The sequence below is a fragment of the Mustela erminea genome, chromosome 10 (genome assembly GCF_009829155.1).
Source record: "Mustela erminea isolate mMusErm1 chromosome 10, mMusErm1.Pri, whole genome shotgun sequence".
NCBI classification, from domain to species: Eukaryota; Metazoa; Chordata; class Mammalia; order Carnivora; family Mustelidae; genus Mustela; species Mustela erminea.
The window spans coordinates 12,877,245-13,021,423 of NC_045623.1; the positions used below are offsets into that span (position 1 = coordinate 12,877,245).

The 144,179-nt window shown below is 42.4% G+C and overlaps 1 protein-coding gene and 1 pseudogene across 2 annotated transcripts; one reads left to right on the top strand and one right to left on the bottom strand.

Moving 5' to 3' along the window:
• Positions 1 to 48,633: 48,633 nt before the first annotated feature.
• On the bottom strand, positions 48,634 to 116,865 carry LRIG2 (leucine rich repeats and immunoglobulin like domains 2). Of its 2 annotated transcripts, none has more exons than XM_032361332.1 (18): positions 116,406 to 116,865; positions 82,768 to 82,833; positions 81,095 to 81,169; positions 80,799 to 80,933; positions 80,132 to 80,275; positions 79,876 to 80,019; positions 78,872 to 79,015; positions 78,523 to 78,666; positions 75,721 to 75,801; positions 74,925 to 74,996; positions 74,721 to 74,789; positions 69,894 to 70,057; positions 62,132 to 62,452; positions 60,839 to 61,120; positions 58,586 to 59,035; positions 57,611 to 57,760; positions 55,698 to 55,988; positions 48,634 to 53,743 (listed from the first exon to the last, which is right to left on the bottom strand). In XM_032361332.1, exons 1-18 carry the CDS (start codon positions 116,642 to 116,644, stop codon positions 53,520 to 53,522), a joined length of 3,195 nt encoding a protein of 1,064 aa, XP_032217223.1. In that variant the 5' UTR covers positions 116,645 to 116,865; the 3' UTR covers positions 48,634 to 53,519. The 2 variants fall into 2 exon arrangements, with proteins under 2 accessions (XP_032217223.1, XP_032217222.1); XM_032361331.1 differs by having other exon boundaries at positions 57,611 to 57,775.
• Positions 85,269 to 85,700, top strand: LOC116600893 (annotated as a pseudogene).
• Positions 116,866 to 144,179: the final 27,314 nt, after the last annotated feature.

Sequence of the window (144,179 nt, forward strand, 5' to 3'; positions counted from 1 at the left end):
TTCATAAACATGAGCTGTGGCAGCCCAGCAGCCTGGTGAACTACCCTTTCCTGCTCACCTGCTCACCAGCCCATCGTGTCTGAACCAAACTGGTCTTTGGCCTTCAGGACCTAGATTGTCCCAGGGCAGGTCCATAAGCCCGGGGCCATCCACCCTCTCTCACCCAGGCTGTGGACATTCTGGGCTCATCTAGATTTTGGGATGACCCCAGTCCAGGCACAAGCCTAATCTGGGGACAGACTCTGGTCTCCTCTAGAACCTGAGATAACTAACTGAAGGGCTGATATGCTTATGGAAGCAACAATGAAATAAATCGTTCCCTTCAGACAATTCTTCCAGAAATTTGTTCCAGCAGCGGAACAGTGGCCAGCTGGTGAATAAGCATCATCAGGGGATCTGTCAGCTGCCAATGGTGAGCTACCTCTGTCTCTGCGCCTCAGGGCTCCCAGCACGGCTGTCCTGGGCAAAAATGGAGCCGCTGCGAGTTACCTTCCTCCTAGGTCTTTGCCTGCCTCAGCACATATCTGCTTTCTGAACTTCCTTGGTAGATCGCTGCTAGGTGAGAGAAGCGACAGGCTCACTTTCCCATTACTCTTGGACTGACTGAGAGAAGGACAGGCGATTTACTGCAAATTTGGTTGAGCCCTGCTACTGGCCAGGACTCTAAAAGATGGAGAGAGAACTGAGTTACCCGTTATTTTCTCTTTAACACACCTGCATTCCTTTATTTGCAAGTGTTTGCTCATGCCGTTCGCTCTGCGTAGAATGCATTCCCCCAGCTCAGTCGTTGGAAGTCCTCAGTGTGTCCTCTGCAAAATTTCCAGACACCCACCACCATCATGCTCTGTTCACCCCTCTGTGTAACAATAATGTATTCCTTCATGTGCACGAGACACCCCCACGAGCTTTGATCTGGTTGGTTTCCTTTGCTAGCTTATTGCATTTTATACATTTGACAATATCATTCTCAGAAGAGGTCTATACCTTCCCCGTGGTTTCCGAAGGCACCAAAAAGGTTAAGACTCCCTGACCTGGATTGCGTTTAATGATTCAGGAGGGTGGAGACCATGCTGTATCCTGTCTTTGCCCTCTGTGTCTAACACCGCCCTGCACACACAGGGCTCTCTGTTGACCTGTACCGGGCCGACGGGACGTCAGGGACAGTGCTCCCAACAGCTGTTGCCAGTGAGTCCCCAGGCAGCACGCACGTGTCTGGTATTGCCATCCAGGGTCACTCTGATTTTGCATGTGCCGCTCGGCTGCTCTGATGACCAGGCCCCACACTGGTCTTTGGGGGTCCCGTGCTGCTGACCCAACCAAGGGGGCCACATCAGGCTGGGATCCAGCTGTGAGCAGGTACGGGGCTTTTCAAGGTCACCCAGTAGGCTCTGTCTTGGGGCTCAGATCTCAAGCACTAAATACAGTTGGCTAGTTTCTCTTCTTCAGTATCCAAGGACGAAAATCAGACTCATTGTTCTGCTCTTAATCAAATTCAATCTGGAGAAGCCCAAGAAAGCGGGTCGTATGGGCTCAGTTACACAAGCCTGCTTTCCACTAAAAGGGATTGATAGTTACGCGAGCATACAAAAATGATAGAACTTTTATGTCCCTGGAAATTCCTCATTACACATTTTACCCCTCCTTGAGGATTTTCAGTATGGAATAGTTTCACAGTCAGAAATGTTCTAGGAAAATCTGACTAATGAAATGCAAGAAGTTGGAGCCAAGAGGGATGGGGGAGGGGTGGCTATCTTTGAGCATCTCACGCATCCCAGAGCCCACATTAGGCTTGTTACAAACCCTTTCTCATTTATTATTCGCACAGCAATCCTCTGGGCTAAGTATAATGATCCTCACTTTACGAGGGGGGAAGCTACGATTTAGAGAGGGTAATAAACTTGTCCAAGGCCACACGGTAGTGAGGAGCAGAGCCCGGCTGGACTCTATTTTGTCCCACTACAAAGCCTATGTACTTCCTTATCTGCCAGATGGCCTAGGCTGAGGGCAGCTTTGAACTTGACCTAGATCCCTGCAGTAGCAGGGGTCTGGTCCTTTCATCTGGGTCCATCTGACTGTCCACAGCCCATGGTGCTGCCGGACCCAGTCTTTGCTAATTGGGTGAAATATCCACTGCTTTACTGATGGTAAACTGACCAACAGGCAAAGTCAATGCCAAAAAGCCCCAGAGCAGGTAGCAGCTCTCAGCCAGCCTCCCCAGAATCACAGGCAGAGCACTGGCTATTCTGAAATCCCCAAATTCCCAGCTGTCTTTGCTCCGTGGGGCTGCTGTCCCTTCCAGGCCCCATCTTTTCTCTTCTCTCCTCTAAACATCTTCACAGCGGTTTCCTCTTCCTTTTTTTTTTTTTTTTTTTCTTGTAAAACTGCCCTAGCCTGACCAGGAGTGTATCCCTCCCAGAGGTATTTATATTTTCCAGGAACCCAAAAGCCTTATGTCTTTGGAGACAATGGACGAGGAAACCTGAGAAAAGGTACCAGGATAGAGGGAGGAAAGGAACTTCTTTTCTGTGAAGCCCCTGAAATTACATTTGGTGGGCAGTTGCCAGTAGGAAAATGCATCCTTAAAAAGGCACAGTCCAAATGGGAATCCTGGGCTTGGTTCCATCCCCGCTAGACCAGTCTTCCCTGAAGCCTTTTCCTGGATGTGTTTAAATTCCCTGCAGGGTTTGCACAGAGCCCTTGTGTTCCCCTTTGTTCCTGATCTTTGCCTCTTTGCAGGGGTGCTAGCTGCACCATTGGGCTGTTAAGTGGTCTGCAAATGTATCAGGATCCTGCGCTGGGGCAGGCCTGTAACTGTTGCATCTCAGCAGAATCAGCTTCAAGTCAGGCCAGCTGCTTCAGGGCAAGACAGAGGCCAAAACTCAGTCCCCACCCTCAAGGAACTTTCAGTCTGGTAGGTGACGTGGGGACTTTAAAACATGACTGCATATTTTTGGTACATGGAAGTGGAGGGCTATCCTACCTAACAAAAACTTAAAATGTGAGAACAGCTTTGGAAGCAGGTCTGCTGACTAACTAAAGGGGAGCATGGATAGATGGATGGAAGCAGGTTTAAAAAAAAAAAAACATAGAATGTTCTAGAAATTGAAATTATTTTGGATTTACTAGAGCAGGGGGTCTATTTGGACAGGAATTAGAGAACTCTCTTCATTCCAAAACTATTTATTGCCTATTCTGTCCCTGATACTGTGGTAGTAGTGGAGACTACAGTGACCGGCAGGCACACAGAGGACTGGAAGGTGGCCACACAAGCTCTCTTCAGAGCCTCCTCCTTCTTTTCCCTCTCCTTAACATTCACAGACTGTGCACCTCAGCCCCTTCTCTCACTCTGCCTCCTCACTCACTCCCGCCGCCACCCCAGCTCCCAAATCTGTCTTCCTGGCCCAGACCCTGCCTGGGCTTCGGTGTGCCTCCGTTCTCCCTGTGAACCCAGTGCCTCCAAGAAAAACTCGGGAGGACCACCTGCTGGGCACACCACCAGGCCTTTGTCCTGCCCTGGAGAACCAGGCAGAGAGCCAAAGGTGAGAAGCTCAGTTCATGCATGAGGTCTCGCCAGGAAAAGAAAAGAGGAGGCAGGAGTAAAGAAAAATCCATTTCCACTATCTGGTAGGCAAGGTCATGATTCTTCCCTGATTCCCCTGAAAATCTCTGGCATTTTATCTATTTATATAGGATACCCATTTATTATGAATATAAAACCTAGTATATATTCATTAATATTAATAATAATACACTAATATACTACCTGATTCTCCTCAATATGTAATAATAAATTTTATCTAGAATATAGATAAATATACACTGAGCCCCTCCAGGTGACAGGCACAGTTTCTAAATGCACTGTGGAGCTGGCTGTGGTCAGAGGTGCAGGTAAGGGTGCCAGAGTGTCCAATGAGGTACTAAGTACAGGATCAAGGTGGGGGTGAGGCAACAGTCGAGGCCTTCCATCCATGGGGGCACCGCACATCTGAGTGACATACCCCTTGCACAAATATTTGTGGAGCAGCTAGGCCCTCCTGTAGGTGCACAAATATTTGTTGTATGTGTGAAGCCCTCTTGTAGGTCCTGGCAAGGCAGAATTGGACAAAGTAGGCAGAAAGTCATTTGAGAAGCATAAAGCTCGTCTTCTCATGGCGTGTCTATCCCCAGCCATTCTCTTGGTGTCCCACACAAACGTGTCCCACGTTCCACTCCTATCCTTACCGCCACCAGACTGGCTTCTTTCGTGCTTTCCATCTCTCGCCTGTGTTCCATCTCCCAACAAAGAACACTCTTACACGTGCAGTTGCTCAGAATACAAATACGGCGTCATCCCTCGCTTTTCCCCATTCTTAACTCCCTAGCCCACTCTGTGCTGCCGAGACACCATCTATCAGACGAACATTCATTGTCACGTTCTCTGCCATGATCTCAGTATACCAGGGCACCCCACATACAGAAGCAGCTCAGTAAATGTTTACCTAGTAGAGGTAGGGAGGGAAGGAGCTATAATAAAGTCAGCACAGACAAAATACATCCCCCAGACCTGGGGAAAGGTCCAGTTATGATCCTCCTCCCCACCTTTCCTTTCTGTCCTTTCATTCCTGCTGCTCCCAAGGTGCTGGCTCTGGTCAGTTCATGACAGCTCCTGCCGTCTAGTCCAACTGCCGTCGGCAGCCTCCAATCACATCTCCCTCCCTGCTCCCAGACCATCACACCCAGTCCTCTCAAGATCCACGCTGAACTCCTGCCAAGGCCTGGGCTCACCCTCGCTCTAGAGGCCCACCCTGCTGAGCCTATCTGCACTTCTCAAGCCGCCTCTTCCAGAATGCTCTCTGCCCCCACCAGGTGTACGGGACACTCTCACGTCGGGACCACCTGTTCCTCTCAATTTAGCAGCCTCCTCAGAAATGCCATGCACACGCATGCTTACAAGCAGTCTACACCTTTCCTTGCTCTGCAAAGGGTTTCTGCAGCTTACAGAGCAGGCTACGACATTCAGCTACACAGGGGGCCCACTACACAAGAGCACAGCCTGAAGGGCCAAATGGGGGCCCCAAAGGCAATCCTCATCTGTTTACCCAGCCCTGCAGCCCAGCACAGACTACACCTGCCCAGAGGGGGCTTCTTTTCCTGGCTGGCCCAGCATCTGCCACGGACCCCAGCGAGCACTAAATAAAGCAGCATAAAAGAAGAAAGAATTAAGACTGAGGACAAAGGGCAGACAGGTCTTCATGATGAGAAAGCAGCCCAGGGCAGATATGTGTTCAAATTCCCACCCAAGCAGGTCATGCGGGGAAAAAGAGGAGCCACATGTGACTCCCAAGACACATCCATGCGCTAAAGCAAAAAGAAAGATGAACAGTGTCAGGATATGGGAAAAGATAAGCAGGATTTTCAAGAACACACACCACACTGCTTTGCACTCTGGTTGCCCTCAGCCTCACTTCTGCCATGACGGAACTAGGGAGTCTAATCTAGCAAAGCAAATCCCTATGGATGGAAAGGCAGTACCACAGCCTCTTCCCACACTGACAACAGAGCATCATCATGAGTTGACTCAATCTCTTTACACAGGCAAACTCTTGGGCCTGGGCACTGGCCACACCCTGCAGCAGACCTCCCGGTGAGCTCAGGATTACAGCGTTACTCTGCTTGCTTCCCTTTGGCCAGTCCGCTTCTGACTCTCAGGAATTCTGCAGCTGAGGAGAATGAGAAATTGGATTCTATAAAGCTACAAGACTCTCAAAGCTGAAAAATTAGGATTAGTGGGAATCCCTAACCCTCCCACACCTGGGCCTTCCACACTGGCTTCCTTATACTTGGCAAAACAATCAGAAGGGCTTTTGCTTTAGGATCTAAGCGTCAAAACTGCAAGTGTATCTCACTCCTGCTGACCGACATTTTATTGATCTGCTGATAACTCAGATCTATTCAAGAATTTAACTCACGGTAGCACTAGGAAAGGATTGCAACCTCTGTTTTCAGGCCCAAGGGGTTCAGATGAAGAATTTTATAAGTATTTTGCTTTGTTCAGTGTAATGCCTGGGAATAACTATTACAATAAACCAGAGGATAGATTTTTAGTTCAGGCCCACTGCTCGTAAGACACATGGACACAAAATTATGTTAACAAATGCAATCAACAAAAACTACCATATCTAACATAAACTAAGCAGGTGCTTCCAGAAGCTGATACAGCCCCTCAACTGCCACCCCACTGGGAACGGCAGCTCACTTTGTGGGTGAGCTGTCACTCCAAGGATAGCTGGGGACTAGCGAGCTTCTCACACAGGCCACCTTCCTCGTGTTCCTTCTCTGGATTAGCTAGAATCTGTGAAGCTAAAGCAGAGAGCAGATGTCTTCTCACCACATCCTAGTGGCTGCACAGGAGTTCAGGCCTGTGTACTCAACACTTGGAGTGAAGACTGCTTTGTATTCATATCACTGTGGGCCTGGAAGCTGGATGCAACCTGGAGAAAGGTACCAGCTCATGACCCACAGAAGCAGGTGAGGCTCTTGGAATAGCAGATCTTCATCAATAATAAAAAGCTTTTTATACAGATAGGGCAAAAGATATGTAGCCACTTTTTTTTTTATCTGCTTCAAAGAAAGGACAAGAAGCAACCTTTACAGAAGGTGCAATTTGTCAATAACACAAACAAAAACATTAAAGGAAGAATAATAGCTGGGCTTTTATCCAAACCCTCATGATGTGTCACAGAGCAGGGAGAGAACCCCAAGTTGTCCGAGTACCCCGTGCAAAACGAAACAGAGGAGCCCACAGATCGAATGTTCAAGGGGCGACTCTGTTGATTACCTCTGAAAATTGAGTTAGAAAAGCTTCATTAAGGCCTTGGAGTCAGAACTCTCTCTCATTTTGCAAACCTAAGTGAAAGTGAAAATTGGAGAAGCCATTGCGCTCCGCCGATCTGGAGCCCGGTCACAAACCAAACCCAAATACAAACGGTCCTTGTCACTGGTGAGATAATCCTGGGGTGAATTTGGTCTCCATACTCGGCCCGTAATTAGTTTTATAAGAGTCAGGGCTCCAGCCAAGGGGAAACACGATAGGCTGATATCTCCGAGGAGGCTTGGTACAAACCCTGCCCCACCAGCCAGGATTCGTCCTTTTTTGCCAAGTGCCAGCAACCCAGCCCTAAGGAGTGTAAGCAGACGAGGAGATACATTGTCTCTAAAGTTTGCTTTAGCGTTCCATCTCTCAGCTCAGTTTCTCTTTGCGCTTCGGCTTCATTTACTCCAGGAAGGAGATTTCCTCTGTGACTCCGTATCTTGGGGGAGAGGACTCCATGCAGCTCCAAAATTCCCCATAGGGTTCTTTAGCCCAGAAGAAGGCAGAGCTCCCCTCCCCCTGCTTCCATAGCAACGCCTGAGGCGGACTCTGATTGGCAGTGCTTCAGAGACAATACTAACTCTGCACCAATCGCTGTGTCAAGGGGGCTATTGTCATTGGCCAGACTGAGGACAAGTAAAGGAAGGGGAGGTCAGCTCTGCCCTGACCAGATGGATGCGCTCCTCAAAGGAAAGTGTGGTTTTATTTCCGGGAGCAGCGGGAGGGAAGCTGGTTCGGTGAAAAGAGGTGTGCTACTTCAGGGCAGGAGGAGAGCTCTGGTTGATGGAGTGGGAAGTTGATACGAGTAGATCCTTTTCTAGAATAAATCTACATATTTGGAAAGAGGGCATATCTAGGGCCTTAAATTGGACTCCTGGTTTCCACGAAGAATGCTAAACCCCCTCCCCACCCCCAGGACTTTGGAAGACCAAGGTGATTGCATGTTGGGATGGGCTGCTGGGCCCAGTTTACCACTGCAGGGTGGTAAACTGGGCACATTCACAAAACAAAAACAAACAAACAAACAAACAAACAAAAAACCCAGATAATGTGACAGGCCCAGACAGACTAATTTACTGACAGAGGCCCTCCTCCACTTTACCTGAAGTTCCTAAATTCCCAGCCTTTATGCTGCAGGCTCTCTGCCCTCCTTCAGGATCAGGCAATGTCTATGTTTACTACATAGGCCATACATTCATTCCATTCCCCTGCACAGCCCCAGGCACCAAGGAAGTCCTCGAGAGATGCTTGCTGAGGCCCTTTCTGGCAGCTGAAGTAAATACTTTGGGAAGAATTTGGAGGAAAGGTGACCAACCAGGCCTCCCTTATTGGTAGTTCATCCTTCAGTTGATGAGAGCTCCTTATAGGACCTGGATGGGATGTTCCAGAAGACACGCACACCAGTTTCCCCCTGTGTTAGAAGCTGTTAAGAACTGACAATTCGTTTGCTACACAAAAGCATTTCTTTTTTTTTTTTAATATTTTATTTATTTGACAGAGAGAAATCACAACTAGGCAGAGAGAGAAGGAAGCAGGCTCCCCGCTGAGCAGAGAGCCCGATGTAGGGCTCGATTCCAGGATCCTGGGATCATGACCTGAGCTGAAGGCAGAGGCTTTAACCCACTGAGCCACCCAGGCGCCCCCACAAAAGCATTTCAAACCCAAAAGGAAGACAGGTTTAGGCCTCAGAAGATTCCAGCCCTTCAGCAGCAGGAAATAAGCTCACAGGTTTTGGCAGGTATCTCTTCTGCCTCTTGATGCTATAATGGAAAACAGTCAGCAAGGCTGTTTCTTACTGTGTCCTAAATGCCCGTCATGCGTGGTGCTGAGTAAGTCCAGAAAAATACAGTACTTCGGAATGTGACTATTTGGAGATAGGGCTTAAAGAGATAATCAAGTTAAAATGAGGTCATTAAGGTGGGCCCTAAACCAAATGATGGCTGTCCCTACAAGAGATTAGGACACAATGGAAAGACCATTTGAATACGCAGAGAGAAGATGGCCATCAATAACCCAAGGAGAGGCTTCTGAAGAAATCAGTGCTTGATCTGATGCCTTTAACTCCGATTTTCAGCCTCCAGAATTATGAGAAAATAAATTTCTGTTGTTTAAACCACCCAGTCCATGGTCTCCTGTTTGGGCAGCCCTTAGGCAAGTAGTACATAGCTGAATGTTGATCAAGGTGGTTTTCATACCTGAGCTGCCTTAATCTTCACAACAAGTTGAGTAAAGTGTTTTCCTCATCTTATCGATAAGGGAGAGAAAAATGCTATTAGCCTCAAGTCGTAATGAGTGGCAGAGCCATGGCCTGAACCCAAACTTCCCGACTCCAGATCCTGCATTCTTTCCAATACACTTGCTTCCTATTTGCAAAGCACTGGATGCCACTGTTGTCATTCATGTCCCCACCCTCAGTATCTAGAGGCAGATTACAGTGGGTCCCCTTCGTCTAAAGAGTTGGCTGAGTGATTCCCTCTGCTTTACACAATGGCTTGGTGGCAGGAATGGTATTAAAGTGGCTCCTGAAATTCTGGGTCATTGTTAAGTGGTGATTTTTTATTTCTCCCATTCACTCATCAAATCCAAAGTGTCAAGAGCTTTTGAGCTGGCAGCTTTGTTCCAGGGTGAAACGGTAACGGGCCCCACCTCTCACGCCTGCATCAGGTGAGTCCGGAATTCAGACGCTGAGCACCTGAAGGTTCCTACGGTGTTTACAGCCACAGTGCAAGGGTGGGATTGATTTGGCCCTGAAGGAACTGCTTGAAGGAACTGCTTTCATCAGTCACCACCCACTGGGAGGTGAATTGAACAGGGAACCCGGTTCACGTGGGGTTTACTTTCAACCTAGAATAGTCCTGTCTTTTCCCAAGAATATTGATTGAAAAGTTGATATCAAAATAAGCACAGGAGCCAGATAAGCAAACTCCAGTGGTTCGGCTTCTTTTTCCTTTTTTGGGGTGGGATGGAAGTACCATGATTAGGGCAGTAAGCAAGATTTTAAAATAAGTCTCTTATTTAGAGCACCAACAACAGAAATCGATAGAATACATTTTTAAAAAGGAAAAATTGTATCCACAATCTTATCAGCCCTTTTTTTCCCCTCTTTTGGTGTTCCTTTCTGTCCTTCTCCAGATGCATAGATAATCTTTACAGTTCTACTTATGGCAAAGATGAGATTTCATATTTCCCTTTATCATGGTATAAGCGTTTTTCCAGGTCACTGCATAATTTTTGTGATTATATTAAATGGCCACTTGTTATCCCTTGAAGGGACAGAACCTTCTGCACAACGATTCTCCTCTTAGCCATTTAGGTGGTTTCCAGTTTTTCACCTCAAGTGATACACTCCCTTATCGACTGCCAAAAAGCAGCAGAGCTTCATTTCGCTGGTGGTTTTCTGGTTTCAACCAGGGGCTCCACGTACAGGTGGGTATGCAGGAGCCGCCCCGCAGCCATGGAACTGACGGAGGGGTCATCCTGGAGGGAAGGCTGAGCACAAAGGGCCCTTGGGAGCCAGCAGGCAAGAGCAGGGCCAGGATCATCCACTTTCCCACCCAGTCTTTGTGGTCTCACAGGGACCCCTGGCAGATACTCAGCTGACACCCAGGTGGGAAGCAGCTGGTGAACGCAGAAGGTAACAAAGGGTCCTGCAAGAAGCAGAACCAACTACAAGCTACCTGGGGAGGCTGTGTGCCTTGCATCCTTCCCACTCCTTGAGTGCTGGGTCTTCTGAGAATAAACACACGGGATCCTCGAGGGACCTAACCATTAATCCTAGGAGACTGAGCAGAAGAAAAATGGTGTGTTTTGCTCATTTTATCAAGCTGCAGTCTGTCTGGCCTGATCCTGGCATATTTTCTGCTCCCCTGCAACTTCTGCCTGAGGGGACATAAGTCCCAGCCCAAATACAGCCGCAGCACAGCCCCATGGGTCCTGCTGGGGCCAGAAATTATTTCTTGGGAACTCCTCATCCTGGAGCTTCTCACCTGACCCCTTTGGGGAAAACAGCCTGTAGATGAGAGAGCTGCCGACTGCTTTGGGAAATGAAAATAAGCAGGAAGGCAGATGATGTTCCTGTTGCATTTAAAGTCAGCTCCGTTTGGAGACAATTCAAAATGCAAACGTACTAATGCAGGCACTGTAGCCCAAATTAATTATTGCCTCCCGTGTTACAAAATCGGTCCCACCCCCTTGGAATGAGTTGCATTTTGGGCAGAAGGCTGTGGAATCTTCTCCGTTATCCTCTTCATGGCCGAACTCAAGGTCACTCAGGGCTTGTCTTGACTGGTAATAACAGAAGAAGCCAACAGTGACAGAGAATTTATTGCTAGGTACTGTGCTAACTGCCTTACATAAAATATGTCAATCCTCACAACAAACCTATGAAGAGTTATTATTAGCCCCTCTTCATAGGTGAGAAAACCAAGGCTCAGAAAGGTCAAGTAACTAACCCCAAGACACAGAGCAGGTAAGCAGTACTGGTTAAGACTCAGACTCGGGCAGGCTGACTTGAGGGCTCAGCTCCAAGCTGGGGACACCTCCCCCTGCTGGCCTAGCCCCACTAGTAATAGCAATAACGGAACACTTAGTAAATGCCAGGCACTTTGCTAAGATATTTTTGCTTGCATTCCTTTAACTCTTGAATGAGGAAACTGAGAATCAGCTTAATTCACTTCCCCAAAGTCACAGAGTAAGTGAATATGACAGAGACTGTTTTTCTCTAAAATCCAATTTCTCCTTCTTAGAGAATAATAGACTCTCATTACTAGCTGAGCACATGGCCTTCTAGAATTAAAACTATATTCTCCAGAGGTGCCTGGGTGGCTCCGTCAGTTAAGCATCCAATTCCGGATTTCAGCTCGGGTCATGATCTTAGGGTCAAGGGATAGAGCTCTGTGCTCAGCAGCAGGGAATCGATTCCTCTCCCTCTCCCTTGCCCCACCCCCAACTCATGCGTGCGCATGTGTTTTCCCGCGCTCTCTCTCATAAATAAATCTTAACGCGCTCTCTCTCTCAAATAAATAAATCTTAACAACAACAACAACAACAACAAAGACTACATTTTGCAGACTCTACTGAAGCTAGGCGTGTCCATGTGACTAAATTGTGGGGAACAGGATTGAAACAAAAGCAACTTCCTGGACTTGTGAGTGTCCTCCCCTTTCCTCCTTACCGCTGCTGGAATGTAGTTATGCGACCCAGAGCTAGAAGGGGGCCAGCTTGAGCCAGGACATGACAGAGGGTACAGGCAGCAGAGCCACGAGGTAGAAGGAGCCTGGGTCCCCCGAAGACTCCCTGGGAGCCAACTCTGCCATCTTGAGGTGACCACCTCCAGACTTCTGACATGAAAAAGAAATAAGAGAAGTGAACACCCAACTTGTTTAAGCCATCATTGTTTGCGGTTTTCTGTCATTTACAGCCAAACCTAATCCTCATTAACATAGTGGTGGAGCTGGAATTTAAACCAGTTTGACTCCAAGGCCACACTTAACCCCTTGGCCTGCTATTTCTACCATAAAACTTCATGTTGCCTCATCTTAATATTCCCAACATCTCCCATTCCCTTCATCTGCCGAGTCATTCAATAGATATTTGACAAGTGCCAGGTTCTGTGCTAGCAAATACACCAAGAATATAAATACGAGTAAGATTTGGTCAGTGCCCTCGAGGAGCTGGCAGTCCATCTTGGAAGACAGATGGCTCGGCAAATAAATAAAATACAGTGCAGTGAGTCCTGTAATGGAGACACGAGCCAAAAGCTGTGGAGCACGGAGAGGAGTGACTCACTGCCTGAGGGTCAGGAAGGCTTCACCGGGATGCAGCAGAGAAGCTGGACATGCTAAGTGCCTGCAAGAAAGTGTGAGGTACACTCGGCGATCCTACACCACTTTTGGTCTAGAAATGCAGCCCACCCTCCTAACCTGGAATTTCCGACGAAATCTCCAGCACTCTCTAGCCCTCTGGGAATCCAGACTGCGTCTGCTTGCTGAATCCAAGGTCATGAAGGAAAATGGACGTGGGACCCGGAAGGCCAACAGCCCTCACGACTAGGAAGAAAATGGAGGCAGGAAACCAGAAGGCCTCAGCGGCAGGGCTGGATAGATAAAGATTCCTCAGCATAGTCGCAAAAGCCAGAAGGAGTTCTGTCTGTAATTACTCTGTGCTTGGAAATACTGTTCCCAACATGACCTTTCTACCTGCAATTCTAACGGCAGAGCTGCTGTCACTGTTAATAAAGCCCAGGCCCGGCTCTTCCTGATTGGAGCCAATTAGAATTACCTGGAGAGGGCAGCCAGGGCTCCTCGTGGCTAATGAGGGCAGCTGAGGTGCTGGCGTTGGCTTATTTGCCCAGCGACGAGGGGATGGAAAGCTTATCCCACCAAGTGGTCCCTCCACCCCCGCCCCCCCCAGCATTCAATAACTCTTCTCAACTATTCCATGCGCATCATCCTTAAATCAAAGGAAAGAGATCTATTCAGGGAGAAGGCTCTCTCCTGTATGAGGCCAAGCAACGCTTTCCCTCACTGAGCATCTGTTTAGTAAGCAACTACTATGTGCCCAGAGTGGTGCCAGGGGCAGCACGTCATCGTGAATAAGATACAGACGGAGGCAAACTTACCATGAGGTTGAAGAAGCTCAAGTTTCAGGGCCTCCCATTGGCACAAGTTCCGAAAGGGGCCCTGGCAATGTGGTCAGTCGCACGTTTTTGTAAACTTTGCAAAAGCGAACTATTTTCACCACACTGAGTAAAGAATGCTGTCTCTTTCCACTCAGGCTTCCCCTCTGTCACATTCCCCCCCAGGGTGGGTTGGCACTGAAGAGACCAGGGGCATTTGTGGGATCTGGCAAAGGGGAAGTAAAATTAGGGATATAACTGGGTTTGTGTTTTGTGGTTTGTATTTAGGGGGTTGGCGGTCACTTATATGTATAATAATTTTTAGGTTCATCCTCTCAGTGTGGAAATGGCTTCCAGGAATCCTCCTTACTGCTCATGGTGCCGACTCACTTGGCATTGTGTCACTAAGGAGCACGGCCAAAGATCGTATCAGATTGGAGAGTGTCCTATGGAACTTGGCACTGAGAAGCATGGGGGTAGTGGAGGAGAAACACAATTTGCATTGTATAGCGCCAAATGCTAGTCTATGGGAGTTTCTTCCAATCATCCGATGTGCACAGTTCTACGTGCAAGATTCAGTTCTCACAGGTCTCTCCTCAGATATACTCGGGATATTCAGTAATACAGTGATACAACTCTGTGCTATACTGGTTTTTCTTTTCTGATGGGAATTATGTCAAATGGAATTTATCAGAATTCCTGTATTTGTAGGGTACAAACTATAGCAGTCCTTCCTACAAACAGCAAGTATGTCTGGTTGTGGACTCACATGCTTTATGCACCCCAAATATTAATAATACATAAAAATTTTTGTTATTCTGGAGGAAAGACTTCATTCTTTCCTTTCCCTACATAGAAAATGTTACAAAATTTTTGTCATGTGAAAAGTATTCAGATTAGGGTATTCAGCCAAAAAATGCAGAGGAAGAAAGATTACAGCAGTGTGCTAGGGTGCTAATTAATAACAACACGGTAGGAGCACCTGGCTGGCTCAGTCGGTGGAGCATGCAACGCTTGGTCTTGGGGTTGTGAGTTCGAGCCCCACGCTGGGTGTTGAGATTACTGAGAATAATAAAATCTTTAAAAACAACAATAAAGGGCGCCTGGGTGGCTCAGTGGGTTAAGCCTCTGCCTTCAGCTCAGGTCATGATCTCAGGGTCCTGGGATTGGGTCCCACATCGGGCTCTCTGCTTAGCAGGGAGTCTGCTTCCCCCTCTCTCTGCCTGCCTCTCTGCCTATTTGTGATCTCTCTCTCTCTCTGTCAAATAAATAAATAAATAAAATCTTTAAAATAATAATAATAATAATAAAAAGGGATGCCTGGGTGGCTCAGTCAGTTGAGTACCTGACTCTTGATTTTGGCTCAGGTCATGATCTCAGAGTCATGGGATAGAGTCCTGTAACAGACTCCGTGCTCTGTGCAGAGTCTGCTTGAGATTCTCTCCCTTTCCCTCTCCCCTTCCCTGCTGACATGTACATGGTCTCCAAACTAAATAAAATCTTTAAAAAAAAAAAAATAACAAATGCATTGTATTATTTTTCTGTATTTTGTAATACTTTTGGTTTTTTCAGCTTTACAAGTCTTACAATTTGTTGTCATTTCTTTTCACAATCTAATAAAGATCCACTTTCATGCTGAATTTTGTTTTTATAACTTTGTATTTTACTTAGAGAGTAAAATTTACTTTGCAGTCCCTTTTTCTTTGCCATGGTCTAATGGGAGAACACTATTGCTTTCCTCCCCTCATCACGTATGTGATCAGAGCTCACTGCATGCCAGTCTCTAAGCTAGGTATGGGCACACAGGGGTGGGTGAAGGAGATCGGGCCCCTTCGCACATGGAGAAAGGGACACAGACATCAGATAAACCAAATCGCATAGGATGCTGTTCAGGAGAATAAGAGGGAAGAACTTTTTTTTTTAAAGATTTTATTTATTTGTTTGACAGAGAGCACAAGCATGCACAGGGGCAGGGAGGTGGCATTGGAAGAGGGAGAAGCAGATTCCCTGCAGAGGAGGGAGACCAAGGCGGGGCTCTACCCCAGAACCCTGAGATCATGACCTAAGCCAAAGGTAAACGCTTAACCAACTGAGACACCCAAGCATAAGGGGACAACTTCTTATAGGAAATAACATTTCAGCTGAGGCCCAAGGGGTAAGAGTTAGTCAGATGAAGAATTAAAATATATTTCAAGCAGAAAGAACATCGTAAGTGAAGGCCCTGAGGTGGTAAGAGCTTGATGCATTACAGGTATTTGGTAAACATCTATTGAATTTTAAATATTATGGTTTAGGCAGGGCTAGGGTATTATAGGAACATATGAGGAATAAGAAAAAGTTAGGTCAAAATGACTTTCTGGGGCACCCAGATGGCTGAGTTGGTTGGGTGTCTGCCTTCCACTGTGGTCATGATCCTAGGATCCTGGGATCGAGCCCCACATGGGGGTCCCTGCAGGGGCCTCTGCTTCTCCCTCTCCTGCTCCCCCTGCTTGTGCCCTCTCTTTCTCTCTCTCTCTCTCTCAAATAAATAAACAAAACCTTTAAAAGAAATTGACTTCCTGACTTTTAGGAAAAAAAGGAGCATGTGCCATGCCCTGGGGTCAGAGAGAGATCAGAAAGTAGTTCTGTATCACCGTGCACATAATTTGGAGAGAAAGCTTTGGCTGAGGGGAGGTTGAAAGTAGAAAGGGACGAGAGCTGGGGTAGAACTGGCAAGAAATGAGGCCAGACCATGAAAATCCTCACAAGCCATGTTAAGATGTTTGCACTTCCTGTTGGCTGCTATGGTCACGTGGCTTTAGGAAAGGCAATGACGTGTTCAGATCAGCATGTTGGAGGCAATGATGTGTTCAAATCAGCATGTTGGAAAGACTGGTTGCAGGACAGAGAGGACTGCATTAGGCGGCCAGGCAGGAAGACCAGTCCAGAAGCTGTTAGAGAAATACAGTCATGAGAAGGTGGGGCCAGAGGAAGAGGCAGTGGGGATGAGAACAAGAGGACAGAAGCAGAGAAGAAAATTATGTACTTGATGACATCAGGCAGGCAAGATAAAGGAATGACATCAGGGGGTTGGTACCAGGCTGCTGTGTAGTTCCTCGACCTGAAGCCAGTCAGTCTCGTGGGACACAGGCACAGGGTACTTATTTACAAGGGATGGATTCTTTCCAGAAAGAGGATTGCCTGCGTCCTTGGCCACGGTCACTCTGTGCTGCATACTTCTGTTCACCCCTCACACCCTCTCTCTATCCCCTCATTTCTCACTGGGTTTGGCCAAGTGGGAGCCAAGAGAAGACCAGACAGCAAGGAAGTAAGGTCACAGTATTCCCCACTGCCTCCTTGTGCGGACGCCCCTGCGTCTCTCACAACAACCTTTTTTTTTTTTTTTTTTTTAAAGATTTTATTTATTTATTTTACAGAGAGAAATCACAAGTAGATGGAGAGGCAGGCAGAGAGAGAGAGAGAGAGAGAGAGGGAAGCAGGCTCCCTGCTGAGCAGAGAGCCCGATGCGGGGCTCGATCCCAGGACCCTGAGATCATGACCTGAGCCGAAGGCAGCGGCTTAACCCACTGAGCCACCCAGGCGCCCCTCACAACAACCTTTTCATCTCTACCTTTTTCTACGCGATTCCTCTTCCTGGTTTCCTATCCACTCCCTCGCCGTTCGCTTAGGGCTGACCAGGAGCGGAATCACCCCAACAACCCCGTGGTTCCCCCACTCCTCACCCACACCTCTGTCTCTTCCTCTTCTTTGGTTATTCTAATGAAGGTGTCATCTGTTTCCTGCGGGGCCTCCGCTCCCCTCGGACACCAGGGAACACCACCTCGTGCATTTACGTCAGGCCACGCCCCCTCGAGCCCAACAGCCAATGAGGCAAAGACCACGCCCATCAGCCCTCTCCTAGCAGCCAACCAGGACTTTCCTGCACCCGTTCGCTCGGGGCCGCCCCAGGGTTACCCCTAGACTAGAGTTAGGCTCCTTGGGGCTTTCCTCCCGCCCTGGGAAGACCTGAGCAAACAGTCCTCAAGTGACCAGTGACCAAGATACCTGCTTGCCCCTCCTGAGAGCCCTAGACAAACCTCCCCAATCGTTGTTCTCAGACTCCCGGTCTCCTGGGCTCTCTTGCTGACCTGTAATCTGCTTCCTTATGCCTGTCTGGGTACACACGTGTGACCTATGGCCGTAGCATTTTGCTGTTGCCTCCTCCCCCACCCTGAGGACAGGGACATCGCCATGTTCATGTTATATCCCAGTGCCCAGCCCAGGACTTGGAACACAGTAATTACTATTGCCAACCAACGGTCCGACCAACTGGCCTCCCGTCGTCTGTCACAGTCTTCCCCCAGACAAGATAGGACACCATTAATTAGGCTTCAGGTCTCCTCATTGCAGTCCCTTCTACTTTTGCCTCCCTCAGACCAGCCTCTTCAGCATCACGACTATTTCCAGCCACTGCTCTGACACACATGGGTAGTATTCTTCTGGGACACTTCCAGGGCCCAATTAACGTCTTTATCAGCCCTAACCCCTGACAAGTTTACAGGGACTGACTTCACATGAAATTCAAAATAAAATTTTATTTTCTGATCTAACAAGAAACATTAATTTATGCTAAATTTTTTTTAAAAACCAGCTTTCTGGGCTCAGTTGTTTAAGCATCTGCCTTCAGCTGATGTTATGATCCCAGAGTGCTGGGATCAAGCCCTGAATCAGGTTCCTCACTCAGCGGGTAGCCTGCTTTTCCCTCTGCCTGCCAGTCCCTCTCCTGTGCTCTCTCTCTCTTGCTATCTCTCTCTGTGTCAAATAAATAAAATCTTAAAAAAGAAAAAAACTTTCTAGATTTTTCAAAATTTGCCTGCAAAATTGTGAGTGATCTCAACACAGCTGAACTTACCCTTCTTGCTGGCTGGTGCCCTATGCTTTGAGTCTGCCCTTGGGCACTAGTTACCGTGATTCAAGGCTAATTCCATTCACAATGTGTGTATTGTACTGGTTTTACTAGGCAAAGTCAAGCCAAGGTGGGGCTGGGGAAGGATGACCCCAGTTTTCAATTTCTTGGGAGGATGGAGATGGCAAGGAGGAGTCAATTACCACATATGTTTTTCAACCTTGGTGCTACAGTCAGGACAATTCTTTGCATGAGACTAACCTCGTCATCGAAAGATATTTATCATTTCTGATTTCCAGGCACTAAATGCTATTAGCACTCCTCAGTCATTGTGACAACAAAAAAACCTCCAAAATCTCCTAGGGGAGCAAGGTGAAAAAACGTGAGAAAGTGTCATGACCTGTGTGCTTGAGCACAGGTTGAAAGAATATTCTTCGAATGGTTCTGTCTTCCCCTATTTTTGTCTGGAATGAGCACCCCTTTCTTCCCCTCCCTACTGACCGTGCGGACGCATGTTCCACAAGACCTTGCCTGGGCAAGAGGGCTCCCAGCTTCTCCTCACGCCGAGCAGGCAATGGTATTGGTAAGCCCACTCCCTCATTTAACATTTTGTCATGTGATATGACTCTTGTTACATCACCACCTTTAATTTTAATTAAGTCTCTGGATTTGTTCCAGAACATTTTAGAACCAGCGTGCGTGTCTCTCTGACTGAAATACAAACTCCCTGAGGGCAGAACCCCTGTTTCATGGCCCCTCTGTTGTGGGAGGAGATGAACAGGAATTAGGTGGAAAGTGACCCAGATGTAAGCTTCCAGTGAGCTACTTGGACTGTGGGCTGAGGGCGAAACGGAGCTTGGAGCTGCCCACAGGGATAGCCTATAGGATGGCCGGAGAAGGCATGCTGTTGGCCCAAAGGCACCACTTGGAGGAATGACCAAGGGTGTGCGGGAAAAAAATAAAGTCAGCAAAGGAAAGAGGTTGTGGGAGGTGATGGAAATGTTACAGAGTCACAAGTCACGAGAGAGGGGACTGGTCAGGACCAGAGGAGGCAGGAGAAGTCCAAGGCAGCCTTGTGGCCCCACACAGTGCAGTGGGGAGGGTGGGCCATGCCATAGGGGCTGACCAGCGAGGAAACTAAAGCAGAGAAGGCAGTTTTCAAGAATTCCAGAACCAGGGGCACCTGGGTGGCTCAGTGGTTAAAGCCTCTGCCTTCAGCTCGGGTCGTGATCCCAGGGTCCTGGCATCCAGCCTCAGGTCTCAGCAGGGAGCCTGCCTCCTCCTCCTCTCTCTCTCTCTCTCTGCCTGCCTCTCTGCCTACTTGTGATCTGTCTGTCAAATAAATAAAAATCTTAAAAAGAAAAAAAATGAATTCCAGAACCGAAGGGAAGGGAGGGCGCCACATGAAAGGACAACTAGGCACATACGAGGCATTCCACCAACATGTCCGTTTATGTAAATGTGTAATCGATATGTATGTTTATTTTCATAACTCTTTCTGAATAGTATAGAAGAGATAGAAACAGTGCTTGTGAGCAGAGGTGAAGTGGAGTGTTAGCAGATGGAGCCCTCAGGTCTGGGAGGGAGAACTTGGGACCCAGAGAGCATGGGGGCCTTGGCCTTGGGAAAGAAAAGGGCGTTCCTGGAAGATAAAAATGAAGGCATGTCGGAAGGATTATTTTGAAAAATGGGTATTTTAACGGGAATGAGTTGCTTTCCTGGTAATTTTACGAAAAACATGAAGTAACTGACCATTCCTTATTTAGGCAGAAACATTTTTGGTGGATCCTAGCAGCTCCTGAGCCTCGCACAGAATGCAGAATTTCTGTCACTGGCTTTAAAATACCTTTTCTTCATGCCTGATTGCTCTAGTTTGGATAGGTCATGTGAGGGCATCTCAGAAAAAGGAGGTAACATTACCAAAGTGTCCAGAAAACCAAAATGCCTCTTGCATTCCAAGCATAGAGTTCAGTAATAAAAAAGCATTTCTCACAGATAAATCCACAGTCTGAACACAAAGTTTACATGATGGGGAGAGGGGAAGAAACCCTAACCTAGATGACAGGCACTCTTCCTTGTTACAACCCTGGCAAAAACAAGCAAGAGACAAATCCCATTTACAAGGACAGCAAAGCCCAGTCTCCTCTTTGACCCAGGCCCTCTCCATGCATCATAAATATTTCCATAGTCATAAATATCACTGATGAGGAAGCAGAAGGCTCTTAATTGGCTTCAAGTCATTTCATGGTGGAGGAAGCTAGGAAGAATGCATTGAATAAGAATAAGACAGGGTGAGAGATCTCCCAGGAGGAAACTAAAACTGATTCTTCCATTGACATGACGTTGTCTCTACACACTGACTTCAGCCAGGAAAGAGCCGGCTGAGGTGAGAAGCACCTTCTCCCACCGGCTCAGGGCCTTCCTGTCTCAGACCTGCCGGATTCCTTCAGGTCGAGTTTTGCAGTGGTTGGTGTCATTGATGATGAGCTACTGTAAGGAAAGAAGGGAGACAACTAGAATTTACTAAAAATGAGTTGCAGGATAATGGATCAACAAACGAGGGTGTGTTCATCCAATGGAATCCTGCCCAGCAGTAAAAAAGAGGGACCATTAATCTCACATCATGGATAAGCTTCAAAAACACGCTGAGGGAAGGGAGCCCTGCAGAGAATTCATACTATATGATTCCATGTATACAACTTTCTGTAATAGATGATCTAGGCCAAGGGCAAAAACCCAAACGACGGTTGCCCCTAGGAGTGGGGGAGGGGTGAATAAGGAAGGGGTTCGGGAGAACTTTCTGTGGTGATGGAGATGCTCTGTCTGTCCCGATGGGGGTTTGGATTACACAGGTGTTTGCATTTGTTAAAACTCAGTAAATGTACACTTAAGATTCATGCATTTCATTATAACTAAATTTTACATCAGATGAAAAACTAAACAAATATCGAACCCTAGTTAATGATATGCACGCTGAAGTATTCAAGAGAAAGTGTTCTGATGTCTGCAATTTACTTTGAAATGCATCACTTAAAATAAAATATACTCACGGATGGATAGAGGGATAGAGAGACGGATGGGTATGTGGAAAAGCAGTGTTCGATGTTAATGATGGAATTTCGGTGGTTAGTAGACAGCTGTTCCCTGTGCAATTCTTTCTTCTTTGTTCTGTGTTTGAAAATCTACACAATAAAATGGAAGAGATAAGAATGATATGGGCCTCTGGGTGGCTCAGCCGGGTGAGAGTCAGACTCTCCGTTTCTGCTCAGGTCATGATCTGGGGCCGTGAGATGGAGCCCCATGTTGGCTCCTCCCTTCTCTGGGAGTCCGCTTCCTCTCTCCCTCTCCTCTGCCCCTCCCCTGGGCATACACACTCTATCTCTCAGATAAATAAAGAAATCATTATATATATACATATATATATTTATTTTCTTTAAAAAAAAAAAAAAAAAAGAAAGAAAGAAAGAAAAGAAAAACAACCACTGATGGAATGTCTACATCTACCAAGGGCTGTGAGTCCATTTCCCCAATCCTCATATGAACCCAATTTTGTAGACCACAAGGTTAACATTCAGAGAAACACAGGTTCGAGATAGAGGGATGTTTCTTGACCCTTCTTTTCTGAATTCCGTCCAGAGGCAGGATCTGGGGGTGGCCAGTCCCCGGCACCTGTATTCTGGGTAACAAACGTTCTCTTCCAGAGCTGCTCCCTCTGGGCCTTCATCTCCGTTCTGGCTTCTGGATTAACCTCAAAAGTGAAGAGCAGTCCTCAACACCAGCCAACCAGTGACTCCACAAACACTGACTGAACGTCTACTGTGTGGCGGGAATTCAAAGGACCGTAAAACACAGTCTCTGTCTTCAAGGAGAAACCATAATATGAAACCCAGCCTGGGGTTTCTGGAGATCTGGCCCCGAGGTGGGTGACTTGGATCTTGAGCAAGTTACATCAACCCTCAGGTTTCTAGCTCCTCTGAAATAAGGCCTTGAACTAGACCATCTCTCCGGTCCCTGGCAACCGTCATGTGTTTGTGACTTTTGACCCATGGGAATTTTAAGAGTCAGTGACTGGTCCAGGTAGAGTTCGCTAATGGAAGACCGAGGAGAAGTCCCTTGGGCAGGGAGTTGCCTCACAGGGAGTGCGGTCTAAGTGTGCCTAGTGGATGGGAGGAGGAGACGGTGCTCCAGGTAGAGGAGATGCAAACGCCGGGCCTGGAAGGGGGAGACCCTCGGGGGCAGTAAGGAGAAAGTTGACTGGAGAGGGGGCCTCGTGTCCATGTCCGGGGAGCAGAGATGATTCTGGGAAAGACGCTTTGACTTTAACTTCTGAGAAGCAGCATCTTGTGGGGGATGGTGAGCACAGGAAGAGCGAGAGGAGACTGTATCTAAGGAAAATTAATCTAGTCACTTGCAGTCGTGGAGGAAAACAGCAGCGCCAACAATCCCAAATGACAGATTATTATAATACAATGTGGCAGACTCCAGAACATTCTCCATTAGTGGTTTTCAAGCTATGATCTTCAGAATGTGAGGGCTGCTGGGAAGGGCCGCAGGGACAGTGAGTGGGGCAAGGGCCGGCCAAGGGAAGGCAGGGCCCGGCATCCTCTCTCGTTCCTGCCCGAACTGCAACAGCACGACATGTACCAGATGGCTTCCTGGGAGTTCCAGATCAAATTTATTTTGAAACAAGAATTCAACAGACCTCAGTTGAACCATATCAATTAATTACAGAAATAAGTAGCCAAACAAATGTGTCAAGAGGGGGTTGTTTGAGGATAATTTGCTGGGCATGCGCCTCACACCTCGAACTGAGATGACTGAACATTTTCACCTGTGAGAGGCCGGCTCTGACAAAGGCGGGTAGTGCCGGGAAGAGGGCAGAGCCCTCAGCCTCCCAGAGGACGGCTGAGCCCCAAGCCCCAGCAAGTAACCAACATGGTCTCACTCCCCGAATCATCCAGATGCAATGGGCTTTTGACTATCAGGCCCCGAGGACCTGCCAAGGGCCCTGCCAGGCTCTCGGTCCTGACGTGATTCCCTCCACACCTGGCTCACCTCCCCCGTGGTAAACCACCAAAGTAGCTTTGAGTGGGGCACTGTCTCTTCCTGACTCCTCGTTGTTTGTCACCCCAACCAAACATTCAAGAGCATTTCACTCTGTAAAACTGACCAGTGTCACCAAAACAGCCAAGTTGGGGAAGTTACACAAGTTCTAGATTTTGGCTGAAAAATCTAGAATCCCCTGACTCCTGGCTCCTTCCCAGAAGAGAACTGCCAGACTCTGCCCTCCACATTTAGTCCTCAGTCATCTCATCAATGGTCTCTTCTGACCACCTGCTCTCCGCTGCCCTCAAGGTAGCGCATGGGCCCACCCCTTGCCTCAGGCGTCCCTCACCCTCTGTTCCACAAGGCAGGGCTCCCTTTGAGGACTTCCTCATGGTTGTGCTTCCAACCATACCACATGCATGACCTTCTGCTAGGCGTTCTGGTTATCTGTTACTGCCTAACATATCAGTGGCTAAAAAAAAAAACCAATTTTTTGTTTCCTCTCACGGCATCTGTTGGTCAGGAATCAGAGGAGGACTCGGCTGGATGAGTCTGGAGCAGGGACAGTTACAGTCATATGCCCCTCCTGGTGCAGGAGGACCCACTTCCAAGGTGGCTCCCCTCACCCAACTGGCAAGTTGTTGCTGGCTCTTGATGGGGGACTCAGTTCCTTTCCAGGTAGGCCTCTCCATAGTGCTGCTTGAGTGTCGCATGGTGTGGAAGGTGGCCCCCCCTCCCCCAGAGTCAGGAAACCACGATGACTTTCATGGCCTACCTTGAGGGTCATACACTAGGCCTTCTCCCTTATTTTCCTGGTCACCTGGGACAAGTTCAGATTCAGTGTAAAAGGAGATACGCAAGAGGGCAAAGGTCAATGAAGGCTGAACCAGCACACAATAGAAGGGTCAGAAGAAGAGGGGTCCCTGCTTGAGCCATTAAGTGGCTTGTGACTTATCTGTAGGGAGAAATCTTATATACTTGTACCTATAATACTAAATATTATATTAAATACTTGTACAAAATTATATTGTGTTAAATGTTGTACTAAATACTAAATAATGACAAGGCAGACAGCACATGTCCTGGAACACCCCCTACGTAGTGAGTGAGCAAGACAGATATAGACTCTGCCCTCTTAGAGCTTGTAATCTAGCAGGAACAGGAATGACAGGTTTCACATAAATAATTGTCCTTGAAATAAAATCCTATCTCCTTGACCTTGCCCATCTACTCTTTCCTTCTACTACTCATCTCCTTTGTCACTGGAGCTTCAACCAGTCACCTTTTCTCCAGGCCTCCAACAGACTAAGTAATCCCTGTCTCAGGGCCTTTGCACTTGCTGTTCCCTGGAACGCCCTCCAGGTCTTCTCGCCATCCAGGTCTGTGCACTTAGTTGCCATCTGATCTTTTCTTGCATACTTATCATCCACCTCCCCCGACTAGAGCTGCATAAGAACAGAGACTGTGAGTCTCCCTCACTGCTGTGTGTCCAGACCCACATGGCTAGCACTCGTGGGAGAATAAGTGGTGAATACATGTTGTAATGAGTGAATGAAGTACCCACTTTCTGGGCCATGTATGCGATCCTCCCTCGAGGATCTCATTGAAAACATAAGTGCCAGCCCTGCCACCTGGCCGTCTCCTAGTCCAAACCAAGGCTGGAGAATTGCTGACTCCTTGACCGGGAGCGAACAGTGTGCGTCTGCCCCACCTGAGTTTTCGCCCACTTCTGGATTCAGTTGATCCAGCTCTGGCTGACTATATTATTCCTACTTCTCCTCAGGGATGGTCCTCAACCTCTGACCACCTTTGTTTGGCTTCCTGGACAACTTCCCTCTCCTCCAGAGAAAGGGCGATTCCAGCCCTGTTTTGCCAGACTCACACTCGGGTGGTTCAGCTTTCCTGGGCAATAAGAATATTAAAAATGGTTGCTCATTAACTTCCCAGCTTTCCTGCTTTTCAGGAGAAAGAACATGACAAACGGGAGACCCCACGCATATTTATTTTGAAAATATGTTTTCTAATTTGCAAGCAAATGGACGCTGCTGGTCTGCAGGTCACTTCACCTGCTGTGACGTGCAATTAGCGAGGCCTTTTCTCTCTGGGTGGTGAGGCCAGCTAATGGTCTCATGCTCCCTGTGTATGTTTATCTTCAGTTAATTACAATTTTGCCAAGTCTTCCTCACAGCCCCTGTGCCCAGCAAGGCTGAGCCTTGGTTTTTGGCAATGATCTGGGCTGGCAGCCTGGGAGGGGGCGATCATCCTATCAAATATTAAACCAGAAGGGCAATCAGGCTTGTGGGCTTCCACCCCTGATGTCTCTCCCCAGGAAGTCACAAACTGATGGCAAAACTCAACGCCTGTGACAACTCTCCCTGCCAGGCCTGAGTCAGCATCAGGCGCAATTTTTCAGAAATGTTATTTGACAATAAATCCGAGCAGGACTCTGGGAGATCACTCTTAAAAACGGGAATGAATTACACGCACATCCACGTTTGAAGGGGGTGTTAACCATCGTGTGAAACATTATAAATGATGAACAGGCCAATTTGCCAGCATTAATTTCAAAGTTACGGGTCAGGGTCAGACTAGCTCTTCAGATGCTAGTTTTGAAAACCCGCCTTCACCAAGAATGGGGGAGGCTATTAAGGACTGAGCTGGCACTTAAGGGCTCCATTGCCCTATTTTTGACAATGTGGAAGTTGCTCCCCACAACTTCACCTTCCCAACCCCCTCCCCTTCCTTCAATCACTATTAGTTAGGTCCTAGCTATAGAATCATTTCTGCAGACACCTTTGCCAGCAAACTTGGAAGAGAAGAAGAGCACTCTGTCGCGGGTTGAGTTGTGTCTCCCAAAACAGTAAGTTGAAGTCCTAATCCCCAGGACCAGGGGGACTGTGACCTTATTTGGAAATAGAATCTTTGCAGGTGTGATTGGTTAAGGTGAGGCCATCCTGGATTGGGTGGGCCTGATCCAACAGTTGGTGTCCTCATAAGAAGAGAGAACAGTGATAAAGAGATACACAGGGAGACGACCATGTGATGTCATGGAGACTGGAGTGGTATATCTACCAGCCAAGGCCACACCAAGGATTGCTGGCAATACCAGCAACTAGGAAGAGGCAAGGAAGGCTCTTCCCTCTGAAGAGCCTTCAGAGAGAGCATGGCCCTGCCAGTGCCTTGATTTTTTTACTTCCAGCCTCTAGAAACGAGATGATAAATGTGAGTTGCTGTTTTGGTGTTTATTTGTTTGTTTTTAATAATTCTTTTATGATGTTATGCTAGTTTTAAAGCACCACGTGTGTGGTACTGTGCTCCAGCAGCCCTGGGAAACTAATACACACTCAATCCAGGCCCTACTGCTAACAGCCTCCACGGCTTTGCCTGCCAGCCCCACTGATGGGCTCGCTTCCCTGCCTGGGACGTTAGCTACAATGAAGACCCAACTTGCTGGAAGGCTTAGGAAGTGGGACATCAGGCTAAAAAGAAAATCTCCTCAAATCTTACAGCTTGCAGATGAATTTTGAAACATCTCAGTCTACATTCTTGCCTGAGCGGAAGTCAGAGTACATAATAAGACGGCTTTTTGATGATGGAGGATGCCACTTGGCCTCAGGGGTCATCACTCCAAATTCAAGTCTCCCTGCATGTCATCACATATACACAGAGAGTGAGACTTTGGCGTGACTTTGTACGATCCCAACACGTACTCTGGAAATTGAATTCTTACTATCACAGTCCTGAGTAACTGAATGTAACAACGACAACAAATCCAGCAACCAAGATTCTACAAAATTCTGTTGGCTTAAGAGAGCTGTGGGAAGGGCTATTGAACTTGAGGTCACAAAACTTGGACCTGAGTTCCAGCTCTGCGATCCTCACAACGGGCATGCCAGGTGAGCATGATCGTCCCCCATTCCCTGTGGCAGGAGGACTGAGGCCATCCTGTCCACCTGCAGACAGACACAGTCAAGCAGAAGAGCTTGGGCTTGGTCTTTATTTTGCCTAGTGGGGCACCCCTGCTGAGGGGCAGGCATGAACTGCTCTGGACAACAAAAGGGGTTTTTAAAAAGTCCTAGAGGTGAATCAATGGAAAGAGAGAAAAGATGATTGACAGGGAAGAGGAATTTGGGAGATGCCTAATGGAGAATTTGATTTAATTTCTATGGTGTGGTGTGTGATCTGTATCTTCTTCCCCACACCCCCCAAAAAGATTTCTAGATAGATCTGCTTTGGGAGATGGGCATCAGACAAGGAACAAAGACCACCCAAAAGGATCCAATCAGCCAATGAGGGGCTGACTAGGACATTGAGTGCCTTGCTCAGGGTGATGCAGCCTTGGGTTGCAAAGTCAGATCTGTGTGACTCCACACTTGAGTTCTTTCCTCTAACATAGGGTGGACTCACTACCTGATTTCAAGCCCAGGAGGTAGTCCGGATTGAAAATTAAAATATCCCCGAATTAGGGGTGCCTGGGTGGCTCAGTCAATCATCTGTCTTTGACTCAGGTTATGATCAAGCCCCAAATCATGCTCAGCAGGGAGCCTGCTTCTCCATTTCCCTTTGCCTCTCCCCCCTTGCTTGTGTGCTCTCTCTCTCTCTCTCTCTCAACAGCCATCTTTAAAAAATAAGTAAAATGAAATACGCCAAAATTATTTGTATAAGTGCCCTGAACAACAACAATAAAAAAGCCGTTTTCATACGGCTATAGCTTTGCAGTCTGGAGAAATACCTCCTGTTTATTGAGCATTTACTAAATGTAAAGCTCTTTTATTTGCATGATGTGATCTAACCTTCTGAGTAGATCTGAGAGGCAGACATTTTTATCCTCATTTCACAGGTGAAGAAACATTAAAGAGTGGCTAGCCCAGGTCGTTGTTGGGAAGCAGCGGACCCAAGATCTAAATGCCAAAAACTGTTTTGTTTATTTACTTTCTGAGTAGGTAATACACACACATACTACGATGTTTACCAACGAAAAGGCCAACAGTGTCTTCCTCTCCCCAGTGACCAGGCTCCCTTTGCTGCCACACTGAGATCACCCACTATGACCAGTTCTTGAGTGTCTTTCCAAGATATCCTTGGTATTTACAAATATGACCAAGTTCTTCTGAGAGCACAGTTGCCTCGCTGGGGGGAAAGAGAACATTTGAAGTTGACCCAAGGAGACAATACCTTCCCTCAGCCCTCCTGGTAGGCTTCTCTTTAACCTCTGGAGCTCCAATACCAAATGGAGTATGTTTTTGTGTTTCCCAGGGAGCTGGTGGGTGTACTGAAGAAACGTGGGGTCTGGAATCTCAGGACACCAAGTTCAAGTTCATAGCCAGAGCAGGTGACTCCACTGCTTGGAACCACTTCCTGTCTCAGAAATGAGGCCCATGTCCCACCTACCTGCTGTGAGGATACTAGAAGACAGAAGAAAGGGAAAACATCTGGCACATCTGGCATCCTCCTTCCCTCTCCTCCTGAAGGAGAGCCTACAGTCTCCCCCGTGCTCCTTTCAGAACACAGAGAAAAGGAAAAGCAAACTCCCCCAGATCTACACACTGTTTAACGATCAGCTTTGACCTAATTCTACTTCAAAGCATTTCTGTCTCCTTCCTACCTCCCACTACCTCCCACCCAGCTGCCAAGTATAGAGAACACATGAAAACTTGGGCCAAATGGGAACCTGGAATGTTCAAGCCTTTGAGAAAGCAGCTGTTTGTTTGTTCATGTATTACCCTGTTTTTGCCCCTGTCTTGTTTGATTACAAGAGCCCCCCGGGAAGGGAGAATCCTCTGTGCTTTGGTCTACACAGTTCTCTTCCACCCTTCATTCCACTTCCCAACAATGCTGTGAAAACAGCGAAACTGTGGTTCAGGGGTTCACGCTTCGGCTGGGAGGCACGAGGCAGAAATGGGGCTAGAACCCAGGTCTCCCCCCGATGGCCTTGCCTCCCACTGTCACTAGTAGTTCTTCATGAGTCCTCGCTAATGTATCAGTTAGGATGCACTGGGCTGCCAGCAACAGAAAATCCAAGTCACACCTGCTCAGGTAACTGGAAACCTAGAGGTTGGACGGCTTCAGGATCAGCAAGACAGCAGCTCTGCGCTCTTTCTCCGCTCCCCTCTTGCTTTTCCCCCTCCTCTGTGTGTTGGCTTCATTTCCAGGCTGGCTTCCCTCATGCCGGAGTGACTTGTTGTACTCCAGACGCCACATCAACACGTCACAGTGTGCAGAGAAAAGAGATTCTCTTCTTGTGTCCCTTTTATAAATAAGGACGATTCTTTATAAGAAGTCCCAACAAACAATGCCCTTGTGCCTCATGTTCTCAAACTGGAACAAATCTTGTGGTAGACATCTGTCATACCTGTGGTCACTCGGGCTCTTTTGAACACTCGTCCTTTGTTAGGGCAAGTTCAAAATTATAAGTTCCACCTCTCTGAGGTAGAAGCCAGATTTCGCTCTTCCTTTGTTAGGACAAGTTGGTAAGTATAAGTCCCACCTCCCCAAAGTAGGGGCCAGACTTGGCTCTCCTGACACAGACATGGGTCTTTTACTCAAGAGTGAGTGATGCAAGAAGAAAAGCATGGCGTGTGCCTTCTCCTAGCCCTGCCCTCTACTCCTCCCTGCGTGAATGCCTGCCACACACGTGCGCGCGCGCGCGTGCGTGCACACACACACACACACACACACAGTGGAGGTATTAGTGGTGCAGAGTAAAGTCAAAGCACAGAAGCAGCTGGAAGGCAGTCTGTAGCATGGGCATCCAGATCGTGGTGACTGGGGCCATTTTCTTTTCAGCTCTGACCCGTGGAATGGTTTGGGCCAGCTCTCCCTATGATCTGGCAAGCCACCCATTGTCCTTTCTATAAACATTGAAAGTGCTGAATCACGCAGACTCGGCTTCTGTTGTTGCAGCTAAGAACCTGATGGAGGCACACCCCCGTTCTTGGGCACATGGCCGGGGCTGGACCCGTGCCCTCTGCTGACCGGTATACACCTGAGTTCCTGAGCCAGTGGGCGGCAAGAGAGTTGGGATTTCCCTTATGCCAGTCAAGACCAGCTCTGAAGTTTAGGGTGCGGCCAGCTTTCCAGGAAGCACAGGGGGACATACAGGAAACCTAAATAGAAACTGGGATTATGTGAGAAAGGGGCACTAGCCATTTCCAGGGAAGCCCACAACATCGCCGAGCCCTGCTGTGTGAGATGCTCTTGGCCAACCACCTTCACCCTCAAGCAACTCTAAAGGTAGGGGTCGCCCCCACTTCACAGTTGTGGAAACAGTCATGGAGACATCAAATAACAAGATGATAGAATTCATAGGCTGGAATTCAAACCAGGCCCATTTGACTCCAAAGGTACTTGTACACTTACACACAGAGTCTTTTCACTCTCGGGTCTGTGGCTCAGCTGTGGCTCTCTCGCATTTGGCTGCAGCGGCCAGTTGGGTTCGGGCTGGCTCTAGGAGCCTCGTCATTTTTCTTGGACCCGTGGTTACTCAGTGGCTGCCCAGATTCTCAAGGTGGCAAGGAACTATTCTAAATGTGCTATTGGTCACACAACTCTGCGAATCTACTAAAACCCACTAGTGGAGGTTAGCCCAGCAAAGGCAGGTAGACCAGGCTGCTCAGAGGAACTCCACCCGGAGATCCCAAAGATCCGGTTGTATTCCTGGTCTGTTTCTTGCCATCCTTAAATGTCATCGTTTCGGACCTCAGTTCCGTCATCACTAATGTGGAGAGGCTTTATTAGATCAGTGTTTCCCAAGCCTTTGTCATTTGTGAGCATGATTTTTAAAATTTTTTAAAATTAACATATAATGTATTATTGCTTTCAGAGGTACAGCTCTGTGATTCATCAGTCTTCTTTAATACCCAGTGCTCATCACATCCCATGCCCTCCCCAGTGTTCATCACCCAGTTACCCCATCCCTCCAAACACCTCCCCTCCAGCAACCCTGTTTGCTTCCTATGATTAAGAGTCTCTGATGGTTTGTCTCCCTCCCTGTGTTCATCTTGTTTCATTTTTTCCTCTCTTCCCCTATAATCTCTGCCTTGTTTCTTAAATTCCACATATCAGTGATTGACATATTTCGCTTAGCATAATACTCTCTAGTTCATCCACTTTGTTGTAAATGGCAGGATTTCATCTTTATGATGGCTTCATAGTATTCCATTGTATATATGTGTGTACCACATCTTCTTCTTCTTTTTTTTTTAATTTTTAATTTTTTATAAACATATATTTTTATCCCCAGGGGTACAGGTCTGTGAATCACCAGATTTACACACTTCACAGCACTCACCAAAGCACATACCCTCCCCAATGTCCATAATCCCACCCCCTTCTCCCAACCCCCCTCCCCCCAGCAACCCTCAGTTTGTTTTGTGAGATTAAGAGTCACTTATGGGGGCGCCTGGGTGGCTCAGTGGGTTAAGCCGCTGCCTTCAGCTCAGGTCATGATCTCAGGGTCCTGGGATCGAGTCCCACATCGGGCTCTCTGCTCAGCAGGGAGCCTGCTTCCTCCTCTCTCTCTCTCTGCCTGTCTCTTTGCCTACTTGTGATCTCTCTCTGTCAAATAAATAAATAAAATCTTAAAAAAAAAAAAAAAGAGTCCCTTATGGTGTGTCTCCCTCCCAATTCCATCTTGTTTCATTGATTCTTCTTCTACCCACTTAAGCCCCCATGTTGCATCACCACTTCCTCATATCAGGGAGATCATATGATAGTTGTCTTTCTCTCTTGACTTATTTCGCTAAGCATGATACGCTCTAGTTCCATCCATGTTGTCGCAAATGGCAAGATTTCATTTCTTTTGATGGCTGCGTAGTATTCCATTGTGTATATATACCACATCTTGATCCATTCATCTGTTGATGGTACCACATCTTCTTGATCCATCCATTCACCTTCATGGTTTTCACTCTGTCACAGCACCAACCAACCAAATGATTATTTACTTATTTTTTTTAATTCACCTTTTCTTTTAAAACCTAACATCATTCTAAACAAAAATGTTCATAAAATCATGGGTTTGCTGGGCTGCTTGTATTTTCCCCAAACACATTAAAATCAACGAATAGATAGCAAACTTAGAAATGTGCATCCACTCCCCATCGCACCAGTCTTATTCCTCCCATTTGGGAACCTTGATGGAAGGGTCTCCAAGCCGGGTCTACAGGCTAGCCCGCTGGAGAGAGGACAAGCTCTGACCTTGCTCCTCCATCAACCAACCAATGTGGACATTTAATCATCGCTTCTTACGACTTGGTCTTGCTGTGGCCTAACGTTGCTTTGGGTGTGGGGCTTCCTGGTCTGATCCAAGAGGAGGACTGTCCCGAGGCTAACTCTGTTTAGTAACCCAACCGTGAGTTCTAGGAGGTACTTGCTGATTAAGTAAATGGAGTCAACCACGCTAGGGATGGTTATTGTTATTCCCATCTTACAGACTGGAAAGATGATCTCAGAAACACGAACATCCCAGAAGAGGAAGAGGCAAGATTGGAAACTAGATCTTTTCTTAATTCCTAGAGTTTTGTAACTGTCTCATAATATGCCCTGGGGCTGGACATTTTGGGATGGATGTACTTGGAGTCTCCATGAAATCAGTCAATGCCCATAACTCCCACCTTTGCCTGTGGGCAGCATCCGCCTGGAGGAAGGGGACACAAGGGCGGCTTCTAAGATAAAAATTGTATCCACTGAATATCTAGTATTTCTACGTATCAGCAACAAACAGTAACAATCTCCTGCACTTCCTCCACTACACATCCCACTCATAGCTGCTAGTGCAAAATCTCTCTCCCTGCTAGTCAGGGACCATGTCTTTCTCATTAATTGCTGTGTCTGCCACACTCAGCACAGTATTTGGCACAGGGCAGGCCCCTGAGAAGTCTGAGTGTAATTCACGAACAGCCCCTTGCCCCAGAGATCCTCTAGCCTGGGGAGGTGGAATGGGGTAGGCTGAGTCAAGCCCACAGACAGGGGACAGGGCTCACTGCTGTGTCAGGACACCTGCTCTGCAGGCAGGAGGACACCGGTAAACCCATCAGCCGTGTACCCCACATGATCGACAAGTATCTGCTTCCCTTTCCCTGGAGCAGGCCGCAGCCACCACCTGAGTCCATCTGTGGAGGTGGTTTCGATCTGTCCAGACAGGAGAGCAGAGCAGAGCCGGGATGCCCCTATTCCATCCAACAAACAACTACTGACGAGCAGCCCCATGCAGAGCCCTGTGCCAGGCACCACGGAGGAGACAAATGTAACTCAGGCCTGCAGTGAGCCCCACGCAGGGCTCCTGAGTACACAAACCACCAGCCTAGGCCTGCCAGTTCCTTGGGCGGTGTTCTTTCCACAAGAGCACAGCCTTCCAAAGGAGATGCCCTCGCTGCCAGAAAGGAGCTTTCTTCCAGCAGCATGCTCTAGAAGGCTGCAACTGAGATGTCTGTTTGAGGGGCCTGCAGTGGGTTAGGTGCGAGGCTACAATGGAAACAGGACTCATCCCTCCCTAGGGAGCGTCAGTATCTAGATAAGATGGGGGGATAAGAAGAACCGGCTCACAGACATCTGGACCAGGCGGATGCAGAGTCAGTGTCTGGGAACCTGGGAGAAAGGAAGCCACAGGCAGAGGGAGGGAGGAACAGGTGTACAGGGGCACAGAGAGCGCTCTGTCTGGGGCTTCAGTAACCTCGGGCTTTCTGGCTGGTCCTCGTCATGGGATGGGGCACTGCTCCCTAACAAGGCAGCAGCTCTCCTACAGCCCCTGCCCCTCACTGGACCTGCAATAACAATGGACAGGAAGGCTTTCTGGGTTTTGCTTCCTGCCTTCAGAAATCTGTCCCATGGGACGCCTGGGTGGCTCAGTTGGTTAAGCAGCTTCCTCCGGCTCAGGTCATGATCCCAGCGTCCTGGGATTGAGTTCCACATTGGGCTCCTTGCTCCGCAGGGAGCCTGCTTCTCCCTCTGCCTCTGCCTTCCACTCTGTCTGCCTGTGCTCGCTCTCACTCTCTCTCTCTCTGACAAATAAATAAATAAAATCTTTAAAAAAAAAAAAGAAAGAAATCTGTCCCATGAGGTTTATACTCTTTGGGGAACCCAAGCACCAGAGTGTGCCCCCTGGAATGCCTACGCTCCCTCCAGCGGACTGTGCCGCTATGGCTACGGTCACCCAGCCCATCCCATTTTCAGTTATCCGGGCAGATCAAGGACAGAGAACCAGGCTAAGGAGCTTTGGGGAAGCCTGAGGAGATGATCCATTGGTAATGGTTGGTCTACCAAGCACTGTGGGTATGTCTCAGTACAATGAACGTTTGGCCGGATCATCCTTTGTTGCGGGGGGAGAAGAGCTGTCCTTTGTGCTGTAGGATGTTTAGCAGTGTCCCTGGCCTTGACTCACTACATAACAGAAGCAACTCCCCAGTGGTAACAATCAAAAACGCCTCCAGACATTTCCTATGTTCCCTGGGGGTAAAAATTGCACCTTGTTAAGAACCACTGGTGTACAGGCTTGGAGTCTGCATCCCAGCTCTACTGTCCAGTTGCTATGTCAGCACAGCAAGTTCTTTAGCTACTAACCTGGGCCTCAGTTTTCCTGTCTGTTAAAATGGGGATGATAATAGTAACTTCTTCGTAACACTGTTGTGAAATAAGTTAATACATGTAAAGAACAGTGTCTAGCACATAATAAGCACTCGCTAGATGCCAGCTATTGTTCTTACCATAGAGACCAAACTGCATCATCCAAGTGTGATAATCCAAGCTGCACTTTTTTGGACTTTTGCTCGCCTGTTTTATTTTCCTCGTATAATTGTGATTTTTTTTTTCAGAAGTTGGTTTTAAACACTATTCTAGTCTGTCCTTCATCCGAACTATTAGTTGTAATTAAAATTCACTGCTAATGAACAAAAAAGAAAAGAATAAAGGAACCAAACTGCAGATAAAGTGGATGGTCAGAAAGACTACTCCATAAATACTCATTGAGTACATAAATAAGAAATTTAATTCAATCATTCATTTTCTGCCCTGCTTATTTCTGGTAAACTATTCGAGGCAGCTTAAAATAAAAGCACAAGGTACCTGGGTGTCTCAGTCAGTTAAGCGTCTGCCTTCTGCTCAGGTCATAATCCCAGGGTCTTGGGATCAAGCCCTACATTGGGCTCCCTGTTCAGTGGAGAGCCTGCTTCTCCCTCTCCTTCTGTCACTCCCCCTGCCTGTGGTCTCTCACTCTTTGTCAAATAAATAAATAAAATCTTTTAAAAATAAAATAAAATAAAATAAAAGCCTACACTAACAGGCAATTTAAAAAAAAATTCTACAACCCAAGGGTAAATAATTTTTAACACTTGAAAATTCATATAGATCAAGAAATGAATCATTAATATCACCTAGATTAATCAGGACAGGAGTTTATAGAAGTTTATAGGAGAAAATATAGGAGAAAAAGTTTATAGAAGGAAATGACTTAACATGGAAAAATTTAACAAGAATTTAAATAGCAACCAAAAATAACCTATGAAAAATGTCAATTAGCAGAGGATGGTGAAACTGGCCCTCCCATATATTATAGTTAGAAACATGGCAAATTAAAATTAATCCAGATATCAATAACCATTAAAATGGGAGGAAAAACTGAAGGAAGGAAGTTAATTTCATCACAAACTCAAAAATCAGATGGAGGGTTCACTTAAGCAACAAATAGAACCCCGAGCTTCCTAGTAGCCACTGAGAAAATAAAAACACAGCTAAGAGAACTTCTGGCCAAGACCTCTAGGAGAGATCAGATTTGTTCACTATGCTGAAAAAGAACTGTGAGTCCTAACACAGGGCCTTGAGTAAGAAAATTAGACAAAGTTTCAACAGCAATATAACAGGCAGCTCAGCAGCAACAAAGTATGTTTAAGACACCACACATCTCTGCACCCCCTAGACTGTGCCCTCACCCACCCACTCCCAGCAAAGAATGAATTCCCTGAAAATGCCATCCCTCCAGCAGCAACAGAAGGCTGGCCAGAGAAGCAGCCTCTCCCCGCTGCCTGCCTGGCTCCAGGTCACCAGCAAATGCTGTGGCCCCTCAGTACAGGGAGGTCCATAGTGGAGCTTGGCGCCAGGGAGATACTGTAGCCAAGCCTCCCCTGCCTTCCCCTGGCTCAGTTCTGAATGGTGCCCTAGGCTGGAGAAGGAAGCAGTGTGGAAGTGAAGAAGCCAGCTCTCTATGAGCAGAATAAAGGAAGCCGGGGCTCAGAGTACCCCCAAAGAGAGGAAAACAATCACCTGGACATGACATGGTGAAAGCAGCTCCTTGTCCCTGTAGCTTCCCTGGGCCTCCACTTCCTCTTACGTAAAATCAGGAGAATATTCACCTCACAGATTGTTGAAAGGTTTAAAAGAGTTCTCCATGTAAAGTGCTTAGAGCAATGCCCAGCACACAGTACATGTTAGCCGCTATTATTGGTATAATTCTTGCCCTGGGTGCACCTGTGTATATATTCCAGACTTAAGCAACAGGTCTCCCGGGGGCGCCCCAGGGCACCGGGTGGGACGGGAGAACTTTCTGAACTTTTTCATCGCTGTGTAACCCTCAGCCTAAAGCCAAGCAACGGGACCAAGTATTAGTTCACGATGGATTAGAGGAGCCCTAGCTGGGGGTACTAGTCCTGGCCCTGCCACTAACTCCTGCCCTCTTGCGAGGGTCTGGTGCAAGCCTTTGCTCCAATCTGGGCCTCAGTTTCATCATCTATAAAATGAAGTGATGGGACGAAATAATTCCTAAATTTGACTAACGCTCAGAACCACTTCAGGACATCATAAAATGCAGATCCCAAGGCTCTGGAAATGGAGACTGAGAATCTGCATTTTAATGAGTTTTTTGAAGGATCCTGATGTTCTGTCAGATTTGAAAGCCACTGACTAGATGAGCTCTGAGGCTCCCCACTCCAACATTCACACACTCATACTTAAAAGACTCATGGAGAAGAAAGGGGCTGGGCATGGCCACAAGCCTGGCTGTCCAGGGCAATGGCCGTAGCCTGTGAGTGAGCTCCTGAAGTCATGCTGGTGTTCTTGGTTCTCCTCTAGTTGTTAATCATTCTCAGAGACCAGAGACAAGAAGTTATACTTCCTGTTTAATCAAATACTCCATCTCAGCATTCTACCTTCTACCAATCTGTGGGTTTTGCTCTTGGGTTGTAGGAAAGAGCTCTTTGGTGCCTTACAGCACAACCCCTCATGAACCTGAGGGCTCCTGATGTCAGCCTGGTCCTGCCAATACTCCTAGTGAGATAGCTCTTGACCTTGGCCCTTCTCTTCTGTTCCCATTGCTACCTCCCTAATGCAGGCTGTTAATACCTCTCGTTTGGACCATATAACAATTTCCTAGCTAATCTCCTGCCCTCCAGTTTCTCTCCTTTCCAAGCTTTTCTTCATGGTATCAACAGTTATTTCTGATTGTGTTATGTCTCTAGCACACAGCCCTCCACATCTGCGCACCCAAACCTAACTACTCAGACTGTCACTCAAGACCTTTCAGAGCCTAAACCAACTCACATTTTTGCTTTCATATTTACATTTCTCTTCCATAATCCCCTCTGGTCAAGAGTCACCTTGGGCTAGTTAACTCTCTTGAAATTTTTTTTTAAGATTTTATTTATTTATTTATTTGACAGACAGAGATCTCAAGTAGGCAGAGAAGCAGGCAGAGAGAGAGAGGAGAAAGCAGACTCCTTGCTGAGCAGAGAGCCTGATGCAGGGCTCGGTCCCAGGACCCTGGGATCATGACCTGAGCCAAAGGTGGAGGCTTTAACCCACTGAGCCACCCAGGTGCCCCTCTTGAATTTTTTTGATAGAGGATTTCCCAAACTTGTTTACAGTGTGACTCTACCTCTGTCTATATATATATATTTTTTTTTAATTTATTTTGGGAGAGAGAGAGCATGAGCGCAGGCAGGCAGGGGGAAAGGTAGAAAGTCTTAAGCAGACTCCACATGGAGCACTGAGCATGGAGCCCAATGCAGGGCTTGATCTCAGGACCCTGAGACTATGACCTGAGCTGAAACCAAGAGTCGGAGGTTTAACGGACAGCACCACCCAGGAGCCCCTACCCCTGAGTATTTATCATGGCAAAATACCCATAACATTTCATGGATACTAAGTGATTCATGGTACTCAGTTTGGGAAACACTCTCTAAGCTTTTCCCTCTGTTTGTCAATGGCTTGACTCTCTATTCTAGAATCTGCTCAGGTCTCAAACTCCAACTGAGAACAACCATCTAATGTTGTCATGCCTGCTCTCTCTCCATCTGACTGTTTCTGAAGACCATCAGGGTTCTACAGGGGGGTGGAAGCCCCAACACTGATCCATCCACTCCCCTTACTCCTTCTTTGCCTTCCTTCCCGAGCTGGTACCACATTTCCCCTAAAAGCTGAACCGCTCAATGTCTGTCCTGATTGACTTAAATGAACCTAGTGGACCATTCCACCATCTTCATTTTACCAACTTCCAAATAAACAGCCTGTGCTTCTCCTTAGCAACTCAAGCAAGTAAGTCTCTATCTCTCCTGGGGCTACTCCCTTTCCTGCATCCTTGACAGCCATTGTTGACTGATCATAGCACTTGCTCCTGAGTCCCAGATGTGGGGTATAGATTCAGAGTCCTCCTCCGACACCACTCTCCAGGCATGTATTCTCCATCAGTCAGAGTTGGCATGCCAGTTGAGACAGTCCTACTTACATCAATGACATAATTGATTATATAGCGAATGTGTTTACTAGAAAAGCTCTGTCGAGTTTCAATTTCAACTCCCTTATGAAACCTCAAACTATAGTGGTCTCCAGTTACACTCCATCTACTCCAAGCTTTCTAGGCTAGAGGATCTGAGCTGTGGGCGAGGATCTATTAGGAGTCTAATCTGACATGAGAACTGGAATGAGACTGCTAAGGTCAGACGGGCTTTCACTAGCATTGTCCACCTCCCATCTTTCTCTCATGCCAGACCCCACAGAAGTGTCCGGTGAGCTGGCTGGTCTCTAGACATAAAGAAGAGCACTTGAGAGGCTACAAAACAGATGACCAACTACCCCTAGAAAAACAACTCTCTGGGGCAGGCAGCAATTGGAGACTCCTTCAATGTCTCAGAGCAGCAGCAAGGTTTTCAACTTGGCCTGAGCTGATGCAACCATCAGCAATGGAACCATGTACAGTAGTAGAAGGACTGATATCTTTGGTCCGGTAACAGGCTGCTCCAGTTTCTTCTCTCTCCTCCTCCCCCTCTTTCTCTTCCAAGCTGATCACATTTCCTTGGTGATTTTCATGCTTAGTCAGTAGGTCTTAGGGGACAAGTGTGAATTCCACAGGGACCTTGTCTGTATAAAGTACTCTGTACTAATGTTATCATCTGTCTTCCTTCCTCCCTTCCTGCCATGAACGTTTATTAAACACCTACTATGTGCTATGTGGCAAGCATCGCTATAGAAAAGAAAGCCCTTGAACTTGGACTGGAGCCACCAGGAGAGGCTATATATTAAGCAAAGATAATGCCACTGCTCTGATCAGCAGAAAAATGCATTTCAAGTTGCTTCCTCTCATTTTTAGACCTCACAAGAGTTATAACTGTGGCAGAAAACTGAGGGCCTGGAAGCTACAATGCAGGAAGTCTAGGGAATGCTACAAAATCATGAAGAGCCCCCACAGGGTAAACACAAGCCAGTTCTCAAATCCTGGATACTATAAAGAGAGATGTGTGGAACACGTCTTAGCCTTGACTTACTGCCAGGGACTGTTTTAATTGTTATATAGTTATCCCCTAAGTCCCTAAAATACCACTATGAATTAAATACTCTGTGGTCGTCACTTAAAAGATGAGAAATTGAGGTGTGAAGAGGTTAAAGGTCTTGCCCAAGGCTGCAGCTAAGAAGTGGTGGCGCTGGGATTAAAACTTGTATGGTCTCCTTGCAGAATTCTACACGAACTGAAAAATGTACATTTAAATCAAGAGTGCTAATTCATGGATCAGAGTGGGGTAGGATGGATCACTGGATGAGCTTTTCCCCCCCAGACTTGCTAAAGCTAGAGACAGAAAGGTTTTGATAGATGGGAGCAGAATGTCTAGCACCCCCATCCCTCACACTTTTAAGGCAGGCTTCCCAAAGGACAGCCACGCCCCAGCCCCACCCACATCTCCTAGAGTCCCCCTGACCCCAAACTGGTGCTCCAGGGCCTGACCTGAAGTTAAGTCTTCATGTTCTGGAATGTCACACATGGAGAAGATCTGCATGGGTCCCTTTATGTACTTGCAAACTCTATTTCTGCCTGGAAAAACACATGATATAACTGGTACCCAGAGCAGCAATGTCACTGCTCCTAGAAGCCCGAAGCCCTAACTTTTAGACTGCACTCCACCACCTACTGTCCCTTGATTAGGTCTTTTTTTCACCCGTAAATATACATTCATTCAGCAAACCATTTTGAGCATTTCCACCCTGCCAAACACCCAGCCCTAGGCTCTGAAACCACTAAGTGGAATTCAGTAGCTGCCCCTAAGGAACTCAGGATTTGCTGGTAGAGACAGACCAGGAAGGGGTTCATTCTGTTGCACTGTGCACGGCACCCTCCCAGGGCTCCTGAGAGCAAGGGAGGGGCCCACCTGCCCCTCCCCCCAGGGAATTTGTGAGCCAAAAAATGAGATCACACAGGGGAAAGTGCTTTGTAAACAGGAGAGGGTGAGAATGAGGTTCCTGGGGAGGGAGAGGGAGAGGATTTCAACCCAGATGCTGTCTGCCGTGTTTGCAGACCTTGGGCAGGCACGCCGCTGACCAAGCTAAGTGCCTGGCCTGGGGCTGTGAGCCTGGGCATAGCCGCCCGGACAGAGCCTCCTGGATGGGTGAGGACAAAGCCTGAAGCTCTGGCCTCATTATCCCAAAAGGCCAAGCCCAAACCTTGCTACCCAGGCCAAGCTGCTCTGGGCTCTGTCCTGGCAGGAACCTAAACCTATGGAGGTTATTTTGCTTGGGGCTAAGAAGGTTTTGTTACCCCACCCCCACCTCACCCTGTTCCCTGACCTCTCCAGGGTCCCAGCTTGAACAGTGACAAAGGCTAGATCTTCCCTACACAGTGTAGCTGGAGAAGCCCGATTTCCATAAATCCCTTTATATAACGAGATGCTAAGAAACAGTGGCCAGAAGTGACGCCAGCCACTGTCGTTCGCTGTGTTGAAGCGCCATCTGGAGCCCAATCCTAGATCAAACAAATGGGTAGGTGCGCTTTCCTGTCTGCCTCAGCAGGGGAAACAGGAGGAAAAGAGATGCTCAGGCAAGAAAATGGCAGAGGGCCCCTAAGAGGACCCCATCAGTCCCTTCACCAGCTCCGCATCGTTTACCAGTGAGACAGTCAAGAGCTGAAAAGCTGTCTCAGCTTTTCACTGAGACAGGCTCTCCTCTATGGCCAGGGACCAGCATGAGACTGCCGCTGTTTCTCACAGATTCTAAAATCTGGATCCAAACAGCAAACATGCAAGAAAACCCTCCACTTTGCCCTGCAGCCCAGACCCCCCCATCCATCTGATCTTCTATCCCACACTTCAGACTCGCTGGCTAGCTTGGCAGAAGGGACTTTCAGTGGATGAGGTCTCCTTTGGGGGGGAGTTTGTTGGTTCTCTGGAATTGCCTGCCCTACACCAAGGAGGAACACACATTTATTACGAGCCATTTTTTCAGCAGTAGCTGGATGAGCCTATAAAGACATCAACAAAAGCCAATAGTTCAAAATCAGCATGGAGTTATTTTTGCCTGAAGAAAATCCAAGCCAGATGGTAGCAGAGGATCAAGAAAAGTAAGCCAAGCTCCCAAACTGAGCAAGGACTTTTTTTTTTTTTTTTAAATCATCCTACTTTAGGTTTTTCTGCTCAATCCTTTGCCAGACCAACAAGTTAGCGTCCTACCAACTGTGTTTATTGAACTCTTCAGTATCATTGGAAAACAAGATACATAAAGTATTTAAGCTCTCGTAGTCCATCAGAGCATCCTAGTCCACGCTGTTGGGGACAGCCGCTGTGCGCAGTATCCAAGGAGTTCCCTCAGAGGCAACAATACGTCTTTGCCTGCAAGCAGCTGCTGGTCCCTCTTCAGACCAGCGGCAATTCAAACAAGGGGCACTCTTGAGAGTAAACCCTGAGGAAACTTGGGGGGAACCAGAAAGGTGTTTGAATCTATTAAAAAGCTACTGCTGTCCCTCATGGGTAGCATGCAGTCCACTGACCAGCCAAGAGGCCCAGAGGAAGTGAGGTTGCTGTTTCCTTTAGCCATACTCCAAATAAGTCAGATTTACTGAAGCTGAAGGGTTTGCTTCTCCACAGTAGAAACAATTCCACCTTGTGCTCACGGCAGTCTTGACATGAGACCTTAAGGTGAGTATGATCATTGCTGTCTTGCAGAGACAAAAGCAGAGGCCAAAAGAAGTTGAGTAATTTTCCTGTAAGCCAAGTGGCCAAGATTTGAACCAAGTGTTCTGCTTTCAATTCTTCCAATGCCATCATCTACCATGGCATGAAGCCAACATATTAAGTACTGAAGAGAATATTCTGAAAAGCAATCCAGTTTGCCACAGATTGTTGCAAGAATTCTTACACAATCATGAGAATTATATTACAGGGTGGCATTTGTAGACCCATGAAGACCCCCACGGAGAAATAATGCTCCCTGGAAGTCAGCTCACACAATGTACTTCCTGGGAGGCTCAGAACTTCTCGAGTGAACAATAAAAAATTCTCCTTTGTCTCCCACTTCCTTCCTTTCATTTAAATCAGACAGGCTCTTCATCTCCTCTAAAGTCCCATGCACGTACGAATAATTCTTCTTCTTCTGAGAAAGTGAGTTCCCTCTCGGGAGAGTTAAGAACTGCTAAACAAGTGCAAGAAACAGGCACAACAGGGATAGTGTTGAGGGTGGGTCTATGCCCCTGGAAAAACCACAGTGAAATTCAGAGCTGGAAGGGGCTGCTGAGAGCATCTGATAACTGTCCAAATTCTCTTTTGGCAGAAGACATTGAGACCCAGCAGTCAAGTGACTTCCCAAGATCATGTGAAGTGAGTGGCAGAGCCAGTCAGAATCCCAGTCCCACTGACTCCTACCTGAAGGCACTTTTCAATTAATCGCCGTTTAGGAGACTATGTCTTGTTTCTAAATAAAATCCAGCTAGCAATCCAGCTCTCCAGCACTACCCCTAAAAAGACTCTTTGGGGAAACTGTTGACATTCCCCATCTTGAGCTGTCCTAGATAGGGAAAGGAAGGGAAGAGTAAAGAAATAAAGGGGGAAAAAGGAGCTTTCCATCCGAGTCCCCATAACAATAACTAACAGCAGCCAAAATTTATTGGGCACTGTGCTTAGTATTTTATATGTATTAGCTCATTTAATCTTCTCAACAACCATTATCAAGTATGATTATTTCCACTTTACAGATAAGGAGAATGCAGCCCAAAGGACCTAAGGAAGCTGCTTAAGCTCCCACAACTGGTAAGAGTAAGGACTGGAGGGTCGTAGTCCAGCTCTGTTCTGTATTAAAGCCAGTGCTCTGAACCACTGATTTTTAAAACCATATGATAAGGCAGGGCCCAGGGAGACCCAAATTAAATTTTGGCTAACCACAGAGAATCCTGATGCATTGGCCAACTATATCCCTGCCAAAAACTGCAGCCCCCGCCTAGCTAAAAGGGGGGACTTGCACCCCAGTGGCAGATTTGGGACTGGAGTTTCTTCCTTTTTCTGCCCAGACTCTTTAACTGGAAGGCGGGGGAAGAGTAAGACGGGCAGTGAGGAAGGACACATTCAAGACTGGAGGTTTTAGTAGCTACGGAAAGAAAACAGACAGGTTTGTTTTCTAAACCAAAGGTATTCTAAAGGCCACACCCTGCCTTCAAGAGCTAGAGAAGAAATTCGATGCCATTCTGAAAGTCTCCCACCTCCCTCAGCCACATTTCGCTAACAAGTCTAGCATCCTCTAGAACTGAAGACAAGGACTTCATGTCAAAAGAAACCAGTCACCTCTCAACTGGATTTCTCTTTTTTTTTTTTTTAAAGATTTTATTTATTTATTGGACAGAGAGAGATCACAAGTAGGCAGAGAGAGAGGAAGGGAAACAGGCTCCCCGCTAAGCAGAGAGCCCGATGTGGGGCTTGATCCCAGGACCCTGGAATCATGACCTGAGCAGAAGGCAGAGGCTTTAACCCACTGAGCCACCCAGGCGCCCCTAGAGTTCCTCTTTATAAAACACCTTTCCCTGAGTGAAGAACGTAACGTTCCTGGCCAGCTCTCAGGGCTTCTCTAAATGGAGGCTGCCCAAAGAAAGGAGCACTGAGACTTTCCTCGGGGTAGATCAGGAGGTACTCTGCAAACTTCTTACTTCACTGGGTATTAGTCTTTCGAGCTCAAGGGACCTTTAGGAAAAGTACACCTTTGGCAGGTGAGACAGGCAAGTAAGGTCTACAAAAGGTGTGAGAAAATGCCGGTGCTTGAGGTGGAGTGGGCCCAGGAGGTAAAACTCTTGCCAACGTGATGCATCATTTTTTCTCCAAATCTGCTATTTATTGCGATTTTGTGCTTCTCCAAAATTCTCAGCACCACACACTTGAATCTTAACCTTAAAAGTTCCTTTTCAGTGAAAGCGTATCAGTGTGGTCCCCGAGCCACCCCCAGGTTACAGGCATAAAGAACAGGGCCCTGGAAGCAGTAGGAATTTACTGTTTGACAACAACAGTGTTTCTTCTCTGCACGGTTTCTGGCATAGAGCATATACTCGTGCACTTGTCTCTGGAGCTCACCCAGAAGTATAAATAATTCAGGCTAGCCTCCATCACGGCCGACCTTAACCACATGCCTATTGTTTTTGAGACAGAGGAATTCACATCGGCTTTGATGGCGTGTTTAAAAGGTACACAAAATTAAACTACTTGATACAGCATATAACTCTGGTTTCTTCTTGGGAGAAAAGAATAAAATAGGAGCTTAAAGGCACTTACTTTTGAATGCTCCAAACAGCCTGCTTCTTTGTTCCCAGATGCACTCAACTTGAGGGTACGTTGTAAACATGAGCACCTTCTGGCACTCTGGCAAACATGGCTCAGAGCTGCTGTTGGTGAGGCTCACGACGTGCGTGCTGGGCGTGGGAACTACAATCTTGCCGGTCAGGGTTCGTCAGTTTCATCTCCAGTTTCTCTACAGGGCTTTTCAGGCTAGAAAGCACCAACTGGGGCGGAAGACAACGTGGCTCAGTATACAGAACATGGGCTTTGGAGTACGTGGCTGCAAGCAAATCACATAGCCTGTGTTCTAAGAAAATTCTGCCAACCTGGCTCGGTTACTGGAAGTCTGTGTTCGTCTGTTCGGGCTGTCATAACACGATACCACAGATGGGGTGGCTTACACAACAGCTCTTTGCACAGTTCTAGAGGCTTGAAGTCCACGATCAGTATACCAGCAGGCTTGATTACTTCAGAACTCTCCCCTGTTGGCCGGCAGAGGACTGCCTTCTTGCTGTGTCCTCACATGGGCTTTCCTCTGTGAACATGCGTGTCTGCTGATTAAATTTTTTCTTATAAGGACACCAGTCATATTGGATTAGGGCCCACCCTGGAGATCTCATTTTAACATCATTACCTCCCTAAGACATTATCCAGTCACATTCTGAGGTACTGGAGATTAGGGCTGCAACATCTGAATTCAGGGGACACCCAGTTCAGGCTGTTAACAAAGACTAAGGGACAAAGGTGATAAAAGTTCACATTCTTCCTGTCTTTGGCCTAAGGGAAAAACTTGTGCTTGGAAATCATAAAGCATTACTTTTGGGCATCTTGGTGGCTTAGTCAGTTAAGCCTGCCTTCGGCTCAGGTCATGACCTTGGGGTCCTGGGATCTAGTCCCCCATTGGGCTCCCAGCTTAATGGGGAGCTTGCTTCTCCCTCTACCCTTCCCCCTGCTCATGCTCTGTCTCTCAAATAAATAAATATGTTTTAAAAAATAATAAAGCATTACTTCCAGCTCCTGGTTCTATTGCTTGCTAATTATATAAATTTGGGCAAGCTGGTTTCATCATCTGTACAATGGGTATAAGAGTATTTCCCTCAAAGGGATTGTTGTGAAGATCAAATGCTGAAGTGCTTAACATACTGGAAGGAGTAGGCAGAATATATCTGTTCTTACTGCATTACTTCATCCTAGCAATAATTGTGTACTAATGCTTCCTATTTGCCTCTTTTTGTCAAAGTGCTTTCGCAGCTAGCCTTGGTAATGACCGGTGAATCAAATAAACAAAGTGAGAAATTTCTTCCCTAGGGATTTCAAGAACCGTGTCTTGGTTGGCTGAATAAAGACAACAGCGGTGGTGGCAGCTGAAATTTCCCCAAGGGAGCCTTACTACAGCGATTACACAAGTCCACATCAGCCCCCAGTATCAGACCGTGTCCCTCCCAGTATGCTGACCCATGCCCTTCCTCTTCCCTTCCCCTTGTGATGACACATGCGCTTTCTCTCCCCCTCAACCTAGCTCATGACAATTTCCCTCGTAACAAAAGTCATAGAGCTCTGGCCAGAAAGACAGCAGGACTAGAAAACAAGCCACATGCTACCAAAAACTCCATCGTGCAAGCAAGGAGCTTCAGGGCAGGGGTGGGTGGCTGAGCTAAAATGGTGCTTTAAATCATTGCTTCCAGTCAGGATGGCCTCAAGGAACAGAAGCCCGGTTCTCCAAACCAGCAAGAGTAAAAGGAACCTCCAGAAATGAGTAAGTCGATTCCCATCATGACACACAACCAGGTCATACACGGTTACCACTCATGCAGTATGCATTATCTGTGCCTATCCATAAACTGCTGCTGGCCCATGACAAAGCACAGAAATCAAGAGTAACATTTAGAAACTGTAAGAGCAGTTGGACAGTAATTTTGTGTCTGTCAAATCTAAAATAAAAATTTTATGGTTGTATTTTGCCTTTTTATTTCATTTTTCTGGAAATTTATTCTCACTGTCCTTTACAAAAGCATTGGCGGGGGTGGGGGTAGGCAGTCGGGGAAGCATTGGTCCACGGCCACTAGTCCGGCAGCAGACCGCTTCAGTGCTGGGTTACAAGCGTCTAAATAGTTGAGTAGGTGCAAATCTCTCTCCTCATTCAGCAGGATGTGGCTACTTGGGCTGTATCCCCCTCCAGATCAAAAACACAGTAAAACCATAGCATTTTTCTTCATTCCACCCATAAGAAAAGAAAATGATAGTCTGTTTTATCAGGACTGTAATAAAAATCAGTTTCCAATATACAATCCAGTCCAAACTTCACCACAATGGAAGTCATCAATGTCCAGAGGGCTTTTTCTTCAAGCATTTCTGAAGACCACAGACACAATACTCTGTTCAGAACTAGAAGATATCAGTGGGGGAAATTCTGAATGTGAGACAGAAAATCTGGGTTCAAGTCCTGGCTTTACTGCCCAAAGGCTTTTTAACATTGTGTTAAGTGATCATCTCACTGAGCAGTTTCCTGAAGCACAAAAAAAAAAAATGGAGATTAAAATCATCTGCCCAATCTATATCTTAGGAGACTCAAAATAGATAATGTCTGTGGAATGCGCCTGGGATCGCGGGCCCAGCCAGAATAAAACAGGAGCTTCTGACAGTCTCAAAAGAAATAGTTCCAGGGGAACTAGATGGCTCAGTCGGTTAAGGGTCTACCTTCGGCTCAGGCCGTAATCCCGGGGTCCTAGGATCAAGCCCTGAGTCAGGCTCCCTGCTCAGTGGGCAGTCTGCTTCTCCCTCTCTCTCTGTTGCTCTCCGTTTGTGCTCTCATGCTGTCAAATAAAACCTTAAAAAAAAGAAGTCGCTAATACAGTAGAGTGAGAAAGTTGATCAGAGTATTACCATTCTTCGAGTATTTTCTTAATTTTGAATTAGAAAATGATGCCTTCAAATCTTTCCCTATTTAGAAAGCACTCTTATTTTCTAATGAACTGTTAAGTGTGTTTGTTTCCATCCACACTACCAGGCATCTAACATCACGGCAGACACAATGACAGGCAAAGGGCACACGGCGCAGGCCCTCAGGAAACATAGGGCTGTAGGGTGTTCCGATGGCAGACTCCAGACAGTATGTGACTCGAACACAGCAGGAACGAGAGAGGTGCCATAACTTGTACAACTCTTTGGCGACCCTCTCAAAGGACCACAAACTTAAAAATATACCACTTCACTCCTATATGTCAGGCGACAGAAAACCAGCAAATCATAATGTATTTTAGCTTTATTGGAGACATATTACAGTAGACAAACAAGTAGACAAACACATGCCTTATAAAATATACATTCTCATGTGTGAGAAAATATAAATAGATACTAGGAAAGGACCACACTGAAAAACAACTTGGCTTAGAACTCTCTTTCGATATATCTGGTATCAGGTCTACTCAGACTGCCATCCTCTGTGGGAAGAAGAGGGAACAGGAGAGGGTAGAAATAGTCTCTCTATGGATCAAGAGGCCACTTTAAGTAGCCAAGAGATATACTCCAAGAGCACTTGACCACCTGATGATCAATTTCTCTTTCAAGACGGTTTAGTTGATAAAGGATCACTTTACTCTTTCTAATCTAAAAACAGGCTCAAATCAAGTTGTTTTTTCACCCTCACCCCACTCATTGGTGGAGATTATTGGGACCACTAAGAAACACTCAACACACAACCTGAAGGGAGCAGGTCCAAATATTACTCTTCACACACACATACACACACACCAACACATGCACACATGTGCACACAGACACACACACATGTCCCTACCTCTTATTACCCACAACATCTTCAGATGATTCATGGGCTTGCAGGTGTTGTTTTGTAAAGAGCAGCTTGTAATATATCTCTTAATTCAGAGCTTGTTATTTTCATCAACAAACCAGGCAGTTGTCCGGAAAAGAAAAAAAAAATTAAGGCTAACTGATGTTGGTTGAGACAGCACTCTAAACAAAAAAGTTCTAAGTTAGAAGCAGAAGGGAAAAAGATCTGCCAGACTGAACTGGGAAAGAGGACACGTCAGAGAAGAATGAGACATTCCTTGCAGGTTGCCAAAAATCTCAGCTCAACCTTGGAAGGCCCAACTACTTCACATTACCTCTGCAATCGGCATTAAGAAGCAAACTCAAAAATGGAGCACACAGTATGAAATGGCAGTAAATTTACCTCTGTTGCTCCATTACCTCCTAGTATTCCGGTGAATATTAAAATTATTGGAAAGGCTCCAACACCCTTGGGTAAATTACTGGGTGCAAAGCCGAACACCACAATTCCAACCCCATTCCAACTGGAGTCCTACTGATAAGAAGAAACAGGCATAAAAATTAAAGAGTAAAAAGGAGGGTCATAATACATTATATAGGCTCTTAAAGTTTTTAGTATGGTAATGCCATTTCTGTTACTAACTAGTTATAAATTTCTTCAGAAGCATAAGCCCAGACTTTGATGTTTTTAGCCATTAACAGGAAAGTCTCCTTTTGTCAACCAAAAACCAAAACTCTTGAACTGAAAAAAATTTAAGTGCTCTATACTTACTGTATATAAAGGATTTTGAAAGGAAAAGTTTTAAGATTGCTTCTGGAAATTTCCAGTGGTAAAACTGAAAGAGACCTGAAAGTCATCTTGCCCATATTCCATTCTAAGTGCAGACATTTCTTCAACGCTATTAACAGCGTTAATATCTGGCGTTAATATCAGCATTAATTATCTGGCTTCCACTGTGACTTTTCCCACAAAACACTGATTATTCCAATTATTGGGCAAACCTAATTGTAGAGAATTAGTTTATACAGAATTACTAGCAAGTGTTTACTGTACCTCCCTGTTACCTTGTGCCTCACAGAATGGGAGCAGACATGACCTCTGTCCTAAAGAATAAAAACAGTGAATTTAATCCTAATTCATGGCAACACTTCAAGGTATTAAAGACTTTTATCGTATCTCCCATCTCTTAGGAAAATGGATAAGAGTCTAAGTTGCTAGATATCTTAATGTTGCTTTTACAACCCCACAATGGGCAGTGTGAAGGCAACTATTTTTAAATAGGAAAGTTACCTTTCAGAAAAATACACATAAAACTCTCAGAGTGGCACATTAGAGGGTTCCTGATACTTCGTATCCCCCAGAGTAACTTGCACAACTAGGGAGAGCAATTTAGAAGCTGCTGAATGACAGAAAGCCAATGGCTTATATAGAGACCACGTGCCAGTGCGGACTTAAAGGAAGATGCTATTTCTTCTTCCAAGTAAGACTTGAAGATCAATGTAAAAGGGGCACAGCTTAAGAGAACTTATATATCTCTACTGATACAAGGTGGCAACTGGATGAGGAGCAGAGAGTATTTCTCCTGGCATTTTAGTTTGCCTTGCTTAACAACAATCCTGATTAAAAGAGGCATTAGGGAGACATCACATTGCAGGGAAGGAACACTGATGAGCTTCTAACCCTGTGTACGGCAGACGGATAAATCACTGCTTGGTCAAAAACATACGCAATAACAAAAAATTCCAGGAAGCCCTTCTCCTAAGATTAGAATTTATTAAATTTATTATTTTTTTAAGACCAGTTTTGTTAAACTTCACGTTTAAACAAATTCTTGACTAGTTCCTTAGGTACTTTGGCAAGCTAGAAGCATGTGGGAAGGCATCTCACCATTGGTGCTAACGGAAGGGAGAACCTGGCCATTCAGGAGACCTGACTCTGACAGTCCTAAGAGGAAGAGGACCACCATATCCTAAGTTTTCTAGAACACTGGTTCGCACCCTGGTTTTCGATCCTGTCACCCATAAGAGCTGATACTCACCTACCTGCAGCCTCGCTCTAACTATCCCTTTTCACTCAAGAGAAGTCTGTCAGAATTTGAGTGAGAGTATCAGATAGTTACAGATCACCTGCATGAATGAAGACATCTGAAAGGTCAGGGAGTCACAGACTAGCTACAGATCAGCTGCAGCGCACCTCTCAACTGATTCCATGCTCTGGTGCGCGGCAGCACTGGCATTCAGACCCGCTGCCCCAAATGGCATCTAGTAGCTTCCACTGAGTCAACAGTCTTCCTTTACTGAGCCGGTTTCAAAGCAGAAGAGCTCTTCTCACAAATACATCTTACACTGTCCCTCCTGCTAAGGAGGAAGTGAATCTGGCTCAAGTCAGAGTAAGCAGCATCACTCTTGTTACACTAACAAATGTTTCATGAAAGCAGCTTTGTATTAGAGTAGCATAATCCTCCCTGGTCCTTGGAGGGATCACAAATTCACAGAACGTTACAGCTGGAAAGGGCTCTGGAGCATCTAGGAGAATGCCCTTATTTCAGAAATGAGAAAATCAGGCTGCGAAGCAGACTCCTGCCCCTGACTGCACAGCCAATATGGGGCACAGCTAGGAATAAAATCAGGTCTCCTGATTCTACATCAGCCCTGTACAGATTAAAGTACAACCTAGTAAGGAAGAAGAGGACTCACAAATTGAAAGGATGGGAAAATAGTGATATTTAAGAAGTTTGAAGTAAAAATGAACAGAAGCTGACAGTTCAAAAAAGGAAAGAGAGAATGGCTTGGTGGTACAAAACCGTTAGAGACGGTTTTGGGAGAAAAAAACTAGGACTGACAACTACATGTAATTCAACTTTCTGGCAAAATATGAGTTTAGAACCCTTGAAATGCACAATAACTTAGAAATAGATATTTTCATTTAAGTGATGGAAGTTATCCAGCATGTAACTAGTACTCACTAGACTGAGAGGACAGAATCTGACAGCCTAGGGTAAGGAAATCTGAAAGCACAAAGCAAAAAACAACTTTAGTTCATTACATTCCATTATAAAGTCCTTTGTTCACATAAAGCTTTTTGCAATCAAAAATTCAAGAGAACTTTTTGGCTTAAATAATCACTTGTATAAAACAAGGAAAACACTCTAAAGCTTTGTAAGAATTTGTGCACATTCAACTTATTCCCAAAAGCACTCTTCCCTTAAGATACACTGTGCATTGGCAGAAGAGATATTAAAAACAAAAAAAAAAACCCAAAAAACAGAAAAGAAGCAATCTTTGGTTTCCTCATCACCTAAATACTTTGCTGAAAGAAGATATTCCCAAAAGAAATTTTCCTTTGTCTCTGTGCACATGACTATGATAAGACGGACTGCTAGTCTTTTGAGTCTTTTTATGCTAGAAAGGTAATACTACCTGGCACTTGTAAACAGATGGCAAACGATTAGACATAACTTTTAGGTCTGAGTAAAGAAGCTAATTAGACCAAGACTGTGTTTGTGTGTATGCAATCACTAGGTTCCCTGCCTCTATACATATACTTCTTAACAAACATATTTTTAAAACTTCAAACAAAGTCTTTAGGTTCACTAAACCAAGTCATACAAAATCTGTGGTCTGAGACGCTGTTGTCAATATTATTAACTGGGTATTATATATACTTCTGGCATATCAAAAATATTTACAATGCAGCCAACACATATGGTCAATGAATACAAAAATTATTTATAAATGCACATATATTTACAATGAGATCCCTGGGTGATAAGGACCAAAAAAAAAAAAAAGATTCACAAGAATACAAAACCCTTTGATGTGGTAACAATTGGTCAAGCCTGGAATTCTTATCAAAGACCTTGAATATCAAAGCCCTGGTCTCAACTAGATGCTTAAAACCACTGAAGAATCCCAGACACACTTCCCAGAGGGCTCCAAAGTTATTTCTGTTCCTGGAAGACACACCAGAACAGTGATGTTTTCTCAGAATCATTCTGCAGGTTGAGACAATCCAGCATGTTAAGCAGCAATGAGACTCCCTAACAGGCAGTGCACAGCTGGGCACATCCCCGTGGAACCATCAGCAAGCACGTTTGTCCTGTATTTTCCTCTGCCCGTGTTGCACAGGTTTTATTAGATGTACCCATTTCTGTCAGCCATTTCCCCTTCTTCATCAGGAATAAGCCCAAATAAATGCCTGGCGTACCTCAGTGGGGTCAGATGTAATTGCAGACGGGGTAAAGCAAATGCTGACTTTGGGGTTTCTTCTGAACTCTGAGGTAGTAAATACAAAATGAAGTAACCTGAGTCTCTTGCCCACATCTCCTTCTGGAGTGAGTTTCATGTGCCCTCACAACCATCCTGAATGTTCCGAGTCCTACTAAAATCAAAAGCATGGTCATGCAACCTGTGACAAGGCGTGGGGGAGGCGGAACAGTCTGGGCCACTCTCTGCCAGACCCTCATTTTGATGGACTTGTGGCTCAAGGACTGGCTGCTGGGAAAAGGGAGGATGAGGCAAGCCTAGCTCTTTGCTTATGTTCCACAGAGGCCGCGGCAACGTTTCTGAAAATGAAAGACAACAATCAGTGGCGAATGGAAATTCAAAATTAATGGTTTAAAACTTCATTTTCTTTTATCCAAATTCTCCCAGAAATAAAGATACCCAGTATTCCTGAAAAAGGACATTGAGAGTAAATGTACACTTCTCATCTTCTTAGCAACAGCTAACAAAAGAAAACAAAATAGAAACTAGAACCATGGTTTTTCAACAAGCTTAACCAATTATTTACTGAAACCATATAATATGTCCTCTGCTTTCATCTACGATTAGTGCTTCTGCTGCTGCAAAAATTTAAAAATACAATCTTTAGACACATGGAAACAGATTAAAATAGTATCCCTACTGTAGTGAAAGTTGCATTATACAAAAATCACTGATTTAACACAGCCATTACATCTTTAAATAACAAATGAACATGTTAAAAAAATTGTTTTAAAAATAAACCATTTCCCTCCAGCTTCTAGCATGCCAGTAATCCTAACAATAAAGTAATAATGAAAAGCAGCAATTTTAAATCCAATTATTATACTTTGAGACTCTGGTCTCAAAGATAATACATCTCTCATTCACCTTACTTACTGCAGTGGTGAGCTCTTTCCCCAAAGAATATTTGCTGAAAGCTTTATTAACTTCATGGGGATACATTTTGGAAAAAGTCAGGCAAACATTCTGGAAACAAACACTCAGAAATGAAAACAAAACCCATGTGTTAAAGTAAGCTAAGGCAGGGTTTCTTAAGCTCTGACGTGCATACAAATAACCTAGGGATCTTGTTAAAAAAAAAGACTCTGGTTCACTGGGTCTGGGGTGGGAACCTTGGTCTGCATTTCTAACAAGCTCTAGGTAATGCTGAAGCTGAGACTACTCTGTGAATAGCAAGGAGTGAGAGCACCCCAGGTAGGAATGAGCAATGCACCAAAGCACTCATTTGCTGATCTCCTCACTTACACACCAAGGCAACAATTGAGACCTCTCCGAAATGAAGAAAAAGGTACACTGCATTTTTTGTTCTACTTAAAGCCTTTTTAGGTGTGTAACTCTTTTAGGACATGGGAACACGGAATTAGTGTTGGTGCCCTTCTTTCACGGACAATGAACTTTAAAGCCAAGAGACTAGCTTCAGTGAGTGACAGTACACTTTTCTCTGACTTGTACCGTCTTTGGAAATCTTTGGAGTTGGTCTCTGAATTAAGAACAACAGAACACATCTAAAAAGTCCCAAGTCAGATCATTCCCTCCTACCAGAAGCACCCCTGGAAGCACCTGCAGGCCTCAGCCCCACCCAATTTTCTGTGCTCTTCCATTTTAGGCTGACAAGAGAGTGACAGCTGATGAAAAACCTGGACGGCCAGAAGGACATGCTCAGCAGAGCCCCTCATGGTCTAGAAAGAGTTCCGTTTTACCGACCAAGTTGTTACCAAATGCCTTCTCTGCACAATGTGACTTGTGTTTCTTCTCCTGGGTCATCCCACAACTGCTTCCCTACTTTGGGACCTGATCATAAAGCCTCACAGACGAAATCAAACACTGGCTAAGTGATACTGTCATTCAGTATTTACCCTCTAGAACAGCAACCAAATCATTTTTAAATCTTCTCAGGAAAAATCTCCACCAAATTATATCCTCGGCATTTCCAATCACCATTATTTAAATAAAGATGGAAAAAAAATTAAACCTATATGAAACTTTTTTAAAGCTTTTTCTATATGGCTTCTGAATTTTTAGAAGTGTGATCTTGATACTCCCACAGAAGCTGTTTCCATCCTACTGATGCAGATGTCTCTAATTCTAATCTCTGAAAATCTCTGGCCCTAGTTTATACCAGCTAGCTGTAGCTAATTACTCTATTATTCCAATTTGTTTGCTTCCTGTCAAATCAGAATGCTACTTATATGACGGGAAAATCAAGTAGGTGAGAGTAAAAACAAAGAAATCAAAAAAGACTGTGTCCTTTACCACTATTCATCTGTGTGGACGGAAGTTTCTTCTCATTTATCCTCTCATGGTTGGTGGGAAAGGCAGCCATCTCTTTGTCTGCTGATGACACCAGGCTCTCCAGGGTAGGGGCATCTGGGGGAGGATGTGCCAAGTATGTCTCTTTGGGCATCTGGACCATGAGGCTGGACAGTGTCTGATCTAGAACATCTTCCTCAGCAATATACGTGTACGGGCAGTATTCTCGGGTCCTGGAGTAGATGTTGGCATTGTCATAACAATCTGAGCAAATAACCCGGGTACCAGGACCACCTGATGACGACACAGGAAAGAATCCTTCAGTTAAGGAGTCAGCTTTGCCAATCACCAGTTTTCTGCACCAGCCATCCCCATTTTCACCGCAGCTGGCACTGACTGAGCACTTACTTGATAAATCAGGTAAAGTCTCAAGGTCCTTCTGTGCATTAACTAATTTAATCCTCACGGCATCCCTATGAGGTGGGTACTATTATTACCGCCATTTTACAGACGGGGTAACTACAACACAGAGACATGAGGGAACTTGCTCCAAAACACTGCTATAACACACGGCTGAAAACTTGGGCACTCTGGCTCCGGGGCCCATGCCCTTAAACGCTACGGTAAACCACTTCTGTCCAGCCTGGATAAGGTGATGCCCAATTCAAGGGAACGAAGATGCGGCTACACTGTGCTGTAAGACACAGGTCTGGCTGAAGCGAACTAAAACAGAGAACAAGGACTAAGGAGGACTTCACTTCATAAAGCCAGCATTACTTTCATGAGTCAAGGAATTAAGCAACACTCATGGCTTAAAGTACCCCTAGAGAAAGCCTCTGATGGTCAAGAGTCCTGTCTGACACATGTGTGTGTCTGGCAGAGGTAACATTTAATAACGAGCTCCCCAGACTGTTATGTGCTTTGAAAACTGTTCAAAGAGAAAAAAGAGAGTGAGAAATAAAGAGCAAGTAACTTCCTGATCAAGCAACAGTGTTACAACTGGAAGTTAGTTTGGCCCAGAAAGCAGTGTTATTTCCCACCAATTTCAAAGAGCAGAGGCATTTAAAGATTCTTTTAAATGCTAGAAGTAACCCCTCTTTCCATGGAAAGCCAAAATAAAATCCAATTTAGCGATGAAACCGATAAATTCTGTTAGCTCAGCCTAAAAAAATCTCCATATGAACAGAAAAGGCCTTTCATTTGTACAGTGCTGGAAGGACTACACCTATTTGTTGAAAGGATCTATGAGAATCCTGAGGGAAGTGCTTTACTTTACTTTACCGCTTCTTTACTTTAAATGAGAAAGTTAAAGCTCAGATTTCAGTAACTTGTTCATGGTCCCAGAGCTGGAAAAAAGGAACTAGGAATCAAACCCAATTCTTCTATCCCTTAATTCACCTCCCTGAGTTCTGTCACTCCCTGAGGGAAGGGGGGAGTGGGGAAGAGAAGTAGTACTGAGAAGCCAAGTTAATTAGGGAACATCTTGTATCTCTCTGATTTCTCCAACATATGCTGAGAATCATCACTGCCCTTTAAACTTCAGCGACTATCAACCTGTCAGCAGGAGACACAAACCGCCCCTGGATATGGTCTAAAGAATGCTCATGCCTTAAAAAGACAAGACCCCTCAAAAAAGTTTTGAGAGCACCTCCTTCTCATAATAATACTTTGGTTTGGGAGACTTTGCTGGGTACACCAATTCCTTGTTTTGGGATGTGTTTCTTCTGTCAGATGATTTTCTTCTCTGGTACGATTTCAGTCGATTTCCATCCATCCTATTTCTCAGGCAGTCCAATGTTTTCACTGAGTATCTTACTTTAAAATGTTGTATCAGGTTAATGGGGAAACTACACGCTGACAAATAAACTCAACAAAATAGGCCAAAATTATAAGCATATACAACAAAGAGTCAGTACCATCAGCGCCTTTGTGTAAATATCCATTGGCAGGAGGCATAAGCTGCTGATGACTGCCTGCCTCAGAGTTGCTGTAGCCTTCCTGTGGCTCTGACAGTGTTCCTTGGGAAGACAAGTAGCTGGGAATGTCTGCAGGCAGATTAAGCTCCTCTGTAAAAGAGACATCTGTAACTTTCAAATTACATTAGGCAACACTCAGAAGACTACAGTGCAAATGTGCTCCACTTCGATATACCCACTGGCCAGGAAAATGTTATCTAACTAGGAACAGGTCTTAGGATCTTCCCCCCAAACTCTTTCTTGCTAAAATTCTTTTCAAAGATTCATTTAAAAAGTATTACTAAAAGAGGCAAATCCTAAAGTCTAAAATCTAGTCCACAGGCATACTTTCACTGTCTGACTGAGCCTCTTCTCTTTCAGGATTTCAGGGAAGAGGTGTGAAAGGCCAATCCCAGTCAGAAGGGCTCCACTCTTTGCCCACAGAGAAGCTTCGACGGAAATGAGCCTTAGGCATTAAAGAAAGAAGGTGCACCTGTACCATGTTTATAAGAGCAAAGTTTGGGGGAACTATCTAAAAATTCTTAAAATTATTCATCGGACGGGTGCCTGGGTGGCTCAGTGGGTTAAGCCTCTGCCTTCAGCTCAGGTCATGATCCCAGGACCCTGGGATTGAGCCCCGCATTGGGCTCTCTGCTCAGCAGGGAGCCTCCTTCCCAAACACCCACCCCCCACCCCAGCCTGCCTCTCTGCCTACTTGTGAAATCTGTCAAATAAATACATAAAATCTTAAAAAAAAAAAAAATTCATTGGAGACATTCCATTATTTCAATGAAGTTGGACATTTTAACAAAAAAACTCTTCCTTCTACCATATATAAAGGATCAAAGCTCCATAGCTTTTTCTATTTTATAATAAACTGTATACTACATTCCTGACTCAAGTACAAGCTGTAGGTATCAACTGAGTACCACTCACCTGTGTTTGTGATACTGTAGTCTTCATTCTTCCTTCTCATGTGGTAAATAACAATGACCCAGATCAAAGAGGTGCCCACAACACAGCAGACCACAACAATGATGACAATGCCAACTGTGGTCCAGCCATCATCTTCATGCCCAATGCTACTCTGGGAAGAGTCACAATTGGGAGATGAAATGACATTTAGGTAAATGTGACCACGTTCTGTCCCAAGGGTGTTAGACATAATGCAGGTGTATTTCCCAGCATCTTCCAGGCCAGCATCGACAATGATGAGAAGCTGGTTGGCTGCCGCAAAGAAGTGCCGTTCTGTCACCAGCAGTGGCCCGTCATCTTTGGTCCAGTTGAGACGAGGGGCAGGACTCCCTCCAGCTATGCACTGTAATACTGCAGTCTCACCTCGGGTTACTGTCTTATCTTCCAGGGGTCTGATAAATGAGGGTGTCTCTAACAGAAAGAGTGTATAAAAAATCATGTTAAAACAATTTTATTTCTTAAGTCCCACTGAATTAGATGAATGAGGTAATGATGCAATAAGTAGGCAATTTCAGGGGCGCCTGGGTGGCTCAGTGGGTTAATAAGCAGCCAACTCTTGATTTTAGCTCAGGTCATAATCTATAGATCCTGGGATCGATGCTCAGCATGCAGTCTGCTTGAGATTCTCTCTCTCCCTCTCCCTCCCCCTAGGATAAATAAATAAATCTTTAAAAATAATAATAATAATAATAATAATAAGTTGGGGCATCTGGGTGGCTCCATGGGTTAAAGCCTCTGCCTTCGGCTCAGGTCATGATCCCAGGGTCCTGGGATTGAGCCCCACTTCGAGCTCTCTGCTCAGCGGGGAGTCTGCTTCCCTTCCTCTCTCTCTCTGCGTGCCTCTCTGCCTATTGTGATCTCTATCAAATGAATAAATAAAAAAATCTTAAAAAAAAAAAAGTAAGCACTTTCATATACTCATGGAAAGATTAGAAGTTAGTGTTCAGAAAAGCAAAAGCCTCAAAAATCTTATCTTACTAATTCTACCTTAGGCAAGCTATCCTAAGCAAGGAAGTCAAAAAGATTTATACATGAACAGGTTTATTATGAAATTAGTTGTAATTTTTAAAAATAAAGGAAAAGATCTTTAAATCTAGCAGGAAAGGTTGTTAAATAAACCATAGTACAAATACATGATATTTTTTGAAGACTTAATGACAGAGTAACCCTTATGATACAGTATTTAAGAGGAAAAAAGTAGGTACATAACTTCATGAAAATGTGTTTTTTAAAAAGTCCAGCATATGCCAAAATCTTTAACAGTGTTTTAGTGACTTCCCCTTTTTCTAATTTTCTATATATCCTACATTTTTAAAACGATATACTTATTTTTCTGATTACACAAGGAAATAACACAAACTAACAAACTTTTAAAAAACCTAACATAAGGGGCGCCTGGTGGCTCAGCAGGTTAAAGCCTCTGCCTTAGGCCCAGGTCATGATCCCAGGGTCCTGAGATAGAGTCCCGCATCAGGCTCTCTGCTCACCAGGGAGCCTGCTTCCTCCTCTCTCTCTGCCTGTCTCTCTGCCTACTTGTGATCTCTGTCTGTCAAATAAATAAATAAAGTCCATTTAAAAAAATAATAAATAAAAAATAAAAAACCTAACATCAAGGGAAAACAGAGAACTAGAAAGCAGAATCTGCCTTTGGGTTGAGTATGAAGAAAAGTATTCTCATAAGAAAAAAAAAATAGGCTTGTCAGAGGAACTTAGGGAAAAGACATTTTATTTTACCATAACACAGAATCAAGAGGCATACACTGGAAGAGAACAGGAAATCTAACCAAAAGATGGTAATTTTTATGCATTAATTTTTTTTTCAAAAATGAGTTAGAGGAGAAACAAATTGTCTTGAGTGGTCTGTGAAGCAGTATAAAACAACTGCAAACCCACTGGTGAATACTAGAAAAAAACATGTTTGAATTAGAAACCTCCAAGGGGGCAAGGTAACAGGATAAGGGGATTTGAATTTTCAAATTCATGTGATGAAGATCTCTAATTCTGCCCTCACTGCTTTTGCAGATTTCAGTTTTCTGATCCACTAATATCCTAGGCTGACATGACCCAGCCATGTATTGGTAAAACATAGTGACCAAGATATAAGGACCACTATTAAAATCTCAAAGTTGGATCTTCTCTGCCATTAAGACGAGAGTAGACCCTTAAATATAAAGGCTCCATCCAAACCAAGGACCCATGGGGCAGTACACATACCTAATACTGTGAGAGAGGCATTTGCTGAAAGGCCTCCGGCTATATTTTGTGCCATGCAGCTATAAACTCCCATGTCTTCTATTTTCACGTTGGCAATGAAGAAGACATCATCCTCAGGCATGACATGCATGCGTCTTTCTCGAGCTGCAGGAAAGTCGGTGCCACCATCTTTCTGCCAAGAAATCTGAGGTGCAGGGTGCCCCTCTGCAGCACACTCTAATCTGGCCATGGCACCAGTGCGGATAGTGAGATCCATTGGAGTTTTCAGGAAAGATGGCATCTCTGTTTCAAGAAAGATTACCGAAACAAAGTGGGTGGAGTGGTGGTGGTGGTGGGAACATGAATACACACACACACACATACACACACACACAAAGTACCAACTTGTAATATTCTATTTCTTTCAGAAGGCATGCTCTCTAGATTGACAGAGGTCATCTTTTCTCTTTGAACCTCAGAATACTTAGAGTACAGTGATGAATAAATTCTTCTAGAATGCAGACACATCTACTACCTGATCTCTCTGATGGGGACAGGAAAGGCAGAAGGCCACAAACCTTTCAGAACTCCGTACATTTATTATGACTCCCTTACTTAAGAGACTAAACAGTGCTCTCCAAGCTAACATCTACAAAGCTGACACGGCAAATGCATGTTAAAAAAAATTTATACCAAAAAATAAAGAATACAAAAAATGTATGCCTTCAAAAATTTCATAAAACAACACTGAAGTAAGACACAAGTATGTCCTTTGGTTGCACAAAACCTAAACTGTTTTAGTGATTCAATCCGATAGGTGACGATTAATCAAACTGTTTTGGAGAAGTTCTTTTTTTACAGCCACAGTGAAGAAGAGCATTAATTTAAAAAATGATTCTGTATGACTACATTTAGACAATGATAACAATCACTGCACCCAGAAATGTCCTAAATACTTCGTTATTATAAAGCCCTGCGAACAGTGGCAGGAATACATTTCAGTTTTCAGAACAGAATTATGGTTCTAGAAAGAACAGAGAATTTCAAAAGAATTTTTTCAAAAGCAGAAACAACAAAAAAAGCAGCCTATCTCCTGGGGCCATGAAACTTCCCCCCTCGCTTCCAACGAAGGACCAATTAGGGACATAACTGGACAAAATGGTAACCCAGTCTACATATTAGCACAACCTTAATTAATACAAAACACTAAAATCTCCCCTTCAAATGCCAGGCTTAGTCTCATTTTCTTATCCAAGTGGTTCAAAAATTGAACATGAAAAATCCTTCTAACCATCAGGGACCAGAACTCCTTACCATTCACAGTCAGTTTGGCTTTTTGAGAATAATTAGATCCAAAGTGATTAGTAACGATACACTGATATCTTCCTTCATCTGTGAAATTCACATTGAAAAGATGTAAGACACTCGTATATTCTAGAGCTTCTCCAGCTTGCTGCTGATAACGAACAAAATTCTCAACATCGATGTCATTCAGGATTTCACTGTCTTTGCGCCACACGGTAGACATGGGTGAGTCGCTGCTGCTCACTGCGGTGCACGTCAGAGTCACATTCATGCCTCTTAGAGCAACTGTATTTTCAGGATGCATTTTTATCTGTGGCTTGAGAAAATCATCTAAGAGAAAAAAATGGGGGAGGAGCCAAGTCACTCAATTTTAATTCTACACATTTTGAAACAAATAACGTAAAATTACTTGTTCTCTTTACAAAATGGCATATTAAGATTGACAAGCGACTACAGGGCTAGAATCCAATTCCTTTCTGTTCAAAGATGTGGGAAATGAGGCCCAGAGGGTCAAACAACTTGTTCAGAGACAAAGGGTGGATAGGGAACTCAGGTTTTCAAACTTCAGGGTTTAGCATACTTTCTTTTTTAAAAAAAAAAGATTTTATTTATTTATTTGACAGACAGAGATCACAAGTAGGCAGAGAGACAGACAGAGGGGAGGGGCAATCAGGCTCCCTGCTGAGCAGAGAGCCCGATGCGGGGTCAATCACAGGACCCCAAGATCATGACCTGAGCCGAAGGCAGAGGCTTTAACCCACTGAGCCACCCAGGTGCCCCTAGCATACTTTCTACTATCACTCATGATCACTTACACTTAGAATGTATTTCTTAAGTACTACCAATTACTAGGAAAAAAGAAAAACCTAAATTCAAATCTCAAGACAAGTTCTAATCCTGTTAGCTCTCCTGAATATGTAGAGGCTACATATATAAACATATATATGATAAGACCCATTATCTTTTCCTTGCCAATAATGAAAATGGGGATTACATATTACATGTTATAATACGTACCTATTAATAAAACATTTGTGAGCACGTGGGTGGTTCAGCTGGTTAAGTGTCTGACTCTTGATTTCAGCTCAGGTCATGATCCCGGGGTCCTGAGATCAGGCCCCACATTAAGGGCTACGCTCATAACGGAGTCTGCCTGTCTCTCTCCCTCTGCTCCTTCCCCTACACACACTCTCTCTCTGAATAAAATCTTTTTTTAAAAAATTAAGCATTATTGGAACATATATCATATATGCATAACTCTCCCTTCAAACAGTGAGAAATTCCAAATAGGCTTAGGAATAGCTAATATACTACAGATTCATAAGTAATAGTATATTGTTAATATGTAAAAAACAGCGTAAGTATTTTGTGGGCCTGAGCTTCCAAGTGTTCTAAGTATCTTTTAAGTAGATTATAAAAATAGATCTGGCAATATATGGGTATCTAAATAATCAGATACTAGTGACATGCAAGACAACTACGCTGATGTAAAAGTTCTAGTGCCTAAAGCTAGTAATCAGTTATTCTACTTAAAAGGAAATTTAAGAGGCGCCTGGGTGGCTCAGTGGGTTAAAGCCTCTGCCTTCAGCTCGGGTCATGATCTCAGGGTCCTGGGATCAAGCCCTGCATCAGGCTCTCTGCTCAGCGGGGAGCCTGTTTCCTCCTCCCTCTCTCTCTCTCTCTCTGCCTGACTCTCTGCTTACTTGTGATCCCTGTCTGTCAAATAAATAAATAAAATCTTAAAAAATAATAATAAAATAAAATAAAGGAAATTTAAGTGTAAAGGATAAATGCCCAAGTTGAGAAAGAATGATATAGATACATACTTCAAATTATGAGTACTGGAATTATGACAACTTTTTTTTTTTAAGATTTTATTTATTTATTTGACAGAGATCACAAGTAGTCAGAGAGGCAGGCAGAGAGAGTAGGGGGAAGCAGGCTCTCTGCCAAGCAGAGAGCCTGATGCGGGGCTTGATCCCAGGACCCTGAGATCATGACTAGAGCTGAAGGCAGAGGCTTTAACCCACTGAACCACCCAGGCGCCCCTGGAATCAAGACAACTTTTACATGGTTGTCCTTCTACCCCCCAAAAAATTCTAAAACCCTGCCACCACTTTAGTCTTAAGAAACTGCATCAAAAATAGAAACTACATTCACACATTACTGGTGACAACATAAACAAGTGCTATCTTTCTGGAAAACAGCTGGTAGTACTTTTTAAGATCTACTTTAAAAAAAATCATTTTTGATTCAGGAATCTTACTACTGGATATTTATATTAAAGGTTAATAACCCGGGGCATCTGGGTGGCTCAGTGGGTTAAAGCCTCTGCCTTCAGCTCAGGTCATGATCCCGGGGTCCTGGGATCGAGCCCTGCATCAGGCTCTCTGTTCAGCAGGGAGCCTGCTTCCCCCCACCCATACCTGCCTCTCTGCCTACTTGTGATCTCTGTCAAATAAATAAATAAAATCTTAAAAAAATAAAAAATAAAGGTAACAACCCCCTAAAAGGGAAAGGCCTATATTTATAAAGATGCTGTTATACTATACTGACACTGAAAATGATCAATGAAGAACACACAGGAAAAAACTTACTTATGATATATTAAGTCAAAGAATACAAAATTAAATCTACGATTACAAAATATAAAAATTTCACAGAAGAACACAGAAATGGAAATAGATATGCTAGTTAGAAAGCATTCTGGTTGGGGTGCCTGGGTGACTTAGTTGTTTGGGTGTCTGCCTTCGGCTCAGGCATGACCCCAGGGTCCCAGAATTGAGCCCCGAATTGGGCTCCCGGCTCAGCGGAGAGCCCACTTCTCTCCCACTACCTGCCGCTCTGCCAACTTGTGCTCTGTCAAGTAAGTAAATAAATAAACTAAAAAAATAAAAACTTTAAAAAAGTGAAAGCATCCTGGCTTAATTTTTTTCCATTCTGTTGTTAAGACAGTAAGTATAGTATACCATGCATCTTTTCTGACAACAATGCTATGAAACTAGGAATCAACCACAAGGGGCTCATGGGTGGCTCAGTCATTAAGTTAAGCGTCTGCCTCAGCTCAGATCATGATCCCAGCATCCTGGGATCAAGCCCCACACTGGGCTCCCTGCTCTGTGGGATGCTGGCTTCTCCCTCTAGACCATTCCCCGGACTTGTATTCCTTCTCTTCTTGTCTCTCTCTCTCGCGTGCTCTCTCTCTCTCTCTCTCTCTAATAAATAAATAAATAAATAAATCTTTTTTTTAAAAAAAGAGAAAGAAAAAAAAGAAATCAACCACAGTAAAAAATATAGAAAAGAGCACAATATATGGAGGTTAAATAACATGTTATTATACCACTGAATGGGATGGGCAGCCTGGCTGGCTTAGTTGATAGAGTGAGCATGTGGCTCTTGATCTCAGAGTTCTAAGTTCAAGCCCCATGTTACGTATAGAGATTACCTAAAAATAAATTTTTTTTGTTTTTAAGATTAGATTTATTTATTTATTTATTTGAGAGAAGAGGGTACATGGCAGGGCGGAGGTGTGGGACAGAGAAAGAGAGAGAGAATCTTTAAGCAGACTCTGCAGAGAGTAAAGCCCAATGTGGAACTTGATGCCATGACTCTGAGATCATGACCTGAGCTGAAACCCAAGAGTCAGATACCTAACCAACTGTGACATCCAGATGTGCCCCCCAAATAAATCTTTTAATAAATAAACAAATAAAACAATGAGTTTGGGGGGGGGGGTGCCTGGGTGGCTCAGTGGGTTAAAACCTCTGCCTCAGGTCATGATCCCAGGTCATGATCCCAGGGTCCTTGGATCAAGCCCCGCATCGGGCTGTCTGCTCAGCAGGGAGGCTGCTTCCTCCTCTCTCTCTCTCTCTCTCTGTCCTGCTTCTCTGCCTACTTGTGATCTCTGTCAAATAAATAAATAAAATCTTAAAAAAAAAAAAAAGAATGGGTCAACCAAGAAATCAAAGAAGAAATAAAGAATTACATGAAAACAAATGAAAATGAAAACAGAGTCCATAATCTGTGGGATACGACAAAAGTAGTTCTAAGAGGGAAGTTTACAACAGTACAGACTTACCTCAAGAAGCAAGAAAAACCTTTAATAAACAACCTAACCTTACACCTAAAGAAACTAGAAAAAGAAAACCCAGTCCCAGCAAAAGATAGGAAATAATAAATTTAAGAGCAGAAATAAATGACATAGAAACTAAAAAAAAAAAACCAGATCAATAAAACTAGGAGCTGGTTCTCTGAAAAGATTAAAAAAAAACTGATAAACCTCTAGGCAAGATTCACTTAAAAAGAGAGAGAGAGAGAAAGAGAGAAAGGACCCAGATAAATAAGATTACTAATGAAAGAAGAGAAATAACAACCAATACCACAGAAATATAAATAATTTTAACAGAGTATTATGAAAACCTAAGTATCAACAAATTCAACAACTTAGAAGAAATAGTTAAATTTTTAGAAAGTATAACCCCCCAAAACTAAAACAGGAAGAAATTTTAAAAAAGCTTTAACAGACCAATTACCAGCAATGAAACTGAATCAATAATCAAAAAATTCTCAAAAAACACCAGTCCAGGACCAGGTGAATTCATAGTTGAATTCTACCAAACATTTAAAGAAGAATTAATACCCATTCTTCTCAAACTATTCCAAAGAACACAAGAGGAAGGAAACTTCCAAATTCATTCTACGAAGCCAATATTACCCCAATACCAAAACCAGATAAAGACCTTACAAAAAAAGAGAACAGATCAATATCTCTTATGAATCTAGATGCAAAATCCTCAACAAAATATTACCAAACCAAATCCAATAAAATATATATATATTTTTAAAGATTTTATTTATTTATTTGACAGAGAGAGATCACAGGTAGGAAGAGAGGCAGGCAGAGAGAGAGAGGAGGAAGCAGGCTCCCTGCTGAGCAGAGAGCCCAATGTGGGACTCGATCCCAGAACCCTGAGATCATGACCTGAGCCGAAGGCAGCGGCTTAACCCACTGAGCCACCCAGGCGCCCCCCAATAACATATTTTTAAAAATCATATACTGCAATCAAGAGGGATTTATTCCTGTAATGCAAGGATGATTTAATATGCACAAAACAATCAATGTGAGGCATCACATCAGTAAGAGAAAGGATAACAACCATATGATCATTTCAACAGATGCAGAAAAAGCATCTGACAAAAGTACAACATCCACTCATGATAAAAACCCTCTACTAAGTAGGTCTAAAGGGAACATATTTCAACATACTAAAGGTCTTAGATGAAAAACCCACAGCCAACATCATACTCAATGGTGAAAAACTGAGAGCCTTCCCCCTAAGGTCAAGAAAAAGACAAGATGTCCACTCTCAACATTGTTATCAACAGAGTACTAGAAGTCCTAGCCACAGCAACCAGACAACATAAAGAAATAAAAAGCATCTGAATCAGTAAGGAGGAAGTAAAACTTCCACTATTTGCAGAAGACATGATATTATATATAGAAAACCTTAAGACTCTACCAAAAAATACCCACTAGAACTGATAAATTCGGTAAGGTTGAAAAACACAAAATCAATGTACAGATACCTGTTGCATTCCTATACACTAATAATGAAGCAGCAGAAAGTGAAATTAAAAAAACAATCTCATTCACAATTAAACCAAAACCAATAAAATGTCTAGGAATAAATTTAACCAAAGAGGTGAAAGCCCTGTACTCTAAAACTATAGAACACCGATGAAAGAAGTTAAAGATGATGCAAAGAAATGGAAAGACATTCCACATTCGTGGATTAGAAGAGCAATACTGTTAAAACATTTGCCCTACCCTAAGCAAACTACACATTTAATGCAATCCGAATCAAAATATCAACAGCATTCTCAAAGAACTAGAACAATCCTAAAATTTGTATGGAACCACAAAAGACCTTGAGTAGGCAAAGCCATCTTGACACAGAAAAACATAAATGGAGATACCACAATTCCAGATTGCAAGTTATACTACAAAGTGACAGTAGTTAATATGGCATAAAAACAGACACACAGATCAACGGAATAGAACAGAAAACCCCAAAATAAGCCCACAACTATATGGTCAATTCATCGTCAACGAAGAGGAATGAATATACAATGGGAAAAAGTTGCTTCAACAAATGGTGCTGGGAATACTGGTCAGCTACATGTGAAAGAATGAAACTGGACCACTTTCTTTCACCATACACAAAGATCAACTCAGAATGGATTAAACACCTAAATGTTAGACCTGAAACCATAAAAGTCCTAGAAGAGAGCACAGGCAGCAACTTCTCTGACCTAAGCAATAGGCAACATTTTCCTAGATTTGTTTCTAGAGAAACAAAAGCAAAAATAAACTATTGGGACTACACCAATACACCAGGGGCACCTGGGTGACTCAGTCTGTTAAGCATCTGCCTTCAGCTCAGTCATGACCTCAGCACCCTGGGATCAAGTCCTGCATCAGGCTCCTTGCTCCATGGGAAGCCTGCTTCTCCCTCTCCCTCTGCCTGCACTCCCTCTGCTTGTGTGCATGTTCTCGTTCTCAAATAAATAAATAAAATAAAATCTAAACAAAAAGAAATTCTGCACAGCAAAGGAAACAACCAACAAAACTAAAAGGCAACCTACTGAATGGGAGAAGATGTTTGCAAATGACATATCCAATAAAGGGTTAATATCCAAAGTATGTAAGAACTGATACAACACAATACCCCAAACCAAATAATCCAATTTAAAAATGGGCAGGGGTGCCTGAGTGGCACAGTCAGTTGAGCATCTGACTTGGTTTCGGCTCAAGCCATGATCTGAGGGTCATGAAATCGAGCCCCACATTGGGCTGCACACTCAGTGCAGAGTCTACTTGAGATTCTCTCTCCCTCTGCCTCTCCCACTCATGCACTCTCTCTAAAGCAAATAAATAAATCCTTAAAAAAAAAAAAAATAGGCAGAAGACACGAACAGACATTTCTCCAAAAAGACAGACGGATGGCCAACAGACACATGAAAAGATGCTCAAGAGCACTCATCATCAGGGAAATGCAAATCATAACCACAATGAGGTATCACCCCTACATGTGTCAGAATGGCTAAAATCAAAAACACAGTAAACAACAAGTGCTGGAAAGGATGTGGACAAAAGGGAACCCTCCTACATTGTTGGTGGGAATGCAAACTGATGTAGCCACTACAGAAAAAAACAGTATGGAGGTTCCTCAAAAAATTAAAAATACAACTACCCTACAACCCAGGAGCCACACTACCCAAAGAATACAAAAACATGAACTGAAAGAGATACATGGACCCTTGTGTTTTTTATTTATAGATTTATAGGTGAATGGATAAAGATGTGGTATATACATACAATGGAATATTACTTAGCCATAAAAAAGAAAAAGTTACTATCTTCAGTGACATGAATGAACTAGAGAGTATAACACTAAGTGAAATAAGTCAGACAGCAAAAGACAAGTATCACAAGATTTCACTGATATGCAGAATTTCAGAAACAAAATAAGCAAAGGGAAAAATAAAGAGAGACAAACCAAGAAATGACTCCTAGCCATACAGAACAAACTGATGGTTACCAGGGGTGGGGGTGGTCAGAAGAGATGGAGATTAAAGAGTACACTTATCATGATGAAAAAAAAAACAGTAATAATAAAATAAATAATAACAAATTAATAATAAAATAAAAAGACAGCATGTTTCAAAAAGACAGCATGTAGTATAAAATATTTTAAAACAAAATACAAACCACAGACAAAGTCTTTCAGGTCCACGTTCAGGATGCTCTGCCCTGCTAGCCACTCAGGGTGTGCACAGCTTACGTTCACAGAATGCTGGAAGTTATTATCAACCAGCCACTGAAGCAACCACTTCAAATGGCAGTCACAGAGTAAACTGCTTGTGTTCAGAATCCTGCAAAGTCAAGAAGAAAAGAAAGACGCTTTACTTTTCATTCTGTTTTCTTCACCATTAAAAGCTTACTGCACACCCATGCATTCTTCTCTCCAAAAAGTGCTCAACCTGAATCAAACCAGAAGAACACAAATTCAGACGTTCAGCCTCAATTCCTCAAATACGTCACTGTCATCCAAGACATTAAGAAAAGGGGCAAAACAACAGTCAGAGACCTATTTTAGATTAAAGGAGACTAAAGGCTCATCACCAAATGCAGTGCATGATTCTAGACTGGAAGAAATATCTACAAGAAACATTTTTTGGCACTGGGGAAATGAGTATGGACTCCGTATCAGTTACTATTATTTTATCAGAGTTAATTTAATTGAATGAGATAATAGTGCTGTGGCTATATGTAAGAAAACACCATTGTTCTTGGGATATACATGCTGAGATATTTAGGGGTAAAGTGTCATGATGCCTGCAACTTACTATCAAATGGCTAAGCAAAGTAGTCGTGTGTGTGGAGAGGAAAGAGGGACAGAAAGAGATGGGAGAAGGAAAGAGAGATGGGAGGAGGAAGGGAGAGAAACATCACAAATTTAGCAAAATGTTAACAAGCAATAAATCTAGGTAAAGGGAATATGGATGTTAACTGTACCTTCCTTTCAGTTTTTAAGGTTTAAGATTTTTCCCAGAAAAGTCTGAGGGAAAGCTTACCATATACATTGTAGCACAGAGACATGTTTGTTGTGGAGAAGATATTTTCCAAAAGAATATTCCACAATAATTCCACAAGCTTTATTTTCAAATTATTTCATTAAGACTGAAAACATTGGGACGCCTGGGTGGCTCAGCGGGTTAAGCCTCTGCCTTTAGCTCAGGTCATGATCCCAGGGTGCTGGGATCGAGTCCCACATCGGGCTCCCTGCTCAGCGGGGTGTCTGCTTCTCCCTCTGTGTGCTGCTCCCCCTGCCTGTGTTCTCCCTCTCTTTCTCTGACAAATAAATAAAATCTTAAAAAAAAAAGACTGAAAACATTTCATCCCTGTGGCAATGTGTACTGCAACTTAAACTAGGAAACAGTGAAATTTTATTTGTTGTCTATGATAGGGCTATAAAACATAATCAGAAAAAGAAGATAGGTTTTCTCTTAATGACCCCATGAATGTCCCATCCACCTGGAAGTAGTGAGAGCAAATGATTTGGAGAAGATTGTGACTTGCTTTGTGTGCATCACCCAAATCCTCATTTAGTCAAAGTATCTAAGATGTGATTCGAAGACGTTTCAATCAGTCTTCAATGGTATCTCAAAAGCCTTACTTGAGTAAGGGTTATTTTAATTAATCGGGCCAGAAGTTACCTTTCGCATTTCAGAGTTCTTCATTATATTCATTCACTGACAGACAAACATTTGAGTCTCCTCTATGCAAGGGACTGCTCTAGGCCGTGCGGATGCAGGCCTCACAGAACTTACGTATTCATCAGAGACAAGCAGTGAACACATAAAGGCAAAGCACAATGTCAGAAAGGTAGTGCTATCAAGAAAAACAAAGCCAGGCAAAAGTAAAGAGAGGGCAGCTACTAATTTAGATCAAGCAGTCAGGGAAAAATACTTTGAAGAGACAGCATTTAGGCAAAGACCTGAAAGAAGCAAGAGAGCAAATCCCACAAAGACCTGAGGTGAAAGTGTCGCGTACACAGGAAACTGTATGCAAAGACCATGAGGCAGAGAGGCCCAGTGCTCAGGAGGAAAAGGAAGGCCACTGAGGCTAGAGCACGGTGAGGGAGGGGGCAGTGACAGGACAAGGTCAGGGAGCTGGGTAGGGAAGAGCAGGCCATGCAGGTGCTTTGCAAACTAAGAAAAGAATTTGAGGTATTTTCTCCCTATGTGTTGTACAGGAAGCCACTGGAAGGTTAAAAACAGAGGAGTGATGTGGTCTGATTTATGCTTTCCTGGGTATAAGCTGACTCATGAAACCTGGACTTACTCTTCTTCTGCTACTTACCTTAGGCAAAATACTTAATGTCTCTAAAATCTCAGTTTCTATTTCTGGAAAATGGGTTAGAGAATGTCTACCTCAAAAAAAAATTTTAAATAAAGCATTTAGCACAATGTCTGTACACAGATGCCATTGAATTCACATTACTTCCCTTTAGTTATGTTTCTTTTACATCTTTCCACCCTCAGTGCTAACCAACCTGCTCCCAAGGACCTCACAGAATAGTCCGCATTCTCTCAAAAAGTGTGAGGACAGATATACATCAAAATATTAAGAGTGATTGTTTCAAGAGTAGTAGGGATCTAGGGACTTACTCTCCTTCTTGCTTTAACTATATGTTTTCTACTGTTTCTACCATGATTATGTAAGTTTAATGCAAAATATTTTTTAATTTACATACGACTTTCTCATCTCCCCCTAACATTTATGCAAAGCACTGTGAAGGATACCAGAAAGCACAAGGATACATTTTAATAAATCTTGATGTAACAGTATTGTAAATATGACTTAAAGTAAACCAAAAGCAACCAAAATTTCTCAGTAAAAAAGGTATGTTACAGTTTCCTCCATTAGCAGTTTGTTCAAACTAATTCTCAAATTACCAAATGACTAAAGACTGAAACTACACTATCTGCTTTCAACTACTACCTAAATTACATTTTACACTTAGCTCTCATTAACAAGAGTTAAAACTTTATGGTGGCCCTCAGATTATCATGGACAAAAAATGGATAATACTGAAATGCACTAAGGTGTGCCCTTAAAAGTTAAACTGAGGGTTGCTGGAGGGGAGGGGGATGGGGGATGAGCATTAAGGACAACATATAATGAATAATAGGTGTAAGACTGATGAATCACTGATCTCTACCTCTGAAACCAATAATACATTGTTATATGTTAATGAGTTGAATTTAAATTTTTTAAAAAAGAAAAAAAAAGTTAAGCCTAGGAAAAATAAATCAAAATATGCTGACCAGGAAAAAAAAAAGCCACTTAAATGTCTGGCAGAAAATAACTAATAATGATTCCCATAACATTTTTATTTTATTAGTATTAGTTACTCAACTTTCACTACATGCCAGCCTCTGTACTTAGCACCTTCTCAAAACCTTCTAAAGTTTCCTAATGAACTTAGAGGGGAAAAAAATCCAAAGTCCTCATGACTCATTAGGCCCTGGGTGGTCTGGTTCCTGATTAACTCTGTGATCTCACCTCCCACCCCCCTCTTCTTCCTTTTGCTCTCTTCCAGCTACACTGTTGTCTTTGCTGTTCTTCAAGCATAAAATGCAAGCTCCTACCTCAGGGCCTTTTCACTTGCTGTTTTCTGCCTGGAATGCTCTTCACCCAGTATTCAAGGCTTTGCCACTAAGGTACTGACTCAAATGTTATTATCTCCCCCCCCCCCGCCCCCCAAAAAGGCCTTCCTTCACTACTTTATCCAAAATCCTGGTCACTCTCCATACCTGTGACCCACCTTTACTTTCCTTCAGAACTCTTATTATCTGATGAGATACTATGTACCTACTGACTTATTCTTTGATTCCCTTACTAGAATTCATTGTAATATGCTATGAGGATAGAGATTTTGTCTTGTTCATTCTTGTGTTTTTAGCATCTAGGACAGTACCTTACATAGCAGATGACAATAAATATTTCTTGAATAAACAAATCATCTAATTTTATCCTCACATAAACTCTGAGGGAGATATGTATAACTTTCATTTTGAGAAGGTAAAGTCTTAGGCTAAATTTTCCCAATGTCACACAGGTGTAAAGAATGAAGCAGAAATCTGAAATCAAGGAAGTTTGACTTCACACACTTCAGTGCATCTCAAACTACCTGTGATGAAGGACCAGTTTTATAAATTTCCAATCTGTTATAGATTAATACTATAATATTCAACAAAAGTGTCAGAGTAATGTCAAATTGTTTAAAAGTTTCTGAACACTATGAATTTCTATCCTTATCTCTTCATGAACCAGTTCTGGTCCACAGTCCTTCTTTTGAGTGGTTTTAAAGCAAGGCCACTGATTCTTAACACTGGCTCAACAGTCAAGTCACCAGAGTTTAAAATTAATAAAATTAATACCAGTGCCCAACTAACCACCCTCTCCACCCCCCAGGGGAAATCTCTAAATCAGTAAGAGCGATTTCTTAAAAATCATAAATGAAAAAGGGTATGAAGTAATATGTGTTTTTTTATTACAACTATTTTGAATAGTGTTTGACCATTTTAGTAATTTGGCAAACAGATTAGAGACATTCCTTCTGACAATACTGAATGTGCTAAATTATCTCTAACAAATTACCTAATATCTTAACCGTAATCCACCCTAAGGTTCCCACCTAAGGATATTAGAACATATTTTTCCAGTAATCCAAAAGTAAACAAGGGGAAGAAAAGGAACAGGAAGATATACATAAAGCATAAGGAGCCATGCTAAGGTCTTTTTAACTAAAAGCACATGAAAACAGTTTGGTGCAATAAATTCTAGGTTTTTCGATCTTGGGTTATTTTAAAATTATATCCAGTCACTAAAATAACTGAATATTAACATCTTTTTTTCCTGCCTAAATTGTGTGTTTTCGGAAACACATGGGTCGCATTCATCTCACTTTAAGAGCAAAAGTATGGATAATGATCTAATGATCGGTGACAAAAAAAACTTGTTACGTACAGTTCTTTCAAGCGAGTCTGAGAAAAAGCATTTTCTTGGATAGACATTATAGCATTGTTGTTCAAGTCTCTGAAATGAGAAATAAAACATTACCGGTCACCATTTCTACAATTAAATTATATAAACACTTTAAATGGTCATGAGAACCTCTGCTAATAGCAAAGATTATTTATATACTGAGCAAAATGGATGCAAAATACTTACAGATGCTCAAGGGATTCAAGACCAATGAATGCTTTCTTTGTAATTGACTTAATTTGATTTCCTTGTAAGATTCTGAAATACAAACAGACCTTTCTAGTAAAGTTCTCCACTAAGCAAAATTTAATTCATTAAATCAAACATTTACCTATAAAAAGTGAAAATAAGCTTAACATGCATTTTTAAGAAAGTTGTGAACCTTTATCACCAACTATTGCAAAGCACAGAACGAAGGCCTCTATTAAGAGGTTGGAACTCAACGAGGTGCTATGAAAAGCGGTGAGGACCAGTGATGCCCTACTAAATTTCATGTGAGAAACTGGATTAGAGTCCCAATCTCTCCCTTCTTGGCAAAAGATCAGGTCAAAGAAATTCAGACCAAGTGTGAAGCTTTGGAGAAATTCTCAGGAGAAAAGATCTAAAATCTTACTTGAGAGAATTCCTCTCTTTCTAGATAAATTACCCATAAATTTCATATGATTAAAAAGAATACTGCTTCAACTCTGGTTTCTCAGTACATTTCTTTTATGTGACTCGTTAAGTCTACTTCTATGAATAACCTCTTTGAGTGCCCACTGGACAGCTTTTCTCAATAGAAATGTCCCAACACTAGCTAAATAAATAAAACTTAAAGCCACCAATAAACAAAAAACTTAGTAAACAAAAAGGTTCTTCCTTTAGTGGGTGAATCAAAAGGCTGACTTTCCAGCCATAGCAAAAAGACATAATGCAATCACACATACAATTGGTTCTTGAAAATACACCTTTATAGGCATACATAAATATTATAAATACATACAATTTAGTGAGACTTGTGAGTCCAGCAAAAGCTTCACTAGCATCTTCTATGGCCCATGAAATTTCATTGTTCCTTAAGTTTCTAAAAAAATATCAAAGACAGGTTATGTTAGTTCACATGGCCATGACAACGCTGGGCATCATCCTGGCACGGCAATACTAATTTTCATCCTTATTTTAACAGTTATTTATGAAGATGACTCGACTCTTTTTTTTAGAGAATATCTGCAATAAGCATGTAAGAACAGATTCTCATAAGCAAAGGGTTAAGCTGGCCTTGATAAATAAATAAAGCAACCTGCTAAGAGAATTAACCTTACTATCTAATAGCCCCTAATTTTGTTAGCATATTAAAATTATAGTCAGGGTCCTGCAAAAAGCAGGATTTCGAGACGCAGGGGATATGGCTTACAAATGTGATTTTAGACTAATGGGATTTCTGGGTGACCCAAGTCTTCCCGTGGGCTCTTAAACCTAAAATGGCTAACAAAGAACAATGTCAGTATAAAGCTTCTCAGCTTGACAGCAATTAAACATGCCCCCCTGGGAAGCAAGACTGATAAACCCTTGCACTAGAGTGATCACTCTATTACTTTTAAAAGGAAAAGTATGGATCTTTTAAAATCCACTGCTGCATTCTCAGAGGAAATGCAACTGCATCATGCGGTGTCCTGCTGGAAGAAGTATCAGTTAAAGATTTTTTTTTTTTTTTTAAGATTTTATTTATTTATTTGACAGAAACGACAAGTAGGCAGAGAGGCAGGCAGAGAAAGAGAGGAGGAAGCAGGCTCCCGGCGGAGCAGAGAGCCCGATGCGGGGCTCGATCCCAGGACCCTGAGACCATGACCCAAGCCGAAAGCAGAGGCTTAACCCACTGAGCCACCCAGGTGCCCCTCAGTTAAAGATATTTAATCACTGTTGCTTCCTTAAGTCATCTCATAATAAAATACAAAGCTCTTTTCTTCATAATACACTTTTAGGTTATGTAACAGTATGGCGATATAAGATCACTCTTCCCCTTTAGCTCAATCTTTATTTGAAGTGAAAGCTAACAGGTTCATTTTATTTTACTAAGGAATAAACATTGAACAACTCAACCTTCCAGGACTTTCCCCCACCTCCAGAGTACAGCATAAATAGAACTCACTGACCAAAGGGAGTAAGAAGTATACACTCTGGCAGGAATACTGGCCTCAAGCAAGATTTTCTGATCTTATCCTAATTATGCCTTAACCTTCTTTGTGGCATTAAACCATGACTTATTTCTGCAATTACTTTCTTAAACTTTAATACTAAAAGTAATAATCAGCTGAAAGAAACTGCTTGCCATTCTTTGAATTGCCAAAAGGCTGCAGTTACATCTGAGAGAAGCTCCTGGGTTTGAACTATTCTAGGCTCACCTCTAATAATGTAGATAAAAGAAAAAAAAAAATCACTTTAAATATTTCAAGGCCAAATCTGAAGGAAGACTGCCTCATTAAGTTAAAAAAAAAAAAAAAAATCAAACAAACTTGTACAGGTAAACACACCTTCACAAAATTATCATGCTTTCTTTCTCACTGATGCCTAGGTCCCAAAGTTGAGAGCTTGCCTCTTTTCAGACCAGAAAGTCCCCTATTCAGAAACTGTAAGAATCTACAAATTCTACTAATTAGCCTTTTTCTCTTATTCTCCTCTATGTTTAAAAACACTGTATTTCGTTTAAAATACCTCTTTGTTCAATTACATTTCATAACAAGGGTAAAACATCCAACTTACAGAACCCCAGAATTTTAGAGTTGAAACTGCCTATAGCAATCATTTATTCCTGTCTCCATCCTCTGCTGAAGACATATGCAAAATGACACCTAGGGAAGGCTAAGTGATTCTGTTCATCTGACAGTATGGTAAGAAGTACCCGAACTTTAGTGTCAAACAGACCTGGGTTCTACTTCTGGTTCAAACGTTTATGAGCTGTGTGACTTTATGCTGAATGTGCCCAATTTTGTCTGATCTCTGAAACTAAGCTGGGTCTGGCCTGGTTAGTACTTGGATGAAAGACCAGCTGGGAATACAAATTGTGTTATTTTAAACCATCATTTTATTTTAATCTCTCTGAACCTCAGCCTCCTGATATGGAAAAGAACAGTAATATCCTAGTATTCTGAAAGCACCTAGCACATATCAGATCACTGATAAATGTTAAGTTTTTTCTGTTCAAAGTCATGCAGCAAATTAGCAACAATGAACAGCGCTCCTGCCAGAGCTCCTCCCACTACGCACCCTTATCCTGCTGAATGAGTGTTTTCTGGTAGTAGTTCAAGGTCAGAGGAACAAAAAAATGTGCATTCTTGATTCTCTGTCTGTCTTGATTAGCAGACTGTGTTTTATTCCACAGTAACTGGCACAGTAAGAGATGCCTTGTTGTTCAGTTGGTTAAATTCAGAATTAAAGCACAAACTCAACTGGCTAAAGATAAATAAGATTTATGTATGGGGACAGACACAATTAACAATGTCTTGTCCCAAGGCGTAAAATAGAAGAACTACAAAATATTAACATAAACATAAACATGTAGCTTGATTAGCTGTTTTATTTTTACTATTTTTTTTAACTGTATTTATTTATTTGAGAGAGAGAAAGAGCACAAGCAAGGGGAGGGACAAAGGGACAAGCAGATTCCCCAATGTGCAGGGAGCCCAATTCAGGGCCCAATCATGACCAGCACCAAAGTTAGACACTTAACCAACTGAGCACCCAGGCGTCCCTATTTACTATTTTTTAAAAATTAGCAAAAAAAAAAAAAAAGGACAGATGTACTTACAGTGTCTGAAGATTGGAAAGAAATCGAAATACACCATCAGCAATGTGAGTGACTCTGTTGTCCCCTAAATTCAGTCTCTCCAGTAAGCTCAGACCCACAAAGGCAGATTCATCCAGGCGGGTCAACTGGTTATAGGACAAATCACTAAGAACAGGAAACATGAAAGATAAGGAATTAGTTGTATTTTAATTCAACTTTCCTATTCTCATTCTATTTATGTGATAAATTTAGAGTTTTCAACAAACTTCTAACAAAGAGGGATGTTAGATCTCATTACTGGCCATGAGAGTGATTTATTCCAATGTACTCTAGTCTCACAGCCTCCACTGAAATGCCATCCAACACTCACAGTTCAGATAGTCTTTGGCAGAACTCCCACGCGTCAGGGCTGATTCTTTCAACAGCATTCTGGCTGACATAGAGCTGTTGTAACATTCGCAAGCCATACAACCATCCCTTGTTCACTTCTGTAAGGTTATTATGCTCTAGTTCTCTGCAGAATTAGAGAAAAAAAGGAGAAAATACGTTTCAAAACAAGGCACTGCAATGAGAAGATTCCAAAACCCTCCATTAATTAGGTCTTGCTCAGAGAGGCATATACTTTTTGCTCAATTCAAGTGAGCCAACAAATTCTATTCAAGAAATACTAATATTTTACTTACAATATACTGCTAAAAGGTAGTAAAACCATCTAAAACATCAGATCTAGGGGCGCCTGGGTGGCTCAGTGGGTTAAAGCCTCTGCCTTTCGCTCAGGTCATGATCTCAGGGTCCTGGGATCAAGGCCCACATTGGGCTCTCTGCTCAGCAGGGAGCCTGCTTCCCACTCTCTCTCTGCCTGCCTCTCTGCCTACTTGTGATCTCTGTCAAGTAAATAAATAAAATCTTAAAAAAAAATCAGATCTATAAAATCAACACACTAAGAACTTTGATACACCTGTTCGAGGTAAATCCTGATCATTTTCATTAGCTCCAAACATTAAGAAAAATATAAGCTTTCTAGACAAATTTTTTTTTAAAGTAGGCTCCATGCCCAGCCTGAATCCCAACATGGGGCTTGAACTTACAACCCTGAGATCAAGACCTGCACTGAAATCAAGAGCAGGACACTTAACTGACTGAGCCACCCAGGTGCCCCTAGATGAAATGTTTTTAAGAATGATGAAAAAAACACTAAATAACAATATCAATAACAAAGCTTAAAGAGCTTTGTATACAATTATTTCGCATCAGAGTAGGAAGAAAGAACTAGTGAACTTGGGTATAATTAAATCAACTATCCTAGCCATTTTGTACTAATGGCACTGGCAGACCCCTTTCGAACAATATTCTATTCTAGTTCATAGTACTTACAATTCTTCCATGTTATCCAAGCCAAAAAATGCTCCATCCTTAAGTTTGCTAATACCATTCCGCTGCATCTTCAAAGATCTTAAGGAGTCAAGCCCTTGGAATGTCAGACCTTCCACCACTTTAATTCTGTTTCTTTTAAGTTCCCTTTAACAAAAATGGTTTTACAGTCTGAAATTTGCCGATTTGTTCTAACAATAATTAAAATAATTTAAAAGAAAAAACAATCTTTTAAAAATCCATCTATTTAGTTACTCACAAGAACTGGAGGTGAGGTAGCTTGAAAATCTTAGGTGGAATCATGCTGATTCTATTCCTGTTTAACTTTACCACTAGTAGGGAACTGGATAAATTATCAAAGCAACCAGCCTCCAAGATGGTTATCCTATTATTACTCAAATTTCTAAAATGAACAAGGTAACAAAAAAATTTAGTGAAACATTCTACCACTTGACAGCTACCCAAAGTCCATGAGTGAGCCCCCTGCTCTACCACTTAGCAACTACACCCAACTTTACGGATCATTTAACTGCTTTGTTTCTTCAACTACAAAATAAGGATAATACCAACTTCATTTAGTACATTCATCTAGTACATTCATACAGTAAATATGGATATGATTGGTAAACTGTAAAACACTAGCACACGTTGATTATCATTATATAGGATAAGCCACTGTTTAACAAACCAATCTTATTTACCTTTTACAAAACTGTTAGTAAAACACACCCAGAATTAAACCTCAAAAATAACCCTGGATACTTAATATTTTCTGACAACAGGAGAGAAAAAACAACCCAAAAAACTGACTCCAGATTTGTTTTTCATAAGCATATCAATATCACAATAATAACAGACATTTCTAAGATAAGTATCAATAAATAACAAACACGAACTTTAAAATAAATCTAGATTAAACTACTTACAGGTATTTAAGCTGCATTCGAGGAAATGAAGAGGTCTTGATTTCTGATATTATATTTGAACTGAGATCTAAATTCTCAAGAGCAGGGTAAAACTGAAACACTTCTGCATTTATTTCTGGGATTATATTATGGACTCTATAAAAAAAAAAGACTGTAATGAAGCTATTGCCAGAGACCTACCCCAGGCCATGAGGATGTTAAACAGTTAGGCTCAACAATAAGGGTACCGAAAACAAAAATTTTTTTTAAAACTGTACTATTCATAATTTAAAAGATCTGAAATCTGATTTACTTACAATGAGAGCAGAGTAATATTAGAGGTTGGTTCTCCAAAATATGGGATTTCTGTTAGCTCGTTATAATTCATTTTCCTAGGAAAAAGGGAAAAACAAGATTTCAAACTTTAGAAGGGGAAATGTTGCCTCTTGAGTTCTGGTTTCTGGACAATAATTATTTTTTAGGATCGGTGCCAAATTTGAAAAAGGCAGATGACTCAGAATGAATCAGACTAAATGCATTATACTGAGAAATTGAAGATTTTAATAAGAAATGTTTTTTCATGATGTAGATTTATGATTGACGTCACTATTTTGCACATCAAGTATTTTTAATCCCAGCAAGGTTCTTGAAGTTACTTTTCTGACAGCTAATACCAATCCTTCTTAAAGAATTAACCTACCCATATCTCTTTATACATTTATAGTAAATAAGATTAAGAAATTATAAATTAAGTAAATTTTTAAAACATACACACATTTTTTAAGTTACTCAAAGTTAGAGAGGGTTGCGTGAGTCCACAAATGAATCTGCCCGAGAGATGGAGCCTATGATTAATTTTACAGATGACATGACATGTCACCATCTGATCTTAGCAGCTCTTTAAACATAATGTCTCCAATGTTTTACTAGCAAATCCAACATAATCACATTTCATTAACCTGGTTTTCAATCACTGAACAACCTCAATTACCTAGACTACAGAAAAGAAACCAGAAGTAAAAGGCCTCCAAGAAACCAGCCAAAGTTACAAAGTCCATGTCCTAAAGCTCATGAATTTCCCACTGAAGCATTTTTCAGGACTTTCTTCAGTGCCTAGTCTTTAAGCCAAATAAGCTTGTCAATTGTTTATTCAGTGCAAAGCAGATCAAAACCAGTCAATCTGGAGCAGAGACAGAGGGAATTCAAGGACAATGAGAGCATGAAGAAGTTAACCCCATCAGCAAGAATCAAAAAAGAAAAATAAGTCCAAAGGTTCTGCATTTTAGCATAGAGGCAAAAGGGCTCAATACTTGTGCCTCTGGAAACATCACAATGCAATAACTGATATTAATAGTATTTTAGAAAATTTCCTCCAAAAAATACATAATAATACATCTCAGTATTAAAGGAAAAACCTTAGTGAAGTGGAAAATTGAATTATATTAACCACCACACTACAGACAATACAAAACACTCAAAAATATTTCAGGTAACTCATTTTTTTTTAAGCAGGTTCCATGCTGGGGCTAGATAATGATAATTACCTGAGATCAAAAGTCAAGACGCTTAACTAACTTGAGCCACCCAGGCACCCCCACGTAACTCTACTTTAGATATGATGCTTGTATCTCAAGACAAGTCAAGACATGAAAAAGTTTAAACAACAGAGAATTTCACTGACTGAAACCAGCAAGAAACATGCAAAATATATTTATTCTGAAAAGGGGGGGGAATCTTACATTTTGGCCCCAAGAAAGTAGATAGAATAATATTTCTACACAGTTTGCAACTAATCACCAACCTAATAGTGCAACACCCAGAGAGCCTGTAATGGTAGCAAAGCCAAAGACAAGTTTAGATTTAAAAATGTCTTTTAAATTTTTTCCGTCAATTTCAGACAGCATTTCTGATTGAACATCCTCAAATTCATAATGCATCAAATCCACCTCTAAGAGTTTAATTTAAATTTAAACAAATAAAAGTAACTTACACTTCTTGTAAGGTTTGAGATTCCAAACTGATGTTCCAGTCAGACAAGCGATTATGACTCAGATCCCTAATGGAGGACAAAAGATCATTCTTAGTTCAGTGTTGGAAAAGAGACTTAACGGGAAAAAAAAAACTAAACTAAACTAAAACGTAATCTAAAAGCCCCATTGAATGTAGATTTGTGTAATACACACAAAAAGATGTTTATAAAGAATAAATATCTAGATTTCAAAATAGCTATTTTACTTTTTCTTCACTTTTATGAGGTCTTTTTAAAAAACTAACTGGGGAATACAGTCACATGTTTCAATAATCAAAAAGTGTAAAAGAAAATACAGTTAAGTCTCCCACCCTGTCACCAGCCATTATGATTTCCATCCCCAACAGCAACAAATGAAAATATACCATTTCTTGAGCAGCCTGCCAGACATTTTATGCACATACCAGCAAATTTTTACAAAAACGGTAGATTAATTTATGCACTAATTTGCCTTAGTCTTTTCACTTAACAATACATCTGATAGACCATTCCACAGCAATATTATAAGGTTCTTTCATCTTTTTTGTGATTATCTTCTACTTTTATTGTAATGAACTACACTTTACATATTTTTGAAAGAAAATACACTTTTTAAAGTAACATGTTATATAATTTTTCAAGTATTGTATGTACTTTAAAGTATTTACACATTATAAAATAATATTGTAATATACTGCATTATACTTTAGCAGTAGATAAAAGAAGATTGATTTTGCAAGTCAAGATAATGAGCTTCTATATCAGAACTAAAGTTGACCATATCCTTAATAGAGATACAGTCTTCCTAAAAAAAGCAATCCAGCTTCGGGGAAGAAAAATCCATCTCCAAAATTATGTTAATGATGATGACTGGTGGTAGTGGTGGTGGCTAACATTCATTAAGCATCAGGCACTCCTCTATGTACTTTATACACACACGTTAACTACCTAAATCCACCCAACAACCTTGCGAGGCAAATACTTTCACAATCCTTGCTTGCCTAAGACAGAAACCGGCAGAGAGCAATAATTTGTCAATCCAAGGTCATACAGCTAATAAGTGAGGAAGCCATAAACTTGAAAATCCATCTCACTTTTGGCAAGTAAGTTTGTTAGATATAGCAGAGATTTCACTGAAATTAGTCACAAGTCTAAATATTTAAATAGGCTTTAAAAATTCACCTTGATGCTTCCTGGCATCTTTACAAGGCTGAAGTGGAATCCAGCCCACACAAGCTGTCTGCCCAAGAGATGTATTATACATTACAATATGGCTAGCAATAGGGATACACTAGAGAAACATTACAGATCACTTTATCTCACTGTGCCACCACAGGCAGTTGACAGATGCACGCAGGTCTGAATGATGTCTCTATCACAGCAGTACAATTTGTTCTCAGCTAGATTCATGTCTGTCCATCTGTAAAATTTAGCCACTTTCATTTAGAAGCTTAATTTACACCGTAAGATAATTAAGGCTAGATGAAACCATCCCTCTTCCGCAACAGTTCTAACACCTTTATTCTAAGATACCTGGCACCAGATATCAGCTCAAGGACACTCATGACTAGGGGTATGTGCTGGGAAATGCTAGAGATAAAAATAGGAACTTACTCCACACAAAAATCTTATATTCAGATACTTTCATCCAACTCACAGTTGCTACTAAACAACACTGGATTTTATGCAAGTGGAAAGATATTTGTGGCATGTCAACTAAAGAAGAAATTCAGCTCTTCTAATTTAAGTTAGATAGTCCACATTCTGCTCCAAGGTCGCCGGTCTGGCAACTATGACCTGTGTAGCAGGCTAGCACAGTATGATTTAATTCCGAATCTGATGCTTGCTAAAATTTATTTTTCCCCCTTTTACAGATTAAGAGCTTTCATTTTAATCGTAACAGTGCTTCTAATGCCTTCCCAAACCCTAATCTCTCTGGCAATGTAACTCTTGACTATACTCATTTCCTACAGTTCTCTCATGGATGTCAATGACCAGATAATCACTTTTTTTTCCCTTAAGATTTTATTTATTTATTTTACACACAGAAAGAGAGATCACAAGCAGGCAGAGAGACAGGCAGAGAGAGAGGGGAAAGCAGGCTCCTGCTAAGCAAAGAGCCCAATATAGGGCTCGATCCCAGGACCCCAAGACCATGACCTGAGCCAAAAGCAGAGGCTTAACCCTCTGAGCCACCGAGGCACGCCCCCCCCATTTTTTTAAAGCAATAATCACTTTTAAAGAAAACTATTATTAAAGAAATCTAAAACAAGTTAACCCAACTCACACATGGTATAAGCTACTTTGTATTAAGTATCAGTGAAAACTGTCCAGTGTCTCTACTGGGGGGAAGGAGTGATTTTCTCTCTTTCTTTGAAGAACTTCTAAAGGCTTCTAAAGGATACCGGAAATACTTTGGAGCCTCTCTACAGGATAATGCTGTCTTAAGAATATATGCCTCAGATGCTGCAAGCCCAATCTCGTGCTGCTCACAAGGGGTGTCAACGTTAGAGATCAGACTGTCTGGGCTCACGAAAGATCAACAGGCTTTTGGCTAGAGATTTACTATACCCGTCCTCGGAAAAGGAAAAGAAAAAAAAAAAACATAAAAAGAAACAGCTAGTTCAAAGCCCACATTCCTATTTTATGGATGTAAAAGGCCCAGGCTGCTAAAAGATTACCAAGATTACCACGGTTTTCAACCATGCTCAGATGGTCTTTATTTGTGGGGGCTGTTCAACAGTGTTGCTGTGCAAGCCAACAGAAGGAAAGGCCAGACTCACAGGGTGTTCTTCACTTAGAAGAAAGCAACACTAACGATCCACACAACCTCCTGAACTTGTGTTACATGGCAGAAAGCCTAATCAATTCAGTAATTCCAGTTACGTACCAAAATAATGTAATTATGTTTAATTTTGTAAGGTACACAATGGTTCTATTTTGGTCTCAGTTTGTTTTTTGGTTTTTTTTTTTTTTTAAAGATTTTATTTATTTATTTGACAGAGAGAGATGACAAGCAGGCAGAGAGGCAGGCAGAGAGGCAGAGAGAGAGGAGGAAGCAGGCTCCCCGAGGAGCAGAGAGCCCGATGCGGGGCTCGATCCCAGGACCCTGAGATCATGACCTGAGCCGAAGGCAGCGGCCTAACCCACTGAGCCACCCAGGCGCCCCATGTTTTTTGTTTTTTTTAAAGATTTTATTTATTTGACAGTGAGAGAGGGGACACAAATAGAGGGTGTAGGAGAGAGAGAAGCAGGCTCCCTGCAGAGCAAGGAGTCAAATGTGGGGCTCGATCCCAGGACCCTGGGATCATGACCTAAGCAGAAGGCAGACACTTAACAACTAAGCCACCCAGGCACCCACTGTCTATTTTTCAATAAAGTTTTGATTATGGATGGATTAAAAAAAAAAAAAACACTATATGCCTCAGAGGTCAGAACCCCATAAGGAGGCTCTCTGGACCTTTCTGTGACAAATCTGCATTAGGTGGGATTTTAAAACACTAACAGTAAACTAAAATACACTCCCAAAGAAGTACTACCATAGAAAGCAACCACAGTAGTTCCCCCACTCCCCATTATCTGCAGTTTGGCTTTCCATGGTTTCAGCTGCTCACAACTGTGCTCTGGAGCAGAGGACCCTAACGGTAGCTCACAATGCCTACATCATTCATTTTACTTCATCTCATCAACATGGGCATTTTATCATTCCACGTCATCACAAGAAGGGTGAGTACAATAAGGTGTTTTGAGAGATCACTTTCATATAACTATATAGTGTATGGTTAGAATTGTTATTATTGCTGTTAATGTTTTATATGGTGCCTAATTTATATATTAAACTTTATCATAGGAATATATAAGAAAAAACAGAGTATATAGGGTTCAGTGCTATCTACAGCTTCAGGTATCCGCTGAGAGTCTCAGAATGCATCTCCCGTGAATATAGAGGAAGGGAGACTACTACAGTATAAATCCGTATAGCTGTTTGAGTTATCAAAATTCCAGGTGTTGGGGCGCCTGGGTGGATCAGTTGTTTCTCCCTCTCCAACTTTCCCTGCTTGTGTTACCTCTCTCGCTGTTTCTCTGTCAAATAAATAAATAAAATCTTAAAAAAAAAAAGTGTCTAAAATTATATGGATTGATCTGATCATCAGGTATTCATGCAATAAACACTTACTGAACCATGTGCCAGGCCCTGTGCTAAGTACTAGGGTTACAAACTATCAACTATAGTAACCTTTTTGTCTTTTCTGAAAGCAGCATTTACAATACTTAGGTGGCATCACTGGAAAACTAAAGATAGACTGAACATAAACTCAACCATTCCCCTTCTTCCCTAGTAATGTATGCATTCTTTCATACCTAAATCTCCCCCTGGAATTTAATCACAACATGTGCATATGAGAGTGCACAGACACATCCTTGCTTTCCATAACCATGCTCTTCCTATTTCTTTTTTTCTTAAAGTACTTCAAGGGGCTCCTGGGTGGCTCAATTGGTTAAGCATTTGCCTTCAGCTCAGGTTGTGATCTCGGGGTCCTAGAACTGAGCCCCGCATCAGGCTTCCTGCTCAGCAGGGAGCCTGCTTCTCCCTCTCCCATTGCTGCTGGGATCCCCTTCTTGTGCTCTCACATGCGCTAACAAACAAAATCTTTAAAAAATAAATAATAAAAAATAAAGTACTTCAAAAAGGCTCAAGTAGACTAAAATTGGAAGATTTCAATTATAAGATGTAAAACTCTTAAAGATTAAGAATTTGGAGGGGTGTCTGGATGGCTCAGTCGGTTCAATGGCTGCCCTCAGCTCAGGTCATGATCCCGGAGTTCTGGGATGGAGCTCCGCATCAGGCTCCTTGCTCAATGGGAAGCCTGCTTCTCCCTCTGCCTCTGCGGCTCTCCTGTTTGTGTTTTCGCTCCTCTTTGTGTCTTCGCTCTTCCCTGCTTGCTGTCAAATAAACAAAATCTTAAAAAAAAAAAAAAAAAAAGTATTTGGATACTTAAAGTCTCTCGCCATTCTTCCCAGGTGCAAATCATTAATTCCATTTAGTTTGCATAAGTTAATACAGGCTTGTCAGGGTTGGTTTTTGTTTTTAAGCAAAAGTCCTGAAATAGAGAACTGTCCTTCAAATATTTTCACCCTGAACATCCCTAAAATGTACTTAAAAACTTTAAGTAGGGGCACCTGGGTGGCTCAGTCGCTAGGCGTCTGCCTTCTGCTGCGGTCACAGTCCCAGGGTTCTGGTCTCAAGCCCCACATCGGGCTCCCTGCTCAGCAGGAAGCCTGTTTCTCCCTCTTCCACTCCCCCTGCTTGTATTCCCTCTCTCTGTGTGTGTCTCTCTGTCAGAAAAAAGAAAGAAAAAAAAAATCTAAAAAAAAACCCCAAAAAACAAAACAAAAAACAAAAAACCTTAAAGCAATCTAATGCTTGATAGATAAAACCTAAAGAGTCTAGCTTTGTAATAGTCAGTAATATTTGTTTTTTTCTTTTTTTCTTTCCTTATTTCTAAACATCATTAATATCTGAATATTTATGGATATAATGCTTAGAGAGTAAAAATCTCAGAGAATGCCTTATCTCAATGTTGTAAACTCAGCTCCCACTCATGCTAATTTACAGGGATGTAGCTGTAATAAGTCATGAATTATTAAAGTTCTTGATATCATGTGGAGCCAGAGGTGCCATTAATGTAGTCGTTTAGTACCATCAGGGTGTAAATAATTTATAGAATGTACAGGGCAATCACAACACTCAGAGGAAGGGAATCAAAATCTGCAAGCTAATTGCAGAAAAGTCCTACAGCAACACAGATGCAGAGGTTTTCTTCTGCCTAGTCACATGTGTGCACTTCTTGAGTCATCATCAATCTTTTTTGAGAATCTGCAGCACTAATAGACTATGCTGAGAATTTCAACAATACTGAGAAGGGGATCCCTTCTCAATAAAGTATTGTTGAAAAAGTTAAGAATACATCATATCCAACAGTTTAGGTATGTCAATGCTGTACGTATTTATCCAGCATAATTTGCCCTTTTGTTTTGCTTTTAGAAAGAGAGAGAGCACACCCGCATGCAAGGTGGGGGGCCACAGAAGGTGAGAGAAATAATCTCCAGCACTGAGCATGGAGCCTGACGTGAGGCTTGATCCCACAATCAAGATCATGACCTGAGCCGAAATCAAGAGTTGGCCAGTTAACAGACTGAGCAACCCAGGCACCCAAGACAGAGATTTCTGTTCACAAAAGAAAGGTCAGGGGCCCCTGGGTGGCTCAGACGGCTAAGTGCCCAACTCTTGATTTTGGTTCAGGTCATGATCTCAGCGTGGTGGGAAAGAACCCCATACCAGTCTCCAGGCTCAGTGCAGGGTCTGCAGGAAAGTCTCTCTCTCTCTCTCTCCCTTTGCCCCTCCGCCTGCCCAAATGCTGGCAAGGCAGGCAGGCGCGCGCGCGCGCACACACACACACACAGAGTTCTCTAATAAATAAATTTAAATAAATTTTTAAAAATTTTAAAAAGAAATAAATCCCTGTCTTATTAAAGTGTATCTAGCATAATTTACTTTTAAAAATAATACTCGGGATTATCATTACAATGAATTGTAATACTGTAATTTTAAACAAGTTGATGACCTTGAGTACTCCTGAAATATACTAAAGACAAGGATTCCAAAACAACTCTTTTCTTCTTTTTTTAAAGATTTTATTTATTTATTTGTCATAGAGAGAGAGAACAAGTGCACAAGCAGGCAGAGAAGCAGAGGCGGAGAGAGAAGCAGGCTCCCTGTCAAGCAAGGAGCCCAAACGGGCCTCGATCCCAGAACCCTGGGACCATGACCTAAGCCGAAGGCAACAGCTTAACTGACTGACCCACCCAGGCGTCCCCCAAAAGAACTCTTAAAATCCTGTCTTTTAGGTTTGATTTTCTTGTACCACTACCAGCTTTACACCAAAAGCTATTCCTTCTTAGAACTGTCAAATATTTCACTACCTGAAATTTTTCTAATTTGTTGCTTTTTTTTTTTAACATTTTATTTATTTGACAGAGATTACAAGTAGGTGGAGAGGCAGGCGGGATTGGGGGGGGTGGGGGGAAGCAGGCTCCCCGCTGAGCAGAGAGACTGATTGGAGGCTCAATCCCAGGACCCTGGGATCATGACCTGAGCCGAAGGCAGAGGCTTTAACCCACTAAGCCACCCAGGCACCCCCTAATTTGTTGCTTCTAATCAACTGCCATAAGCTAGGAAACCCCAATGCTTGAACTGTCTAAAGTAGGAGTAAATGAGATCTGATTAAGAGTCTGAGCAGCTACTTTATGAAGAAATGCTTTGACTAGAGATACTAGGTAAATTATCTTTAGGATAAATGAGATTTTATTATAGAATGAAGCATAGTGTGATTCCAAATTAAATCTTCTATCCTTCATTTACTCTATTTATTTGTAATACACCATACAACATTTTTTATACTCCAAAATGTTGGAGGTGGTAGGAAGATGGCAGCATTCATTTCAAGAATCAGAGGGAGGTTCTCTTTTCTTCCATTTTATTTCACTGGGTTCTTAAGGACTTAAACTACTGCTTCACTAGAAGGAATACAATGACAAAACAGGAAATACGAATTCTATAGTTATATATATATATATTTTTTAAAGATTTTATTTATTTTTCAGAGACAGAGGGAGAGAGAGCGCGAGCGAGCACAGGCAGACAGAGAGGCAGGCAGAGGCAGAGGGAGAAGCAGGCTCCCTGCCGAGCAAGGAGCCCGATGTGGGACTCGATCCCAGGACCCTGGGATCATGACCTGAGCCGAAGGCAGCTGCTTAACCAACTGAGCCACCCAGGCGTCCCTATATTTTTTTAATTTAAATTCAATTAGCCAACATATAGTACATCATCAGTTTTTGATGTAGTGCTCAATGTACAGTTACATTTAAGAATAGTTTCCACATGACCAGTTTTGGGGCCTTGGGCAAAGCATCCAAAGTCTCTAATCTTCAGTCTCTTCTAACGTTAAATAAGAACACTATACTGATCTCCCTCAACTGCTCAGGAGATTAAAGAATATATACCAAATGCTTAGCATACAAATGAGTAGGTATATAATAAGTTATTACTGGACTGAAAGAAAATGATTGTCAAGCACTGTCACTTTTTCTGAGTATTTATCTATTATATATGCAGACACACAATCCACTTTTCAAGATAAAACCTTAATTAATTGGAACTACTGCCCTACATTAACTTAAAAGTAGTAAACTAAATATTGCTTGTGAGTTCCAATTTTGTAAGATTCCAAAAACAAGGCAATCCACCAAACATTTAGTCAAGTTATTGAAGTAGATACCTATACCACAAGATCTGATGTTTTAGAGTAACCCAGTTGTAGCTCTACAAATCTATTCTATATATGGTCACATAATTATGAAGAGATATCTACCAGGAATTTACTGGAACTGCAAAATCATAAAATAAAAAGAAATCTAACTGTTTATTAAAATGGGATCACTTAAATAACTTAGGAAAGTTCCATACAATAGATATCTCTGCAGTCAGTAAAAAAGAATAACAAATTTCTTTTAAGATTTTATTTATTTGAGAGAGAGAGAGAGAGAGAGCACAAGCAGTGGGCAGAACAGAGGGAAAGAGAAGCAGACTACCCACTGAGCAGGGAGCCCAAGGTGGGACTTGATCCTGGGAATCCAGGATCATGACCCGAGCTGAAAGCAGTCGCTCAACTGACTGAGCTACTACCCAAGCACCCCAAAAATAACACATTTATTTACGTATGGTACATAGCATGGCTTCATGTGTGTGCAGGCACATGTGCATTTCAAAGAAAAGAAAAAAGATACATATGTGTGTGTGTAGAACTTCAAGAAGTATACCCAAGAAACAGTTAATGGTGGGTTTTCCTTAGACGGAACAAAAGAACTGTTATTTTTGCACTTTATATGCTCCTGTACTGTTTTAATAGTTTACCATGGGAAAATATTATCTAAAAATAATAAACTCACATATAAGATCTATCTTCAACTAAGAATGTAACTAAAAAAGTTTTTTTTTTAAGATTTTATTTATTGGACAGAGAAAGAGATCACAAGTAGGCAGAGAGGAAGGCAGAGAGAGGGGGGAAGCAGGCTCCCCGCTGAGCAGAGAGCCCCATTTGGGGCTCAATCCCAGGACCCTGAGATCCAGAGCTGAGCCGAAGGCAGAGGCTTAACCCACTGAGCCACCCTGGTGCCCTTAGAAAAGATTTTAATTCAATTAATTTTCTAAGAGATTAGAATTCTAGGGCGCCTGGGTGGCTCAGTCCTTAAGCGTCTGCCTTCAGCTCAGGTCATGACCTCAGGGTCCTGGGATGGAGCCCTGTATCGGGCTCCTTGCTCAGGGGAAAGCCTGCTTCTCCCTCTCCCATTCCCCCTGCTTGTATTCCCTCTCTTACTGTGTCTCTATCAAATAAATAAACCCTTTAAAAAAGGGGGGGGGATTAGAATTCTTCCCACAGACTGTTTGCAGAATAATTCCCTAAACTGACCAAATCAGGTTAATTATGAACTGGACAAAAGGGGAAAAAAAGGTAAGTAGATGGTTCTCGTATATTCCTAATCAGTAATATGCCTCAGAAAGTGGAAAATGTAAACATACTAGACTCTTTAGACTGATTTATGAAACAGTAAACTCCATTTTAGAACCTAGTGTCTGGCCTTCAAATTTCAAGCCAGTGAAGAGAGTTGAAATTTTAGCAAGCAGTACAAAACCATAGCATACTAATAAAATAATTCAGCAATAGCAAAACAAATGCTGTTGCTTATACATGAAAATATACAAAAAACTATGCATTTTCCATTATTATTAGTAAGCATTTTCTGCATATCAATTGAATTCACATCCTTGTATCAGACCATATTTTTAGATTATAAAAATTTTTAGGAGTAGATATTAAAATAAGTTATCTTATCATCTACATTACTGGTAGAAAAGGAAGGTCTAATCAAAGCCAACCATCAGTTGGGTTTCTCATTATTAATGTAATCCATCATTCCTTAATATCCACATAGTTTAACTTGGCACAAATAAGCATACTTATGCTCATGGTCGGTTATGCTTTCCCTGCAGCAACCTGCCAAGATTCTGATTATACAAGCAAGATAAAATAGTGATCCTGAAAACAGATTGGTAAAAAATAAAAATACGTACAAGGAACCCAAAGTTAAGAAGTATTGTTACAAACTTACTTATACCACACTTCACTGATATTGCATTATTTATGATTTAACTTTAAAACTGCTAATCACCACTAGTTATTCTGACAATTATTCCTGCAGTTAATTTTGTTACAAATAACATAATTTCTTCTTTGGGAAAAGTTGGGGAAGGACAAGGAAAAGAGAAAGGTAAAGAATATACACACTTTTTTTTTTTTAAAGGCTGATAGCAAAGTAAAGGTTGCATTAACTATTCTGTTCCATTGGTTTTTGTCCCAAACATGAAATTAATAATTAGATAGGATGTAGTTACTTAAATTGCTTTTATTTTTTATTTGCATCAGCTGAACATCTTAATACTTTTGATGACTGGAATATTACAGAATAAACAAGTTGAAAAAGTACTGGATAAAAATTTCAGATATTTTTCAAATATATTTTTGCTAAACTGTTAATATGATGTGTTTTTCTCTACTGCTAAATGCCCATCTTCCATTAGGACTGAAGAACCTTTAAAAAATAAAATATACCATATGAACTGTCATGGACCAAAGATGAGGGAAATGTATTTTCTAGCATCGGGAAGAAATGATTATCTTAATATACAAGTAAGTCCTGAATATCCGTGTGCTGACTATATATGTTGTAGATCAAGAAATGCAAAATATTTTTAATATAATGAAACATAAGGACAATATTCCCTATAAAAATAAGTGTTCTTCAAAGCATAAAGGACTTTCAAAGAATTAAGCAAAACACAGATCTCAATTAACATTCAATAAGCAACAACTGTCTGTGGTTCAGTGGTTTTCCATCACTGTTGCAGCATCACCAGGGAAGACTTGAACATACTGATGCTGGGGTCTCACCCCAAACCAATCAAATCAGAATCACTGGAGTGTGGAGCCCAAGCATTGGTATTCTGTAAAAGTTCTCCAGGTGACAGTTTATTGTGCAGTGAGCACTGAGAATCACTGCACTCATCCAGAAATCGAATAAACCAAAGCCTGTGGGCCAGAGGATGTTCTGTTAAGATTCTCAATTCTTTTCCTTTGCTTGCCCTACAATAAACCTATCAACGAAGACTTGACACCCATCATTTGCCAGGCAACACACTAAGCAGGCATGAACAAAACAGACATTTTTGGAGTGTACATGCTCCCTCTCGTAGTTTACAGAATCACCCTAAACTAAAGTCTCACCAGCACCGAGATGCCACTAAATTCTATTCACTATCAAGATGAAATTCCTATAAAGTAAATTCCTGGGGCACCTCGGTGGCTCAGTTGGTTGAGCACTGGATTCTTGATTTTGGCTCAGGCCATCATCTCAGGGTCATGGGATTGATTGAGCCCCATATGGGCTCCACACTGAACACACGGAGTCTGCTTGGGATTCTCTCCTTCTCTCCTTGCCATTCCCCTGGCACACACTCTTCTCTCTTAAAAAAAAAAAGAAAAAAAGAAAAAAGAAAAAAATCCAGGGGCACCTGGATGGCACCGATGTCAGCTGAGCATCTAACTCTTGGTTTCAGCTGGGGTCTGATCTCAGCATCATGAGATCAAGCACCACATCCAGCTCTGCACTCAGTGGGGAGTCGGCTTGGGTTTCTATCTCCCTCTTCCTCTGCCCCCCATAACGCTGCATGCCTGCATGTGCTCTCTCTCACTGAAATATTTTTTTTTTAATTCCTATTTGTACCACAGGAGGGTGGGATAAAAGAGTAAAGGAAGAAATGGATGCCTTTATTTCTATTTAATACATTTCTGTTTTGCTTTTTCAAAATGAGAATATATGCCCTCTCATAATTTATATATGATTTTTGAAATAAGATTTTTTTTTTCAAGATTTTATTTTTAAGTAATCTCTACACCCAACATGGCACTCACCCTTACAACCCTGAGATCCAGAGCTGCATATTCTCCTGACCAAGCCAGCCAGGCGCCCCAAAATGAGATTTTTTTTAAAAGATTTTATTTATTTATTTGACAGACAGAGATCACAAGGAGGCAGAAAGGCAGGCAGAGAGAGAAGGGGGAAGCAGGCTCCCCCCTGAGCAGTTAGCCTGATGCAGGGCTTGAACCCAGGATGCTGGGATCATGACCTGAGCTGAAAGCAGAGGCTTTAACCCACTGAGCCACCCAGATGCCCCCAAAATGAGATTTTTAAAATGTACTTGTAGATAAATGCAGCAAGACATATTAGTTGATTCTTTGATAATCCTTGGCTACATACTTCACTGGGGACAAGTGGGATTTGGGTTTGGGTAAGAGAGTCCATAGCAAAGTTAATGACCCTAGGCTTCTTTAATTTACAGTTACAGGCTTGTTTTTTCTAATCCCTTAACTATTGTTTCCACACCCAGCAAGATCTTACCAGAAAGGGCAAAGGTTGAAGGTAAAACTCCTTCGGGATCTGAAGAGCACACTACTGCTCTTCTTTCCCAGTGGTTCTAACACCTAAAATTAAGAGCCAATGGGGCAAGGCAATCCCTAGAGGTAAAGTTAATTAAGAGAACCAAACAGACTGCTCAAACAAAAGCAATTAAAACACTTTCCTTCTACCAAATTATCAAAGACAAAATTTTTAACAATAATCAGTGCTAGGTGAAGTATGGTAAGACAGGCACTCTCAAGGGTGCCTAAAGTTTAACTTGTTAACTTGTGCCGAGTTCCACGTAAAATACCAAGGTAATTCAGGGTAGACCTGTGTTAACAACCAGCCCTGTATGATCTGTAGCAAATAAGGTATTAGTTCAGATTCCTTAAGGCTCCCTCATTGTAGGCTTTCTTCTTAGGTATCTTCTGAACTAATGTTTGAAGACTGCATAAGACTTCAAGGACAGGATCGCATCTTCTGTATACATACCACTTCCCTAGATAGACCAGGATAAAAATGAAGTATGTTAAATCTTGAATGCGATGAAGAAAAAAAGCACATTGTGTATGTTTGAAATGATTTTGGAAGAGAAAAGTTTCATTGTAACAGTTGTATGCAAGCCAAGGACAATATATATTGGATTCTGGAAACACTGTGGTAGCATTATTCCCTTTCCCCTCAATGTACTTTAGGAGTTTACCAGTAGGTCTGTGTCTTTTGAAGAATAAAACTGGTGTTTCTCCTAACGCCTGGAAAGATAAAGTATGTGAAAGACAAAACACCTTTTGAAGTACCCCTACTCTAGAAACAGATGGCTGCTGTACAAGTTGAAATGAAGTTGTGCAGGCTATTAAAAACTCCTCAAACCACAGCTGTAAACCATGATGACACTGTGTGTGCAACTGATTATTCACTAATATTTAGTAACTATCTAACAGATGCTGCAAAGCCCTATAAGAACAAAGATGATCAGAATAGATGAAAGATTATTTGTGCATGGAAAAGTTTCTGGGTGTACTCAGACAAAATATCCCAGACAGTGTAAGATGAGAACCAGAGTTAGCTTAATTTAATGTGCCTATATTTAGAATTTTTGTTTGTAAAATAATTTTTTTGACCTTAAAATACAAATAATTAGCTAATACCCTAATTCATTCACAGTGTTTATTATGGAAAATGAGGTGCCCCGAAAAGAAACCATCTAATATATAAAAGACTACAGAGGCAAATGAGAAAAGACCGCTTTGAACTTGTCTTGATCTCTCTCTCCTCAGAAGACACAACCATACACTTTATTTACTACATTCACTCAACAAATACAAATTTTTGAGTACTTACTGCTGATCACTGTTTGTCTACAGCAATGGACAAAAATCCATGCCCTCATGGTAGTTACAAATCTACTGAAAAGAAGACAAAGTAGAATATGCAGCACATCAGAAAACGATGCCTGCTAAAGACAAAAAGGGCGCCAAGGAGTTCCGATTGTCTCTGGGAGGGGAGAGATAATCTGAAAGCCCAAGATTCTTGTGGAGACTGGTATAAGTAAGAATCAAGGGCACTGGGGCACCTGGGTGGCTCATTGGGTTAAGCCTCTCTGCCTTTGGCTCAGGTCGTGATCTCAAGGTCCTGGGATGGAGCCCTACATCATCAGGCTCTCTGCTCAGAAGGGAGCCTGCTTCCCCCGCCTCTCTGCCTACCTCTCTGACTACTAGTGATCTCTCTGTCAAATAAATAAAATGAAAATCTTAAAAAAAAAAAAAGAATCAAGGGTATAATGACACTGGTGCTGATGGTCTCATGGCACGTGCTGATTGGTAGAGAGACTGTGAGAGGTGAGAGGAATGAAGATGTAGAGCATCTTTCCAGTGTTTTACTCTGAAAAGTCAACTTGGAACAGGGTAGTATTATCCAGAGCAAAAAGAGTTTACTCTGATTTCTACCATATGGAAGCCTAGAGACCAAGAGAAGAAGTCCTACTAGGTTTGATTAGAGAGAACCGGCTTTCTAAACACACTGTATGCTCAGTTCCATATAGTCAATCTTACTTCTCTGTAGTAAGTATGGTAAAAATAACACGAACACAACAAACGGATGGAGGAAGTAGAAAATAAAGGTTGACAGTAATAAATGATAGTAATAAATAAATGAAGTAAATGAGGGACCTTAGTAGAAAGGAAATCACATCAATATTGTTTTTAAAAGGACTCATTTACAGTTCACCACCTTGTCAAAGTTCTTTTCACTTTCCAGCTCGATTATTCAACCAAAGAGTATCAAATTATGTCAATGTTATGTTTCTGCCTCTCACAGTTTTCTTCACAACATACAACGGAAGGTTGAGAGTTCATTTTCAGAAAAACATACATACACCTGCAGTGAACTTAGGGCCCTCAAATCAACTTCCCTAACACATGCATCACTTTCTAAAACCTAAGAATGTTTTCCAAAGCATATTTTAATCCTTGCCAGTATCACTGTAAGTGTAGAAAGGAAGGACACTACAAATTAACTGTCCCCCCCCCTTTTTTAAGAGATTTTATTTATTTGAAAGAGAGAGTGCACACAAGCAGGGGGAGTAGAAGAAGAGGGAGAAGCAGACTCCCCACTGAGCAGGAAGCCTGACCTAGGCTTGATCCCAGGACTCCAGGATCATGACCTGGGCTAAAGGCAGACACTTGACCAACTGAGCCACCCAGGAACCCCTATCTGCCCCTTTAGAAAGGAAATACAAAATATCGACAAAGCTATGTAATTTTTACTTGCTATCACACCGGTAGTGAGCTCTGGACCTTTGAAAGGATAAAGGGTGACTCCACCTGTTAACTAACAGTGAAAACATTCTGCCAATGTTACTGACCAAGGGCAGCAGCTAAAAAGGTTGAAGCTCATGTCACCCACAAATTTGGACTTTCTTAAGAGTTATCCAATGTAAATCAATGTCCTCTCGGTAAGCTAAAGAACTCATCTGTTCACAACTATTCTAAAAGAACAAATGCAAACAACTCTTAAAGTTATCATCATGAGAACAGAAATGATAAGAAACTAGAAATAAATACATATGAAATTTAATTAATCAAATATAGCAGTGATTCCCACTGATCCATGATGAAGTTTTTACCAGTCCACAGTGAAACAAAGATAGGAAGGACAAGATTACAAGTATTCCATAAAGCTAAATATATTTAATCTACAGAATGCCTTTATTTCTATAATTATACACTTCCTAATTTTTGGTCCTGTCATGAAATGACCATGAAAACAAATAATTGGAGGATAGGGATTCTAATGGTGTCATTTGATAAATCAAGACGTTGACTGATACATGTGGGCCTCCAATTCCTGCATGCTGTGTGTGTGTGTGTGTGTGTGTGTGTGTGTGTGTAATATCAGAATAATGTGATACAGAGCTTAGCACCCATGGATAATCCAGTCAAATTTTGAATAACCAAATAAAATATGAGTTTCTGATACACAGAAGCACAAAGACAGAATCCAAACAGGTTTCTGTCTCGCAAAAATTCTGTTTCTTCCTACCTTTATTCCTATACACAACACTCCTGACACCAGATGTATGATTTCCCACACACACAACCAATTCACCACCACCAACTGGATGTCCCACAATTCAGTTCAGGCATTAATGGGAGTTACAGCACACCCTACAAGTTAAGAGCTCAGTCCCAGAAGACTACCCCCAATTCAGCCCCACAGCCCATCTCACTTCTCTATAAGTATGGTAAGAAGCACCTGGGTGGCTCAGTCACATAGGCATCTGCCTTCAACTCAGGTTGTGATCTCAGGGTCCTGGGATCAAACCTGGCACTGAGCTCCCTGCTCAGCAGGAAATCTTCTCCCTCTCCCTTTGTCCTTCCACCGCCACCTCTCCCCCCAACCCCACCTTCCTCATGCTGATTCACTCTATTTTTTTTTTAAAGATTTTATTTATTCATTTGAAAGTACAAAGAGTGAGAAGCAGACCCCCTGCCGCGAAGAAAGCCTGAAACGGGGCTCAGTCCCAGGACCCCAAGATCACAACCTGAGCCAAAGACAGACGTCCAACCGAGCCACTCAAGCACCCCTCTCTCTAATAAATAAATAAAAATCTGGGGCACCTGGGTGGCTCAGTTGTTCAGCATCTGCCTTCCACTCAGGTCATGATCCCAGGATCCAGCCCGTACCCAGCTCCCTGCTCAGGGGGGAAGCCTGCTTCTCCCTCTCCTACTCCCTCTGCTTGTGTTCCCTCTCTCACTGTGTCTCACTCTCTCAAATAAGTAAAATCTTAAAAAAAAAAAAAAAAATCTAAAAAACAAACAAAAAAAGAAGTATGGTGAAAATATCACAGGCACAAAAGGTAACTCTAAGTAGCAGGTGCTATGTCAGGAGTCAAAGACCAAGTATTAGAGCACAAGATATTTCCAATGCTCTCATCACTTGGAAGTTTCAAGGATTTCAGCTCTGCCACCAACCAGGGTCAGAGACCAGTATATACTTTTTATATTATTTCACAGCCCACCTTGGTCTCTGGCCACAGACCCCCTTAAAGCAAAAAGATACACAACTCAAAAGATACACATTAGAATCCCATTCAGTCATTAATAATTGTACTCCTCCATCATCATCTCATACGAAATTGCTTTCCAGCCAAGGCCACTCAGGTTCACAGGCTTCTAATATTGTAAGGTCACAAAAGCAAGAGTGGTATAAGCAAACAAAGTTTCAGCAAGGCATCTGAGATAACGAAGAGATGATTATCATCTCTTACTCTGAGCCCCTTTTGAGGTGCTAACATTGGATTTCCCTCACTATACAACCCATTTATTCATCCCTCTACCCTCAGCTACTATTGCTCCTTCTCTCCACTTAACACGCAAACTCTTTCCCCTTTGGAAGAGACATCAGGTCTGGCTACTGTGATCTAGATTGCAAAGAGCAGTAACAAACTAGCAGGAACCACCTCCCCCTCAGTCCACTCCATTCAGTTGGGGAAAGGTTATATAGATGTAGAACCACTAGGCTCTTCTTACCACCAAGCAACAGGAGTGGCATTCACTCTTAACCTCAATTTTGCCAGATGAGGCAAAGGCACAACCCACCCCATCAGGCCCTTAGGATTCCAACCCAAGCTTAAAAATACAGTTTCTTGCTAAGGAATCACCTGTTTTCAGCACTTTGTATCTGCAGCCCTGGTCATATGACTGGTGTACCAAACACAAAGGAAAAAAGTTGAGGTGATGTGAAGAAGGAAAAGTACAGTCATGACATGAGGATACTCCTCTCTTGAAAAGAACTACAGTCATCCCAGCACCCTTTGCCATCCCCTCTTCCCCAGATCCACTGGGAAAAAAGAGGACTCTGCCTGGTGGGGCCAGTCCTTTAGCCCCACCTCACAATGAATGAGCATACACTCTAATGAACATGAGTAAGCCACACGCTCAGGTCTTTACCTCCCATTTTACACAACCAATGTTTTCATTACCTGTTCAATTCTCTATTAAACTAGTACTCTGAGGACATCTCTCTGCCCATTTGTTAGACACTATGAGCTGTATATTCCTCGGTCTAAAGAAATTATGGTTGGCCACCCAAATTGTTATAATATCTTCTGTTCCAGTTCTTCTGTAGTAATTTGAGTATTTGCATCTATTGTCATATAGCCAAAGCCCAGTCCAGACTCAGTGTCTACTCTTGTCAGGACCCATCTGTAACCTATCAGAATTACAGCATTAGTCTTATCTGCCACCAATATGTAGGGCTTTCCTAACAGGAATCTGCCACCTAGCCATCTACAATCTCTATTTTGCCTGCCGATAAAACAATTCTTACTGGCATTTTGTGCCTCAGAAGGTAAGGAGGATTACGTCTATACTCAGTCATCTTTACATTGCCCCATTATCCACTCCTATCCACCCAGGTGGCCACCTCAAGCAAGCACACAGGAGTATGTGCTTGATTCCAATTGCCTTACGAACCTGAAAACGGGTTCTTCTGATGAGCACTGAGATGCCCTACTTTAACGCACACTTCAAATTCCTGCAGCGATTTCCACAGGGCTGTGCTCTCTGTGGGCATCCCTCTAATAGGCCAGGTAGGTTTCCACTGTTCTTCTGCCTAGCCATATGGCCAAGCCACTGGCCACTGCCTGTAAATCAGTAAAAACCCAAACACAGGCTTTTACCACTGTTCAATTCATCCGTGCTTCTAGGAAAATAGCATGCAATTCAATCCACCAAGCTAATTTGTCTTCACCTTCTCCAATCAGAGTGGTGGCCTTCTAAACAGGAAGTTCACCTTGGAACTGCCATCCACAAACCAAGGAGCTCCTCACTGGTCAGTTATGAACTGTTTCTAGGACTCTGCCCAAGGGACAACAGAATCCAGCAGCTCCGCATAGTTCCCTAGTCGTTCTGGGGGGAAAGAGCCCTCCTGCTCTTGAGTATCTCCTCTGCTCATTTCCATTTTGGTACAGAACTCTCCGGGCACTGCCCTACCTACTGAAGTGTTATCCGACATTGTGCAAAATGTCATGAGTATTTCAGTTTGCAAGATTATTTTTATGATTTTTAGTCACAGTGGCTGTTTCAATTACTGGTCAATAGCAAGGCAGTAATTGCCCTTCAAGCAGGAATTCTCTAGTCCAAAGTCCAGAAAGTCATTGCTGGGAGGCACTCAGAGGCTTTTGCCATAAGCCACAGTCTGTATGGTACACTACTACCGTAGACTAATGCAGAAACTTTGTCCATACAAGCACCTGGACTTCTATTCTACATTGTCTGGCCTTGGGCAATCTTACAGGTTCTCCTTTAGTGTACCCAATTAATGTTGAAAGATGGCTTTACCTGAGTTCGGTTTTACAATAACAGGTAAAGGAAATATTCCCTAGTCAGATATAAGGTCCATCTCCCTAAATACAATCAGGTAAAAACTTGTTCGAATACACCCATTCTCTCAAAAACTTTCACCTTATATTCCTAACTATAGCCTCCAGCTGAAACTTACGAACACATCTTGGTTCTACAATACTAGGAAATCTGATTCCCAAGCTAGACACAATTCATTCCCATAAAACATTCAGGTAAAGGAGACACTTCTTTACATACAGCCTTGTTTAAACATTCCAACTTTCAAAATCCTATCAACCCTTCTATGTTTCTGTTCCTTCAACTGCAATAGGGCTTTATCAATGGGTTCTGGTATTCGAGTGCAAATACCACAGCGCAAGAGACTCCCATATCAAGGAATCCTAGGAACTTTCCTTCTCCACCTCCTGATTATTTTACCCACTCTTGTGCAAAAGGCTTTGGGTCTTCCCAGGGATGAAGCCAAGGGACCCTGGCCCTTCATCAATTTTTAGCTCACTGGGGCATTAGCTCACTGGGGCACCTGGGTGGTTCAGTGGGTGAAGCCGCTGCCTTTGGCTCAGGTCATGATCTCAGCATCCTGGGATGGAGTCTCTGCTCAGTGGGGAGCCTGCTTCCATCTCTCTCTGCCTGCCTCTCTGCCTACTTGTGATCTCTGTCAAATAAATAAATAAAATTTTAAAAAAAGAAAATTTTTTTTTAGCTCACTTAATTTATCTACCCAATGCCCCCAAGCAATTACTAGTCACATTACTCACTGTAATCTCTGCCTTTAGATTTTTTAAATTTCTCCAAACTGGGATAAATAGAATATACTTATTTGAGGCCCTTTATGGGGGGGGGGGGTGCAGATAAAGGTCTCTGTGGACTGCCCAACCTTAAGTAGTGCTGTACTAAAATCTTTGTCTTAACCCCATCAATATCTATCTTATTCATCCAATTTTTTTTTTTAGAGATTTTATTTATTTATCAGAGACAGAGCACACACAAGCAGGGAAAACAGCAGCCAGAGGGAGAAACAGGCTCCCCACTGAGCAAGGAGCCCAATGCGGGACTGGATCCCAGGACCCCAGGACCATGACCTGACCCAAAGGAAAACGCTTAACCAACTGGGCCACCCAGACATCCCTAATTCATCCCACTTCTTAATAACCATCTACACCTTCCCATTCTCCTCACTTGAATCCTGTGGTTCTTCCCTTTCTTTTTCCTTTGTCTTGCTCCAAATGATATATGTTTTATTCACCTGATTTCTTAAAATTATTTACTATTTTCCACACTGGGGTGCCTGGGTGGCTCAGTTGGTTAAACATTTGCCTTCCAATCAGGTCATGATCCCAGGGTCCTGGGATGGAGCCCACATTAGGCTCCCTGCTCAGCGGGAAGCCTGCTTCTCCCTCTCCCATTGCTTCTGCTCTGTGAGTCTCTCTCTGTCAAATAATAAAATCTTTAAAAATAAATAAATGAGTAAAATAAAAATTTCCATCTTGCTAAAACTAGTCCCTTGATTCTTTCCTTTGCCTTTCCTTGTTCTCTTGCTAATTAACCTGATACTTTTATTAAGGGCTATAAAACCTGGGAGGGGAAGCTGAGACAGCAAATATGTAAGGCTTCCCCTATTGTCCCTAGGTTTTGCAGCACTTAAGGTTATATGGGGTGTTCATGCAAGAGCTCCCCTTAACCACAGCATTTACTATCAATAGAGTAACACACATACTCAGCAAATGAATATCCCAATTATCATAAACATAATCCCACTGAGCTTATATATGAAGCATACCATCTGCTCCATTGAGGGTGGTGTTCCACTTGGCATTACAGGGCCAGGTGGGCAGTCCCCATTATCAAGGTAAAGAGACCTTAGAGTGGCTTTTATCCAGACCACGAGGCTGGCTGTTCTCTCGGGAATAACCTGCTTTGGGTCTGGACCACAGACAGCTATCTGTGATTGCTCCATAGTGAGCCATGCATCTTGCACCAACCCAAACATAGTCTCCCACACTACAGCATTTAAAACTAGATACTTCTCCTAAGTTACTCTCCAAACCCATTTTAATAAAGGTTCTTCAGAAAACTGCTACTACTGATCCACAAAATGAAAACAACTCCTTCACACAATATTCCCTGGTTTCAGTAGTTTCTCGTTTTTGCCCTCCCCCTTACACCAATGGTCTTCTTGGTGACCAGAGGTTCTAGAGGTAACTTTTTGTTGTCTTTGCATAATTTTCCCCTTGAGGGAAGCAACTTTGGGGCTAGTAGTCAAAACTGACTGAGAGAAGTTTGATCTCAGTCTAGCATCAAAGTCAGACCCAGAAGTCTCTTTTAATTTTATTTTAACTATCACACATAACAATAGCCAAAGGACTTAACATTTCACCTTTTCCTTATTAGTTTCCATTTCCTTACATATATCTAGTGAACCAAAGCGCTGGAAACTGGACCCATCTCTAAATTCCGTTTGTAACTTTTATCTTCAGTAACCGTGCAGCACAGCTACTGCTCTATACCAGAGGTAAACACATGTCTCCCAGGATCAATGGCTCCACATTCTCCATCCTCTACCTTCTCTTCCCAAACCATGTTTCTATAAGCCAGGGCCACTCTAGTAAATCTCACTTCTGTGACACCTGTGTTAAAAGGAAAAAATATTCAATGACACCTGTTAAAACCTCATGAGAAAACTTTATTCAAGGTGGTACAGGTTTTCTCTTCAGGTATAGGAACCACTGTGGTGACATTCTGCAATGAAGGGGAGAGTGGGCTCAACTCCAAATACTGCATGGGCAGGTGCGAATTTATAGCCAAGGAGCAGGGTGGTCAGCCAAAATCAGTGCATGGAAAATCACTAAAAGGAAAAAACAGGGATAAGGTGGGTTCTGGCTAAACAAATATAAGCAGATTCTTGCTGAAGACAGGCCTGGGTAACCAGACAGCACCTGAAGAATGCTGGAAGGTAAGAAAAACAATCAGACATCAAAAGGTGTGATCAGATAGCAAGGGTGTGATCCTACAGTGAAGGCTTCTTGCTTAACTGACTTAGCAGTGTTCTTGCTAAAACTGCTTTTACAAGGACCTAGAAGGAGGAGCCCAGAAGATGATTCAGGAGCCTAAAATTTGGTCAACCAAAGAATCTGTCTGTCCTTATTCTAGTCCAAGGAAAGAGGCATTCATCCCTCCTCTGACAATTAAGTCTATTCTCTTTTTCAGTCGCCTTTTGTCCATTAAGGACCAGGGAAAGCTTCTGTTGGGACTTAGTATTAAAGGGTATCAGCTTGATGATGCTAGGAGACAGGCATTTAATAAGGGAAGCTTCTATGAAAATACAAGAAAAACAAAAATTAATAGTTAGATTAGAAACCTAGTTTCTGAGTCCAGAGGAATGCCAGCTGAAATTCCAGAGTAGAGCTCGAAGCATCTTTAAATGGTGGAATGAGGGTGGCAGTAGCCATCTGAAGAATTTTCCTGGTTTGTAGTCTGAATGCCTCTGGTGATGGCACTGGGTGTTCTGGTGAACCTCTCGTCCATAAAGCAGGAGGCAGAAGGGTTGCCCATATATATGATATGTGATGATTTGGGGTTTTTTGGTGTTGTTTTTTTTTTTTTTTTTAAGTTTGTACCAAGTCATCCAGCTTTAGCTTGCAGGGTTTCAGGAAAAGAGCAGTTTTAGTTTTCAGTGATGTCAAGCAGGAGGGTGGGAGAAAAAACTACAAACATTAGTTTGAAAACTTAGAGCCATTAGTTTGAAAAACTATAAACATTAGTTTGAAAACTGAAAATTAAATTTTCAAATTAACTGAAAAATTAAAACCATAAACATTAGTTTGAAAAATCAGAACCAACTCTGGAGGAAACCAGAGTTGAGTATCTGGTAAGGACTGGCAAAACATGCAAGACAGACCCCACAAGGGTGCACTACAGATCTGCACTGAAACAAAAAAGTTTCTCTCTATAGTGAACCTTTCAATGAAAGAATTCTGATCTCACTTAAAGCCTGGGATATATAAGTCTGTCAAGTTGTCTAAGTTGTTTCTGTGACATTTCAGTTAAAATAAAGTTTTTAGTTTTTGTCTTAAAAAAAACAAAACAAAACAACCAAAGAATTCTGATCTCATTAGATTTGTCCCGATTATTTACATAGGAGCAGCAAGAATAGTGACTGCCCATCCAGCCATTTTTTGAGTTTGCTTTTACTGGACCTTTTCATACAGAAATCTCAGATTAAACTTTAAAAGCCTCGGGGCACCTGGGTGGCTCAGCGGGTTAAGCCTCTGCCTTCCACTCAGGTCATGATCTCAGGGTCCTGGGATCAGGCCCTGTATCAGGTTCTCTGCTCAGCAGGGAGCCGGCTTCCTTCTCTCTCTCTCTCTCTCTCTCCTTGTGATTTCTGTCGAATAATAAATAAATAAAATATTTTTATAAATAAACTTTTAAAAGCTTCTGCGATTATGTAGCCAATCCAAGAATTAGCTACCAGACTTTATCTTCTCATATCTATAAGCCTGAGAGAATTCCTCTTTCCTTGGGATCCCCAAGATAGCCTGAGATTTCTGGGCCTGCCAAGAAGTAACACTCCTTACTCACCTATAACGCTGGGAACCCTGTAGGACAGATAGCAGGCCGGTTTTTCCAAGAGCACTAGCTTCATAAGGGCAATCTTAGTCCCTTTAAACCAGATTTTATGCATGTCACTCTCAAATATAAATTACAGTTGAAGGCCTGATAATAAAACCAATGTTTCCAATTGTATCCTGTTACAAGAACAGACTCTTCTTCAACTTACACAAATAACCACAGTATCATGAAAACAAGAATATGCACTAAGAGTTTCCAAATTCTGGAGGGATCAGATAGGGAGAAAAAGTTAACTGTTTCATCTTTGTTCACAAAAGTATAATCAGATTGTTGTAAGCTACAGTTTAAGAGAAAAAGGGGGCGGGCTTTCTTTAAATCTGGAAAACATTAAAGAAGGAGCACTGTTTGAAACAAAGAGTCATTAAAAAAATATAACCATCTTCATCACTTCATTTGGTTCCATGTAATTAATTCTTATTCTCCTCAATCTTGGGTTAGCAGTTTTATGAATCCATCAGCTTCTTCATTAGTTCTGGAAATTATTACTCAGCCCAATGCATTGCCTTAAAATTATTCAACTGAGGGATGCCTGGGTGGCTCAGTCAGTTAAGCATCTGCCATCAACTCAGGTCATGATCCTGGAGTCCTAGGATCAAGCCCTGTTTTGGGCTCCTTGCCCAGTGAGGAGTCTGCTCCTTCCTCTCCCTCTGCCCTCCCACCTGCTCATGCTCTCAAATAAATAAATCTTTTTTTAAAAAATTACTCAACTGACACCATTATGGAGTATTCTTGCCTGTAGCTGATTGTAACTGGTCTCAGGGAAGAATAAAAGTAAAACAACTTGTCTATGAATGAAAAAGACTTGTAACAGCCATGGTTAAAATTCTGATGAGAATTCATTTGATAAGCAAAAAAAGTTATTCTTATCATATAATACTTTAACATACTAGACAACAACTATAAACTTCAAACATTTCTGGGAATACCAAAATTAGTAACATATATCCATACACAAATAACCTAAGAAGGTTTGTCATCATTTCTTACTTGACAATGCGTCCCATGTAATCTAACATAGCAAATAAACCTAATTAGTTTAAATGTCTCTTTTACAGGGTGAGCGACAAATCCTTTGACATTTTTTCAGAGGCCCTCTGAAAAAATTGTAATATTAAAATATCTCAAAAGTTAGTGTGAGGTCAAAAAATTCCATGTAGGGGTCCCTGGGTGGCTCAGTCAGTTAAGCACCCAACTCTTGATCTCAGCTCAGGTCTTGATCTTAAGGTCATGAGTTCAAGCCCTGCACTGGTCTCCATACTGGGAGTAAAGCCTACTTAAAAAAAAAAAATCCATTTAGAATTTTATTTGGGGAAGTTGTCAAAAATGTCAAATGGTTTAAATGCCTGACTAAGTAAGGGACACTTGGGTGGCTCAGTCTGTTAAGTGTTTGATTTCAGCTCAGGTCATGATCTCCACGTCCTAGGATTGAGCCCTGTGAAGGGTTCTGCACTCAGCAGGGAATCTCCTTCTCCATCTCTCTCTGCCACTCTCCCTGCTCATGCTCATTATCTCTCAAATAAATAAAATCTTTTAAAAAAATAAACAATTGACTTAACAGGTCACTGTGAAACAATACCTACTCATTTAAAAAAAGTGGCAAAAGATTTCAAAGGCAAATACAGAAAATAACATGGTTGAAAAAAATCTTAGCTTTTGTAATATTGAAAAGACTCAATTCTTTAAAGTAATGAGAGACTTGAGGTACCTGTATGGCTCAGTCGGATAAATGCCCAACTCAAGATTTTTGCTGGACTCATGATTTCAGGGTCATGAAATTGAGCCCAGTAGTCAGGCTCCTCACTCAGCAGAGAATCTACTTCAATCCTTTTCCCTCTCCCTCTCCTCTGCAACCCCCAACCCCACACACTGCACAAGCGCTCTCTCTAAAATAAATGAATCTTGGGGCACCGGGGTGGCTCAGTGGGTTAAGCCTCTGCCTTCAGCTCAGGTCATGATCTCAGGGTCCTGGGATGGAGCCCTGCATCAGGCTCTCTGCTCAGCAGGGAGCCTCCCTTCCCCCCGCCCTCTGCTTGCCTCTCTGCCTACTTGTGATTTCTGTCTGTCAAATAAATAAATAAAATTAAAAATAAATAAGTAAATAAATAAATAAAACGAATCTTTTTAAAAAAGAAATTTATCAGAGAACTGATGAACACAAAAAGCACAGGAAATTATTTTAATCACACACAAAATCTTTGTTTCCTAGGCAAATTACATAAAAGGTAAAGGAAAGTCTTTTTACAGTTTCTTAATAAAAGCAGAGAAATAATCCAAGAAAACTGTGACATTCTAGTTCTGCATCAGGTACATTTTGATATTAAAGTTAAATTTTTTTTAACTTATAAATAAATCACTAAATCTTAGCAACTTGACCACACATATATTTACTGTTCTGCACATCTATAACCATTTTTCTAATATCCATTCAGTTTTCGTCTTGTATTTTTTATTATTTCCCATTTGGAACAACCTGTCAGTCTGCCTTAGAAAATTATTTTTTTCCCTGCAAAAAAACACATCCTTCATGCCTTACACACTCTGCATATAAAATGGTTTCATATTATTTCTTTTTAATTTATTTATTTGATAGATAGAGAGAGATCACAAGTAGGCAGAGAGGGAGGGGGAAGCAGGCTCTCCGCTGAGCAGAGAGCCCGATGTGGGGCTCAATCCTAGGACCCTGAGATCATGACCTGAGCTGAAGGCAGAGGCTTAACCATTGCCACCCAGGTGCCCCAAATTGTTTCATATTATTTTTACGGTTTCTAACAGTTCTACCTACATATACTTATTACAATTTTTTTTAAAGATTTTATCTATTTGACAGAGAGAGAAAGGGTCAGAGAGGAAACACAAGCAGGGGGAGTGGGAGAGGGAGGAGCAGGCTTCCTGCAAAGCAGGGAGCCCGAGAGGGGACTCAATCCCAGGACCTTGGGATCATGACCTGAGCCGAAGGCAGACACTTAATGACTGAGCCACCCAGGTGCCCCTACAATTTTTAAAAGCATTAATAAACTTTCTTTTACAGAGAATACTATGACATAGACAATTGCCTTCTGTCATATATCATCATTCTGTAGATTAGTACACTTATGAATATGCAATTTCACAATTTCTAGAGACATATAATTCCTCACAAAATTATTTTTCAATGTGGTAAATGACATGTTTACTAAGAGATTCAAGTATCTTTAGATTTTCTATACCACATAAAAATACAGAAACCCAAACTGAGATTCAGTACGAATGTTTCAGCAGTTTACCCTCCTTAGAAATGACCTACATTTGGGGTGCCTGGGTGGCTTACTTGGTTAGGCATCTGACTTGTGATTTCAGCTCAGGTCACGATCTCAAGGCCATGAGATCAAGCCTCAAAACAGGCTCTGCACTGGCGTGGAGTCTACATAAGATTCTTTCTCTCCTTTTCTCTTTGCCCCTGCCCACACACATACATGCACATACACTTGTGCTTGCTCTCTCTTAAAAAAAAAAAGATAGAAAAACTTTTAAAAAATGGTCTACTTTTTTATTTTAGGCAGATATTAACACCAAACTAAGCCACCCATCATCTCAAGTTATTTCCCCATTAACTATTTATTTACTTATTTCTATTTTATTTATTTATTTGACAGAGAGAGACAGCACAAGCAGGGGGAGTGGGAGAGGGAGAAGCAGGGTGATGTGGGACTCTATCCCAGGATGCTGGGATCATGACCTGAGCCAAAGGCTTAACCAACTGAGCCTCCCAGGCACCTACCCTATTAACTATTTTTAAATTTTATTTATTTGGGGGGGGGGGGAGAGCAAGAGCAGGGGGAGAGGCAGAGGGAGAAGCAGACTCCCCACCAAGCCGGGAGCCTGACGTGGGGCCTAAATCCAGGACTCCAAGATGATAACCTGAGCTGAAGGCAGATACCCAACTGACTGAGCCACCCAGATGCCCCACTCCCATTAACTATTTTTAGTTATATATTTTTATGTATATAACTAATATATAAATATAAATATAATATATATTATATATTATGATAATTATATATTATAATTATTATATATTATGTTGTATATTAATATATAAATATATATAATATATATATTTTATATATTTTTATATATCATATATATTTTATATATGATAAGCAAGCATCACAAAAGTAAAAACCCAGGAAGATTAAATACATGGTCTCCCCACTGTCTTTTTTTTTTTTTAACTATAGTGCTTGACATATATCAAGCAATTCATTTTTATTTTATGTTTTAGTCTTAATTTGGATTTATAGTTTTATAATCTTAAAGTCTAGTAGAAATTATATAAGCTTGACTAGTAAGCTTAGGTAGAAAAAAAATTAGATGTTCGCATTATATTTAATGCTGACTTTAAAGACTTGTTTTTATTTTACCATCAATTTTCAAAATAGCTTTATTTACAAATGTAAACTTAAAATACTGGATTAGTTTTGGAGTGCCTGGGTGGCTCAGTCAGTTACCTTCCTTCAGCTCAGATCATGATCTTGGGGTCCTGAGACAGAGCCCTACAACGGGCTCCCTGATCAGCAGGGAGTCTGCTTCTCCCTCTCCCTCCTACCAGCTCATGTACAAGCCGCACTCCCTCTCAAACAAATGAAATCTTTAAAAAAAAAAAAAAAAAGGGGGTGGGGGCAAGACAAAACACTGGGTTAGTTTCTCTATTTCTGGGAGTTTCAGGAATATTTAATTTATGTAAGTGCTCACTTACCTCTAAGGCAGCTTGAATTAAATTCCTTTAAGGGTTTTTATAAATTAATTTGATAATATTATCCAGAGGTAGAAAAATATCACACCTTTACAACATACATACACACACACACACACACACACACACACACACACACAGAGCTACTGTTTTCATTCTAAAATTTCAGTCTTAAGTTAGTAAAATATAGTAATACAAATTCACTGGTTTATACAAAATAATTTGTTCTTGTCTTTTCTCCACTTTTCTATTTTTATACAAACTGTTTCTAGGGGTGTCTGGGTGGCTCAGTATGTTAAGCATCTGCCTTCACCTCAGGTCATGATCTTGGGGTCCTGGGATCCAATCCTGAGTCAGGCTCCCTGCTCAGCAGGGAGTCTGCTTCTCCCTCTTCCTCTGACTCTTCTTTCCCTGCCTGTAGGCACATGCACACTTATGTGCATGCTCTCTCTCAAATAAATAAATAAAGATTCTTTTTTTTTTAAATTGTGTTTCTAGGAAATGTCGGGCCAAGTTAATGTATTTGTTTACCAATTACATAAAGACCATCTTCAAGACTTCCCCTTGCCCTGATAATGTCATTTTATGGACGTTGTGGACCAAATTTTAAGTGAGTGACCAAGGAGACATCTAGCCAACTACCTGCGTATCTCCAAAACCCATCCGACTGGCCCAAACATCCAGTCTGTTTCCAACTAGCCTTCTCTTTTTCAGGTCAAGTAGTTGCTTATGGGGGTCCCTAAGTCCCCTAACAGCCCCTAATGGAGGGCAGGGGGCCCAAAATTCAAGGGACTACAAAGACTGTCGTGGAAAAAGGCCTGGCGGAGGTAGAGAGAAGAAAAGAATTTGGAAAGGGACATAAGAAAAGATTCAATGGAACTGGAAGTTTTAAGGCAGTAAGAGGAAGGAGAAGGAAAAGCAGCAATGGGAAGGAAGAGCTCTTCAAGGAGCCAGACTGGGGAGATCTCAAGTTTCTCAAAGAAGGCAATGAAATTCTCCATTATTCTCAGCAGAAGCATGCCAACACAAATGTACGCAGACACAGCTGGCAGCAAACATAGTTAGCAGGGGTTCAAGATGGGTATTTTGAGTCAACTGAAAACTTCCTATGGAAAAAGCAGGATCCAACACAGAAAACTAAGAGGTATTATAGAGAGCCAGGAAGCTAAACTTCAAGTACAAGGAGACAGGGGGAAAAATACAAACAGATTTACAATCCAGAGAGTCAGAAAATAATCCCCACTCAAAAAAAAAAGAGTCAAGAAGAAGAGATTTCCAGTCTGGTAAGTAGCTTTCAAAGAAAGAAGCCTAGGACTCTAACCCAGCTTCTTACAAACAGCTGTTTGCCTGGCATTCTGACTGAGCTTCTTACAGAAAAACATGGGACTCCAACCCAACCTGTGTTTATCTGAGACTCTATCTCATCTTCTGGAGTATACTCAGACTCTTAAGAATCAAAATCTGTCCTTACCAGCTTCCACGGACATTTGTCCGGAGCAATGGTTCAGGAGTCAGACTCACCAATGGATCCCCGATCAATCAGTCAGGAATGAAGATAAAGTCTTCAAAGGTATGCACTTAGGGTCCTGGGTGAGAGGTCTGGGGGTCCAATGATGAATCTGATCCTATCCAAGTTGAGAGATCATAACTGGTAAAAGGAAAAAAATTATACTTGTTAAAGCATGGTAAGGAAGACTTTGGGAGGTGGTGAAGCTATGAAATTTTGTAGTGGAGGAAAGAGATGGGGCTCAATTCCGAATAATGCATGGGCAAGACGGACTTTATAGCAAAGCAGAAGTGAGGTCAATGAATGGAAAATTATTGAGAGGAAACTTGGGGGGCAGGGGGTAAGCACTGACTAAACAGCCTAAAGGATTCTTGCTAAAAGCAAGCAAGAGCAATAAGACATCACTTTCTGGATGTTCTAGGAGGAGGAACCCAATCAGATACTGAGCGGGGGCACTTCTTGCTAAACTGACTTAGCAAGCTTCTTGCTATAACTAAATTTTACAAAGATATATACATATGGCCCAGAAAAGTTCAGAGTCTAACTAAAGTCTGCCCAAGCAAAGAGTCTTTGTCACCTGTTACTTCCTTTTACTCCACGCATAATACTGCTGATATCAGACACGTGAGGGTTTTCCTCCCACACCAAATTCTCCAACACCAGCTACAATTCCATTCAATTCGAACACTACTGGAGTTACAGCAGACCTCATAACAGAAGATCTCGGCCTCACAAGGCTGCCCCCGACTTCAGACACTAATCACAAGTGGTGGGTCCCCATATTACCTACAACTTCTGACTTGGCTAAAAACTGGAGGTCCACAGGAACCCCTCACTGGATTCAATCACTTCCTAGAGCAGCTCACAGAACTCAGCAAAACACTTACTTATGTTTACTGGCTTATTACATAAGGATATGGTAGAGAACAGAGATAAAGAACCAGGAAAAGAGATACACAGGGTGAGATCTGGAAAGGTCTGGTGCTAGAGTTTCTGTCCCAGTAAAGTTGAGGTGTGCCACTCTCAGGGTGAAGGTATGTTCACCCTAGAAACTCTTCAAGTCCATACTCTTGGGATTTTTTGGAAGGTAATCATATAGGCATGATCAATTATTAACTCAATCTCTAGTCCCTCCCCTTCCAGGAGAATAGGGATAGGGCTGAAAGTTCCAAGCTTCTAACAATGGCTTGGTCTTTCTGGTGAGGGACTCCCATCCTGAAGCTCTTCAAGAGCCTATCGAGAGTCTCCTCTTTAGATCAAAACACACTCCCATCACCCAGGAAATACCAAGGGATTTAGGAGCTTCTGTGTCAAGAATCTGTCAAGGACTGAATGTTAGAACACAAAATGCTCCTAGTGCTCTTATCACTTAGGAAATTACAAAGGTTTCAGGAGCTCTGTACCAGGAATTCAGTACAGATAATACATACATACATATTTCAAAAACCAAGATTAACGGATTTCATCTATAATCTTTTTGATGATGGCCACAAGGTTCAGCATTTGAGTATGAATCACTAATGTATTCAGAGCATGACACCTACTTTAAACATTCAAATTTACATTTAAAAACCCATGTGTACTTGGTGGTTTTATAGCTGAAGGCAATGACTGAAGAATGTTACATTTCTCAGTTTATAAAAATGCAATGTTTTATTATTCTAAAACTTCTGCTAATGTAAGACTTCCATCCAATTACATTTCTACAACAGAATTACTCTCCAAGGCATTTTACTTCAACTGAAAATGTCAATTTCATTATAAGACATTTAGAATTTGGGGATGTCATCTGGCTTTAGGAAATCTGTCTAGATTACATCAAATGCAGACACAAAATAATTTTATCTTACATAAAACTATTCCTAATTACTGTTAACCTACCAATAGAGGATCTTTAAAAAGCAAGCCACATTTACCTCGAACACAGCTAAACAGTGTTGGTTTTAAACCTGCATCAGATTCATTCCATCATAATCAGGAAGCTGTTCCAAGAATTTCTTAGAAAAAGGCACTTGCTGCATTACAAAGATTTTGTGCTAAGTTCAATACAGACCACGTTGATCACTGATACCAATTTTTATATTTAATCTGGGTCAGCAGAACCAGAGTTAGCTACAGGTGTCACTACCATAAAACAACAGAAAACATTTTTAGTGCCGATCTATGCTATGACATTTGGTTATTTAAGTTACCTTAATTTGCTCAAAGAATTTCTGAAGTTGTTTTCTTTCCCATCTATCTTAACCTACTTGTAAACGTTTACATACCTTAACCTCTGCGGCAGAGAGAATTTCTACTTGTAATTTCCTCGCAAGGAAAATCCAAGCAGCCTCTCATACTTGAATGGCACCTCAAACTATTCTTTTTTGTGACACTCTTCTTAGAGAAGACTCTATTAGAAGTCTGTCAATTAATAAATGCGATGTTCAGTTAGCAACAGAGGAATAACTGTTAGTGGTTAAGAAACCCCATAATTGCAGCATTTAACGCCTACTGTTGCTCCTACTGCCACCAGGCTGACTCAGACTAAGGAGCTCTCCAGGTGACACTAACACAGGCCTGTCAAGATGAGCATTCAGCAGTACAGTCTCCAGAAGAATTCCTCCAATCACTGTACTTGCTTCTCACACATAAACAAAGAGAACTGAATTTTAGGTTCTTCAAACAAGGAAATGCACCGAAAACAATTAAAGCAACACATGATCTGGGAAAGAATACTCCCTCCTTTCTTTACAGTGAATCCTGAGTTAGATTTTTTTTTAAGAATGCCACTTATAAAGGTAGTTCCTCGGATTAGTACTAGGATCTACTACTAACACATGCTGTCTCAACCCTGTCGTTCAAGTATCGAAACTACAGCACCCAACGTGCCAAAACGCGAACCAGAGACAAAAGGACCGTTCTTGTGTCACTGGCGATTGTGGTTATAACATCACGTACCTGCGGAGCATTCAGGATGAGTTACATCTGGATGAGGCAGCCCAAAGTGGGCGAGGATCTCCAGCCATCCAGAGTCAAGGACAGTGCCCAGGTCCAGTGAGGCGTTAACAAGATCCCCGTCCCAACTCCTCCCTTGCCCCGGAATCACAAACTCCCCAGCCTGAAGAACCTTAACCCTGCTTGTCACACGAGCCTCCAGAACCTTACCTCCAGGTTGTTCAGGCTCCCACCCCACCCCCCAAAAAAGTTCACAACATTGTAACGGCATATCCCTTCAGAACTTAGGCTCCCGACCGCGACCTCCGACCAAGCGAGCCCTGGGAGCGGGAGCTCCCTTTCTTCTGGACCCCCTCCCGGCAACTCGACTCACAAGCTGGCAGCGTCGGGGGGCAGCGGGCTCGACAGCGCCCTCCAGCTCGGCGCTGGTAGTTTCCTGCGACTGCAGTCCAGCAGAGGGATGCGGCAGGAGCAGGGCGCGGGGCACAGGCCCGCCCGAGCAGCCGGCAGCAAGAGGAGAGCAGCCTGGACGAGGAAAAGCAGCCGGGAAAGTGCTCTGGACCGACGATCCAGCCGCGGCTCCTCCCGGACGCCTTGGGGCGCCGGCGCCATTTTCCAATCCCCGATCCAGACCCAGCGGAAAAGAGCCGCCAACTAGCAAAGACAACTCGGCGGAGACGATTGGTGGCTGCGCTGCCACCCCAGGGCCCGGCTGTCGCCAGTACCCTCGAAAGGGAGGAGAGGGGCGGATATACACTGCAGCGGGGGTGGCGGCCGAGGACACACGGCTGAGGCCTTACGGACAACGCTCCTCTGCCCCGCCCCACGACGCAACGTCTTCACGCACAAGAGCCAACCAATCGGTGCCACAGAAGGAGGTCGCGCCGGGGGCGGGACTCCGTGAGGAGGCGGGGCCAGTGATTGGGAGTTTCTTAAGGAGGATTTTAAGGTGTCCGGCACGTTGCGGTGCCCGTTTGCGGTTCCGCCGCCAATTCTCCGCTGGAGGGCGCAGCAGCTTCTTAAGAGTCTTAATAGTGGCTAAATCTCCTAGTCCGAAGTCTGGATTTGGGGGCTATTTCCTATAATAGTAGAGAATGATCTTTCTCCTGGGCTCTCTGGAAGGGGAATGATAGAAGGGCTACCTTCCCAGTCAAGGACTCTGAAGGTATGTTACCTGGCGGGGGGCCCCAGGGCCCAGCTGGGGCCGCCTCTGCCCCCTCCTGCCCGTCTGCGGCTGGTGCAGTCCTGCAGGTGGGCGGCAACTCCCGCTGTCTTAACAGGAAGCCTGTTACCACTATCAGTTGATGGACTGCTGTCGGTGGATCCGCTCCACTCCGCTGTGTACCTCCTGCTTCTGTGCGAGCTTGGAGCTTAATAAATGTGTATGGGACTCCACCTGCAAGGCACGTCTCTAAAGAAAATGCCCTGCTTTCCTCTGGTTCAGGGAAGCTGTCCTTTTGCTCACACTCAGAAAAGCAAGTGGTACCTGTAATGAAGCCCGGGGGGGTGACAAAATTTTTTATTTATCCTGAAGCAGAGGCTACTTCCTACTAGAAAGAAGAAAGTCTGGCCTCCTTATGCTCACTCAGCCATTTCTTATATCCAAGTTAATTAATAAGACTTTGAGAATAAGAGTGTTAGCTCACTTACTACTTCCTTCTAGGAAGAAGAAAGTCTGGCCTCCTTATGCTCACTCAGCCATTTCTTATATCCAAGTTAATTAATAAGACTTTGAGAATAAGAGTGGTAGCTCACTTACACGTACTGCTTTTATGCTTTTCAAAGTGCATTTGCATCTGTTACCTTGTTTGGTCTCTCAGTGACTGTGAAGCTGACAGGACAATTGTTGGTGACGAGAAAACAAGCCCAGAGAGGTTAAAGTGTTAGAAACCAATTCAGCTGAGTAAATTTGAAGATCTAGTTGGCTTTACACGACATTCATGAACCAAGCCACATCCTATCCAGCAAGTAAAAAGGAGCTCTGAGGAGCTGTACAAAATGGAAGGCTTTGGTAGGCAGAAGTGGGCGAGAAAACGAAGTTTCTAGGGAAAAGTCACCTCCTTTGGTGGAAAGTGGGGCGTGTATCAGGCACATTACCTTACCAGTGCAGACCAGGTAATTCCAGACTGAACTGATTAAAGGTCACAGTCCTGGGAGTGTCGTAAACTGCATTTAGGTTAGGTATTTAATCTTGGTTTGCTATTGTGGGGCTTAGAACAGGTGACTGCATTTTGGACCTGCTGTTTCTGTTTCAACAAATTACCTGGAGCAGAGGCAGACTTGTATCACTATTTTTCTGACTCTGGCGAATTGAAAGACTGAGCAGGTTTTTAAAAAATGATAATGCCTAGGTCATATGGTTGTCCTAGAAAGTAACTGAAAGCAATCATTCCATGACAGACTGGGAGTCACAATTACGCTTTTAAAACCCTCTTTCCATTTTTAAGATTGAAATATTGCTTGGATATCCAAAGACCCATCCAATGCGCCAATCTTAACCAAACTTTAAAAGCCAAGACAGCAGGGTGAAACTCACTCTTAACCTCCCTTCCCTGACTATTAAGCATGCTTAATAACCTCCACTAAGAAACTGGGCATAGGCAGGAGTATCTTAGTACCTCTCTGAATTATGGTTTCAGAGCTTCCCTATGGGCACAATAGAAATTCATGCTGTCTATCCTTTGTCCTCCCCAATAAGTCGTGCACGTCACACCAGCTAGGAGCCCCTCCCAGTTCTTAATTCCTTCTGCACATTATTTTTTTACCGTTTTGATAGCACTTACATGCATCTTATCTATCTCTGTATTCCCCATATAAGCTAGCACAGTACCTGGCATATAGCAGATAATAAATGTTTGATGAATGAAAAGATGATGATATTTTACTCTCTATTGGATAAAACTACCTAAAATGTTTTCTTTTAAACTTTCAATATGAAACTTATTTCATAGCAATAAAAAGAATAATAAAATAACCTCATATGTCCAACTAGCTAATACATGTTATTAACAAGTTTACTGATCAATTTCTCATTAAAAATGGAATAGAGAGGGGCGCCTGGGTGGCTCAGTTCGTTGAGCAGCTGCCTTCGGCTCAGGTCATGATCCTAGCGTCCTGGGATCAAGTCCCACATCGGGCTCCTTGTTCCGTAGGGAGCCCGCTTCTCCCTCTACCACTCTGTCTGCCTGTGCGCTTGCGCTCTAGCTCTCTCGCTCTCTGACAAAAAAATAAATAAATAAAATCTTTAAAAAAAAAAAATGGAATAGAGAGTTGTTACATTCGTTGTCCTAAACTTGTCTTATTAAGCCTTGAGTGCCAAGTACATGGGTTCAATGTAGCCCATAAGCTGAGACTACCCCAACTACAGACTCCTAAAGAAAACTGCTCACTTTCAATTCCTTGTTGCAGATCCTTCTATAAACACCAGACCTTTATATTAACACCATATCCTTAAAATTCAGCTGCCCCAACTTCCATTATCTCAGGACTTTGCTCTTTGCTAAGGCATAGCTAACCGATACGGCCAATTCTAGTGTCCTAAACTAGATATCCGAAGGTCACTCACACTTCCCCCTTTTCTTTCCTCCCAAATCCAATCAGTCACTGGACTCTAGTGATTTCCCCTAAGGAATGCCTGAAATCTTTCCCCGCTCCTCATCTCCAGTGCTACTGTCTTTGTTCAGACTTTCTTCTCTCACGGTTATTAATACAATAATCTCTCAGCCCATCTCCTGTCCTCCATCTCGCCTCTCTGCCAGAATATTTTTCCAAAGCATACTGATATAAATATGTTGTTAGCTTCTCCCTGCATGAAAATATTTGAGAGGTGCCTGGCTGGTTCAGTCAGTAGAGTGTGTGATTCTTGAACTTGAGGCTTTGAGTTCAAGTTCCACATTGTGTGGTGTTTCCAGTGGTTTTTAATTCTGGTTTTGGTGTATTCCCCAACATTTCATAATGAATATGGATTATTTTGGAAAACAGTAAAAAGAAGATTTTTTTATTAATGACTTCCCTATTGCCTGTAATACCAAATTCGAAATTCCCTGTTCTACCTTTGAAGATTCCACAGTTAGGGCCCAGCCCAGCTACCTCCCACATTTCCCATTATCTTCTCACCATTTTCTTCATATTCCAGCCACAGGAAATTATTTGCCTTTCATAAATTGGTCCATGCATGTCTATACTTATTTGGTATGTTATTCCTTCTATAGGTTGCCCCTCCCTACCTTCTCTGGCCAGACATTTCTTACTCTTCTTCTAGGTTCTTCCTCTTTAAAGGTTTCTCTGACTCTTCCAGGCATTTTGTGGTTTCCACTTCCATTTTTCTACCATAGTTGTCAACTCCATCCCATTGTGTTGAAATAACTTTTTCCAGCTGTCCTCCCACTAACTAAGATATCTCCATTCTCATTTTATATCCCCGGTGCTAAGTGCAGTGTCTGAGAGATAGTAGATTAATAGACAGATAGTAAATATAATAGTAATAGATAGTAAATAGATAGTAAATCTAAGAGATAGTAAATTAATGTTTGTGACCAAATGAGTGATTGTTAATTTCACTATTTCTTGCTATTTACAATAGCCAGATTATGGAAGCAGCCCAAGAGATGAATGGATAAGGAAGATACCAGGGTGTGTGTGTGTGTGTGTGTGTGTTTACTTAATGGAATTAAAAAAAGAATAAAATCTTGCCATTTGCAACAACATGGATGGAGCTAAAGAGTATAATGATAAGTAAGTTAGTCAGAGAAAGGCACATACCATATGAGTTCACATATATGTGGAATTTTAAAAACAAGACAAATGAGCAAAGGAAAAAAAGAGACAAACCAAGAAACAGACTCTTAACTACAGAGAACAAACTGATGATTACCAGCGGGGAGATGGGTAGAGGATTAGGGAACTAGGTGATGGGGATTAAGGAGTACACTCACGATGAGCACCGGGTGTTTCATGGAAGTGTTGAATCATCATATCGTACAACTGAAATTAATATTACACTAATAGTAACATATGTTAACTATACTGAATTAAAATGAAAAGCTTAATGGGGAGCCTGGGTGGCACAGTCGGTTAAGAGTCCAACTCTTGGTTTCAGCTCAGGTCATGACGTCCAGGTGGTAAGATCAAGTCCCACATCAGGCTCCAAGTTCAGTGCAGAGTCTGCTTGAGATTCTCTCCATCTCCCACTCATGCTCTTTCTGTCTCTCTCTCTAAAATATATAAATGAATCTTCAATAAAATAAAATAAAAAGCTTAATTTAAAAAAAAGAAACAAAAAACTTCACTGCGTCTTACTGAATAAACACAGATGTATTTAGAAAGCATTTCATCTCCTTCCCTCTCTTCCTTCCTCCATCTCCTTTTCACACTAAGGCGAAGAAATAGTAATAATAACTACTACTCAGTGAAGCAAAATCTAAAGCCGGAAAAAAAAAAACCAACAAACTAGACTTCATCAAAATTAAAAATTTCAGTGCGGTTGGGGCACCTCGGTGTTAAAGCCTCTGCATTCGGCTCTGGTCATGATCTCAAGGTCCTGGGATGGAGCCCCACAGGGTCTCTGCTCAGCAGGGAGCCTGATTCCTCCTCTCTCTCTCTTTCTCTGCCTGCCTGCCTACCTATGATCTCTGTCAAATAAATAAATAAAATCTTAAAAAAAATAAATAAGTGCAGCAAAGGATCCTATCAAGAGAGTGAAAAGACAACGCATAAAATGGGAGAAAATATTTGTAAATCATCTGTCCCATAAAGATATAAAGATGTCCTACAACATGGGTCACTTAAGTGACTCAGTTGATGGGGCATCAGACTCTTGGTTTTGGCTCAGGTCATGATCTCAGGGTTGTGGGATTGAGCCCAAATTTGGGCTCTTCACTTGGTTCAGAGTTGGCTTGAGAATCTTCTCCCCCATATGCAATCTCTCTCTCTCTCTCTCAAATAAGTAAATAAATAATCTTTAAAAAAAAAAAAAAAAAAAAAAGAGCGGGCGCCTGGGTGGCTCAGTGCGTTAAGCCTCTACCTTCGGCTCATGTCATGATCTCAGAGTCCTGGGATCGAGCTCCACATCGGGCTCTCTGCTCAGCAGGGAGCCTGCTTCCCCCTCTCTCTGCCTGCCTCTCTGCCTACTTGTGATCTCTCTCTGTCAAATAAATAAATAAAATCTTTAATTTAAAAAAAAAGAGCCCCTACAACTAAATAATAAAAAAAAAGTGAAGAATGGCAAAGGACTTAGACATTTTTCTAAAGAAGATATACGACGGTCAATAAGCACATGAAAAATGCTCAATATCTTTCATCATTAAGGAAATGCACATCAAAACCACAGTAAGATAGCACTTTACACCCATCAGGATGAATATTATTGAAAAAAACCCACAAAACAAAAAAATAAGGGGTGTTGTAAGGATGTGAAGTTGGAACTCTTGTGCATTGTTGGTGGGAATATAAAATGGAGCAACTACTGTGGAAAATGGTATGGCATTTCCTCAAAAATGTAAACATAGAATTCTGCTGTGACTCAGCAATTCCACATATGGGTATATACCCAAAAGAATTAAAAGCAAGGACTTGAAGAGATATTTGCATACCCATGTTTGGAGCAGCATTACTCACAGTCAGCCAAAAGGTGGAAGCAAACCAAGTGTCCATCAACAGATGAATGGATAAAGAAATTGTGGAATATATACTCAGTGGAGTATTATTCACCCTTGAAAAGGAAGGGAATTCTGTCACATGCTACAACATGGATGAAACTCGAGGACATTATACTAAGTGAAATAAACTAGTCACAAAAAGACAATATTGTTAATTCCATTTACATGAGGTACCTAAAGTAGTCAAATTCATAGGGACAGAAAATAGAATGGTGGTTGCCAGGGGCAGGGGGAGGAGGAGATAGGGAGTTATTGTTTAATTGATACTAAGTTTCAGTTGGGATGATGAAAAAAGTTCTGGAGATGGATAGTGCGGATAATTGCAAAACAACCTAAGTGTCTCCATAGGAGACTCTTAATGTCACAAAACAAACTGAGGGTTGCCAGGGGGGAGTGGGGGTAGGGAGAGGGTGGTGGGTTATGTACATTGGGGAGGGTATGTGCTATGGGTTGAGTGCTGTGAAGTGTGTAAACCTGGCGATTCACAGACCTGTACCTCTGGGGTTAATACATTATGTGTTAATACATTTTTTAAAAATGAAAAAAAAATGGTTGAAAGGGTAAACGTTATGTTATGTATATTTTACCAGAATTTTTTTTACAAAAAAACTTAAAACCAGAAATCTAGGACTCTTTCTCAAGTCTTTCCTTTCCCTTTATTCTCCATCTGCTCCCAACTGTTTCCCCACATCCAGTCCATCAACATATCCAAAATACACCTTAAAACTGACTGCTTCTTTCCATCTCTGTTACCACCACACCAGCTCAAGACATAATCATCTCTCACATACACCACTTCAGTAGCCTCCTAACTGAACTCATTTTTCTAATCTTGTTTCCCTCAAAACCATCCACACAGCAAGCAGCATGAAGGTACTCCTTGACAGGAAAATCAGAGCGTGCCAGCCATTCACTACGTTATCAGCAATTGACTACATTATGAGATAATACCAACAATTTATGACATTACCAGATATAATACTTGTGTATATTCATGTTATATATATTACACATATCATATAAATATACTGTATATCATATATTTTTTCATATACTAAAAAAGTAAGTTTTTTTAACACATATGTATATGTATACACCATATGATATATAATATAAGTCTCATATACTGTAAGAAACATGCAAATATCATATAATATATATGTGTGTTTAACAAAATATTCCAGATATATTCATTACAAAAACTTTTTGCCAACTTGGAACACAATAAACTTGCTTAAGCTGATAAAGGATATTTACCAAAACCTGTAGCAAATTTCATAGTTAATATTAACACTAAAATTACAATATAATGGAGACACCTCGCTGGCTTAGTCAGTAGACCAAGTGACTCTTAATCTCAGGGTCATGAGTTCAAGCTCCATGTTGGGTGTAGAGATAACTTAAAAAAAAAAAAAACTCGGAAAAATACAATACAATACAAACATTAAAAATAGTCATCTTGGGCTCAGTAAGTTAAGGGTCTGCTTTCAGCTCAGGTCATGATCCTGGGCTCTGGGCTTGCCAACCCCCCAACCATAGAGCTCCCTGCTCAGTGGGGAGCCTGATTCTCCCTCTCCCTCTGCTACCTCCCTGCCCCAACTCATGGCTCATGCTCTTTCTTTGGCTTGCTCTCTCTCTCTCTCTCTCTCTCAAATAAATAAATAAATAAAATCTTTTAAAAATGTATATATTCATTTTATATTAGGATCAAAACAAAGATGGCTATTACTGCTTCCATACAATAAATACTAGAGGCTGTAACCAGTGCAAGCAAAGATATAAAAGGTATAAGGATTTTTTTTTTTAAGATTTTATGTATTTATTTGACAGGGTGGGGGGTAGCATAAGCAGATGGAGTGGCCGGCAGAGGGAGAGGGAGAAGCAGGCTCCCCACCAAGCAGGGAGCCCAACGCAGGGCTCCATCCAAAGGCAGACCCCTAACTAACTTAGCCACTCAGGTGCCCCAAAGGAATATGGATTTTAAGACATAAAAGTGCCCTTACTCATACAGGATATGATTGTCTGGAAGAAAAACCCAAAGGAATCTTCAAGTAAACTACTGGAGTTAGTAAAAAAGCTTCAATAAGTTTCTGACTATAGGATTGACAAACTAAAATCAATGATTAATAAATTAGCAATTATAAAATACAATTTTTAAAAGACAGCTCATGCAATAGCAATAAAAACCAAAAGGCACCTAGGATAGAACTAAAAGATGCCTTGATCAAACAAAGAAGTGCAAGAGAAAAAGTATATGGAGAACATTATAAAATATTATTGAAAAGTATTTCTTAAAAGGTCTAAGTAAATGGAGAGTTCTACTCTGCTTTTAGATTGGAAAAATCATCATCATAAAGATGTCAATTCTCCCAGGTTGATTTGTAGACTTAATGCAAAAGTAAAAATCTCAAATGTACATGGTATTGCAAGGGGAAAATAACAGCAAAAAATGTAGATGGAGCACCTGGGTGGCTCAGATGGTTAAGCGTCTGCCTTCGGCTCTGGTGATGATTTCCAGGTTCTGGGATCCTGCCCCATGTCAGGCTCCCAGCTCAGCAGGGAGTCTGCTTCTCCCTCTCCTCTGCCTCTCCCCTGCTTGTGCTCTCTCTGTCTCTCTCTCTCTCTCAAATGAATAAATAAAATCTTTTTTAAAAAACTGTAGATGAATTTGCCTTATCAAATATCAGGATAGATGTTGAGCAAGTGCCTGACTGGCTCAGCTGGAAGAGCATGGGACTCTTAATCTCAGAGTTCTGAGTGCAAGCCCCATGTTGGGTGCAGAGATTACTAAGCAAATATGAATAAATAAACTTAAAAAAAAAAAGATAGGTGCTAAAGGAATAGTGACTAAAAAGTGTAGTATCGGGGCGCCTGGGTGGCTCAGTGGTTAAGCCGCTGCCTTCGGCTCAGGTCATGATCTCAGGGTCCTGGGATCGAGTCCCACATCAGGCTCTCTACTCAGCAGGGAGCCTGCTTCCTCCTCTCTCTCTCTCTCTGCCTGCCTCTCTGCCTACTTGTGATTTCTCTCTGTCAAATAAATAAATAAAATCTTTAAAAAAAAAAAAAAAAAATTTAAAAAAAAAAAAAAAAAAAAAAAAAAAAAAAAAAAAAAAAAAAGTGTAGTATCGCCACAGGAAAAGCTAAATAGACTTTTGGTACATATCAGTGTCTTAGTTGGACATTTGATTTATGACCCAGGTAGAACTTCAGATTGTTGGACAAAGGACAGACTTTTCAATAAATGGAGCTGAAATCATTAAATAATCACACAGGGGGAAAAAATGAAACTAGATCCTTTTTTTTTTTAAAGATTTTATTTATTTATTTAACAGAGAGAGACACAGCGGAAGAGGGAATACAAGCAGGGGGAGTGGGAGAGGGAGAGGAAGGCATCCTGCTGAACAGGGAGCCCGATATGGGGCTCGATCCCAGGACCCTGGGATAATGACCCGAGCAGAAGGCAGATGCTTAACAACTGAGCCACCCAGGCCCTCCAAAACTAGATCCTTTTTCACACCACATACAAAAAATCAGTTCCAAAACCTAAAAATGAAAAGTGAAGCTATAAAGCTTTTAGAAGAGAATAGTGAACACTATCTTTCTCATTTTCCAATAGAAAATGATATCTTAAAACAAAAAGATGATTCATCATAAAAAAAGAAAAGAATGATAATATGTAGATATCAAAATAAACTTTCATTCACAAAAGACACCAGTAAAAGATATTTACAACATAGATAATCAACAAAGTATCCCAAATTTACAAAGATTTCCTGCAAATCAATGGGATAAAGGCAAACAACCTAAAAGAAAAATGGGCATAAAATTATAAGGTATACTTCAGAAGGAAAAAAAAATACAAATAGCCAAATAGTACATGAGACATTGTTTAATCTCATTATGTATTGGGGATGTGGAATATTAAAGCCACAATGAAATACCACTACACATATCAGATGGATAAAAATTACAAAACCTGAAAATCCTGAGTGTTGATAAGAAAATGGAGCCATGAGGGGCACCCGGATGCCTCAGTGGATTAAAGCCTCTGCCTTCGGCTCAGGTCATGATCTCGGGGTCCTGGGATTGAGCCCCGCATCGGCCTCTCTGCTCAGCAGGAAGCCTGCTTCCCCCCTTTCTCTCTACCTGCCTCTCTGCCTATTTGCGATCTCTGTCTGTCAAATAAATAAATAAAATCTTTTTTTAAAAAATGGAGCAATGAGATGTCTCATCAAAACTCATGGGGATGGGAATTAGTGTAACCACTTTAGAAAACAACATGGGATTAATCTACTAAAGCTGAAAATGTATATGTATCAACAATCCCTGTTTTAGCTATACTCCTTAGAGACAGAAATGCTTATGCATTGGACACGTGCACCGAAATGTAGACAGCAGTCTTAGTATAATTGCAAAAAACTGGAAACAACCTAAACATAATTTTGAGCCAAAAATCCAAATTACAAGAGTGCATCCTATATTATTTCTTCATATAAAGCTTAAAAAATGAAGAAATATTTATGTAGAGATACAGACACAAAATTATAAAGAAAAGCAAGGCAATTATTCCTATAAAAGCCAAGAGTGGTGACCTCTACCTAGGAAGAGGACAACTGTGACTAACACAGAACACACAGGGAACTTCTGGAGTTACCACGGTATTCTGTTTCTTAGACCTGAAGAGTGGTTACATAGGTTTTGCTTTACAACCAAAATGTAGATTTCTATTTTTTTTTTACACTTTTCTATATGTTATATTTTACAAGAGAAAAATTAAAACTGACAGCTCTGCCAAGATGAATCCAGAGGTGCAGCACGACTCCAAAAAAGAATCTTATGAAACATGACAAGTTGATTCTAAAATCATAAAGAGCAGAGGGCCAAGGAAAACCAAGATGATTTTTATAAAAAATAATTAAGTCAAGGGGTTCATATTTACAGATCATAAGACTTATAATAATACTCTAATTATTAAGAGACTGGGAAGAGACATAGGGATAAACAACAAGGATAGAATACAAAGGGGCACCTGGGTGGCTCCATTGGTTGAACGTCCAAGTCTTGATTTTGGCTCTGGTCATGATCTCAGGGTCATGAGATGGAACCCTGGGCTCCACACTCAGCCAGAGTCTGCTTGAGATACTCTCTCTCCCTCTCCCTCTGCCCTTCCCCCTGCTCACACATTCACTCTCTCTCTAAATAAATGAGTAAAATATTTTAAATAAATAAAGTGAATAAAATTTAAAATTTTTAAGAAAAAGAACAGCATAGACAGTCCAGAAATCAAGTCATGCCCGCAGAGAATCAAGTCATGCCCACAGGGGAACTTGATGGAGGTCCCATCACAAGTCAACAAATATACTGGAATGTAAGAAATAAAGTAAAAGGGACCCCCAACTCACATTATAATGAAAATAAAACCCTAATAGAATAAAGACCTCGGGATAGAGAAGGTAGACAGAAACTACTCTTTGCCCACCAAATCTACTCTCCCATTCTTCCAGAATAATTCTTCCAGAATAATCACATTGTATCTGGGCATGTTCTCCAGCCTCACCTGGAGATGGACCTGGTAATGGGTTGTAAGCAGAAATGCTGACTGCCCCTTGCAGCTCTGGAACTTGACATTAGGTAGGCCTCCTCCATGCTTTCCTTTTCTTTCCTGTGGGTTGGAATTTGAATATGGCAGCAATCCAGCTGTGGGTGTACAACATGGCAATATGCCCAAGGGGATGGCAAACTCATGGGATGGCATGACCTTGGCTCCCAAATGCGTAGGTACAGCAAAGCCACCTCAGCAATCGGGACTACTCATCTTGGGACTGTTTTGTGAGAGAATAGATGTCCCTAATCTTTTTTTTAAAAGATTTTATTTATTCATTTATTTGTCAGTGAGAGAGAGAGTACACACAAGCAGGCAGAGTGGGAAGCAGAGGAAACGAGAGAAGCAGGCGCCTCGCCGAGCAGAGAGCCCGATGAGGGACTCGATCAGAGGACCCTGGGATCATGACCTGAGCCGAAGGCAGCAGCTTGAACAACTGAGCCCCCCAGGCGTCCCTAAATGTCCCTATTCTTTAACACACACCATTCTGGGGTCTCTTTGTCATAGCATCTCTGTCTTCACGGACACAGAAATATTTTGTAACCATGACTCAAAGAGCACCAATTAGATGGAAAAATGTTAATAAATCTACCTACATTATAAAATGAAAAATATCTATATCATAAAACACCATAAATAATGTAAAAATAGAAGCTATAAATGAGGGCACCTGGGTGGCTCAGTGGGTTAAGCCTCTGTCTTCAGCTCAGGTCATGATCTCAGGGTCCTGGGATTGAGTCCTGCATTGGGCTCTCTGCTCAGCAGGGAACCTGCTTCCTCCTTTCTCTCTCTCTGCCTGCCTTTCTGCCTACTGGTGATCTCTCTCTGTCAAATAAAGAAAATCTTTTTTAAATTAAAAAAAAAGAAGCTATAAATGAAAGCAGAGATTTATAATGCATACCCAGGTTATATAAAAAATGCCTCAGGTCAGTGGAGAAAAGATAACCTAATAGAAACACAAAGGAAATAAACATGAAATCACAGAAGAAACCAAAAGGCCAAGGAAACATTGTAAAAAATTTTCAACTTCAGTAGTAATCAGATAAATGTAAATTTAAACTACCCCCCCTGAAAATACCATTCACATCCCAAAATTGAAAAATTCAAAATAAATATTAAAGTCTAACAATACCAAACGTTGGCCATGAGCAACAGGAATTCTTGTACCCTGTTTTTGTTGCAGCTTAAATTATAGAACCACTTTGAAGAATAACTTGGAGAGATCTAGTAAAGTTGAGGGTGCATCTTACTATAATAGAGTAATTCTACTCTCAGGTATACATCCCAGAGAAACTCTTGTGCAAGAGTATTAACTGCAGCATTATTTATAATAGTTGAAAACTGGAATCGACCTGAAAGTCCACCAGCAAGAAAACAGATAGAGGTCTAGCAGCACCAAAAATAAATCTCAAAACTTAATGGCAAATAGAAAAAAGCAATCTGCCAGCAGGTATGTCTGGTATGTCCAAGATACAGTTTAAACTATGCAAAAAGTACTATGTAGTAAACATGTAGTAAAAGCATGTGAATGATAAACACCAAATATGAATTTCTAGAGAATGCTGTGGCCTCTGTGGACAGAAGGTAGGGAATGAGTGTGTGTGTGTGTGTGTGTGTGTGTGTGTGTGTGCACATGCTTTAGATTGTTTTTTTTGGTTTTGATTTTGTTTGTCTGTTTTTATAACAAAGTTTATTTACAGTAGATGGAAGAAAGTGTTTCTTTATAAAGAATAATATTGAAAAAAAGAAGAATGTGAGCTTATAAATGCAAGTGGAATGATAGAATTAGAAAATCACCATTGGGCAAGGATGAAGCTTTAGATTGTTTTTATGCTGGCAGAAATCAACCTCTGCATGTGGGTCTTCAGAAAGAGAAGCAAAACTTCAGGGGTGCCTGGGTGGCTCAGTGGGTTAAAGCCTCTGCCTTCGGCTCAGGTCATGATCCCCGAGTCCTGGGATTGAGACCTGCGTCAGGTTCTCTGCTCAGTGGGGAGCCTGCTTCCCACCACCCCCTGCCTGCCTCTCTGCCTACTTGTGATCTCTCTCTGTCAAGTAAATAAATAAAATCTTTATTAAAAAAAAAAAGGAAGCAAAACTCCATGAAGGACACTTTGTATATTCCTAGAGGCTTTGAAACTGTCCTATTTACAATTCTGTTTGCATTTAGTCCCCTTCCCTCCGTCCTAGTTTTTTTTTTTTTTTTTTCAAGTTGTCCTCAAACATACAGCAACAGTCTTTAAATTTCAGCAAGTGTCAGCGTCGCTCAGAGGGCTGGTTAATACACAGACTGTTGGGCTGGCTCCGAGTTTCGGATTCTATAAGTCTGGGGTAAAACTGGAGAATCCGCACTTCTAACGAGTTCCCAGGTGACGCTGGCATGGCAGGCCCAGGACCACCCTTTGAGAACCACACTCTTGAGACCTACAGGGAAGTCTATTACAGGAAGCCCATGTGTTTCTGTGGTTATGGGGAATTAGACTAAGCAGTGAGAGAAAATGGGGCACTCTCTACCTTCGCCTTGGGCTGCAGCCAGCGTGGAAGCTCATAATTCCAGGGGCAAAGAGAAGGGCCAACATTGCAGCAGGTGGGGGCCAGGTATCGGGGAAGCGAGTTTGATAGGAACTCCCTTTTCCCTAAACACGTGCCTGAACAGGTCTCTACGGTGTAACTGTCTAGGGAAATAACTTCCCATCACAGCACGCCCCCTCCCTTTCCCCTCCCCTGTTCTCAGCAGAAACGCCAGGTTTACACCCCATGGTTGCTGGAGGAGGAGGCTGAAAATGCTGACTCCATTGTGTACCCAAACAACCAACCTTCCCTGGGCTTCGGGAGCTTCTGAGCTAGCCTGTTAGTCCCAGTGTCTTGTTTCCAGTGGGCTGGGCCGCTCCCCAGGCTTGCTCCTTTATCCTCTCCAGGCCGGGCAGTGGCGGGGAGCCTGCTGTCACTGTGGACGAGACACTTGCAATGGCTGAATGGGCCCTTGGGAACCTCAGGGTTTGATTATTCTCAGTCATCAGCTGGAGCAGTCATGCGTTTCTGGGCCCCGGAGCTTCACCCTGCTCACCAGCTTTCCAGGCCTGGAACAGACCCCACTCTTTCTGACTAAAAGCCCAGAAAACTTGGAACTTGTGTGCGTGCCTGCATGGGTGTGTGTGTGTGTGTGTGTGTGTGTGTGTGTACGTTCAACGGGGAGGTGAAAGCTAGAGCACAGAGGAAAGTCAGAGGCTTGGGCTGATCATTATCTCCAGGCCCTAAATGGGACCCTGGTATTCTGCCAAAAACCAGACTCTCACTCTGTATAATGAAGTTCCCATTGATTATCCTGTTGATGTCCCAAGAGTTGGGGGCCCAGGAAGGTCCATCTGCTGCCAAGCCTTCCTTGTTCCACTCCCCTGTAGAAACGAGGGTGCCCCCTTCATGAGGGTGCCCCCCATCGCCTCACTTCCCCAGCATAACGGCACATCCACAAGGGACCCTGGTCCTGGGGTTGAAGTGAAGTGACAGCAACTGTTTATTAATTGGACTAATGAGAGGCCTCGGCAGGGAGACAAAGAGAAGAGCGAGAAAGAAGGGGATGCAGACAGGAACATCACACAGCCCAGGAGTTCAGACTGGAACAGGCAGCTCATTCCCTGAGCTTTCAGGGGGGTGGGCAGGAAGGGATTTGGAATTGGTTTTGCAAAGCTCCTGTGTTTTACAGGAAATGTGCTAATTTTTCATCAGATAATGATGATGGCTCCCATTTCCTGAATACCTGTGTTCGGGGACTTTGCTGTTCTGTGTGCATGATCCAAGTTCATCTTGACTAGAGCCATTGGAGAAGGGACTCCTATTCGTTTTGCCCATGACAAACTAAACCCCAAAGAGGTTTGCCCAAAGTCATCCATGTAATAAATAACAGAGCCCAAACTCTGAACCACTGTCATTGTGGGAAGTGAAAGCTAATGCAGACACACACACACATACACACACACACAGAGCACTTACTGATCATTTCTCTTTTCAAGCAAACAGCATTAAGCCCTCTGTGGGCCACAGCACCTCCAACCCTATTGGTATAAGGCAGGTACGTTTATTTTTGTGGATAAGGAAACTTAGGCTCAGAGAGGTGAAGTAATTTGCCTTCGGCCACACAGCCAGGAAGAATCAGAGCAGGGATTTGCTGTCCATCTACCAGAAATTCCGACCTTATTTCCCTGCCTCCCTTCATCTCTCTTTGCCCGGAGCATGGCATCCTGCATAAGAGGAGGTGAGCTGCAGGGAGGGTGGGAAGGTTTATTTGGCTATACAGGAGGTTCTAGATGCATGGAGGGGATCAGGATCGCCATGAGATTTAGTCCGTGGAACCGAAGCCCTTAGCAAGTGCGGGTGGTCAGGACTGGGGTCTGGAGGCTTGTAATGCGTGACGGGCAAGTTTTCCTCGGGGCAACCTAACACCTCCTCGCTCCCCTCTCCAGGCAGAGGCTTGAGGGAGTTATTAATAGCATGACGATCTCCTCAACATTTTAGGACTTAAATATTTTTTTCTGTCAATGAGGCCAACAGGGTAGGTCGCACCGGCAGCTGCATCCTTCCTGTTTGTTCTCGTGAAGCAGTTCCAGCTGACCAGCCACTGGGAACCTGCTGCTTAAGCAGCTGGTAATGAACTACAAACAGCACGGGATGAGGAGGGCCTGCCAGGCAGGGGTCAGCGCCCTCCTGGGACTGCGGGCCTGCCTTGCCAAGAGAAACCAAGGGCTAAGAACACAGGAGCACAGCTGATGTGTGCACATCTAGCCAGCTTCTGCTCTGGACTTCTCCTGGGTTTTATTTCTTTTTGCTAAATAAATAAATACTTGTAGGCAAATTCAAATCACACAGAAGAATATAAAGTAAAAACTGAAACCTCCCCAGACACTCCCAGTTAGCCGTGGCTATCCCTGGTGGGTCTATCTTTTCATGCCTTTTTCTGCTAAATCTCGGTATAAAGATGAGCTTATATTTAAAAAAAAAATTTTTTTATTACAAAGTGGGTTGGCTATACTGATCTTCAATGTAATAACTAGCTCTCCAAAATGTTGTAGCAATTGACATGCTTTCGACAATGTACGAAAAAGCCCATTTCCTCGAATCCGAGCCAACAGAGACTTGTTGTGGAGTAAAACAAGATGCCACTGTGTAAATTGCAAAACTTATAAAAATGCCTCTCCTACACTTTCCCTTTCCCTATGCTTTCCCCTGCTTTCTATTAACTTTGCGACCTCTGACCCCTGTATATTACACAGAATCCAGAGGTTTGTCAGTAGATGAGAAACCAAGGGGAGGGGCACCTGGGTGTCTCAGTCGGTTCTGCCTTCAGCTCAGGTCGTGATCCCGGGGTCCTGGGATGGAGCTCTGCATGGCATCAGGCTCCCTGCTCAGCTGGGAAGCCTGCTCCTTCTTCTGCCCCTCTCTTGCTCCTGCTCTCTCTCTCTCTCTCTAATAAATAAATAAAATCTTTAAAAAAAGCAAGAGGAGGGAGTACTTATGGGTCACCAACTGGGATACACAGAGGTATAACATTACTCTGTAAAAGGTGATGTGAACACATCATATGTATGTATAAGCTCATTAGCCAGCAAAACATAATGCTCAAGACTCCCTGCTAGGTTTGGGCTCTCATTGGATCCTTAGATAATCATGTGGTTAGAAAAAGCAAGTCATACTTTCCCATTTTAGGGATGATGAAAAGGAATTGACAGCGGAGCCTGGGTGGCTCAGTGGGTTGCGTCTCTGCCTTCCGCTCAGGTCGTGATCTCTGGGTCCTGGGATGAAGTCTGTATTGGGGTCTCTGCTTGACGGGGAGCCTGCTTCCCCCTCCCTCTCTGCCTGCCTTTCTGCCTGCTTGTGATCTCTCTCTCTGTGTCAAATAAATAAAATCTTAAAAAAAGAAGAAAAAAGGAATTAACAAATTTGGGTGATTGCCTAATGTCACAGTGCTAGTCTTATACAACCCCCACAACTTTTATGTGTGTGTGTGAAATAAAGGCGTGTGTGTGTGTGTGTGTAGATATAAATGCTAAATGCACGAAGCATAATTTCTGAACACATATTTAGGTCACACCCCATTTTATACCTACAGATATATACTAGGTGTAATCCCTGTATGTATAATACAGTGTACATAAAATGTCATAGATGGTGCAAGAGACACTAAGAACCCCACCTAAATGTCACCGGCAGGCCCTGATAAAAGTGTACTAGGGATTAAAAAGGGTTGGGCCATGAACAGTAAATGAGGTCTCTCTTTTTTTTAAGATTTTATTTATTTGGCAGAAAGAGGTCACAAGTAGGCAGAGAGGCAGGCAGAGAGGGTAGGGGAAGCAGGCTCCCCACTGAGCAGAGAGCCTGATGCGGGGCTCAATCCTAGGACCCCGAGATTATGACCTGAGCCGAAGGCAGAGGCTTAACCTACTGAGCCACCCAGGCACCCCATAAATGGGGTCTCTTAAAGTCATTGTTCTGGAACCATGTATAGCAGGTTAAGTGCATGGGAATTTGGAGTCAAATATACCTGGGTTTAAGTCGTATTTGAACCACATTCTAGATGCATGACTTTGGACAACTGAGCTAAGTTCTCTGTGCCTCATTTTTTTCACCTGTCAAAAAGAGATACTATTCTCTATCTGGTAAGATGTTTGAGTGGGTGAAATGAGATAATGGATGCAAAACACCCATGAAACATGTAGGTCTCAATTAGTGTTAGTTACTACTAATTTGTATTATATGTTTGCCTATATTCCTTTTTTTTTTTTTTTTAAGATTCATTTAATTGAAAGTCAGAGACAGAGGGAGAGAGCTTATGGGGGAAGGAGAGAATCTCCAACCCGATGCCCTGGTGGGCATGGAACCCGATGTGGGGCTTGATCCTGAGTCAGAATCAAGAGTCCACTGTTTAACTGACCAAGCCACCCAGGCACCCCTATTCTTACTTGTTTAGATTCAACATAGTTAAGCTGTACATAAAATTGCACCTGTGACCCAAGAAGTGGCATTAAGGCAAGACAAAAGCAATGGTTCTCGGCCCCGGCTGCCCACTAGCAACCTCTGGTGAGCTGAAAACACAATGCTGATGTCCAGGCCTAGGAAATCAGAGTCTCTGAGGGTATTAAGAATCACTGACTAAATGGAGGCTGCCAGGGGCATGAAGTTTGCACGGGCTGCTAACAACAGTGAATGAGGTTATGTGCAAATCAAGTCTTTAACTAATGGGGTCCTCCAGAGCTCTGACATCTGAAAGCAGAACATGGCGGTTTGGTGACTCCTTTTCACTTTCCCAGTAGCCCTGTTTTATTTACATCTGGATGTCTGTGTAGCCCTAGGGAATGCGACTCCTTTCCTGACCCCCAAGGTCAAGCAGCAGACCCTGAGAGTTAAGGTAATCATTGCATTTTATCCACTGCCATAGGGGGTGGTTAAAGGGTGCCATGACCAAAGCTGTTGCAGTCAGGGTGACCCTCAGACAAAGACAAAGACCCTGTCTTTCCTGGCGAGCATGAATGAGAAAGCAGGTAGCCCCTGGGGGAGCTGGGTTTAGCCCTCTTGGGATCCCCAAAGGGAGTCAGCTTTAGTAAGAAGAGAGCAGAGGAAGGAAAGGCATTGTTTTTGCTGCTAGATCCAGCCTCACCTAAAACTAGCGCCCCCTGGACTTCCTACCCTCATGAGCCAATAAATTCCTTATGCAACTCAATTTTTCTATTTTTCTACCAACAGGGTATTCTTGATGTGGGTAGCAATAACCACGGGCAAGTTTCCTTCTATTTCACAGGATAACAGCAAGTCTTTTGCTAGGGCCTCTTCCTTTCTTCCTTCCTTCCTTCCTTCCTTCCCTTCTAGAATCAACAGCCAGAGCAGAAGCAAATCAACAACAAACAGAGCAATAACTCCTCAGCTTGTGGCAAAAGTCTTGGGTTCTCCTTGTTAACTTGTTGAGGAGAGTTAAAGCAGCATCTCTGTCCCAGCTCTCCCTCTGTTACTCTGCTCACCCACTTCCTGTGGCACCCCCGCTCACGCGGAGGCCTCTTGAGGCTGCCTCCGTGCTCACCACCCACTGCACCCCCATCTCATTTCAAACTACTTGCTCTTCTCCAAATCTCATCTGCTGTCATGTTTCTTCTTCTTCTTTTTTTTTAAGCTTTTATTGATTTATTTGACAGAGAACATAAGCAGGGGGAGCAGCAGACGGAGAGGGAGAAGCTGGCTGCCCGCTGAGCAGAGAGCCCAATGCTGGCCTAGATCCCAGGATCCCCGGATCAGGACCTGAGCCCAAGGCAGACCCCCAATCGACTGAGCCACCCGGGTGCCCCTCATGTTTCATTTTCCGTTGCCTTTTGTACCTGCAGCTCCCTTTGCCGGCCATACTCCTTCCCCTTTCTCAGCTCCAAGGTCCAGCTTCAATGCCACTCCCCCCATTTTCCACCCAGACAGGGCAGGGGCCCTTCCTCATGCCTTTCATGGTACCTTGTACACAGTACACACCCTCCGTATAGCGCTTATCACATGCTGGGCTCACTGTGTCCCTGTGCTGTCCCTGTGCCTGTCTCCTGCACCAGATCACAGGTGCTTTTAGAGCAGAAACTCTTTCTTTTTCTTTTCTTTTTTTCCCTTTTAAAGATTTTTATTTATTTATTTGACAGAGAATGACAGTGAGAGAGGGAACACAAGCAGGGGGAGTGGCAGAGGGAGAAGCAGGCTTCCCGCTGACCTGGAGACCAATGTGGGCTCGATCCCAGGACCCTGGAATCGTGACCTGAGCAGAAGGCAGCCGCTTAAAGGCTGAGCCATCCAGACGCCCCAGTTCTTATCTTTTTCATTTCAGGATCCCTAGTGAGGCGATAGAAGGCGATGGTTAAGTACACTAGTTCCAGAGGAAGGCTGCCTAGATTAAAATCCTCGCTCTCCCCTTATTACCTCTATTACCTCGGTGAAGATATCTAAAGTCTCCCGACCTCAGTTTCCTTCACTGTAAAATGAGGATTAAACATAACTTCCACATCACAGAGGGCTGTCAGGATTAAAGAAGATACTGCCTCTAAGGTCCGCCGGCAGAGTGCTTTGCTCAAGTTAGCTGAACAGAGATGATCATAACTGACAGCAAAGACAATTAGCACACATCCCAGTGCCTTGCACGTTCCAAGGACCAAGTACATGTTGTTAAAACTGAACAATAACCAGATTTCTTAACCCAGAGACCTCTAACTTGATCCCAGAGTGGCAGAAGGCTATTTTCTGGTTACTGCTGAGTCCTGAAAACTTTGACCCCAAGGGAAGAGGACCTCGAGGAAAGCTTCAAGAGAGCTTACAACTTAGCCTTGAGGTTCTCAGTAACTAGGCTACCTCGGGGCAACTCCTTAAAGCAGCCTTTTTTTTGTTCTCTATGCAAGCATTTTGAGCATTTTTTCTGAATCCATTAATTTCTGGGCTCAAACAGCCCGGATTTTTTGTCCGTGTGAATAATTAAATAGTCAAGAGCACAACAGGAGCTCTTTGTCTATGTACCTTTTTCCACAAAATAGAATTATTCTGAGGGGCGCCTGGGTGGCTCAGTGGTTTAAAGCCTCTGCCTTCAGCTCAGGTCGTGGTCTTGGGGTCCTGGGATGGAGCCCCGCATCAGGCTCTCTGCTCAGCAGGGAGCCTTCCTCCTCTCTCTCTGCCTGCCTTTCTGCCTACTTGTGATTTCTGTGTCAAATAAATAAATAAAATCTTAAAAAAAAAAAAAAAAGAATTATTTTGAGAACCATCCTATTGTTGTGTATATGCACATTTCATTCCTTTTTATTGCTGAGCAATATTCCATGATAGGGAGATACCTCCTGTTTATCCATTCATCACTGTTAGACATTTGAACCATTGCCAGTGTTGATCAAGCTCTGAATGTTTGTGCCCAAGTCCGTGAAGACATCTAACCCAGTCCGATTTGAATAACAGTTAAAACATCAAGAGCAGGCGCCTGGATGGCTCAGTGGGTTAAAGCCTCGCCTTCAGCTCAGGTCATGATCCCAGGGTCCTGGGATGGAGCCCCACATCCGGCTCTCTGCTCAGCGGGGAGTCTGCTTCCAACTCTCTCTCTCTGCCTACTTGTAATTTCTGCCTGTCAAATATATAAATAAAATCTTAAAAAAAAAAAAAAAAAACACCACCACCAAGAGCAACAGCTATGAGTGACCAAGGAGGGGAGGTGGATAGAATGACAGCAGTAACACGTGAGCTCTTTCTTTTTAGTATGTGTTGCTAACGTGGGTCTAAAATCTTAAATATCAAATTATCCAAATATTTACAAATAGGAATCACTGGGTTAACTGCAAACTTAGATTTCCCAGCACAAATCCCTACCTGGTATAGACCCCACTCAAATATCCCTCCGGGCAGGAATCCAGCGAGAATAACTAGCTATCTTGAACACATTTTGCAAGAAACTGAAACACTGACAAGAACTCCTGGGCGCCTGGGTGGCTCAGTCATTAAACGTGTACCTTGGGCTCAGGTCTTGATCCCAGGGTCCTGGGACAGAGCCCTGCATCAGGCCCTCTGTACAGTGAGGAGTCTGCTTCTCCCTCTCCCTCTCCCTCTCCCCCTTCTTGTGTTGCCTCTCTTGCGGTGTGTCTTTCTATCAAATAATAAATAAAATCTTTTTTAAAAAATTAATTAAAAAAAAGAACTCCCTGAGCACAGAAACTTGTCTCTGCCATGTTCTAGCACCCAGAGTCTGGACACACACACACATACATACACACACACTTTTTTTTTTTTTTAAGCAGCTTTTTCCATTTTTGGAAAGTTCTAATGATTACAAAGTCTTTCTTTACGTGTAGCAGATACTGATCACCCTCCTTCTTCTAATTAAGAGTTCTAGAGCCATTATTTTTTACACGAAATTAATATGTGAAAATACAGACCCATGCTCCTTAACCATTTCCACTAAGGCACAGTTTAACTTGGGACCATACTGACATGGTCATTCTTCTGAAAGGTAGCATGCGCAGAAGCTAGGCATAAGGGTGGGGAAGTCTGCCAGACTGTGGTCAAATCCTAATTACAGCTGTATGATTTGGGGCAAATGCTTAATCTTATAAGGCCCTTGTCTCTCCATTTGTGAAATGAGGATAGTAATTGCTATCACACAGGACTGCGGAAAGAACGAACAAGAAAGTGTTTACCAAAGGCTCTTGCTCAGTGTTACTGTCAATGAATATCTGCCAGTATTTTAAGGATCATGCTAAAGAATGGTACACCAAACCATAGACTGAGCTCCAGGTGTGGCCACCCAGGGAAGAGTTCTTTAATTTTTTGTTTTTGTTGGTATGTTTGTTCTTAGCAGTTATACTTAAAATAAAAAAGACCACTCTGCCACCCCCACCTGTTTTCATAGGATTTTCCATCGACCCATTATCCAAAAGCTGATACCTATTCAATCTAGTCCTAGGCCTAATTGGAGGATTCAATAATGTTCTTGGTTTGAGGCTGGTTTGGGGTAATTATTCCAAAATAACAAGATCATTTTGAATCCTGACTCTGTTCTCTAATTCATTAAATACTGTTCCCAGATTTCTAGATGTAGAAATTTACTAAAAATGCTTTCTTAAGGGGGCACCTGGGTGGCTCAGTCAGTTAAGCATTTGCCTTTGGCTCAGGTTGTGATCTTGTGGGTCCTGGGATCGAGCTTCTGCATTGGGCTCCCAGCTCAGCAAGGACTCTGTTTGTCCCTCTGCTCCTCCCCCATCCCACCACCCCCACCTACCACCCCCACTCCCCACCCCCACTCACCACTAGTGCATGCTCTTTCTCTCGCTGTCTCTCTCTATCAAATAAATAAATAAGATCTTTTCAAAAAATGCATTCTTTAGTCCCTAATAAAAACACCATGCAGGACAGGATCAAAGGCCCTGAATCAGTTCTTGCTGACATGGGCGATTTAACCCATGTAACCCAGCAAACTGTATTAGAATCTTGTCACATTTTTCATGATTTCCATAATGACATCAGTAGACTCTGTAAATGTCTTGCTAAAATCCAGATGGGGAGTGTAACTATTACATCTCCCTAATTTACATATCTGATAATGTTATCATAAAATAAAATATAGGTAATTTGACATGAAATATTCTTAGAAAATGCAAACTCATTCCAGGTGTCAACAAAACAACTATTTAATACACTATTCTGGGATTTTTCTTTTCCTGTGAACAAAATCCTACTTCCTGGTATGATGTTCTGGAATCTGCCCTTCTCCTATTTATGAAATTTATGGTGTTTTCCAGCCTCTTGACACCATTTTTCACCACAACTTCTCAAGAATATCTAAAATTAAAATCTGTATAACTTAATGCTCAAAGATAGAAAATTGCTGGTGGATCCATGATCCCATCTGCAAATCATTTCTCTACTATGGAACGTAACTTTCTGGGCCCAGATTTGTTTGTTTGTTTGTTTGTTTGTTTGTTTGTTTAAAGTAGGCTCTATGCCCAACCTGGGGCTTAAAGCACTACCCCAAGATAAAGAGCGGCATGCTCTACCAACTGAGCCAGCCCAGGACCCCTCGGGAGGCATTTTAAAAAAGCTTACTTATCATCTTATTCTAATTCCAATTTCTTCTTAGCATTGTTCTTTGCCTTTAATCTTGCTATGCTTTTCACTTGCTATGCTAATCCCTTTTAACTTTGAAGTGGCCAGAGTTTTGACCTCCCTGATTTGTTAGCTTGCAAAAGAAAAATGGAAAACAAACAAATAAAAATCAGTCCTGGCCCATGTTCCTTCTTGTCATATCTCTCCATTAATTTTAAACTTAAGAACTTAAAATTTGGGGCGCTGGGTGGCTCAGTGGGTTAAAGCCTCTGCCTTCTGCTCAGGTCATGGTCCCAGGTCTTGGGATCAAGCCCCGCATCGGGCTCTCTGCTCAGCCAGAAGCCTTCTTCCTCCTCTCTCTCTGCCTGCCTCTCTGCCTACTTGTGATCTCTGTCAAATAAATAAATAAAATCTTAAAAAAAAAAAAAAAAAGAACTTAAAATTTATTCATCAGGTATTTGATGTATAATTTTTTGAAACTTTTGAATTATAGGAATTTATTTTATTTATTTATTTTTTTAAAGATTTTATTTATTTGACAGAGAGAGAGAGATCACAAGTAGGCAGAGAGGCAGGCAGAGAGAGAGGAGGAAGCAGGCTCCCTGCCTAGCAGAGAGCCCGATGCGGGGCCGATCCCAGGACCCTGGGATCATGACCTGAGCCGAAGGCAGAGGCCTCAACCCACTGAGCCACCCCAGGCGCCCCTGAATTATAGGAATTTAAATAAATAATAGCATGTTAATATCTAGTGATATTTCAAAATATATTAACCATGAATTACTATAGGCAACTTAATTACTCTCTCTGCTTCTTGTTTCTGCATCCAGAAAAATGGAATAAAAACCTTCATGCACTGTTGGTAGAAATGTTAATTAGTTCACCCATTATGGAAAACAATATAAATGTTCTTCAAAAAATTAAGAGTAAGAATACCATACAATCCAGGAATCCCACTTCTGGGTACTTAGCTGAAGAAAACAAAAACACTAATGCAAAAAGATAGACGTACCCCTGTGCTTATTGAAGAATTACTTACAATAGCCAAGATGTGGAAGCAATCCAAGTGTTCATCAATAGATGAATAAATAAAGAAGATGTGATATACAAAAGTAGACACCTAGATCAATATCACAGAATAAAAAGCAGAAATAAACCTGATTGTATGGTCAATTAATTTACAACAAAGGAGGCAAGAGTACCCAATGGGAAAAAGTCTCTTCAACAAATGGTGTTGGGAAAACTGATCAGCTACATGCAGAAGAATGAAACTGGACTACTTGCTTACACTATATCCAAAAATAAACTCAGAATGGATTGGAGACTTAAATGTGAGACCTGAAACCATAAAATTCCTAGAAGAAAAAAATAAATAAATAAAATATATAAAAATAAAATTCCTAGAAGAAAACACAGGCAGTAATCTCTTTGACATCAGTCACAGAAACATTTTTCTAGATATGCCTCCTTTGGGAAGAGAAACAAAAGCAAAAACAAACTATTGGGACTACATCAAAATAAAAAGCTTTTGCACAGCAAAGGAAACCAACAACAAAACAAAAAGGCAACCTACCAAATGGGAGAATATATTTGCAAATGATATATCAGATAAGGGGTGAATATCCAAAATAATAAAGAAGATATACAACTCAACACCAAAAAAATCATCATCATCATCATCATCACCTAACTAAAAATGGGCAGAAGACTTAAACAGACATTTTTCCAAAGAAGACATCCAGATGGCCAACAGACACATGAAAAGATGCTCCACATCACTCATCATCAGAGAAATGCAAATCAAAACCACAGTGAGAGAGGTGCCTGGGGGGTTCAGTGGGTTGAGCCTCTGCCTTTGGCTTCAGTCATGATCTCAGGGTCCTGGGATTGAGCCCCACATCGGGCTCTCTGCTCAGCAGGGAGCCTGCTTCCACCTCTCTCTCTATACCTGCCTCTCTGCCTACTTGTGATCTCTGTCTGTCAAATAAATGAATAAAATCTTAAAAAAACAAAAAACAAAAAACCACAGTGAGATATCACCTCCCACCTGTCAGAATGGTTAAAATAAGAAACACAAGAAATAAGAATTGTTGGCAAAGATGCAGAGAGAAAGGAACCCTCATGCACTGTTGGTGGGAATGCAAGCTGGTACAACCACTGTGGAAAACAGTATGGAGATTCCCCCCAGAATTAAAAATAGAATTACCATATGATGCAATAATTCCACTACTGGGTATTTACCCAAAGAAAATGAAAATACTAATTAGAAAAGATATGTGCACCCCTATGTTTACTGCAGCATTATTTGCAATAGCCATTATTTACAATGAAAGCAGGCCAAGTATCCATCCAAAGATGAATGCATAAAGAAGACGTATGGGGGTGGGGGTTAGAGATATACAGATATAGACTGATATATAGACAGCCATAAAAAAGAACAAAATCTTGCCATTTGCCTCAAAATGGATGAATCTAGAGGGTAACTACACTAAGTGAAATCAGTCAGTCAGAGAAAAACAAATACCATATAATTTCACTTATATGTAGAATCTAAAAAACAAAACAAATGAAAAAACAAAACAGAAACAGACATAAATACAGAGAAGAAATTAATAATTGTGAAAGGCATGTGGGGGCTGCCCCTCAGTGGTTGGTTAAGCATCTGCCTTCAGCTCAGTTGTGATCTCACAGTCCTGCGACCAAGTCCCACATCGGGCTCCTTGCTCAGTGGGGAACCTGCTTCTCCCTCTCCCTCTACCTGTTACTCTGCCTGCTTGTGCTCTCTCTTTCTCTTTCTCTGTCAAATATAAATAACATTTCTTTAAAAAAAAAAAAAAAAGAAAGAAAGAAAGAAAGGGGAGTGGGATGGGGTGGCAGACTAAATAGGTGGAGGGTATTAAAGGGTATGAATTTTCAATTATATAATAAATCAGAGAGATGAAAAGTACAGCATAGGGAATACTGTCAATAATATTGTCATAGCGTTGTATGGTGACAGATGTTGACACTTATCACAGAGAGCATTTTATAATGTGCACAAATATCAAGTCACCATGTTGTAACCTGAAACTAATACATTGTATATCAACTACACTTCTGCTAAAAATTAAAAGGAATCACAGTACCAACTTCATAAGGTTACTAGGAGGATTAAAGAAATTTGTGAATATGAAGTTCTCACAATAGTATACAATACCCAGCATATATTATATGTTGTTTTATTAATTGCAGGCCCAAGGTACCTGTGTATTCAGACTTTACTGAAGATGTGAGGACAAGAAGGGATTTACATCACAGATACACAACACAAACT

What these genes read in the sequence shown, in the direction of transcription:
- LRIG2 (XM_032361331.1), bottom strand. Translation starts at nt 116,644, where the DNA reads ATGGCGCCGGCGCCCCAAGGCGTCCGGGAGGAGCCGCGGCTGGATCGT. An exon ending in CCCCCCGACGCTGCCAGCTT is followed by an intron (nt 82,834 to 116,405) that starts GTGAGTCGAGTT and finishes GTCCTCCATTAG; the next exon opens with GGATCTGAGTCATAATCGCT. An exon ending in TTTACACAAAGGCGCTGATG is followed by an intron (nt 55,989 to 57,610) that starts GTACTGACTCTT and finishes TGTCGTCATCAG; the next exon opens with GTGGTCCTGGTACCCGGGTT.